The sequence below is a fragment of the Panthera uncia genome, assembly GCF_023721935.1.
Source record: "Panthera uncia isolate 11264 chromosome B2 unlocalized genomic scaffold, Puncia_PCG_1.0 HiC_scaffold_24, whole genome shotgun sequence".
In the NCBI taxonomy this organism is placed as follows: domain Eukaryota; kingdom Metazoa; phylum Chordata; class Mammalia; order Carnivora; family Felidae; genus Panthera; species Panthera uncia.
In genome coordinates this window covers 66451395-66553225 of record NW_026057580.1, presented here as the reverse complement: position 1 = coordinate 66553225, position 101831 = coordinate 66451395, and the positions used below count along the sequence as shown (strand labels likewise).

General features: G+C 38.4%; 1 protein-coding gene across 1 annotated transcript; it reads left to right on the top strand.

Moving 5' to 3' along the window:
* Positions 1-15683: 15683 nt before the first annotated feature.
* On the top strand, positions 15684-92511 carry SEC63 (SEC63 homolog, protein translocation regulator). Its single transcript, XM_049654101.1, has 21 exons — positions 15684-15951; positions 32282-32381; positions 37325-37439; positions 38971-39083; positions 46745-46806; positions 47391-47449; positions 48927-48977; positions 49970-50078; positions 52345-52439; positions 52544-52676; positions 54264-54356; positions 55140-55294; positions 57422-57569; positions 60661-60743; positions 63973-64032; positions 64234-64407; positions 68623-68781; positions 73089-73190; positions 76524-76622; positions 87660-87764; positions 88776-92511. Exons 1-21 carry the CDS (start codon positions 15828-15830, stop codon positions 88917-88919), a joined length of 2283 nt encoding a protein of 760 aa, XP_049510058.1. The 5' UTR covers positions 15684-15827; the 3' UTR covers positions 88920-92511.
* Positions 92512-101831: the final 9320 nt, after the last annotated feature.

Below are 101831 nucleotides of genomic sequence, written 5' to 3'. Positions count from 1 at the left end.
CGATGGCTCGGAGCCTGGAGCCTGCTTCCGATTCTGTGTCTCCCTCTCTCTCTCTGCCCCTCCCCCGTTCATGCTGTGTCTCTCTCTGTCTCAAAAAATAAATAAACGTTAAAAAAAATTTTTTTCAAAAAAAAAAAAAGAACAGATAGTAGCATTCATCTTCCCTTCATCCACTGGACCAGAAATCGGCCCTTTGCTGACCATTGAGCCAAAACCAGAGGCTTTGAGACTAAGATTTCAGAAAACCCACACGGGGGAGTTGGTTTGTAAATAGTGCCTTGGAGCAAAGTGGTTGGCTAGGGGCCTCAGGATACTTACCCTAACCAATCGCCTCCCCAACTCCTATTCTCTGTAAAGCTTGGTTCTTGATCACTTTCCTAAATGTTTAAATACATTATTGTTTAAACCTTCTGTGGAGATTGGAGATATGGCTGTATCTAAAACTGAGAAGGACTCAGGCCCCTTCATAGGGAGCATAGGACCCTCATGGCTGATCAAGAGGGACCCAGCCCCAGTGGAGGGCAACAGGAGTAATTTCTATTATGTTTCACCTGGAAAAGCAGCTAGTAGCATCCTGTGAGGAAAAGAAAAGAGAGGGGCTGAGAGCATGTTATATAAACATGGTAAAGTCATCTATATTTAAAAAGAAAAAAAAAAAACCCACAACCATTGATTCTTGATGTTGCACACACCTCCATCTTCTGCCTCTTCTTCCAGCTCCCATTTCCTGTTCCTTTTCTTCCTGATAGAGTGGTCCAGATGCTGAGCACCTTCACTTGTCTCTGTCTTTCTTTTCCCTCCTAATCCCTACACACCGGCTTCCCCCACCCAGATTATTCCACTGAAACTGCTCTTCGTAAACTCATCCATCAGTGAGTGGCAGCCATCTTGGTATAAATACTAGGCCAGCATTTCCCAAAGTGTGTTTCTGCAGACCCTGGTCATGCTCATTTTTTAAAAGGGGGAAATGGTCAAATAATTTGGGAAACCTCACATCTTCTACTTTGTCTTAGAGATTTACATTCCTATTAACATATCAAGGATTTGGGGGTGTGTTTCAATTCCTTCTCTTCTCCTTCTCTCTTCCTTCCTGATTCCAGTTTAGGACACCTTCACCTGACACCTGCAAGTGAGGCGTGGTGGGTCACAGCAGCTATAACACTATATGTGTGACTGTTGAGAAGACAGTCCAACAGCTCTTCACTTGTTCTTCTAGTCATTTATTGGACATAGAACGCTCTATCTGAAGCACTGGGGCTTCCCTTATCACTAGTTTTGGAACCCAAATCTGAGTCAGTGACAGCCTGAACAAATGAAACTGAGATTAATTTTTTTCTTCCTTCTGCACTTTTTAAAAGTCCTCCTTACCCACTGACATTATATTAATGATTTAGTCTTAGAACTTGACTATAGATTAAAGCCTAGATTCCTTATTCTGATCTTCAAAGCCCTTTACAAACTGACTCCCCCATTGTCGTCTTAATCCCATAACTGGATGACTTTGCTGGAACAGACCTAAGATTCAGATCCTGGTGACCCTCTTTACTTTGTAGCTGTTTGCATTTACTCACATGCATCAGAACTGAGGAACCCACTGGGTAAAACACTTGAGCCCTGTCTACAATTAGGGTGAAGACATATACTGACAAGTCTGCTTGACTGGGGTCCCAGGTAGAAGCTGGGAGAGCACATTGGTAAGAAGAGTAACCTGGTGCAGGGAGCAGGGTAGGGAGCAGATGCAAAGAGGAACATCTCTGTCCTAACTCAGACTGCCTGGATTCCAAACTCATCTCCACTGCTTACCACCTGTATGTCCCTGAAAACATTTCTTTATCTCTCTAAGCCTCCTCTTCCTCATGTTGAAAATGGGTGCAGTTCTGGTACCTAATTCATAGTGTTGTTGGGAATGAAATGAACTAAGGTATGTATTCAGCAAATTTTCCTGTTATCAGCCATAAGACTTTAGTATCATGGAGTTTGTAGTGAGCAGTTCTGGATAGAGAGCAGTTGACCCTGGAACTGCACTTCATTTGTGTGCTCTGGGGAGAAAATGCCTTTGGGTATGAACTGTAGGTTCTGTGATTCTTTGGCATTCAAAAATCCTTTCTGTGGACTTCTCGATTGGCTCCTCTATCCCTCCCCCACCTCCAACTTCAGAGAACACACTACTGCCATCACCAAGCAACATTGTAATAGAATATTAGGGTATAGTCTTTTTGCAAGAGCAATGGTGTAGACGTCCAACAATCAGTGCAAAGGCTCCTGCATGTAAGCAGTGGCAACAGTGGTGATGAAGGCTGGGCAATGGCCTCTCTGGGTTCCATTGTAGTCTGAGCCTACAGGCTGTAACCTCATTAGCCATGACAGAGAGCAATTTGCAAGTCCAAAATGGGCAAGAGAGCTCCCGTGGTCATTTGTGCAACTTCTGCATGAGGCTGGATTTCCTGCAGCCTGCCAAGCAGAGATGGAGAACCATCAAAATTGGGTGAACGAACCTAGATCTGGGGAAGCTCTAGACACTTAGGTTACATTTATACACTAGTAGCAATTATTTATTGAGGATCTTCTGTTGCCAGGCCCTGGGTGGGGTACCTTTCATTACTAAGCATACACGAAAAAGTTATTCCCATTTTACAGATGAAGTTAAGACATTTGTCAAAGGTCACACAGACAGTAAGTAGTAGAGCCGGGTTTTGAATTGTAAGCTGATTTGGAAGTCCAAACTCTTCTCTTCTATGCTAGTCTGCTTTTCTTTATCTACACTTCCAGCCATATCTTCCAATATTGCACACTTTGGATTAACTTCGTCTCAAATCTATCTCATCAGTTCCATCTACAGTTCTTCTTACTTTCATTTCCTAAAGTACTGCCCTTTATGATGTTCAGCAGGCATACAGTGTCCTGCCTTCAGGAGAGTTACAGTCCCCAGGCCCTTCTATCTCAGCCATTGCTGTATACTTTTGTAGCTTTTATCTACAGACAGTAGATTTGGGGGAAGATCTACAGCTTTGCTACTCAAAGTGTAGTTCATGGTCCAGCCTCACCTGTAGTTTATGAGAAATGTTTATCAGAAGCATCACCCGTAGTTTATTATAAATGAGGAACCACAGATCCCACCCCAGACTTACTGAGTTAGAACCTTCATTTTAATAAGGCCCCCAGGGGATTCATATGGACACTAGATTCTGAGAGACAGTAGTCTATAGCTTTGAGAAGAATCTCTGAAGCCACCAAATGCTGAGGTAGTTCCTAACCCAGTACAGAGCTTTCTCAAGCTAAGAGACTGCTGGCCTCAGCAGATCAAGAGCCCTCAAGATTACTTGATGGGGTATCAGCTACCCCAACACTTAAGCCCCCAACACTTTAAGATTTCATGGTGATTTCAGGCAGCTACAATTGTAAAAGACTGTGAAAGGTGCTTCAACATGAAGAGGGGTTTAACCTTTATAAATGATTGTGGTCGTTCTAAAATTTGGTGGCCAATTGGAATCATGATGGAAGGTGGGGAGAAAAATTCTGATATAACTAGTATAGAGAATGGCCTAGGCATTGGCCTAGGCATATATTTTTTTTAAGTTTATTTATTTTGAGAGAGACAGAGAGACAGCTCGAGTGGGAGAGGGGCAGAGAAAGAGGGAGAGAGAAAGAATCCCAAGCAGGCTTCATGCTGCCAGTTGCGGAGCTGATGTGGGACTCAAACTCCTGAACTGTGAGGTTGTGACCTGAGTTGAAACCAAGAGCTGGATGCTTAATCGACTGAGCCACCCAGATATCCCTACATTGGAAATTTCTTCAGTTCCCCAAGTGATTCTCTTTTTTTTTAAAGTTTGTTTGTTTGTTTGTTTGTTTAGAGAGGGGGAGGAGTGGCAGAGGGGAAGAGAGAGAGAATCCCAAGCATTCTCCACACTGTCAGTGCTGAGCCTGATGTGGGGCTTGATGTGCTCCTTTTCAGAATTATTTGGGTAACTGTGAGATCATGACCCAAGCTAAAGTCAGATACTTAACTGATACCCAGGTGTGCCCCACCCCCAAGTGGTTCTTATATGCAGTAAAATTTGAAGACACTGAACTACTGTGAATACCTCCTTTCAGTTAATATAATTCTGGGGCCTATGTTGAATTCAAAGATAGCTTACTACAGGGTTTCCCATACAGTAAAAACTGGTTTGCAAGCATAATTTGTTCTGGAAACATGCTTGTAATCCAAAGTACTTGTATATCAAAGTGAATTTCAAGAACCATTGGCTCAGTTGTGATCATGTGACATTCAGCATCACATACTACTCGTATTGCAAGACATTGCCTGTTTATCAAGTTAGAATTTATTAGAAATATTTGCTCATCTTGTAGAACATTCATGGAACAAGTTACTTGCAATCCAAGGTTTTACTGTACTTGATTTTAGGACTTACCTGGAGGAATTGCTAAAAATACAGCAATCAGGCCTTATCCCCAACTCACTGAGTCAGAATCACCAAGGGCCTGGGAGCTGTAATTTTAACTAGCACCTAAGTACTGTGCTCCCTCTCGTAGAGGAGTTTTGGAAGATACTGCTTCCAAAGACTAGTGGATTAGAAGCTCTAAAACCTGCATCAGTCATCTACTTTTATTATCTTGTTTCTGGAAAGACACCTGAACTTCACTCATCAGGAACTAATTGGGTTTAAAAGCACAGAAAAATGGTCTTGGCATCATTCTACAGCTTTCTAAAGGGAAATGTTTTCTTATAAAATGCTCAGGCTGGCTGTAATCTAGAGCTTAGCACAGCTCTTGGCAAAGGGTCTCAAATACTTGTTAAATTAATTAATGAGTGGTTAAATAACTCTGAAAAGGAGCACCACAGTGGCTGGAAGAAGGAACCAGCAAGCAGACTATCTCTCTTAATTCCTGACTTTTGATCTCCTGCTTGTATGCAAATTACACATACATCCAACCAGTACAACATACTCTATATAATTTGCTTCGGTAAACTTGACATATGACAAATAGATAAATTAGGAAGCGGTTATTCATTGCATGAAAAGTTGATTTGATTTACAGATACGATTCATTAGAGCAGTGTGGTTCCCAGACTAGCAGAATCAGCATCACCTGGGAACTTATGAGAAATGCAAATTTCCCGGCCACCCTATACAGCCTGAATGAGAAACTTTGGGGATGAGGCCCAGCAGCCTGTGTTTTAACAAGCTTTCCAAGTGATTCTCTTTCAGCTAAAGTTTGAGAACTCCTGCACCAGAGGAGTTCTTTAAATGAAACATTCCACACCACAAATAAGAAAAATTATGTCCAAGAATACACTTATTGTCAAAGGGGACCTTATCTGTATTCTATGATCAAATATCACTATGCATCTTCAGAAAGCTTCCAGATTATAGCTGAGTATTTCTTTAAGAAAGGCTTTAATGTATAAATAAGTATGCTTTGCTTATATTTAACATAAATTAGTATATAGTGTAAGGAAAATATCACAGCACATTGCACACAGTGAGAGTTAAGTTCTCTTTTTGACGTTTTTCAGTAATCTGCTGAGCCTTAATGTAAAGTATATTTCTTGCTATGAATAATGGTCAAAAACAGTTTGAAAAGCAGAGCTGTATATGATATAAGATTTGGTAGCTTCTCATCCTGTGAACAGAGAATGTCATATAAATACATCTGCAGAAGGGCTCATTATAAGGATCAAGTCAGTAATCCCTGCTAAGCAAGAACATTCCTTACATTCTAAAAAGGCTTTTTATTTCTGTGGTCCTGCCTCAGATTTCAAGCAGTAGTCTGGGTTCTCAGGTTGGCCGGTTGTTTTTCCCAGAGTGTCTGAGTTTTGGTGAGAGGAGAGACAGGCACTATGCAGATAATTAAGACATGTACAAATGGACTACTAGTATGTGTGAATACTATACCTAACAACTGTTAAAAGTAATTCATTTAACATTTACCTAATGTGGAAATGGATGAAGATCATCCAAATGAGAATAAACAGGATATTTCTTCAGAGCTTGGTATGGCAAGGGATTCTGCCACCATCACCTGTGTTTGGCACAGACCCAAAGCCAGGCAGAGGAATGGGAAAGGTTTGTAGTGCAAAAAGGGAAGGCTTCAGGTATGCTCTGATTATAGGTTGTTGGCATGGAGAAGCTGGAGACAGACTAACTCAGAGCAGGCCATCTTGTGTGATTGGTTTAGCAGCATATTTGTCTGGTTGAACCTGGTTTGAAAATGGGGGCAAAAAGCTGAGAAGCTGGCAGTTGACCTAGTCCAGACGTTCTGGGCTGATTGCTGAAGGGATTGTGTTTTGGCTTCCTGGATTGGTTGCTGTAAGGGTTATGTGTTAGAGTTCTATGGTCATATAGGTCTAGCCTGTGTCATTACCTACTAAAGCAAGGCAAAAACCTCATCTTTAGGGCAAGTTTATTAATTTATTTAACACTTAGGATCTCTTGCCAACCTGTCCAGTGAATCAGAGATTGAAATGAGGGTTGAATCTGGTTAGCCTATAGGTCAAAGCTTCCCTCCCTCTATCTGAGCCATTCGTGTTGGCAGGGATGACCCATACAAATGTGCTTTTGGTGGACTGGAAATGCTCACTGATGCTGAAACATCTTGGCTCATTATCAGTCAGCTCAAGAGTGGCTACTCTGTCTGTGCTAATCTGAGTGAACCATGCATGAGAGCTGGGGACCCGATGGTGACCATAAGCACTCATCCCTCTTCAGCCCCGAGACAAAGCGGGCTCCCAACCCAGCTACTTGCCCTAGTCTAGGCTGCCATGGACGCTCCCACTTGCTTCTGAAGTGACTCAGCACAAGTCTCCACAGTGGGTGGGATTGCTGCAACCTTAGCAACCCATAGAGGTCAAACTTCTACTACCTTCTTTCAATTCAAGGTCTTAGCCAGATGCTAACTGTAGCCCAGGAAGTAATGGCTAGAGGATCTCACCATTTAACTGCCCAGTTTCCGTGGACCACCTATATTCTTAGTGGCATCTGCACCCCTTCCAAAGTTTGGGAATGTCCCATCTTGTGAGGCAGAACCTTCATCTCACCATAGAAGATACTCACTTTCTCATCTCACCAAATACTCACTTTCCCAGTCTCCCCTGCAGCTACGGCATGGCTGTGACCCAGATCCACGGATTGGGCATAACTATATGACTTAAACTTCCCCACTATACAAATGCAAAAATCCCACAATGGGAGATAATTTCCCATTATCTACCTGTTCAGCTACTCTATAGTGTGAACCAGGTAAAGTGGGAGAAACAGGAAAGGAAGAAAAGGGAAAAAAGAGGCAGTGAAACTTATTTTAAGTGGAAGATTTTGACCAGGCTTTTGCTTAAGTTTAAGCAGAAGGTACAGTTTCTGAGATTGTAATAATTAGCATGAATTTACATAGCAGGTAAGAGGATAGAATATACAGAATGTGACAAGTTTAAAAACAATTATGGGGTGTCTGGCTGGCTCAGTCAGTAGAGCATGTGACTCTTGATCTCGGGGTTGTGGGCTCATGCCCCACATTGGGTGGAGATATTACTTAAAAATAAAATCTAAAATAAAAATGAAAACAAAAAGTTATAAAATGATACATCAAACATTTTAATAGGATAGCATAAACTGAATATTCATTCAACAAATAACTTAATGTGCATATTCCACATGCGAGACACTATTCTAGGCACTGGCAATACAGCAAACAAAACAAGATTCTAACTCTGTGGAGTAGTGGGGAAAGAAATTCAATAAATAAATCAATATAGAATATATCACTTGGTGACGAATGCTCTGGAGAAAAAGAAAAGCAAATAAGAAGACAGAAAATTAAGGAGGGTGCTACTTTATAAGGAGATCAGGAAAGGTTTCCCTGAAGGACTCATATTTGAGCAGAGAACTGAATGATGAGGGCTTTGAAGGGGACCACCGGGATAATGAGGGAAGAATATTCTAGGCAGAAAAAAACTCACTATGGGTGAAGGCCCCAAGAACAACAAGGAGACCAGTGTGGCTGAAGTAAGTTAACGAGGGGGCGGTGGTAGCAATGGACTCGGAGACGTGGGGGTAGGGCACATGACTTAGGACTTTGTAGACCCAAACCCTTGGCTTTCATGCTGAGTGAGACAGGAAGACTACAGAGGGTTTTGAGGAAAGTTAAATGATCTTAGAGGCTTTGAAGGATCTTACACACATATGTACACACAATTTTGTGTGTATGTACAACTGGTCAATATGAATAAGATCTATAGATTGTACTAATGTCAATTTTCTTATTTTATTTTATCTTAGAAAGTGAGAGAGAGTGAGAGAGAGCGAGCATGAGCTGGGGAGAGGACCAGAGGGAGAGAACGAGAGAGCGAATCTTAAGTAGGCTCCACGCTCAGCAAGGAAGTAGAAGGAGGGCTCAATCTCAGGACCGTGACCTGAGCAGAAATCAAGAGTTGGATACTTAACCGACCGAGTCACCCAGGACCCTTCCAATGTTAGTTTTCTTCCTTCCTTCCTTCCTTCCTTCCTTCCCTCCTTCCTTCTTTCCCTCCTTCCTTCCTTCCCTCCTCCCTTCCTTCCTTCCTCCCTTCCTTCCTTCCTTCCCTCCTTCCTTCCTTCCCTCCCTCCTTCCTTCCCTCCCTCCTTCCTTCCTTCCCTCCTTCCTTCCTTCCTTCCTTCCTTCCTTCCTTCCTTTGGCGGGGGGGCAAGTGCAAGTGAGCGAGCGGCAGAGAAAGAGAAAAATCCTATGAGGGGGAGAGAGAGAGAGAGAGAGAGAGAGAGAGAAGTGGTGCTCACCCTAACCCTTAGTGGATCTCGAGCTCACCCCAAGCAGGGCATAAGCTCACTGGAAGCGGGACTGGAACGCCTGAACCCTGAGATCATGACCTGAGTTGAAGTCAGATGCTTAACTGACTGAGCCACCCAGACATCCCCCCCCCATGTCAATTCTCTGCTTTTGATATTGTATTTTAGTTATATAAGACATTACCATTGGAGGACGTTGAGTGAAGGGTATATGGGCCTCTCTCTACTTTTTGCAACTTCTTGTGTATCTATAATTATTTCAAAATCGAAAGTTAAAAGAAGATAAAAAAAAAAAAAAAAGGGATCACTGGCCGCTGTGTAGAGAACAGATGTGAGGCAGGACAGAGGTGGGTAGCAAGATAGGAAGTAGAGAGCGGAACAGGATGTGAAATACAGGCACCAGCAAAGTGATGCAAGGTATGTCAAACAAGTCTTTTTGGGGACATAACTTTTGTATTACATCTTAGGAAGATTTGATTGATATCAAAGAGTTGAAACTATATCCTGGGTAAAGAAGAAAGAGGAAAATAATAGAAATGGTGACCTAGTTCACCCTCTTGTTTCCTGCAGGACTATACTTAAACCATACTAGTTCAAACCATTTCTTTTTCTTTCTTTAAGGCCTCCCAAGGGGATTGCAATGTCTCCCACTCATACACACCTCTAACAAAGTTCATTTTAAAAGCAATATTGCTGACATGTAGCCTGTAACCTGGAAGCTGGACTTAGAAGTCTTTTTTCAACTCTGTTAGTCCTATTCACAAACAGACTGGACTTTATGCTATTCTCCAAATGTATTTTGAGCTGATTCCACCTGGATTTTTAAATTCAATTTCTATTTAAGTTTCCAGGCCTAGATCAATGGCCACCTCTTCCTTGAAGCCCTCCAATTTTCTCTAACAAAACAAATGCCTCTTTCCTATGAACTTGCAAATATTTTTATCAGTACACTTCTTTTTTTTTAATTTTTTTTTAACGTTTATTTATTTTTGAGACAGAGAGAGACAGAGCATGAACGGGGGAGGGGCAGAGAGAGAGGGAGACACAGAATCGGAAGCAGGCTCCAGGCTCTGAGCTGTCAGCCCAGAGCCCGATGCGGGGCTCGAACTCACGGACCGCGACATCGTGACCTGAGCTGAAGTCGGACGCTTAACCGACTGAGCCACCCAGGTGCCCCAGTACACTTCTTATAGCATTTATCAATTCCTTCCTTAGGTTTTTGCTACTTATTGAGATAGTATGTCCTCTTTGTTAGATTGTAGGTGAGTTTCCAGAGGTCAGAGACTGTCTTTAACATTTTTGTACTCCCCACACTGGCTAATAGTGTGTGAACTCTATGGATGTTAATGTGGAATGACCAAATTTCTTTTTTAATCTGTGTGTTTGGAGGTTAGGGGGTACATTCATTTTGGAGTTAGGGAGGTATTTTTATATAGTGTAGAGTTACTTCTGTGTGTAGTTGTTACCATCTCCAGGAATATTCTTATTACCTCACCCTCTGGGCAGAGTCACCCAGTATTGTAAAATGGAAGAGTGATACATCCTAATTCAGGATATGTATTTATCCCGGGAGGCCTGGCACCTGAAGTATAGAGGTAGTGGAGGAGAAACATAGTTTGAAATGTACAAAGTCAGAAACTACTTTGTGGAAAATTCTTCCACTCAGTAGGTATTAAAATTGTAAGCAGAGGATTGGGTTCTCATTGAGGCTTGTCAAAAAGGAAAATGTCTCTTAGTAGGAAGATACTCAATATGCAATGCATACAATTTTAAATGTACCACAGTTTAAAAAACTCCCAATAGAAATCATGCAAAATAGAATCTATCAGATTTCTTCCATCTGTAACACAAACCTATAGCAATTATAATTTTTATAAATGTTAACTGTTTTTAGTAGACTTTATTATTTTTTTAGAGCAGATTTAGGTTCACAGTACAATGGAATGGAAGGTACAGAGATTTCTTATATAATTTCTGCCTCCACTCATGTACAGCCTCCTCCATTATCAACATCCCCGCAAAGAGTGGTACCTTCCTTACAGCTGATGAGCCTACATTGACACATCATTATCACCCAAAGTCCATAGCAAATGTTAACTTTTGTTTTATAATTTTATATTCTTTTTCCTAAAGTCCCCCAATTTTATATGCTTAAGTACCCACAAATATTTGTTTTTCAACAAGTTTATATTTTTTATGGTTTTCCTGAAGTTCTAATCTCTATTGAGATTTTTTTTTCTTCTTACTTAAAAATATAGCTTTGAAATTACCCATAGTGCATTCTTCTGTTTATTTATGGTCATTCTTCCAAGTCGTATTTCAATCTGGGTGGGAAATTTCAGTAAGTGCTCTTTTATGGCTTATTGGGCAATGTCAATCAATATTTTTTTAGTTAAGCAATTTGTTGATGTTACTCTTGTCATCACTATGGGGGTAACTCTTCATCTCTTAAGGACAAATAAAAAGGAATTGGTTAATTTGTATTAGAAGAGATTTAGTTCTTTTATTTTTTGTTATTATTTTTGAATGTTTTACTTATTTTTGAGACAGAGAGAGACAGAGCGTGAGCAGGGGAGGGGCAGAGAGAGGGAGACACAGAATCCTAAGCAGACTCCAGGTTTTGAGCTGTCAGCACAGAGTCCAATGCGGGGTTTCAAACTCACAAACCCGAAGATCACGACCTGACCCGAAGTTGGACTGTTAACCAACTAAGACACCCAGGCGCCCAACAATTAGCTCTTAATGAAAGAAAATCCTAACTCTGAAACAAAGTAATAAGGGGTTTAATATTAAAGATGAATTGCTAGGCTTTGGCAGTGAAGATTATTGTAGGGTGGGGGGAGGAATAAAAGACTGGAAATAATTGCATGAACCTACCTAATAACTTGGTTCTTTCCAGTCTCGTTAAGGCTAATTCCATTAAACAGAAAATTAAATAATATTGATTATGGTCACACAAATGTATGTTAGTATGTAGAAATGTAAGTCAACACCATCAGTACAAGAAGGATTTGGAATGAAACAAAGATTTGCTCTAAGGAAAAAGTAAATTATTAAGAAGAACCTAAAAATAGTCAGGCTTTCTACACTTGAGAGGAATTATCTTCCTAGCAATTGAAATGAAATTGATTAAAATATTCATTTATAGATACATAGTGAGAATACAAAACGGCCTTTTAGAAAGTGCTATTAGATTAAGAGCAAAATGTATTTGTAGATCTGGTTCTGCCATATTCACTTAGTATTACTAAGTATTTTATTAAAATGGTCTCTTGAAAGAAACTGTTGGGTTAGTTTAAAAACATCAACGAGGGGCGCCTGGGTGGTCAGGTGGCCGACTTCGGCTCAGGTCATGATCTCGCGGTTTGTGAGTTCCAGCCCTGCACCTGGCTCTGTACTGACAGCTCAGAGCCTGGACCCTGCTTCAGATTCTGTCTCCCTCTCTCTCTGCCCCTCCTCCACTCACGCTCTGTCTCTGTCACTCCCCCCAAAATGAATACATGTTAAAAATAAATAAATAAAAACATCAATGAATCAGAAATCGTGATTAATTAAGGCTATAATTAAGATTTGCTCTGGGGAATATCTGGGTGATCCAAGTTTATCCATGTTCAGTAACATTAAGTTCTAGGATACCTTTAGAAAGAGAAGATACCATGAAAAGAGAGGAACCAAAACACAGACCTGCTCCCAATGCTAAAGCACAAACCACGGCCATCAATTCCTCTTTGAAAATTGTTTTCATGATTTTGAAGTTGAGCATAATCAAGCCCTAATGTCTTTTCAATACCTCCCTTCACATTCTTTAATCTGCTTTGATAAGGAAAAAAATTCATGTTTTAGATTGGTCTGGAGGTTAGCAAATAAATGTGATTTGTTCAAAATATTATTTCGTGGTTCAGTTCTGTTCAAGCCATTCTTATGCATGACCCCAAAGCTGCAGTGAAAAGATTACTCCTGCAGAAAAAAAGTCAGAAGGGGAATATTTATCATCAATAATTTATATTGTTACAAGGTTATAAAACTGATGTATTATCTTTACACAAATGCTGAGTAAAGTATATAATCAGAGTAATAAAAAATAACCAGCTCAGCATTATTAGAACCTGGAAAGACTTAATAACAAATTCAACATAAACAAAAGAAACTTCAGGAACCTACCCACTTCAGTTGAGCCAATTTTATGGCTAATTTGTTTCTGAGGCAAGGCAAATTGTTCTGGGCATATCTGCTTTGGGGTAATCAAAATGCTGTGCTCACTTCATAGTTCAATCCCCTTCCCCTCACTTCTTTTTTATTTTTTCCCCCTCCTGTGTAGTCTTTGAAAACCTTTATATAGAAAAATGTGAGGAGGGAAATGTAGAGAAGATGATTTTTTTTAATGTTTTACTTATTTTTTTGAGAGAGAGAGCAAGCATAAGCCAGGGAGGGGCAGAGAGAGAAAGGGAACAGAGGATCTGAAGCAGATTCTGCACAAACAAGCTGACACCAACAAGCCCATGTGGGGGTTGAACTCATGAACCCCAAGTTCATTACCTGAGCCAAAGTCAGCAGCTCAACTGACTGAGCCATCCAGGTGCCCCAAGAAGACTATTTTAAAAAATTTCCTTTCAAAATGGTAGGTCATTTGAAAGGGAAGAGACAATACATGTGAACATAATCCATTATGAAGAAAAGCATTACTGATTATGATAAATGCTAGTTTTAAGGACATAAAATAAAAGACATGTGACCAGATTCCTCTTCTAACAATGGAAGACATATTGAAAAGAAGTCAGTAAATAGAATGTACTAAAAATTTTTGCTTTAAATGTTTATTTATTTTGAGTCAGAGGGGGGTGGGACAGACAGAAGGAGAGACAGAATCCCAAGCAGGCTCCTCACCATCAGCGAAGAGCCTGATGTGGGGCTCGAACTCACCAACCAGGAGATCATGACCTGAGCAGACCTAGATCGAGAGTGGGAGGCTTTACCAACTGAGACACCCAGGCACCCTTTAAAATTAGTTTTAAAAAATAGTGTAAGAATAGACCTACCCTATGACCCAGCAGTAGCACTGCTAGGAATTTACCCAAGGGATACAGGAGTACTGATGCATAGGGGCACTTGTACCCCAATGTTTATAGCAGCACTCTCAACAATAGCCAAATTGTGGAAGAAGCCTAAATGTCCATCAGCTGATGAATGGATAAAGAAATTGTGGTTTATATACACAATGGAGTACTACGTGGCAATGAGAAAGAATGAAATATGGCCCTTTGTAGCAACGTGGATAGAACTGGAGAGTGTTATGCTAAGTGAAATAAGTCATACAGAGAAAGACAGATACCATATGTTTTCACTCTTATGTGGATCCTGAGAAACTTAACAGAAACCCATGGGGGAGGGGAAGGAATAAAAAGAAAAAAAAAGAGGTTAGAGTGGGAGAGAGAGCCAAAGCATAAGAGACTCTTAAAAACTGAGAACAAACTGAGGGTTGATGGGGGGTGGGAGGGAGGGGAGGGTAGGTGATGGGCATTGAAGAGGGCATCTTTTGGGATGAGCACTGGGTGTTGTATGGAAACTAATTTGACAATAAATTTCATATAATAAAAAAATAGTGTAAGAAAATGTAATGTGGTATTTGCTTATTTCATAGTTTTTCCTTTGTATAGCATGTTCACTATAATTCCCTTTACTCTTCACAACCACTCTGTGAGGTAGGTTAGGTGGGTCTTTCCTTTTGATCCATAGAGGGGAGATGGAGACACTGGAATAGGTCTCAGCCAGGGCTGCAGTGGGACCCCGCAGGTCATTCCCAGATCAGGAAACCAGTCCTCTCCACTCCCAGCTCAGCTGACTCCAGCCTCTGGGACCTCACAGCCAGCCAAGAGAGAGTCTCCTGAGAGCGACTGCTTCCCTAGGCATCCCTCATCGAAACACAGATTCCTGCCCACACCTTGCAAGGAGTGCCAGCCGCTCTCAGGGAAATGTTAAGGTCCACGACAAGGTGGTGGCCAAGGGCACTGGCTTTGTGGTGTCCAGTGATTTGAGTTTGAATTCCTGGACCTTTTCTTACTATGCATGACTTTAGGCAATCTCTCTGAGCCTCAATTTCCTCATCTGGAGAGGGCATGCTTTGATTTTTCCCAAGGGGTTTACCGACGATTAAATGGTATAAAGCAATAAAAGTCTTAGCCTACAACCTGGGACGAAGAAAAATATTTATAGACCTGGTGTCTATAAATATTGCCTCTGGGATGTACAGGCCACAATCTCTATTGGCTTGGGGAATCTCCATCTGCAAAATGGGCGCAGCTTAGATCGCAATCTTTTAATAGCAAACATTACTTTGCAAACAAACCACAACAAAACCCCCACCATCCCCCCTGCGCCGCCCAATTCTGAATGACCCGTGTTTTCAAAATGTGAGGGCTGGAGGGACGGATCTGGAACTTAAGCGTTATTATTAACCAGGGAAATTAAATAAGAGAGAGGGCAGACAAGGTGAGGTAAGGATGGGAGAAGGGAGAGGCAAGGAAACCTCAGATCTGCTCCGAATAGCTGCGACTCCAGGAGCAGCCAGGTGATGAACCGCACGCACTCACAGCTCCGCGGGTCTTTGCTGGGACCCCCTAAAATGACCTCAAGACAGCTAGTGGGACGCGGAGAAAGAAGGCGCAGGAGAAAAGGCACCACCGGGGACTCTTAAGGCTAGAGAAGAACCTACAGGAGCTCGAGGGGCGGGCCTCTGGCTTGGGGGCGGGATCAAGGGCGGGACCTCGCCGAGTTCCACGGCTGCGCGCGCCACGTCTCCCTTAGCGAGTGTGTTGGGGAGAGGCAGAGGGAGGGAAAAACCGAGTGGGGCGGGAACTATTTCTTCTCGCGAGATCTGGCGACGGCAGCGGCGGTGGCGGCGGCGTGTCCGTGAGAGTAGCGTGGGGGCGGGGAAGAGAGGCGGCGGCGGCGGCGTCCGAGCTACGCCACACAGGGCCGGGGTGTTGGGTGCTGGAGATCAGAGCGGGGTCGTGGCGGCGGCGGTGAGGACAGAGCGGCGGAGGGGGGGGTGCCATGGCGGGACAGCAGTTCCAGTACGATGACAGCGGGAACACCTTCTTCTATTTCCTCACCTCATTCGTGGGGCTCATCGTGATCCCGGCCACATACTACCTCTGGCCCCGCGACCAGAACGCCGGTGAGTCCTGCCGGCAGCTGCCCGCGGACCCGCGCAGGCCCCGCCGGCCCCTGTGGGCCGCGCCGCCCCCGTCCGCTCCAGCCTAGCCCAGCCCCCAGCGTCCGGGTGATACAGCGCGCCCAGCCGAGCCTCGAGTCCAGGCGTCCGCCTCTGGCGGGGCCCGGGCTCGGCGGTGTTTCCCTGGTTCCTCTCCGGGCTCCTCTCCACCCTTGTTTCATTGTCCTTTTCAGGAGTTTCGCTTCGCACCGTCTCCCCCATTGTTCTGGACGCTCCTTGCAGCCTCCTCCTGCTTCTTTGTCTTCTCTGCCTCTGATTTTATTGGTTATTTTTCTATATGGAGGGAGCAGGATGGGTTGGGGAGGATGGGAATTGGGAGGTGAGAGAAGAGTTGGCAAAGGAGGAAGCCGAACGTGCAGGCACAACTCCGAGCCCCCAAGCCACGGCCCTCTACCCTCACACCCCCGTTTCTCTGCTGCAGCTGTCGTTACTGATGTTTTGGGCACTGTCTGAGCTGGATGGCATGTTTAGGACTCCTAACTGAGCTCACCGACCGCCCCTCCCCCCGTGCCTTCCCCTGTTGCTTTTTCATTTGTTCACTCACGCTGTGGGGTTGGAAGCAATGCTGTTATTCCCCTTAGCAAAAATAGGCTGTTCTCTATTTCCTTCTCTTTGGAGTTTCCTGTTTATGGAGGAAAAGTGCAAGAATGAAGGATTAAGTGTGTAGGTAGTGCATCTCGTTGGTGGTTGTGAGGTACCTGGTCCATTTGCTTTTAGTTCTAAATCTTTTCTCATTAAACACATGGGATTAGAACATAGAATAATAGAGATTCTTTTCGAGGCATTTTATGTTGCGTTGTACTAGGATATATGGCAAGTGATATTCTTGAAGCTGATGGAACTGCCAGGCCCTTATAGGTTATTTAACTAGTAGTTTTTGAGTAATAACATTTAGGGAAAGCTTTCAATTTCATAGGAGCTATGCTAACTTGATTAAACGTTTTCCTTCAAGTTCCGTGTGATGGAGGTCTAGGTTGTCCACGTTGTATACTGTATTTGGGGGCAGTTGTTAACAGTGAAGCATTTAATCAGCTCAGAACTTTTTATGCTTTAAGACTCCATGTTCTGTAAAATTCTTGAATTACATCATGGAATTAAATTGAATTTAGGATAAATAGCAAAGGATTCCATCTTTTTGTACATTTGATGGTAAGTTTAAATATCCATTGGGTGCAAAATCTGCCCAAAGTTACCGGTTTTCTTACTTTGTGGATAGTTTATGAAAGTTGGATTTTGGACTGTTGTGCCTTAGTTTCCTGTGTATTTAAATTATCTGGGTTCTTTGGACAGTGGTTGTATATGAATGATGAAGTCTTAATACTGTAATGGTTTCCCTTATCTGCCAAACCTAGGCCAATCTAATTTTATTTTGAGTGAAAAGTGAACTTCTGAGTACAGTGGTTTATTTTCACTTACTATCCCTATGTGTGCAACTGGTTGTGTGGAAGACAGAAGGGTATTGGGAGAGAGGTAGGTTTGGATAGAATGTGTTTCGAGAAGCTGCTGATTTCAGAAATTAGTCATTTTAATCTACACTGGACTTTTGAAATTTGAAAGTCCTATTTTCATGGTCGGTTTTATATTATAAAATTTGCCTGATAACTTACAGGCAAGTCATACTTGAGCTGCTTCAGCATATAGTTAGTTGGTCTTTGGAAAGGTGGTAGGGAATTAATAGTGACCATATAAGTTATGGATTTCAAATGTCACTTTATTTAATCCTGTTGAAAACACAATGAAGTAGGTACTGTTATTATCATCTCTATCCTTATGTGAAGAAACTGCAGTTTAGAAAGCTTAAGTAACTTTCTCCTTTGTGGCAGAACCTGGTCTGCTTAGCTTCAAAGTCTTCTGTTGTCTCCAAATTGCTAGAGAGAAAGGTGTTGATTTGTCCTTTCTTTACATTTGGCTCTCTGCCTCAGGCTTGCCTTAGTCAGTAAATGTGTACATGTTAATAACGTATTTGTTTGGTCTTGCTCAAAATTGCACTGTGAAAATTAAGGTGGATGCTTTAAATGCTGTTCTCATCATCATGAAAATTGGTGGACATCACTTGGGCTATTTTTTATTTTTGTGTTTCTACCGTAATTTGAGTTGTTTCTTTAGAACTACGGTGGTATTAAAGGGATGTTTTTATTATAGGGACTTTTTTCCTGAAGTTCAGTTTGCAGTGTCTTGGGTATCAAAGAGAAATCTTGGAATTATAGGTTCAAAGCTCTGAAAGTTTTTCATCAGATGTTTGCAGCAAAATAATTTGGTGACTTGTATCAACAGGTGGCTACTTACAATCTTTATTCTTCTCACTTAGAAAATAGTATTAATATAGTATATTAATTTGGAATACTAATTTGTTTGATGATTGGTGCTGTTGTAGATCCTCAAGGGCTTGTAAAGATAGAGACACTGTACTGTGTTTCTAAAAGCTGAAAAATTCTGAAATATGTATTTCCTCAAGGGTTTTGAATAAAGGATATGGACCTGTAGTAGTAGTTTTGATTAACACAACAGGATATTTTAATATTTGATTTTGAAGCTTACTGTATTTCATTTTCCTGTGAAACTGCAAATAGCCAGATGTAAAAATGTAGGCATATGAGTTTGAATTTCAGAGTTCTTATGGCATTCTTGACTTTTCAGGGATACTCTCTGCAGGAAAGCATGAAAATGTTTTCTTTGTCAGCATTTCTACATTAAAGTTCAGGTTAATTTTCGTTTTGTTTTTCAAGATGATGATACATGTGGGTCTTTTAGTTTCAAGGTTTATGCTTGTTTCAGTGTTGCTCTTCTTGAATTATTGGGCTCTTGGGTCCATTAGAAATTATGGCACCATTTCACAGATGGTAAAATCTACGGTTTGAGAGATAGAAGTAGCTTGGTCATTGGCATATTTGATATGTTAATTGAAGTTCCTCTGTTATCCAGAACACTAATGGAATCCTTTAGCCTTGATTGTTGTCTAATATATTGGGCTAAGTGCACTCACAGTTAATACCCCTTTTAGTAGTTGGGGGGTCCTATTTATTTTACTCTCCTGGTTGTTTGCAAATGTGTTGAGTAAGTTGACTGAATACTTTTTCAGACCATTATGGACAAAAGCTCTGCATGAAGTAATAACAGAGGGTTTATATTTCCTTAGAACAGTGGTTCTCAACCCTGGCTACACATTAGAATCACTTGGGGAGCTTTAAAAACAAAAAAACAAAAAACCAAAAAACTTATACCCATCCCCAGATATCTGATGTAATTGGTCTGGAGTGGGTGCTGTGTATTGGTTATTTTTAAAGGTCCCTACGTGATGTAAATGGTAGCTAGCAAAGAGAACTTCCTTAGTACTTGTCTTTTGCTGGAGTTGTCATTTTGGGAGATGGTGTATTTCTTTTGATATATGCTCTTTGCTAAAAAACAACCACTAATGTTTTAGCCTTTTTGTTTTACATAGCTAAGAAGCACTTCCTGTAGAACAGTGCTGTAAAGTTCTTGTAGTTGAAAGCCGAATATATTTGTTAAAACAGTGTTGGGGCACCTGAGTGGCTCAGTCGGTTCAGTCTCTGACGTCAGCTCAGGTCATGATCTCACAGCTTTTGAGTTGGAACCCCGCGTCAGGCTCTGTGCTGACAGCTCGGAGCCTGGAGCCTGCTTCAGATTCTGTGTCTCCCTCTCTCTCTGCCCCTCCCCCGTTCATGCTCTGTCTCTCTATCAAAAATAAACAAACATTAAAATAAATAAAACAATGTTAATAATACAGGTTTACAGTGGTATTTAACAAGAAAAAATAACTGCTTGTAAATATTAGAATTTCAAATAATCAAGAACATGCTTTTATCTGTTCCATAGATGAAGGCTTATTGATCCTTTGAATTGAGATAAAATATATCATTATCTTTTCCAGGTTATTGTTTCTTTAATTTCTTGACCTTATTTTTTTAAAACTTATTTGACCTTACTCCCTGATCTTACTGTTTGAAAACTGTCTGGTTTTGAAACCTGGATCTGCTGCTTTACTAACAGTGTGATCTTGGGCAAGTTATTTAACTTCTATATATTTTAGTTCACTCATCTGTAAAATAGAGACAGTAGTTATTTATTTTACAGAATTAATTCAGGAGTAAACAAATAGATATACTGTACTCAGGGTTTTTTTCCCCATGGTTTTGAAAGGATGAGTGAAACTTAAAAAAAAAGTTATGTTTCTTTATTTTTCTTTGCTTTCTCCCCCTCAGACAGCATGCAAGTGATTCAACTCTCTGACTTGGGAATGTGAATAGGAGTCCATTTTTAGTGCTCCGTCGTATAGTAAGAAAACTCTGAATTTGGAAAGTTAGAAGTTCTGGTTTTAAGTTCCAGCTTTGTTCCTATTTTGTTATTTCTGAACTCAACCTCATTTTCTAGGCATAATAATAATATGCCCTATAAGAAGTGATTCTCAGAAGCAAAGAAATAAAATGCACATAAACATGCCCACAAAACTAAACACAGTGTAGACATTCCTTCATTTGGTAGGTATTTATAGAGGATTAACTATGTGCTAGATACTGCTTCTAGGTGATGGATCAGATTTTTAAGTACATAGAACTTTTTTCGTACTAGGTTGTATATACCCAGTACAGAAAAGCACACACACAAAGAAAGCAGAACAAAAATTGCTTGTAATCGCATCACCCAGAGGTAATTAAACATTTTGGTGTATGCACCTCCCCCTTTTCTTCCTCTTCTGGGGATGACTGTAGACATGGTCCTTCCTCTTGTTGCGGAAGGCCCTACGCCCCCCTCCAGCCTGAGACAGATAATTGTGATTCTCATCTCAGCTCTGCTGCTGTTCATTTGAATGTTTGCTAGCCCAAGGCAAGTAGTGCTGAATGCACTCATAATAGCACTTTGAGCCAGACTCAGGTATTATCCCAATTGTACTAACAGGAAAACTAAGTCCTAGAGGAGGAAAGTTTATCTAAAGCCGTATAGCTTCTAGCTGGAAGATTGGGTGTTGGATCCAAAACCGTCTTAATGCTAGAGCTTCTCTTGTTAGCCATTACTCTTGTACTGCCTCCTGTAATATAACACACGATAGTAAGTATTGAAATGGTAAGTGGAAAGTGCTGTGAGAGCATAGAGGAAGAAATGAATAATTCTGTTTCTGGATTTGGGTATTTCATACAGAGGAGGTTATTTGAGATGGGTCATAAAGGGTCAGTGGGGGAAATGTATGCCTTAGGTAGGAGAAAGTATATGCAAAAGCATGGAGGTGTTTAATAAATGGTAGAGATGTGCTGTGTTCTTAAAAGTAAATCAGCCATCTTAGGACTCTTATACTTTATTTTGTAATTTTTTGGGTAAACAGTGGAAGTTTTTAAATAGTTCATGACATGGTCAGTTTGCCATTTTAGGAAGCTTATACTTTATCCTGTAAGTTATTGGATAAACAGTGGAGTTTTTAGAGTAGGATAATGCCTTGGTCAGTTTTGCTCTTGTGGAGCATTGTGTGGAGAATGATTTGGCAGAAGAGGATGGGAGGTTGATGGGTGGGGAAGAACTAGATAGAGAAGGAGACCATTTCAGAGGCTGATTAGTCCACTGAAATGTCAGGATGTAGGGGAATGGGTAGATTAGAAAGAGAACTCTAAGATAGCTTGGACTACTTATAGAATGTAAAAGTACCTTGGAGAGAATTAAAGTGGAGTGCAGATTTTGAATTTTCACTTATTTCTCCCTCCCTCCCTCTCTCTTTTTAAAAAAATTTTATTTATTTATTTTGAGAGAGACAGAGACAGCAACGAGGGGGAGGGGCAGAGAGAGGGAGAGAGAGAATTCCAAGCAGGCTCTGCACTGTCAACACAGAGCCTGACGCAGGGCTCAAACCCAGGAACTGTGAGATCATGCATGACCTGAGCTGAAACCAAGAATCACATGCTTAACTGACTAAACCACCCAGGCACCCCTGTTTCTCCCTCTCTTAAAAGCTGTTTGGTGGGGCACCTGGGTGGTTCAGTTGGTTAAGCCTCCAACTTTGGCTCAGGTCATGATCTTCTGGCTGGTAAGTTCAAGCCCCGTGTCGAGCTCTGTTCTGACAGCTCAGAGTCTGGAGCTTGCTTCGGATTCTCTGTCTCCCTGTCTCTCTGCCCCTCCCTGTCTCATGCTCTTTCTCTTCTTCAAAAATAAACATTAAAAAAAAAACAACAAAACCAAACCCTGGTGATTGGCCCAATAATAACCTACTTTTATCAGTTCAGTTTTGGGATTGAGTGCAGGGAAAAGGGTGGGGATGATCATTTTTATTTCAAATGAAATATTTCAATTGAAAATTATCTATTGATTTATCTAGGTTTCTAATTATAGTGGAGTTGATTATTTCAGTCTGTTGAATGGAATTTAGCAGAAAAAACTGGCTCATATAGCTTTGTGTTCACAGGAGTATATTTTATGAGCATTCATATTTAATTTAGAACATACAGTCTTTTTAAGACTTTAGATCTTGAAGGGATATTAGACATCTGAGAAGTTTGAGTCATTTTAAAATAAAGTCATTTCCCTCTGATCTATCCTGACAGAAAGGGGAATCAGACATGTACGCTTAAGTCCTACACAGCAGAGGAAACCAGCTGGGACCTTGGCATAATGAATTATAGTGCAGCATTTAGGCTTTGTAGATGTGGTGACAAACATTGGATTAGTAAATGCATTGTTGCAGTTGTTTTTATTTAAAGGTCATACTGCATACTTGCTTCATCTTGGAAGAACCTGAAAAACAAAGATAGTCCTATTTTCATTTTCTCGGATATTTGTTCCCTTAGTCATACTTTTTATTCAGACATAAGGGAAGTCACAACAAATGTATCCATACTGTACTTGGACTTTCTTTTAAAAAAGGTTTTCTGTTACCAGACTTTATCAATAAAAAATGTTACACATTCTTACCATCACATTGTTTCTTTGAAAGATGTTGGCTCATTCTCTTAAAAAGGCGTTCCTTTTACATTTTGAGATTGTGTTTGTGTCCGTATGGATGAAGGGATTTTCATCTGGAAAGTAGGTTTTTTGCTTGTTTGGTTAAATCTAGTAGTTATTGTTTGAGCTTTAGCTGTTTGCCTGTACCAGGAGGGCAGAAGATAGGAGTATGAATGCCATTGTTTTGATAGAGTTTGTAATCTGGGTGGGGTGGAAGGATTAGGTTTAGACAAGTCTGTGAATTATATCCATAGCACAACAAAGTAAATGTAAGAGCAGTGAAAACAAATGCTTTGGAAGTTAGGTGGATAAAGTATTTGCATTTGGTTGGTAACGATAGTGGGGATCTAGAGTTCAGGAAAGGCTCTTGAGAGTAGGTCAATTTTGACCAAACTATTAAAGGATGAGAAAGATTTAATGGGTTGAATGGTGGGGGTGGGGGTCCAAAGAAGAAATCACACAAGGGGGGGGGCTCCTGGCTGGCTCAGTCGGTGGACCCTGTGACTCTTGATCTTGAGGTCATGAGTTTGAGCCCCACACTAGGTGTAGAGATTACTTAAAAATAAAATCTTTAATAATAATTAAAAAACGAAATCATATGAGCAAAAAGTACAGAGGCTGGAAAGCATGGAACATGTTAAAAATACAGATCAGTTGAAGCAGAAATCATTCATTGATTAAGTGTGAGAAAAGATCTGAAAAGTTGATTTAAGTCAAAAGGAGAATCTTGTATGCCTAGCTGAAGAGTTCATATGTTTTTTGGTTGACAGTATGTCATTTTTGGACATTTTAGAACATATTTTTACAGTTGTATGCAAATTAATGTGATAACGTTTCATAGAATGAGAAAGAACAGAGATTAAGAAGCAGAGGGATAATGTGGGCCTGAACAATGGTGGTGGCAATAGGAAGAAAGAGGACATTCTTCAGATACTGCTGAGGTGGAATCTTTTCTTTTTAAATTTTATATTGTATAAGTTTATATCATATTATATAATTATATATACTTTGGTAAAGTATATATAATGTAAAATTTCTAGTTTTAGCCATTTTAAATGAACAATTCAGTAGCATTAATTACATTTACAATGTTGTGCAGCCATCACCACTGTTTACAATATTTTTCATCACCCCAGACAAATTATATACCTATTGACAATAACTCCCCATTCTCTTTTTCCTCCAGCCCCTGAAAAACTCTAATTTACTTTTTGTCTCTATAAATTTGCCTATTCGAGTTATTACATGTAAGTGGACTCCTACAATATTTGTCCTTTTGTGTCTAGCTTATTTCGTTTAGCATAACGTTTTCACATTCATCCATGTTGTAGCATGTATCTGAACTTCATTCTTTTCATGGTTGAATAATATTCCATTGTATGGATATACCACATTTTTATTTATCTGTTGAACGCTTTTTGTTTTATTTTTAATTAGAGCGCAGGCATGAACAGGGGAGAGGGGCAGAGAGAGAGAGAGAAGAAAAAAATTAAGCAGGTTCTGCACTCAGCATGGAGCCTGGTGTGGGGATTGATCCCATGACCCTGGGATTATGCATGACCTGAGCCAGGATTCAGAGTGGGACACTTCAACCAGCTGAGCCACCCAGGTGCCCCTATTGAATTGTGAATAATGCTGTAGTGAGCATTGTCATATAAGTATCTCTTTAAGTCCTTATTTTCAGTTTTTTGGGGGTATATATTACTAGGAGTGGAATTGCTGGGTCATAGGGTAATACTATGTTTAGCTTCTTGAGGAACTGCCAGACTGCCACAGAGCTGCACCATTTTGCATTTCTACCAGCAGTGTAGATGGGTTCTAATTTCTGCATATTCTCTTCGCTTATTTTTCATTCTTTAAAAATTATAGCCATTGTAATAGATGTGAAGTGGTATTTCATTATGGTTTGGATATGCATTTCCCTAGTGGCTAATGATTTTGAGCATCATTTCATTTGTTTGTTGGCCATATGTATATCTTCTTTGGAAAAATGTCCATTCAAATCTTTTGTGCAGAGCTTGATGTGTTGTTTATCTTTTTTTTTTGTTAACTTGTAGGAGTTCTTTATACATTCTGGATATGAATCCCTGCTAGATACATGGTTTGAAAAGATTTTCTTCCATTCTATAGATTGTCTTTTCACTTTCTTGTGTCTTTTGATGCATGAAAGTTTTTAAGTTTGATGAAGTCCAATTTATTTTATCTTTCATTGCTTGTGTTTTTATTGTCTAAGAATCCATTGGCAAATCCACAGTCATGAAATTTTATCCCTGCATTTTCTTATAAGAGGATTATGGTTTTGGTGTTGTGTAAATTTTTTTTTTTTTTTTTTTTTTTTTTTTTTTAAGTTTTGAGAGAGAGAGACAGAGCATGAGCAGGGGAAGGGCAGAGATTGGGAGACATAGAATCCGAAGCAGGCTCCAGACTCTGAACTGTCAGCACAGAGCCTGACATGGGACTTGAACTCATGAACTGGGAGATCATCACCTGAGCTGAAGTCAGATGCTTAACCAACTGAGCCACCCAGGCACCCCAAGTTGTGTAAATTATTTATATTTGGATATTAACCCCTTGTTGGATATATCATTTACAGATATCTTCTCCCATTCAGTAGGTTGCCTTTCCTTTTTGTTGATTACCTTTGCTGTGCAAAGAGCTTTTTATTTTGGTGTAGCCCTAATAGTTTATTTTTGCTTTCATTTTCTTTGTTCTGTATCTATACTTTAGTGATTAATATGCTATTCCTTTGTATCATTTGTGCCTTTAGACAAGTTAACCTTTCTGGGCGTCAATTTTATTTATTTATTTTGACAGAGAGAGGGAGGGAAAAAGAGAGGGAGGGGCAGCGTGAGAGGGAAAGAGACTCTCAAGCAGGTTTGCATCAGTGCAGAGCTCTATGTGGGGCTCAGTCTCACAAACCGTGAGATCATGACCTGGGCTGAAATCAAGAGTTGGACATTTAACCTACTGAGCCACCCAGGCAGCCCTCAGAATTTTTAAAGTATAATACATACATACATGCCCTCAGGGTTATTGGGAGGTCTAAATGAGAAAATTCATGCATTCAACAATTATGTATTAAGCACCTACTATTTGCCAGGCATTGTGTTAGGCAGTGGAATGTGGGGCAAACAATGTAGGCGGGATCCCTATTCTCTTGAAGCTTACATCCTAGTGTGGGGGAGATGAGTGACATACTACATATAAACAATAAAATATCAGATAGTGATATGTACTGTGTAGAGAAGTAGAGTATTCAGAGAGTCTTCCTGAGAACATTCCTTCATGCTGTGACAAAAGGCAGCCAGTTATTCAGAGGTTTGAATTGGGTAGGAAAAGCCTGTTATAGGCTGAATGAACAGTTGTGTGTGTACAAGAGCCTTTAAGGCAAAAAAAAGTTGGGCATATTCCACCAACAGAGAAGAGCGGAGTGGCAAGGGTATGTCAGGTGAGGAGAATAATCTGGGATAATTCAGAGAGGGAGCTGGGGTGCAGAGCATGTCTGTAAGCCAGGGAAAGAAGTTTGGATTTTAAGTTTGGATGGGAAGGTTATTGAAGGTTTTTAAGCAGAGAAGTGACAAGATCTTGACTATTTTATTTCTTAATGAGAGGAGAATAGTTTTTGGCCACTTTATATATCCTTTTATGGGTAATGTCTTTTCTACTTAAAATGTTTATTTAAAAAATTTTAGTTACAGGGGCACCTGGGTGGCTTGGTCGGTTAAGCGTCCGACTTCAGCTCAGGTCATGATCTCACAGTCCGTGAGTTCAAGCCCCGCGTCAGGCTCTGTGCTGACAGCTCAGAGCCTGGAGCCTGTTTCAGATTCTGTGTCTCCCTCTCTCTCTGCCCCTCCCCTGTTCATGCTCTGTCTCTCTCTGTCTCAAAAATAAATAAACGTTAAAAAAAAAATTAAAAAAAAATTTTAGTTACATATTTAAGAAATCACATACTGGGGGCAGCTGGGTGACTCAGTCGGTTAAGTGTCTGACCCTTGATATTGGCTAAGGTCACGATCTCATGGTTCATGAAATAGAGCCCCTAAGCAAGCCCTGCAGTGCAAAGCCTGCTTGGAATTTCCTCTCTCTTCCTCTCTCTCTCTCTCTCTGCCCCTGCCCTGATTGTGCTCTCTCTCCCTCTTCTCTCCCCCCTCAAAATAAATAGACATTAAAAAAATTAAAAAATCACGTCCTATAAAATATTCTGCAGGTGGTCCCTGGTTATAATGGTTCGACTTAGGATTTTCGAATATAAAGTATGAAGTTGATACGCATTCGGTGGAAACTGTGCTTCACATTTTTAATTTTGATCTTTTTCTGGGCTAGTGGCATGGGGTACAGTGCTGTTAATGGTACTGGGCAGCAGCCGTGAACCACAGCTCCCAGTCAGCCACGTGATCATGAGGGTAAACAACTGATGCACTTAAAACCGTTCTGTAGCATACATCCGTTCTGTTTTTAACTTTCAGTACAGTATTTAATAAATTAAACGGGTTTCCTTCTTCGTTACCAGAGTATGCAGGGGGTATAGGTGGCAGATGAACCCAAGTTTCTGAAATCTTCCAATTTAGATAATCTGATGATGGTGAGTAGTGTTTAGTCAATCCTCTTTTGTCTAAAGCTCTTTTGTCTAAAATTGTGTCATATTGGCAACAGTGTGCCTTTATTTTAAAAATAAGTTTTAGTATTTAGAGTTTTAACTTTTTTTGAACATAGGGGATATTTACAAACTTATAAGTGAAAGCATAGCAGATACTTTACTCAAATTTTAGTGATTTATCAATTTATAGTATTTATATTGTCTTCATACCAAAAAACGTAGCATCGAATTTTAACGTATAAAAGCTTATAGATGTTAAACCTGAGTATGATAAACATACTGATTTTTTTGGCAGTATGTGCTAAAGGATTTATAGGTGAAGCATCTTGATATCTGCAGTTTACTGGAAGATAGTTCAGATAAAAAAGAATGGGGAGGAGGCTGTGTGGCTTAGTCCGTTAAGCATCTTACTCTTGATTTCAGCTGAGGTCATGAACTCACTGTTCCTGAAATCAAGCCCCCAAACCTGGCTCTCTGCTGACAGCGGGAGTCTGCTTGGGATTCCCTCTCTTCCTCTTTCTCCGCCCCTCCCCCAACTCGTACATGCACATGTGTTCTCTCCCCCCACCCCCAATAAATAATAAACTTAGAAAAAAAAGTGGGAGGGGAAAGAGGGAACTAGAGGTAAAGCCAAGAGTTGCAAAATGTTAACATTTGGTGAATTTAGATGAAGGATGTTTTCATTGTGATATCTTTCAACTTTTTTTGAAGGTTTGAAATTTTTCAAAAAGTTGGGAAAAACATTAGTCACAGGGAATAAAAAAATTAATTTTTAGAGGTATGTGTCAGTATTATAAGAAATGACTTAGGATGAAAATATATTACATTAGGATAAAATTATGTGGGGGAAATAAAATGAAGGGCTGGCTTGTTCATGAAGTTTTGTAAAGGGAAATTTTGTAAATGGTAAATGTATGAAATTGCTGTGGTTTTTAGGTTTAATTGGTGTGTTTAAAAGTGATGGAACTATTTTATTTTAAAATGTCAACTCATATCAGAAATGACATCTTTTGTACCTCTTCAGACTTCTGGTGAAAAATTTGAGATGCCAAATGAGAAACCTACAAGTAGGTACATGAGTTTTAAAAATTCTTTTGCGGTAATGAAGCAAACAGGTTTGAAGATTTAAGATCTGGCTAATGTTCTTTCAGCTCTTTGGGTTCCAGGAATATGGTGCTAAGAGTTCACTCAGTTATACTACACCTTGGCAGATCATACTGGCATGGGCAGATGGATGTGACTATTTTAGCAAAAGGCATTATATAGCTTATGAAGCGCAGCCATATTAACCTTCTCCCAAACCTGTACTATTCCCACGGACATAAAAACTTTATGTTCACCTGCCGAGAGCAGTCATAATATGTTGTTATATAGTTTAAGTCACAGAATTGTTTTATGACTTTGTAATTTCCCTTTTCTGTAAATGTGTATTGATTTCTTTAAAAACTATATCATAAGTAAATGGTATTACTAACATAATTTTTACTAGCTATAACACTAGTAATTTATAAATGAACTTAAAAACAAATTCTAAGTGTCTTTTAAAAAACTACCTGGAAAGACCTCACTTGTGGTAGTTACTTTCGCTTGAGATCATTCATACAGAGATTTGGAATGTGTGCTATGAATGTTTAATTGCGCTGGAAATCTAAATGCCAGTGTCTTCCTGTGTAAACCATAGCTTGTAGTACTTATTGATTGACTTCTGTATTCTCCTAAAAGGTTAAGATTTAATTTTTGGATTGGAAGAGTGAGGCGTACAAGGTACATATACGTTGTGCAAAACTACGTAACTGAAAATCGTGTGTACTTTTTTTTGGCCAGAGACATTGGGAGAATGTCATTCCTTTTAATAGATCAAGCTGGCTAATAAAGAGACTTCTGCATTGTTCTTATAACCTTATCAAACATTTCCTTGGTTTTATAGAAAATGGGAGACTGTGGAGGCCTAATTTAATGAAATACAGATTAAAAAATCACCAGTGGTATTTTCAAGTGTCTTGAAAATAACTTAACCATGAAAATCAGAAAATTAATATTACTACCATTTCATTCTCAGACCCCATTTAAGTTTTGTCACTTGTGTCAGTGAAGTTCTTTATAGCCAGAGATCCAGCTCAGAATCACACATGACATTTAGTTGACATGTTTCTTTAATCTCCTTTAGTCTGGTACAGTTCTTCAGCTTTTTGACTTCCAAAATTACAGGTCAGTTATTTTGTAGGATGGTTCTGGATTTGGCTGGTGTTTAATCATGATTAGATTCAGATTTATATCTTAGGCAGGAATTTCACAAAAGTGATTCTGTGTTCCTCTTATTATGTTCTATCAGATGGCATATGATTGCCTTTTGTCCCATTGCTGGTAATGTTTACTGAGCACCTGATTAAGATAATGTCTGCCAGGCTTTCTGTATTAGTTTCTTATTGGTGCTGTAACAAATTCCCACAGTCTTAATGGCTTATTACATTATTGCAATGTAAATTTATTCTCTTACAGTTCAGGAGGCTGGAAGTCCAAAATCAATTTCACTAGGCTAGTCATGGTGTTCGCAGAGCTGGTTCTTCCTGGAGGCTCTTGGTTAGAGTCTATTTCCTTGCCTTTTCCAGCTTCTAGAGATAGCCTGGGCTCCTTGGCTTATGATTCCTCCTTCCATGTTCAGAGGATATCACTCCACCATCTGCTCCTGTTGTCATATCACCTTCTTTGTCTTTGACCCTCCTGCCTCCTCCTTATAAGGACCCTTGTGACTATATTGTATCCATCCAGATAACATAGAATACTCTTCTCTCTCAAGATCTTTAATTTAATTGGATCTGTAGAGTCTTTTTTGCCATGTAGGATAATGTAGTCACTGGTCCTGGCTATTAGGATCTGAACTTCTTGGGTGGCAATTATTCAGCCTACCATACTTTGCCACTGTAGAATTATTTTTTCCCTTTTGTAATTTGTGGGAAGGCACTTGAATCCCTTGTTCTTATTAGTGGAGAATGGTATTTAGAAACTAGATCTGGGTACTAGTGTGCTTACTGCTATTGGTCTCACGCACTGTTCCTAGGCTCACTTAATAGTGCCTATATGTGTATGTATATAAGTCTATGTCTGTAATCCTTTATTAAAATATATTAGTTTATAGCAATATCTTCAATTCCAATTCAGTACCACAGGATTCATTCTTATTATTTTCTCATATATATAACTCCCTTCTGAGTCCAGTTATCCTTTGTGTATTAACTTATTTGATCAATCCCCCTGTATGTTACCAGTCTCCTTTTCTGTCACCACCCCTTTCCCTCTATGGATCCCTCTTCACCACACCTGGTTGGTTCTGCTACCTCCTGTCACCTAGCTCTCCATGTGGATGCTTTCCTCAAAGCATGGTGGTAACAGGGTAGTTGGACTTCTTACATGGTGGCTTTGGAGCATTCTCTTATAGGCAAAGTTCTTTTACTTATCTAACATCTCATTTGAGGACTGTGATTTTGTAGTTTTTTTAGTATTGTGAAAAAATTTATATTTAGTATTAGCCAGCTAGACTCCATTTAGATGATCTCATTTTTGTTGGCAACATCCAAAGCATTATAGTCAGGAGCCAGTGGACCATATGCCTTCTTAATCACGCCTGATCAGGGAGTTGACCATGGCCCTTGTCAATATCATAGAGCTTCTTCATAATCTGTCTGATCTGGTGCTTGTTGGCCTTGACATCCATAATGAACACAAGTATTGTTGTCTTCTATCTTCTTCATGGCTGACTCATTGCTCAGGGGGAACTTGATGATGGCATAGTGGTCAAGCTTGTTGCTCTTCCAGAGAAAATATTTGGGCTGCCTTTGGAGTGTCTTGGGCCACCAGAAGGTGGGTAACATGCAGATCTTTTTTTTTTTTTTTTTTTTGTGGCTGTGGTTGCCTTTCAGCACTGCCTTCTTGGCCTTCCAAGCCTTTGTTTTTTGGCTTTGGCTTTGGGAGGGGCAGGGTTTTTTTTCCTTTGCTTTCTGCATGCCATCTTTGCTAAGAGGTACATTTTTTTAAAATTAAATTAAATTAAATTTTATTTTATTTAATTTATTTTTTTTGGTACATTTTTATTTTATAACTTAATTTTTTTTTAACTTGGGAGACTTATTCAAGTGATTGGTAGTGAGTTTATTAGTAAAACAATACATGATATTTTGGCTTGGTTTAAATTCCTTTTTAGTTGAATTGCAGATTTTTTTCTGAGGACTAAAATAATGCCTTTCATAACTCTTATATGAACCTATTTTAACTTCTTATGGGTTTGGGTGACTTTTCTAATTTAACATTTTCATGATTGAATAATACCATTTCTGCTTAGCTTCCTTAATAAGCTGCATGTTTCAACTATTTTATACTTTCTGTACCTCCTATAGCAGAAGGGAAAGGAAGAAAGCATTTCTCAGAAATTACTGGTTATGTGACTAAGTATTTTGGATTCAAGTCATTTTTTTGCGTTTTTTGATTAGAAGTTATTTAAGTCTCATATGCAAATGGTTGCCTGGTAGTTGAACAAAATTTTCCAGATAGATCATTTGTTTGGAGTGGCAGAAAAATTAACCTATATTGTGAATTTTTCTTAAAGGTTATTTGAGAAGGTAGTACTTTGATGTTCCAACAAAATTTAGCATGGTAATGAAGGTTAGTATGTTATTAACTGGTTTTGTCTTCACAGTGAAAAATGCTTCAACTTACCATCTTATTTATTTATTGTTTTGACAGAGCAAATTCGATTAAAGAATATCAGAAAAGTATATGGAAGATGTATGTGGTATCGTTTACGGTTATTAAAACCCCAGCCAAATATTATTCCTACTGTAAAGTAAGTAATTGGTTTCAATTAAAAAAATACTTCTTATTCTTTGCTAGGTATCATATAAAATATGGGTGTAATGATGAATAAGACATATGTTTAAAGAAATTGTAGCCTTAGTAGGGGTAAGAGGTGAGTTTGAGAGCTGTCTGAACAGAATGATTTAAGAGAGAGAATGTACTTTTTTTTTTTTAATGTTTATTTACTTTCGAGAGACAGAGCATGAGCAGGGGAGGGGCAGAGAGAGAGGCAGACACAGAATCAGAAGCAGGCTCCAGGCCCGAGCCGTCAGCACAAAGCCTGACAGGCTCAAACCCATGAACCATGAGATCATGACCTGAGCCGAAGTCGGACGCTTAACCAACTGAGCCACCCAAGGCACCCTGCGACAATGTACTTCTGACTTGAGGGAGGGTGGGAGAAAGGGAAGTCAAATCTTGAAGGAAGACCTTGTGCATCTTGCCAGGATTTGAATTTTGCCTTAAAGACTATGGGGGAATCTTTAAAAGATTATCAAAAACAGGGAGGTGACATGATCAAGTTTGCATTTCATAGTGATAATTAAGGTTTATTGAGCACACACTGTATGCCAGATGTGCTAAGGCTTTATGTGTTATCTCCTAATTTTATCATTAACTTCAAAGTAGATGTTTTTGCTGTTTTCTGAGATGGAGAACCTGAGACTAAGAAGAGATAACTTTACCAGGGTCCTGGAGCTAGAAGCGGTGGAACGGGGACCTAGTCACCCTTTATTTTTGCACACCAATCTGATTAAACAAGCCATTAGAATTTTTAATTAGAGCAGGCGTGTTTGATTTTGTGAGGCAAGGGGGCCCGGGGTCTGCTGGTTTAGAGACTAGGCTTTGGACCTTCACCCTGAGTTGTCAGTTTTGAAGTAGTAGATGAATCTGATAGGTGATGAAAGAGTTGCCATTATAGGAGGACTGTATCTTGTGAATTACTTATATCTGTCTATCCAGTAGATAGGAGGGGAAGAACTAGCAGAGGAAATTAGTAAAAGTAGAACCATATATTTTTTGATCTTGGTTTAAATGATGATGATAATTTTCAACATCTCTAACTTCAAGGGTTTTAAATAGTTTTTCTTTGTAAGGTTTGACTTTGCCTAGTTTAGTTCCTTTACAGAGGAAGGGAAATCTTAGCTTTGGTGTTAAGAGTTCTTCAATGATACAAAACTAAAACTCAAAGTTAGTGTTTCCAAGAGTAGTTTTATGTTCACTGTTGACTCTGCTTTTGCTTCTTACAGTTTTATGAGGCCGCAAGGCAAATGTTTTTGCCCTCCCAATCTCTTCTTTTCTGGGCTTTGGTCAACACTTTGTTAGTATCTGAACTTCAGTTTTCAAGGAAAAAGCCCAATTGTGTAAAGTTCTCTTCAGTGATTAGTAAACTGATTTACTTAAATGAAAGTACAGATTAAGGGATGTTGATAAGTAAGGAAGAATTAAATAGATAACTGGTAACAATTTTAGATAAGGTCAGAAACCATCAAAACCTTTTTGCTCCATAACTTTAAAGCATTCTTTCAGAATTAAGCAGTCATTGTGTAATGCTCTAATTTGTGGAAGTTGGTTCCAAAATGACCTTTAAAATATGCTTAAAGAAAAACACGAGACTTCACAAGTTGATCACTGACCCTATATGTAGGGAAAAATGCTTATCTTTTCACAGGACCTAAATAATGTTTTTAAAAAATTGGGTGGGGATCATGATGAAATCCATTATGTTTCCACCTTTGCTTGGTTTTTAGGAAATGAAAACCTGGCTTTATTGGTGGTTATAGTTTTCATCAGCCTCTGAGGGATTCTGTTATGAGGTTGTCTTCTCTTCCCTTTATATTTTGTCTCAGAGAGCCAGGTGCTACATGTAAAGCTATCATGGGGTGTAGCATATCCTAGGTGTTTTCATTTTCCTTCTACCTTTGTTTGCTTTTAAATCTTGTTTATTTGTTTGTTTGTTTTTGGTGGTTTTCAATTTTACTTTTATCTTTGTTTTCTGAGCTTTCTTAGCCTTTTGGGGGAGTTGGCAGAACGAAATGTGGAATTATTAACTTGTGTGGGAATAAAGTAGGTTTTCAAGTGTTTTTTAGCCAATTGAAGGTATAGCGAACTTTGGGTTTGAATTAAAAATTACTATTTAGGGGCACTTGGTTGCCTCAGTTGGTAGTGTCCATCTTCAGCTCAGGTCATGATCTCATGGTTCATGAGTTTGAGCCCGCATTGGGCTTGCTGCTGTCAGCACAGAGCCCACTTCAGATCCTCTGTCCCCCTCTCTGCCCCTCCCTCGCTCACACTCTATCTCAAAAATGGATAAACATTTATTTTTAGAAAATTACTGTTTAAATTATTTTCATTATTCATTCAATAAGTAGTTATTGTATGCCTATTATGTATGTATCAGGTGTTGTACCAAGAGCTGATATATTGTGATTAACAAATAGATGTGGTTCAACAACTTAACAGTTGTGAGAAATACAAGTAAACAGGTAATGATAATAATAAGGTCTGTGAGGTGGGTGCCATGAAAGAGCAGAGGAAGGGCTCTCAACTCTGGCTTGAGACAGAGAAGGCTTCTCTGAGTGAGGTCAGAGCTGAGATTTGGGTCAGAGATACTAAGAACAGCTAACAGGAATCGATTGTTTGCTATCAGTGAGGCACCTTCTAGGTGCTTTACATACCTAACCTCATTTAATTATTAAATCTACCCTAAAAATTGGAAACTGAGTTGTAAAGGAGAAAGCGACTTTCCAAGATCTCTAAGTTAATAAGTAGTGAAGCTGGGATTTGACCTCAGGTAGTTTTATTTCAGAGCCTATGTTCTTAATTACCTCTCCCTACATAGCTAGGTAAGAGTGTCCCAGTTAGGGCATCCTCTTTGTCTTTGGGTGTTTAGGTAGTATGGAAAGCCGTTTGCAGTACTGTATTTTGCCCTTAATAAGAATTAGAACATTATTTTGGCCAGATAGAAAGAAATTTGCATCTGAATGCCAGCTGTGTTTAAGCTACTCTGGGGTTAGTCAAAACTGAGTGAGATACTGTCCACAGCTCAAGGAGCTTGCAGTGAGTTCGAGGGGGAGAGACATGGTTTTACTTCTTTTGCTGCTTTTTGGCTGTTTCTCCATTGATGACCTTGGCAAAGGTAAGGATTGCTTTGAGGTATGAGTCTGGAAGGATGAATAGTGTTTGGATAGGCAGAGATGGGGAATGGGAATTCTAAGTAGAAAGATTCAAGAGCAAAAGCATGATGGTGGGAAAAGCTTAGGGAGCTTGGGGAGATGGGTTTTTTGTGTTTGTTTGTTTTAAATAAGGGTGATAAAGGTCATTAGGTAGGTTGGAACTTGATCATAGAGTCTCATTCCAAATAAACATATTTAAGCTAGATTTCTACCAAGTGAGCTTAAACACATGGAATGTTTTCTGTCTTTGAAAACGGGTCACTCCAATTTTGTTTGGTTAGGTTTCCTATGATTCATTTTATGTGTTTAACAGTTCCTACTCAGCATAACAAATTGATATAAAGGGCATAAAAAAAATAAAAATTGTTCAGTTTCATCACTTAAAGATAGCCACTATTAAGATGATTTACCATCTATATTTTTATTTATAATAAACTTTTATCTGTAAAAATAGCATTATATAATACATATATTTTTGAAAGCTGTTTTTCTTTTTTTTAATTAAAAAAAATTTCTTTAAGTTTATTTATTTATTTTGAGAGAGACAGACAGTGCTAGTGGGGGAGGGGCAGAGAAAGAGGGAAAGAGAGAATCCCAAGCAAACTCCACACTGTCAGCACAAAGCCCAACATGGGGCTTGAACCCACAAAACTGCGAGACTGACCTGAGCCAAAACCAAGAGCCTGCGCTTAACTGACTGAGCCACCCAGGGGTCCCTCTTTTAAAAAGTTAACAATAGATAATTCCACAGCAAATACTGTCTTTATTGGCTAGATGATATTTCACTTTATGAATATACTGTTAATTTATTTGTCTACTACTCTATTGATGGGCATCTGTGTGTTTGTTTTCTGCTGTTATTTATATCTGTGACCAGTTTTTTATCCTTTGTATACTTAATTCTAGTTTATTTCATTCTAAATTTCTTGAGGTAGATTGTTAAAAGGGTGTGTACTTTAGGGTTTTTGACCATATTGCCAGATATTCTTTCAGAGTTTAGAGTGTATGAGTCTTCCTTTTTCCTTTAGCCTCTCCAACACTGCTAATATCAGTCTTTTAAATATTTTTACTAAATAAAACATATTGGAGAGGAGAAATTAGGTTTTTTCCAAACCATATGTTCGTTTATATCCTTTTTTAACCTATATGTACATCTTTCTATATCTGTGTTGGCTAATTGTTTGGTTGTGTCTTGGTTTATTTAATTAGTCTCCTATAAATGGTTTATTTAATTAGTTCTATATAAATGGACATTTAGTTTGTTTCTGAAGTTTTACTGTTATAAACAAGGCTATTCCTTCATCATTGCATAATTGACCCATTTTTTGTAGTTTATCTTAGTAAAATACAAGGGTATTTAAAATGCAAGGGTAAGAGCAGCTCTTTTTTTACATTACATGGTTTACTGAATACTTAGTATTGATATATTTTGATCTAGTATAATGAGACCAATAAGTTAGTAAGTTGGATTAAGTTCTACACATAAAATTCTGCAAATAGTAATTGAGGGAATATCACATGCAAGACTCTAGATGCAAGACTATATTAGATTCTAGAGAATTCATAGGTAAAAAAGACACTGTTCTGGCTGTAACAGGAGTTTACAACCTAGAGATTGTAGAATTGACTCAATAGCACAGTGGTGTAGACACTGCAGATTGTTTTATTGTCTTGATCTGCCATAATGTCTTTATAGACTCTTAAAGGAAAACCATATAGGTGTATTTATTTATACTTTACTTATCTTTTTCCTAAACAGGAAAATAGTTCTGCTTGCAGGATGGGCATTGTTCTTATTCCTTGTATACAAAGTTTCCAAAACAGACCGAGAATATCAAGAATACAATCCTTATGAAGTATTAAATTTGGATCCTGTAAGTAGTATTTTTATATAACGCACATTAGTTTATTGATCCCATGAAAATACTGTAAGTCTAAATTCTAAAAGAAATTGGGTTGTGCCTAAAGAAATGAGACTTTGGATATTTAATCTATTATTCTAATGTATATATGTTTTTTAAACTACAAATGTTGATTGCCATTCTAGTAAGTCTTGGTTTGTAATTGCTAAAATGTAAGAATATTTGAAGTGAGATGAGAAATTAGTATATTTTTTAAAGACTTGTGTAGGATTGGTTTAATGCAAAGTTAAAACCAGGAGTTCATTTATGTTGGTTGAAAAAAATTCATTTTATCAAAAAATGATAAAAATTATGACCCTTTGTTAGGTGACACTAAGGCAGTGTGTTTAAGTCTTTGTGTCTTACAAAGAACTGGTTTCATTGTAACCTTGGATATACTCTTCAGGTGATTTCCTGATTGAACTTGATTGATGGATCCCAATAGAAAATTAGTCTTTTAGATATATCAGTGGAAAGTTAGAACTGAAATGAATGCTAGAGATCCTCTAGCCTTTTTTTCCAATGGAGAAAACAAGGCCTGAAAAATTGTGTCTTGCCTGGAGTGCCATAACTTCTTAGCAGCCAAGCTGAATCTATTGCTCTTTCTATTTTTCCCCCAAACCACTTTTTTTTACTTCTAGTATTTGCTCCGTAGATGGCTTGATCCAGAGGTTCATATAATATAATATAATATAAATATGAAACATACCTAGTTTTCTGTTTTGGAGAAGCAAAATTTACTTTAAGACTAATAAAAGATTTGTGGGCAACTTAATGCCATAAAAATTAATATGAAAAGTTTATTAATAGAAATTGAGTCTAATTAGGAAACAGCTAAGGTAACCTTCTTAAGTATGTATTTAATATTAAAATATTGATAAGCAGATGAAACCAGATATTCTTCAGATTATTTCTTAGAAGGGAAGTTAATCTTTGATTTGAGGGTTTCTTCAGAGAGACTTAATTTACTGTGATCATTCTTTGATATTTAAATGTTACTGTCCTTGTATTTCAATGTGGCATTATGTAGTTTTACTCTTAAATCATTGGTGCCTAGTGTACTGCACAACACGTAGGTGCTCAATAAAATAAATATATTGGACAAAATAAGTGTATTTTTATTAAAAATACATGGGATGAAATTTAAGGGACAAGTATGTAGGATGAAAACACTTTCTCTTCCTGAAAATATTTAAAAAAATTTTTTTAGTATTTATTTTTGAGAGAGAGAGAGAGAACAAGTTGGGGAGGGGCAGAGAGAGAGGGAGACACAGAATTCGAAGCAGCCTCCAGGCTCTGAGCTGTCAGCACAGAGCCAGATGTGGCGCTTGAATCCACAAACTATGAGATCATGACCTGAGCCGAAGTTGGACACTTAACCAACTGAGTCACCCAGGAGCCCCTCTGAAAATATTGAATAGTTTATATTTTAAGTTCAAAATGGGATGAATTATGTTTTTACAGCATTGTGCTTAGTTTTACTAAAACAAAGCTTTCCTTTCAGGGGGCAACGGTAGCAGAAATTAAGAAACAGTATCGTTTGCTGTCACTTAAATATCATCCAGATAAAGGAGGTGATGAAGTTATGTTCATGAGGATAGCAAAAGCTTATGCAGCGTAAGTATCATAGGACCCATTACACGTTTTTAGAAGTGGTAAAGAAAGTTCTTTATTTGAATGAAATAGTAAATTGTTGTCGGGCACTTTGAAATGCTAAAAACCTCATATGTTGAATCTATTCTTTATGGAACTGCATGACAACCCAAAAGTGCTAATTTAACTAAGCTTGAATTTTAAGTAAATTAGTTAAAGTAGTGCTTTTGCCCTGTGATGTTAGTTAAATTAAGTAGTAAGTTAATTGAGCTATTTTCGAAGTATCCTGATTAGAAGAAGATATGCTTACACCTTGTTTTCATTTCTAGGCTTTTATTAAGCTAGATCTATTTCTCTTGTTTTGGAAATGTAGCTGTCTCATTAAACTATGTAAAGACTAGTTTAATTTTTGGGAAACAGGATAGAGTGTATAAAATTAGAGGTAGCTCTTCCTTGAGTGTTAATATTACAAGAGGTAAAAGTCACCTGGATTCTTCAGGGCTCATAGGCATATCCCCGTATAGCTCTTGCATTGAATTAAGGAGTAAAATACGGACAAGATATTGTCTGTTTTTAGAGGACTCCGTGATGTATCATTTTGTAAGCTGATTTTAAAAATAGAAGTAAGTCATAGGATACTCAGATATAATAGCAAACTGTGAAAGTGGCATGTGAATTACAGAAGTTTGGGAAATAACCATTTTATGCTTAATAAAAGTCTATTGACTGTGTTTCCTGTCCCCTCTTTTTTGTGAGTTGCTTGTTACACATGTGAATATGATTCTGCAATAAAGCAGTGCCATTAGGAGCTTCTGAAGGGCATATTACATTTTCTGCATAGCAGATGTCCTCCAGATTACAGTCTTTCAGTTGGTGTCTCCCCCTTTTTTCATTGTGTCTCCTCCGGCCATTTACTCTCATTGCACAAGTGTTTCAGTGCCTTAGTTGCTGTCTTCAGGTAATTTCAGAAGAATTAAAGATACCCAGAGGAAGTCAGATAGCTAAGATTATTTAGTAATTTTAATTTTAGTTTAAATTTAGTTTTCAGGTATTGTAACTTTACTTTAAGTTTATTTATTTATTTTGAGAGCGAGAGAGAGCAAGCGAGCTGGGGAGGGGCACACACACAGAGAGAGAGAGAGAGAGAGAGGGAGAGAGAGAAAATCCCAAGCAGGCTCTGAACTGTCAGCGCAGAGCCCAATGTGGGGCTTGAACTCACAACCATGAGATCATGACCTGAGCCAAAATTGAGTCAGATGATTAACTGATTCAGCCACCCCAGGCGCCCCAGGTACTGTAACATTTTTAAGTTCATGAATTTGTCCTCAAGTTAATGGAAATCTGACTCTTTATGATGTATGGTCACTTTTCTAAAAAGTACAGAAGAATAATATATGGCTTTTGGTTTTAACTCAATTACCTGATCAAGATACAGAATGTTTTGTGTTTAAAATGTCTTAAATAGTTGATGGTCCATCAGACAAATGAAGGAGTAAAATGATTATGGGACCCAGAACTTTGAGATCTTGTAGCTTGTATAAGTATAAATGAATTAGATAAAGGTACATTTTACTAATTACAAGTTCTGAGTGATTGAAGTTCCTGTTTTTTATGCATTACTCTAGCAGCCCAAGTATAACTCAAGCAGCATTTAAAGGCTCTGATCTGCAAAGCTTTTTAGAATTTGCTTTGGTTATTCAGATTTTCTTTTCCCTTATGTGCCCATTACAATAATAGGCTTGGGTGATTCCTATTTCTTCACACCAGTTTCTAACTTAAAGAAAAGGAGTTCTGGTTATTTTTGAGGAGTTAGACCAACTATTGAATTTTCTGGTTCATAGTTTCTGTTTTTTCTATAACCATATAGTTGAGATTTGGTTTTTGGGTATAAAACCTGTTTTTAACCTACTGTATAGTGAGTGGACAACATAGAGGTTACTTTATTTTAAAGGAACATTTTTTTTAAGTTTATTTATTTTTGAGAGAGAGAGAGAGACAGAGCATGAGCAGGGGAGGGGCAGAGAGAGAGGGAGACACAGAATCAGAAGTAGGCTCCAGGCTGTGACCTACCAGCACAGAGCCTGACTGGGGCTCGAACCCATGAACCGTGAGATCATGAGCTGAGCTGAAGTTGGATGCTCCGCTGACTGAGCCACCCACGCACCCCTATATGTTATTTTAAAGCTATTTTAATTTTTAAAAAACATGTGTTTTCATGTGTTACTATATATGAATATGTAATTTTGCTTTACGTAGTCAACTCAGGGTCATTCACCTATAATTTAATGAAAGCATTCTCTAGATTAGGTTGTATGATCTGGGGCCCCCGAAACTGTATACAGAGTATATGTGTATTTGTAACTGTGCATTTTTCTAGAGCAGAAGGATTATAGATCTTATCAGATTTGTAATAGAATCTATGACACAGCCTCCTACCTCCAAAATTAAGATATATAATCATGTTTTGGAAACCTTATACTCATTGAATTTTTGAAAGTTATGTTAATATCATTGGTCTTGTTTAAGCTCATTATATATGAATTATACTAAAATTACATAACTTTTAAGTACTTTAAGTCTTAGAAGTGGTGTTTTACCGAAGCACTAATAACTATCCAAAAATTAGTTGCTTTCTAACAACTTTTTTAAAAGTTGATGATTCCTTTAATTTGAATATTGAACATGGTGCGTGTCTCACACCAGTTGTACAAGTCAGCTTAATGAATGAGTTAATGGAATTGTAATCAGCAGTGTGTGCAGTTTGAAAAAATCAAGTGCTTGTATGATGTGAACTGTGCTTTATTTTGTGAAATTTGAGGGCATTGTTTGGAAAACAGAGCAGTTTATTATGTTGCTGTCATCAGAAAAGTAGAGGGGATAGAGTTATGTTTGGGAAAAAATTCTGGTTAGAAGGGCGAATAGCTGAAGTCCTAAGTGAGTGGGCAGTTGTACAGGGAAACCAGGGCAAAATTTTTGAGAAACATCCCTCCCTTAGCAAAACAGAGCTACCATACACACCCCTCCTTCTGAAGTTGCAGTCTCTCTGATAGTGCTTTTTGTTGGCTTCTTTATTTTACTCTGGCCTTGGTCAAATAGCGTAAGTGGAGTTATGGTTAAAAAGGGACTGAGGATGTCAACGTACTTGTTTCTTTAAATGACCAGAGAAGTTTAAAAATATTTGCAATCCCTGTTGAACATAGATATAAAAATTCTCAACAAGGTATTACCAAATCACCTTCAACAGTGCATTAAAAAGATCATTCATCACAATCAAGTAGCTGGTGCAAGAATGGCTCAGTATCTGCAAAATCAGTCAGTATGATACACCACATTAACAGAATGAAGAATAAAAATCAGATGTTTATTTCAATAGATGTAGAAAAAGTATTTCACAAAATTCATATGTTTATGATAAAATTCTCAAAAAAGTAGATTTAGAGGGAACGTACCTCAACAGAATAAAAGCTATATATGAAAAACACAGAGCTAACATCAAAGTCAAAGGTGAAAAACTGAGCAGGAATAAGACTAGGATGTCCAGTGTCACCGTGTTTATTCAACATAGTACTAGAAGTGCTGGACACAGCAATCAGAAAAGAAAAAGAAGTAAAAGACATCCCTGTTGGTAAGGAAGAAGTTAAATTGTCATCATCTGTACATGGCATGATACTGTACATAGAAAACCCTAGGGTGGCTCAGTTGGTTAAGTGTCTGACTTTGGCTCAGGTCATGATCTTGCTGTTCCCAAGTTCAAGCCCCGTGTTGGGCTCTGTGCTGACAACTCAGAGCCTGGAGCCTGCTTGGGATTCTGTGTCTCCCTCTCTATTTCTCTGTCCTTCCCCTGCTTGCACTCTGTCTCTCTCCTTCTCAAAAATAAACATTAAAAAGGGGCGCCTGGGTGGCTTAGTGGGTTGAGCGTCTGACTTTGGCTCAGGTCATGATCTCACAGCTCGTGGGTTCATGCTCCGTGTTGGACACTGTGCTGACAGCTCAGAGCCTGGGGCCTGCTTCGGATTCTGTGTCTGTCTGTCTGTCTCTCTCTGCCCCTCCCCCACTGGCAGTCTCTCTCTCTCTCTCTCTCTCTCTCTCTCTCTCTCTGTCTCTCTCTCTCTCTCTCAAAAATAAATGTTAAAAAAAATTTAAAAAATTAAAAGAAAAAAGAAAACCCTAAAGATCTCTAAAAAGCTATTAAAAGTAATAAATGACTTCAGAAAAGTTGCAGGATACAAAATTAGTACCTAGAAATCAGTTGCATTTTTACACACTAATAATGAAGTAGCAGAAAGAGTTTAAGAAAACGGTTCCATTTACAATTATATCAAAAAGAATAAAATACTTGGAAATAAATTTAAGGAGGTGAAAAATCTATACTCTGGAAACTATAAAATACTGATGAAAGAAATTAAAGATGACACAACCAAATGGAAGGATATTTTATGCTCATGGGTTGGAAGAATTAATATTGTTAAAATGTCTGTATTACCCAAAGCAATCTACAGATTCCATGCAATCCCTATCAAAATACCAACAGAACTAGAACAAATAATTCTGAAATTTGTATGGAACCACAAAAGACCCTGAATAGCCAAAGCAATCTTGAGAAAGAAGAACAAAGCTGGAGGTATAACAATTCCAGATTTCAAGCTGTACTACAGAGCTGTAGTAATTAAACTGTATAGGAGTGGCCCAAAAATAGAAACATAGATTAATGGAACAAAATAGAGAGCCCAGAAATAAACCTGCGTTTATATGGTCATTTAATCTATGACAAAGGAGGCAAGAATATACTCTGGGGAGAGAGAGTCATTTCAGTAAATGGTGCTGGGAAAACTAGACAGTTACATGCAAGAGAATGGAACTGGACCACTTTCTTACTTCATACACAGAAATAAACTCAGAATAGATCAAAGACGTAATTATGAGATCTGAAACCATAAAAGACCTAGAAGAACATAGGCACTAATTTCTTGGACATCCACCATAGCAGTCTTTCTAGATGAATGAAGATCATAAGGCAGGGGCACCTGGCTGGCTCAGAGCATTCAACTCTTGCTTTCATGGTCATGAGCTGAAGCCCCACATTGGACATGGAACTTACTTAGAAAAAAATAATATTAATATCATAAGGCAAGGGAGACAAGCAAAAATGAACTATTGGGACTACACCAAAATAAAAAGCTTTTGCACAGCAGAGGAAACCAATAAAAAGGCACCCTCTTGAATGAGAGAAGATATTTGCAAATGATATCTTCAATAAGGGGTTAATATCCAAAATATATAAAGAACTTAGCAACTTAACACCAAAAAACCTAACAATATGATTTTTAAAAAATGGGCAAAGGACCTTAATAGATACTTTCTCAAGGAATATATATAGATGGGCAACTGATGCATGAAAATATGCTCAGCAGTACTAGTCATCAGGCAGATGCAAATCAGAACCACAATGAGGTAATGCCTTAGACCTGTCAAAATGGCTAAAATAAAAAAGACAAGAAATAACAAGTATTGGCGAGGATGTAAAGAAAAAGAAATCCTTGTGCACTGTTGGTGGGAATGTTAATTGGTACAGCCACTACAGAAACTGGTATGGAGCATCCTCAAAAAAGTAAAAGTAGAAATACCATATGATCCAGTAATTCCGTTACTGGGTTTTTACCCATAGAAAGCAAAGACATTCATTCAGAAAGATACATGCACTCCTATGTTTATTGCAGTATTATTTATAAGAGCCGAGGTATAGAAGCAACTCAGTATCCATTGATAGATGAATGGATGAAGATGGTGGTATTCATTTATACAATGAAATATTATTCAGCTATAAAAAAGAATGTGATCTTGCCATTTGTGACAACATGGATGGACCTGGATCTAGAGGGTATTATGCTAAAGAGAAAGGCAGGTATCATATGATTTCACTTATATGTGGGACTTAAAAAACAAAGCAAAGGAATAACCAAAAGGCAGAAACAGACTCATTAATATAGAGAACAAACAGGTTGCCAGAGGGGAATGGGATGGAAGAATGGGCAAAATGGGTGAAGGGGAGTGGGAGATACAGACTTACAGTTATAGAAAGAATAAGTTTATAGATAATAGTCTAAGAAGAAGTCTATAGAAGGAATAAAAGGTACAACATAGAGAATATAGTCAATGGTATTATAATAGCATTGTGTAGTGACAGATGGTAGCTATGTTAGTGGTGAGCATAGCATAATGTATAAACTTGTCAGATCACTATCTTATATACCTGAAACTAATGTAACATTGTGTGTCAACTATACTTCAATTAAAAAAAACAAAAATAGGGGGGCACCTGGCTGGCTCATTTGGTAGAACATACAACTCTTGATCTCAGGGTTATGGGTTCAAGCCCATACATTGGGTGTAGAGCTTACCTTAAAAAAAAATAATAATAATAATAAAAGACAGAAATTATGGTTTAGGTGAAAAAAAATTGAACTCTTTGAAAATTGTTGCTGTTTTTTTAAAGGTACTTCTGCATTCTGTCTCTTACTGTGGAGCTTTGTTGAATAGAAAACTACATTGTATCCTATGTGCATATGTTCTGGGAAATAGAAATACTGTTAAAATTAGATTTGGACATAAACATAATCTTTTGCCACATGGACTTCAAAAATGCCTTTCTTACGATCTTACTGGTCATTTTTGTGTGTGTCTGCCTTGTCTCCTTAACAACGTAAAGTTTTTGAAGGAATTGAAAATTTCTTTCAGTGTTTTTTTTTTTAATATCTATTTTGGGATCTGAAATAAGACCACTCTCATTTTGTGCCTTGGACCACTGCCCAGGTCAAAGGTTATATTTCTTTTTAGGTGTTAAAAAAATCACTCTGGGGGCGCCTGGGTGACTCAGTTGGTTAAATGTCTGACTTTGGCTCAGGTCATGATCTCATGGTTTGGGAGTTTGAGCCTGGTGTTGGGCTCTGTGCCGCCAGCTCAGAGCCTGGAGCCTGCTTTGGATTTTGTGTCTCCCTCTCTCTTTGCCCCTTCGCAGTTTATGCGCGCTCTCTCTCTCTCTCTCTCTCAAAAAGTAAATAAACATTAAAAAAAATTTTTTTTAAATCACTCTGTCACTTTTATATTGCTGGATTAGAAAAGCATTGTTTCAGCAGGTTTTTCCCTAGTCCTTCTGGCATTTGTTTTAGGAGAAAATTGTGACCTCAGCACAATGCAAAATGACCTTTTCTGTAGCATTGGAATTTTCCAGGTGTTCATTTTTTTCTTTTGAGAATGTGGTACCAGTTTTGGAGGGATTATTATTATTAATTTGTAGTGGGTTTATAAGTAGGTATATATTCTTAAAGTATAAGCAAAGCTCATTGAAGAAATTTTGGAAAATGTATAAAGATATAAGAAAAAAGTCCCTGTAATCCTCCCTGCTTGCTTAGAAAATTTCTAAAGTTTTATCTTCCAACTTGAACTGGCAAAACTTCAGAACCCACAGGCCAACCAGGAATTTCTCTAAAGTCTCAATAGTTAGCATTTTCTTTAATGTAGAATTCCTTGCTTTCTTCTCTTTCTTTTTATCTGATTTCAGAGAGGCTTTTCTTGATTTCCTGAAATTAATATCTATAAGAAGTGAGTTGGTTCATTAATAGAGTTTGTATATGTGAGTACTTTGCAGATGTGGTTTTCTAATTTTGCAATTTTGTTCTTAATGCTAGTTTAACTGATGAAGAGTCCCGGAAAAACTGGGAAGAGTTTGGAAATCCAGATGGCCCTCAAGGTGTGGTAAATAATAATCAAAAATTACTAGTGGTATAGTGTATGTGTGTGTGTTTGTGTATTTAAGTGAAAAATATTAATAGATTGAAAGGAATATTTTGATTCTTAGTTTGTGAATAGGAAAATTATAACCTCAAGGAGTTAAATAGATATGTAAATTGAGTTTCCTTTAGCTAATTTTTATTTTTCTTTCTAGCAGCCAGTTTGAAAGATAGAACTCAGATTGGTCTGATGAGAAGAGTGATCATTGTCATTCATTTCCAATTAGCAGTTGATAAAAGTTGGATGAAAACAATGTTTTTCTTTATTGACTTTAAACATTTTATCATATATTCATAGTGTTTACATAATGACATATAAAAAAATTTAGATTTACTAAGAAGGAATTCATATACTTTGGTCGAGTCCCCCCTGCCCCCACTTCTGGAAAAATCCATCGACTTTTCTGTAATGGGAACACACATAATATAATCTTTCTGAAAGATTTTTTTTTTGGTGGGGGGAAGAGTTGGGGTGCAGAATTTTGAAATATAAATAAATAAAATTGGAAGTGCAGATTCTTCAGAAATACTCTTCCTATTTTAGCCACAAGCTTTGGAATTGCCCTGCCAGCTTGGATAGTTGACCAGAAAAACTCAATTTTGGTGAGTACATGTAAATAGGACACATTATAATGTGCTAGATATATCTTAGTACTATAGAGAGCTATATCAAAATACTGTTATGCTGTCTTTAATTTAACTGTGTATTATGAAAACTTTTTATATAATAAAGAAAAGAATTGGTTCCCATTATTAGGTTGTTGTTTGGGGCGGTATGGATTTTTTTTGCTTGTTTTTCTTCAGAGGAAGGGCAGTGTGTTCTAAATGTTGTTTTAAAACCTTAAAGCTGTGGTGATTTCTTTTGAAGGTAGTTTCAGGTTGGGTCATTTCCTTGGTTTGGGGAACTATGGTTTTATATGGTATGTATCCTAAGTAGTGCTCAAAATTTAAATTATCCTTCATTTCACATTTACCCAGGTGAAATTAATGTTAATATATGTTAAATTAATGATATATATTCCATATGGTACTTAGGGAGGCAGTAGGGTATCAGACTTTTATTTGGTGATAGATTTTACAACTCTGAAACATCAGGAATTAACTTACTGTTCAGGAATAGATGTTTCCCTATTTCACATATCTTAAAAATGATTAGGAGCTATCTTTGAAGCAATAAAAAAATTCATATAGTCTGTAATTTGTTTTGAAAATGGCTATTTAATGTTATTTTATGGCTGACAAACATTTGTTATCTTAGGGATATATGCTTTCTGTGTGTGTCTATCATGCTTAGGATTACCGTGGGAATACTGGAGAAGAGGATAGTTAGCTACCAGATTTGGAATCAAGCAGCAGGAGAAAAATCTAAGACCAATAGACAGAAATTACTTGTAAATAGAACATTATGAAGTTGCTCCTTGATAAGGAACCAGGATTCTATTATTTATTTCCAAGGCACTAACTACTTACTGATGTGTAGAGCTATAAGTATCTGACTGGAAGGAAAATATAATTTATAAAAGCTGTTTTGCTGGTATTATTTACAGAGCAAATTAAAAGGTGACTTGTTATATTGGATAAGAGCATAAGTTTTAGAATTGAAATGCCTGGATTCCAATCCACTTACTAGCTGTGTGATGTAGGACAAGTCCTGTAACCTATGTGTGCTGCAGGTTTTCTATTTGCAAAAGAAAAATAATAACAGTAGCTTTCTCATAAAATTTGAAAATGAAGTAAGAATTAAATGAAATAATATAAGAGGAGTGCTTTTTTTTTGTTTTTAGGAGTTCATTTTTCTTTTAAGAGCTAGCAAATGGGGGAGGGGTAGAGAGGGAGGGAGACAGAATCCCAAACAGGCTACATGCTGTCAGCACAGAGCCCGATGTGGGGCTCGAACTCAGTAACTGAAGTCATGACCTCAGCCGAAATCAGGAGTCAAATGCTTAACTGACTGAGCCACCCCGCTCCCTGGAGAGTGCTTTTGTTAGTGCCTCCCCCATGCAAGCCTCAAGGTAAGTGTTCATGGATGTTTTTATAATTTACCTGTGAAAGCCATAATTTTTTTTCTCTTCAATTCTAGGTTTTACTTGTATATGGATTGGCATTCATGGTTATCCTTCCAGTTGTTGTGGTAAGTGCCAGCTCTTTTTATTAACTTTTTTTTGGAAAGGGAATTGGTGGCGTGCTTTGGAGCCTCCTATAATTTGTATTAGAATATAATCCATTGATCCTTGAATTTTAAGAATCTTCTATTCATCTATACTTTAAAGGTTTTCTAAAGGTGATATCATTTAAGTATGTGAAAGTATATCTCCTCCCATACAAAAGTTACATATAAGTGAAATAATACAGGTATATTTAGAGTTTGGAATGTTTTCCTTTACCGTCTCCCTCAACTTCATTTCTTTGTTAGAGATAATCACTGCTAAGTTTGGTGTTCTCCCTTTCAGATATTTTTCTATGGATTATGTTTACATACACACTTTACAAAAATGTGGTCTTTCTATCATTCTGTGACTTCTTTTGCTTCCTATGTTGGAGATACACCTCATTTTTAAAAACAGCTGCATAATATGTCAATATGGAAATACCATAAAGTTTATGATTTTACTGTTACTTTTGTGACTGGTGGTTTTCTTTCTGATCTTACAGTTCCTGAGTCCCATAGTGAGACTAATAATTAACCTGTCTTGCCTTCTTCATAGGTTTATTATGTGAGGATCCAGCTGTATGGAGTCATGTGAATGAAAGTAGTATATCAACTGTAAAATTGTCCTGCACTTATCAAATATTTATTGAATCCATACTGCGTGTCAGGAACCAGCTTGTTGCTTTTATAGTGATGGGTTGTTTCGTTTCTGTTTCGTGTTCAGTTTCTAGCTGAAACTTAAATGGTTTAATCATATATATGTAGTGAGGTGGGTTGGTGTTTAGGTGTTGGGCAGTATAAATACTTGCTAAATAATTTGAAATAAGTAACAAAGGCATTTGTTCTAAAGCTCAGGTATTGTTATTGGTTTTATGAACGCTTAGGAAATTTGACCGTAACATATTCTGCATTAGACTTAATATTTATTGTGGTTTTGATGCTTTATTTATTGTTTAATTTTATTTGTGTTTTAGGGCTCTTGGTGGTATCGCTCAATACGCTATAGTGGAGACCAGATTCTAATACGCACAACACAGATTTATACATACTTTGTTTATAAAACCCGAAATATGGATATGAAACGTGAGTAAATTTAAGTATCTGTGATAGTAGATTATTTTCTGAGTCATTTATTTGGAGTTGATACATACTCCACTGGAAACCTTTTATTTCACAGTTTTATACTCAGTTCATATAACTAAAGCTGGAGGAAAGTGGCTGGTACCCTTTATCACATGTATTTCTATTATTTCCATTTACTCAGCTATATATGTTTTTTACCCTACAAATTGTATGGTAAAGCTTCATGTGGGTTAACTTTGTAATAATACTAGCTAATATTTCTTGAGTATTTGTTGTATGCCTGGCATTACTATGGATTATGTAGATATTAACTCATTTAATCTTTACTGTTTTTAAGCACATTTGATAGATGGGGAAACTGAGCTTAAGGAAATATTAAGTGGTAGAGTCAGGATCGAACTCAAGCAGTCCGGTTCCCAAGTCTTAAATCGGTACATTACACTGTATTAATCTCAGTAAAATAAGTCAGGTCTTGGGTGTGCTGAAAGAAAACTGTCAGGATATTTCATTCCCAGAGTCTTATTTCAGAATTTCTTTTTAGCAAAAAAAAAAGTTCCATTTAAGATACTTTCTTTGATTCCATAAAGCTAACACTGTAAATTTTATCCTTGGAGTATGTAGTGTTTGTTGCCTTTCAGAATCTCTGCTCAGCAGAAATCATAGACCTGTCATAGACAAGCCCTGCTTCTCTTCCTTGGGGGAAAAAAAAGAGATGATACACGTTTTAAAGTTTTAAATTGTGTCTCACTGGAGAATACATTTTTGTTCCAAAACCTAAATGGACTTGTCTGTACTTTGGATTTGCCAATTTAACTAATTTTTTTGGTAATGAGAAAGAGACTCCTCAGGGTCATGTGACTGTGTGAACAGATTTTTTATTTCTGAGAAATGAGCAGATCTTTTATTTCTGAGGAATGAGTGAGTTACTCTCCCTTATGCACACATGTCATTCTTCCTTATGTTGGATTGAAATATTAATATGGAAACTTAGCCCCTTATGAAAATGTTTCATGTTTATAATGTCTTTTAACGTGTTTTTTGCATCAGTGAACTTGATTTCTGTTTTATTCCTGAGTGTGGTACTTAGCCTTATACAGTACTATCAGAAAAGCATTTTTTAGCTGGTGGGCTTGATTATATATCCTTGGTTACTTTAGTGTTGGTATCGTTTACATAGTTGTCTCAGGAATAGTTGTTTTCATGAAAACATTTGATAGCGGTACCTTACACATATTACTGTGCTTACTGTGTGTCAGGCACATTGGGAGAAACTGAGACCCATAGAAAGGTGAAGAATATTGTCCTACATCATTTAGTTAGGGAGTGAAAACTCCAGGGTCTATGCCCTTAAGCTCTACATTGTCCTGCTTTTAGTGAGCACATTGTATGTATTTTCTGCTGGAAGGTGAGATTGATGACTATAGGTGACTATAGTGCCGGTCATTAAAAAGCTTGAATAGGGACGCCTGGGTGATTCACAGTTGGTTAAGGCTCTGACTCTTGATTTCAGCTGAGGTCGTGATCTCATGGTTCCTGAGTTCGAGCCCTGCACTGGGCTCTGTGCTGACAGTGTGGAGCTTGTTTGGGATTCTTTCTCTCTCCCTCTCTCTCTGCTCCTCTCTTGCTTGTTCTCAAAATAAGTAAATTTTAAAAAAATTATTTAAAAAAATAAGGAGCTTGTATAGACTAACAAATAATGCTCATAGTGTATGTAGCTGCAAATCATGTGTATTTCAAAGAACATGTCCCGCAAACCCTTCAGGGTTCCATGATAAAAATTTCTGTAAATTATAGAGTATTTCAGTTTACTTAAGGTTCTGAGAAGTCATCAAGTGAAGAAACCTAAAACTCTTTTAACTCATTGTTTCTCAGTCTTGTTTAACCATAGAGCCCCCTTTGTTCACATAATAGTTATTAACATCGTATGGGATACTTCATAATTACTCTGTAGAAAGTTTCTGTGGAACACATGCTTAAATCTAGAAACGGATGCTATTTGAAGTGATTTTAATGCATCCAGTTGCTTTGGGGCCCTTAATGTATGTTTCTATTCACTTGTGATAAGTAATACTGTACACTTTTAAAAAAGTGAAATGTTTCTTTTTTGTTGGAGAAATGAGTACTTAGTATTGGAGTTCAGATGATTTTTAGCTTTTTGCGCAATTGGAAAACTGCCTCACTCTACATTAATAAAGTATCCTAGGAGAGGAAATTAATAGATGAGCAAGTTTATTTGTTTACCTTTATATTTCTTTTGTTTTCTTAGGTCTTATCATGGTTTTGGCTGGAGCCTCTGAATTTGATCCTCAGTATAACAAAGATGCCACAAGCAGACCAACAGATAATATTCTAATACCTCAGGTTAGACCTGTCTCCTAAATTCCTTGATATAATAAGCATTTAGGTATTAAAGTTAATGCTTTTCAGTATATAGATATTTTTAATAATTATTTTATTTACTCTAGCTAATCAGAGAAATTGGCAGCATTAATTTAAAGAAGAATGAGCCTCCACTTACCTGCCCATATAGCCTGAAAGCCAGAGTTCTTTTACTGTCTCATCTTGCTAGAATGAAAATTCCTGAGACCCTTGAAGAAGGTATTTATGAATTCTAATATCTGCACGGTTTTAATGGTACAAAAGCAACGGATTTAATTAGACTTCATGGTGCAATGTTTTTGTTGCTGTTCTTTTTTGCTCAATCAAATAATTGCTCAAGGATCTTTTAAAAAGAAATCTTTATGCTACATAATTACTTCACAGATATTTTGAAGGTCTAAGTCCGATATTTTGGCAAATGTTAAAATTTAGTATTTCAAGGTGAGAGAATACTCTGAAAAATGTTTAGTCAGTTGCAGATTATACAAAAATTCCTAGTGACTTTTTAAAAAGATTTTATAAGCTTTTGGGGGGAAGAAAAAATGGATTTCATAATCAGTACCTCAGTCAGTTCCACAACTACCACCACCACTTCCAGCTGTGGTTGCTGATAAAGTGTTTAATCTTTATTTAAAGCTTCCTAAGTATTTGCAGCCACCTGTCTATTTAAAAGAGAAGCAGTGGGGCACCTGGGTGGCTCAGTCGGTTATGCATCCAACTTTGGCTCAGGTCATGATCTTGTGGTTCATGAGTTCAAGCCCCGTGTCAGGCTCTGCTGACAGCTCAGAGTCTAGAGCCTACTTTGGATTCTGTGTCTCCCTCTCTCTCTGACCCTTCCCCGCTCTTGCTCTCTCTCTCTCTTGCTCTCTCTCTCTCAGGGAGTGAATAAACATAAAAAAAAATAAAAATAAATAAAAGTAGTGGATTGGGACAGTGGTGTTTCCAGGAATACCATGAATTTGTCATTTTTTTTTTTTTTTTTTTACTTGCATGATTTCATTTGAAGTTTTAAAAGAAAGTTATTATCCTTCAGGAATAAGTGTTCTTTCTGAATGAAGCTCCTCCTCTGCCATTTTTAAGCCAATAATATAATCAAATGCCTTTGAAAACTAGGCCAATTGATGATCAGTGGTTGATGATAAGATAGGATACTTAAGATGGAATGAAGGATCTCTATTTAGGCATTGTTATTGGAGTTGCAAGTTTACCGGTAATTCTAATGTTCCTAATGTTCTGTACAGATACAAAACCATCTCCCTTTTTACCAGTTATCTATGAAACAGGGAACAGATATTTTTTTAGGTTGAGTACCAACCCCATGGATGATCTTAACAGTTAACTATTAGGTGCAGTAAAAATGACTCTGTCTCGTTCCTTTTCCTTCCCCTCTTTATCATCCCCTCTCCTCTTTCTGCATGGAACTGACATTCACTATCAATCTTAGTCTTTGGACTTATTCATAGTTACAGAAACTTAGGTATACAAGAAGAAAATTTTTAAGGTTCCTAAATATAGTAAGATTAGAATTAAGTTTAAGACTATTCCCTCCAAACAAGGGAGTTAACTTACAAAGCACAACACTTGTAATATTAAAAATTTGAAACATCATATCTGAGCTAGAATTTTCTGACTGATTTTTGACAGTGCTGCTTAGGAGAAACTTCAGCCTGCAAAATTCTTATTAGGTCGTGTGTGAAATATTTGTGGGACAACTTAAATTTAGTGTTAGTCTTGGACTGTAGATGATAAAGATGTTATAATTGTAAAAGTAGAATGATTCGTTTCAGGTTTTGTCTTGTTTTGCAGATCAGCAGTTTATGTTGAAAAAATGCCCTGCCCTACTTCAAGAAATGGTTAATGTAATCTGCCAACTAATAATAATGGCCCGAAGCCGTGAAGGTGAGGTGGAAATGTAATTAATTATGTTGTACTTTTTCTTGCAAGCATATGCAGATTACACTTCATAGTTCTAAGATTTATGAGTACCTACAGTAATTCTGCCCGTAGGTTGAGTCAGCTTTCCCACTTTTGTTCATGGTTTTTCTTACTTCTTTCCTATATTTTCCATTATGTAAAGTCTTTATCACAACTCATGTTTTTGAATTTATTTATTGTTTTATTGTTTGTTATCACGTATTGTTTGCAAATATTTAATATGCCTCTTCTCTCCTTTGAATACTTTTAGAGTTACGTTATTCTGTATTTTAACAGTGAGTTTGAAATAATTCTTTAAGTGACGTAACGATGATTTATCTGATATGTAGTGTTTTTCACATGAAGGGAAAAAAAGTGAGGGGGAAGAAAAAGAATGAGGGAGTTTGTGGTCAGTAATGGAAAGGGAGACTCTTAGGAAAGGAGATAATGGTTGTGGTTTGTTGTTATGGCGGATGTCAGTTCTTGGCATGGTGTCAGTATTTGATACTGATAATTTGCTATTTGTGGAAGTGATGCAAAGAATTTTTCTGTTAAATCAGTGCTTCTTGCTGGATAATGATTATTGCATTTGAACAAGTTTGTGTATTTTTGGTATCTTATAACTTTTAAAGGAAAGTCAGCACTGTGATCTTAAGATATGAGGTGTTAAGGATAGTCTCATGTATCATGTTATTGTGATGAATTGTATACTCCTGAACGTATAAAAAGTCCAGCCTTGTTTTTTCTTTTCCTCCTGTTCTTTCTAAGAAAGGGAGTTTCGTGCTCCAACTTTGGCATCCCTAGAAAACTGCATGAAGCTTTCCCAGATGGCTGTGCAAGGCCTTCAGCAGTTTAAGTCTCCCCTTCTGCAGCTGCCTCACATTGAAGAGGACAATCTTAGAAGGGTTTCTAATCATAAAAAGGTAATTCTTTGCCACTTTAAAATCTGTTTTACGCAGTTTGTTATGTTACTTAAATAACAAGAAAAGTGTTCTAAAAGTTTTTATTACGAATTTCTTAGATTTAGAATATCTTAAACACTCCAAAACTATCCCTCAAGTGGTTCTGTTAACAATTTCTTGATTAGGTAGGTGTTGTATAATCTTTTACCTACTGTAAGTTATTTTACTACTTTGGGATCCAATACATTTTAGCAATTAGCACTTTATTCCTTATATTATGTTACCAGAAATAAATATACAAAGTAGAAGTGCAGTGTATGCTTTCCAGTCATTAATACCTGGCTTAAAGGTTGGGCAATGGTTTATCGGTTGAATAGGAACAAAAAAATTAAGTTTTCAAAAAATAAGTAGATCAAATAAAGATGCTTCTTATTTAGAAAATGCAGTCTGTAGTAAAGATCCAACAATGAATCTTAAGATATAGCAAAAATATGTATAAATGAAAAAACTTGGAAATACAAGAAAAAAACTAAAATTATAATTCTGATAGGAGATTTTAAATATTGCTTTGTATACACTAGACAAAATGGGCAGAAGACAGACATTGGATTTGATGGTATTTTTTTTAATGTTTATTAGTTTTGAGAGAGAGAAAGACAGAGACCAAGCAAGAAAGGGGCAGAGAGAGAGGGAGGCACAGAATTGGAAGCAGGCAGAGCCCGATGCGGGGCTCGAACTCACAGACTGTGAGATCATGACCTGAGTTGTAGTCGGCCGCCCAACCGACTGAGCCACCCAGGTGCCCCTGGATTTGATAATATATTAAGGTAGAACTAATGTATGTTAGAAATTTGCATTTGAGTTTTCTGTCCTTTCAGGTAATTGTATTGCAATTATAAATTTGTTCACTTAAAACAAAAAATTTTTTTTAATCTTTATTTTTGAGAGAGAGAGAGACAGAGCATGAGCAGGGGAGGGACAGAGAGTGAGGGAGACACAGAATCTGAAGTAGGCTTCAGGCTCTGAGCTGTCAACACAGAGCCCGACAAGGGGCTCGAGCTCACGGACCACAAGATCATGACCTGAGCCGAAGTTGGACACTTAACCGACTGAGCCATGCAGGTGCCCTGATTTGTTCACGTTTCTAATCGAAAACTTTGTAATAGAAAAGTGGACATTCCACACACCTCACGATCTAATCCCTGTCTGCGAAAGTAAAAATTAACTAGCACCAAATGGCTGGAAATTAACACTCTCCTAAGTATCCCTTTAGCCCAGATGGATATTAGTGCAGTAACAGCTATATTTAGAGAACAACAAAAATGAGAAAATTGCATAGTAAAACCATAAGGATGCAGCTGCACTTGGAGATAAATTCATACTCTTAAAGGTTTTTATCATTAAAATTGAAAATATGGGTCAGCAAACTGAGCATAGAAGATGACAATCATTCTTGCTTGGGTCTCAAGAGTCTATAAATGTTACTGTCTTTTCCTCCTAACTTTATTCTAAAGTTGTATTGTTTGCTTTGAAATGTGTATGTAGATCTTCCTCAGCTTATAGTGGGGTTACATCCTCATAAAGCTATCGATTGTAAGTTGAAAATATCCTAAGTCAAAAATGCATTGAATACATCTAACCTACCAAATACAATAGCTTAGCCTAGCCTACCTTAAATGTGCTCAGAACACTTACATTAACCTACGCTTGGGCAAAATCATCTAACACAAAGCCTGTTTTATAGTAAAGTGTTGAATATCTGTCTCATACAATTTATTGAATACTGAACGTGAAAAACAGAGTGGTTCTAAGTGTATGGATTGTTTACTCTTGTGAGCACGTGCTGACTGGGAGCTACTGCTCACTGCTGCTGCCCAGCATCATGATGATATTGTATTAAATATCACTAGTCCTAGACAAGATCAAAACTCAAGAGTATGGTTTCTACTGAATGCATATTGCTTTGGCAGCGTTGTAAAGTTTAAAAGCTTTAAGTAGAACCATTGTAAGTTGGGGACCCTGTGTAATCTTAACATTTTTTAAAAAGTTGTTGGATTTTGTTTTAGTAAACATGCTAATTTTCCTTTTGTGAAAAATTCTATGACTTTAGGATTTATTTTCTTTCTTCTTCTCTCTTTTAAAATTCAGTACAAAATTAAGACTATCCAAGATTTGGTGAGTTTAAAAGAATCAGATCGTCACAATCTACTGCACTTCCTTGAAGATGAAAAATATGAGGAGGTTATGGCTGTCCTTGGGAGTTTCCCATATGTGACTATGGACATAAAATCACAGGGTAAGTGGGAGGTTTCCGTGTTGAACATTGTTTCCCTTTTGATAGACTGGCTCCTGTTTATTTGGTTTAAGGTTCTCAAAACATTTAATATCATAATGTGTAACTAGACTTTCCAGAACTGTGGTTTACATGTCACATTTGCTGTGATAGAATATGATGTATGCTTAATAGTTTTGAGAACACTGATATAATCCTCTAGAATCTTACTTTTATGATCCTCAGAATGGGATTAAGCTTGAGGACTCTCTGTTCTGTAGTTCAAGTTTTAGGAATATCTTACCTTTTTAAAGAATGAAGGATTTTCAGATGCAGTGAAAGATCTTTGAAATACATATATTGTTAGTATGAAAGAAATACCTGCTTAGTTCTAAAATTCATTTTAAGCCCAATTTACTTATGTTAAATAAACCTTGGAAATTACCGTGTTCTGTGCCACATTTCATGTGTTTTTCTCATCCTGTCTCTATGTTTATGTCTGTTGGGATGAAAATATAGAGATTATTTTTCTACCTACACAGTTGGCCAGTGAGTGTCCATTATAATAGTTGAATAATAGTATTTTACAATGGTGACAGAATTAAGAGATTATCTGCTCCATTCCTTCATTGTAACATTATTCTGAGTTTTGACATTTACTAAGTTACTGTTGTGAGAACATTTTTGTGGGACCAAAAATACAAGGATGTGTTAGGGGTGGTTTCTGTCTGTAAGGGGTTTATAGTCTAGTTGAGGAAAGAGGATATAAACATAGGATTAAAACCAAGGAATCATAAAGCAAGTGTGAAATGAATGACACGGACGTTGTGTCATTCATGCATTCAGCAACTATTGAGTGCCACTCATTTATCTGGGTGTTGGGGAAGCAGTGGTGAGTTAGACAAAGCCTCTACCTTCCTAAGTTTGCATTCTAATGGAATTGAAAAGAGATAAATGACTCTCAAAGATTGGGGTGTTTGAGAAAGTAAGGTAAAACTGCAGTCTGGTTTCAAATCGGCTGGAGTGTAGGATACATGTAGGGAGTGCTTTGGTGAAGAGTTCGGATTTCCTTATGGGTTTGTGAGTCTTCAAACACTTAAAAACAGTAAAAGTTTCATTTAGGACCAATTTAAGTCAGAAACTATGCAGGTAAAAAAAGAAAATAGAAACTATTCAAGTAAAATCCAATTTGGGACTTAGGAGATAACTCTGATAATAATCAAGAGCTATAAAAAGTACATGCTGCTTAGAAAAATGAATGTCAGATTTTCTCGTTAGAAGTAAGAATATTCAACCTCATTGGGAAACTTCATGATGTATTTCATTCAATAGCCTCTTGTATAGACAATTTACTGTATTTTCACAGTGCTATCCCAATGTGTAATATGAGAAATATAGTTAATGGAGGGAGAGGAGAAGCAGTTTAGAAGCAGGAAAGGGGCATCTGCATTATCTAGTGCTGGAGATGGTGGATCTCTCTCCCACATTGCCTAGAGGCTGTATAGAATCACCTGTAGGCTTTTTCTTCACCGTAAAGCATCAAATGGCCGGTAGATACAGTTATAGCTATTAACTCGTGTGCAGTGCTCATGCACATACAACTGTGCCGTGTTGATGAATGTGTAGCCCAGATTTGATAATGGAAAGATAATGGAGACTTCCAGATTGAAGAAAGGATATTGTATCCTTCTTGATGCCTAGCTGTTGCACCTCACAGCCAGTAATTGAAGAGAGATAGTGATAGTTTGTTAGAGGCCATTCTTTTCCAACTGGTAGTGTGTTAATGTAGGCCACAACAGAGTATGCTAATCTACATCTATGTAGAATAAACATAACAAGCTCAGAAAAATCTATAGGCAGAAATACATAGTGAAGAAAACTCTTACAGATAAAACTTGTAGGTGAAATGAATTATTTACATATTTGAATAAGATCTGTTTGATGTTGTAGTAATTTATTTTAACATTTATTTTAATGTTACTAATTTTAATGTTAAGCTTATCTTACTAGCTTTTGGCAATATGTGTGGCAAGTGTAGAGTTTTTTTTTTTGGCAAATGTGGTTTTAAAAAATTAAACAATTGCAAAAACATTGTGAAAACTTTGAAAGGTGTTTTTTAATATAAACAAATCTTGAAAGTTTTTGCCTTAAAAAAATAAATTTAATGTGACTTGGAATACTAGTCCTAATTACCTTATTTCTGACCGGCAGGCTGGCATTGATGATATAGTTAAAGTCTTGTGAATACGAGGTTTGCATAGTTTAAGAGAGTAACAGAACCCTTTTTCATATCGGTATGAAAGAAAGGTGTGGTATAGCAGTCCTCACATTATACTTTGTTTAAACACCTGGGTTTGAAACTTGGCAGTGCAAATATAGCCATTATGTGACCTCAGGCATTTAATTTTACGTTAGTTTTGAACGTCAGTTTTTTCTTTTTTTTTTTTAATTATCTTTTTTTATTTTAGAGTGAGTGTGAGTTGGGGCGAGGGCAGAGAGAGAGAGAGAGGCAGGGTCCACGCTCCAGCACAGAGCCCATCGCAGGGCTCAATCCCATGACCCTGGGATCATGACCTGAGCCGAAATCAAGAGTGGGATACTCAGTTGACTGAGCCACCCAGGCGCCCCCTCAGTTTCTTCTTTAAAATGGAAATAATAGTAATGCTTCATAGGGCTATTTTATTTTTTAAATTTTAACTTTTATTTTATTTTATTTTATTTTATTTTATTTTATTTTAGAGAAAGCGAGCGTGGGGGCGGGGAGAGGCAGAGGGAGAGGAGAGGAGAGGAGAGGAGAGAGAGAGGAGAGAGAGGAGAGAAAGAAACAGTCAGTCTTAAAGCAAGCTCCACAGTCAAGCCTGACATGGGGCTTGATCCCACAACCCCGGGATCATGACCTGAGCTGAAATCAAGAGTCAGACGCTCATCTGATTGACCCATGCAGCTGCCCCTTCATAGGGCCATTTTAAAGATTAAATAAGTACATTGTTGAAAGCATCTAGTGGAGCATTTTATACAGAATAGACAAATTATTTTTTATTGAGTAAGTTTAAAATGTGTACATGAAATACTGAAGTACCAAATTGAATTTTATTTTTTTACTTTCATCTTCTAGTATTGGATGATGAAGATAGCAACAACATCACAGTAGGATCCCTAGTTACAGTGTTGGTTAAATTGACAAGGCAAACAATGGCAGTAAGTAATTTCTTACTTTTATTCTTTAAGAATTACATGTTAAAAAAAGAGTTATGTGTTAAGTAGTGAAGGGGAATAGGAGGTATAGGCTTCCCCAGTTATGGAATAAATCATGGGATTCAAGGTACAGCATAGGGAATATAGTTAAAGGCATTGTTAATGGTCTTATGTGGTGACATAGCATAATGCATAGAGTTGTTGAATCACTATGTAGTATGCCTGAAACTAATGTAACATTGTGTATCAACTATACTGCAGTGAAAAAAGGGGGAGAGAGTTGTATGTTAAAGTTCTTTTATTTATTTTCTCATTTTAAGTCATGTATTCTTAAAGTCAAAACTATTGTAGTCGTAAAATCTAATTTTGCAAGTCCTTTTAGCTGTTTTGACATTTTAAATAAATTTTCAGTTTTTCACATCAGTTTTTACATACAAAAAAACCCTTGGAGGGGCGCCTGGGTGGCGCAGTCGGTTAAGCGTCCGACTTCAGCCAGGTCACGATCTCGCGGTCTGTGAGTTCGAGCCCCGCGTCAGGCTCTGGGCTGATGGCTCGGAGCCTGGAGCCTGTTTCCGATTCTGTGTCTCCCTCTCTCTCTGCCCCTCCCCCGTTCATGCTCTGTCTCTCTCTGTCCCAAAAATAAATAAAAAAACGTTGAAAAAAAAAAATTTTATAAAAAAAAAAAAAACCCTTGGAAAATAGGTTAATTCTTCATGTGATGATTTGTTAATTCCCTGTAAAACATAATAACAAGGCAATGTGCATATAGTATTTAAACTGTAAAGTTTTATACAAAGATTAATTATTGATTACTGTTGAGAATTTCTTTACCTATTCTTTAGTCAATTCCTTTTTTTTTTTTTTTTTTTTAACATTTATTTATTTTTGAGACAGAGAGAGACAGAGCATGAATGGGGGAGGGTCAGAGAGAGAGGGAGACACAGAATCTGAAACAGGCTCCAGGCTCTGAGTTGACAGCACAGAGCCCGACGCGGGGCTCGAACTCATGGACCGTGAGATCATGACCTGAGCTGAAGTCGGCTGCTCAACCGACTGAGCCACCCAGGTGCCCCTGTTTAGTCAATTCTTTAGAGAATTTACTCTCAATTTTTTTATTTTAAAAAATGTTAAATTACAGTGAAAACATTTTTTTTTCTAATTATGTGAAAAATTCATGCTGTCTGGGGAAAAAAGTTCAGGCGATGTAGAAAAGTAGAAGAAATTAAAATGACCTAAAGTCCTACCACCCTGAAATTATTGATTTTGAAGCGCATCACTGTAGATACCCTAATGCATGAATAACTGTGGGGCTAAATGATGTTTTTACTATCATGGATTCCTTCTCTAACCCACCTTCCTCAGGAAAGCCCTTGTCAGCCCCAGACCAGAATTTAGTCTTCTGTATATCTTTTCATGTCTTTCTTCATGCTCATATTTACTCTCTGGACCTTTACAGTTGTATGTGTATATACATACTGGTACCTTTCTCATTCCTTTTCATTAAATCCAGTCACATTGTATATGTTTCCTGTATCTTGTTTTTCTGTTTCTATTACAAATTTGCGTTACCTCCCAGGTTAGAACTTGTTTTTGATTGTACTATTTCAACTCTACTTATTCACCTAATGGCAGATCTCAGCCTGTTCTACTCTGGGGTCTGTGAACATCTGTAGGAAACCTAGTATGCATTTAAACACCGTGTGTAAAATTTCTAATGGGGTGTCTGGGTGGCTCAGTTGGTGAAGCGTCTGACTTCAGCTCAGGTCATGATTTCGTGGTTTGTGGGTTGAAGCCCCCCCCGTTGGGCTCTGTGCTGACAGTTCAGAGCCTGGAGCCTGCTTCAGATTCTGTGTCTCCCTCTCTCTCTGTCCCTGCCACGCTCACACTCTGTCTCTCTGTCTCTGTCTCTGTCTCTCTCTCAAAAAAACAAACAAAAACGTCTGTTAGGAAAAGCATATTTTGTAGTAGGATATATCAAATTAAAGATGTTGGTTTTATGGTAGCAGGTGGTAAGGAAACGTGTGTCATGGACTCTGGATGAGACGTGCCCTCTGGGAGAAGAGGAAATTCTAAGCCAGTGGCTAGGATTGGGTTAGAATCCAAATTTATACTACCCTCATGCTTTGGAATTCCCAGCCTGAAAAACGAGCAAAAGTTGGCCTTGAACTGTTGAACTTCTGGGATAATTGGTAGAAGAAAAAGCAAAATTTCCCTGGAAGAAGGGAAAGAATCAACCATTTATCTTCCAGTTCTTGTATGAGCAGTACCTGAGAGTAATTTAAGTATTAGAATCTAGCTAAAAAATGAAGAAATGGAAAAAAAAATGATGAAGCAGAGATGATAGAATTAGACAAGGGGCTGGCACACTTTTTCTATAAAGGTCCAATTAATAAACGTTTTAGATTTTATAGGCCACAGTTTCTGTAGCAACTACTGAATTCACAAATGGGCATGGTTGAGTTCTAATAAAACTTTATTTAAAAATGAGGCAATGGGCCATAGTTTGCGGACCCCTGAATTAGGCTAATAGTTTAGAGCCCAAGTTATCATTGTTTTTATTTGTTAGCTTTAGTAATTCCAAGGAGTTTATAAATACAATGAACATCACTTACTGTCTTCTAGTATAGATTCTCACTGAAATCTTACTGGAATTTAAATCCCAAATTTATGGCTTTTGTACTGATCCTAAGTGGATTATATAGTGGATATGTCTTTAGGTTATATGGGTTTTTTTGGTGTTCCACTTCTTAGTCATTTAATTAAATTATTTAAACTTTTTTTCTAAGTTTTTGTTTGTTTGTTTGTTTAAGGAGACTCTATCCCCAGTGTGGCACTTGAGCTTATGACCCTGAGATCAAGAGTCGCACTCTCTACCGATGCAGCCAGCCAGGCGCCCCTCCTTAGTTACTCTAAACTGTGGAATATTTTTTACTTTATAATGAGTTTACATATCTTATAAGGCATTGCATTTATAAACTTAAGTAGACTGTACTTCTCAAATGTATTCAAGACAGATGTGAGATATTTTAGAAGGTAACTTCCAAAGTGTAAATTAGTAATTGCTAAATTTGTACACATCATTTAGTAATTGGTAAAAATCTCCTGTTCTTCCTTCACCCACCAATTGTCACCAGTTAAAAAACGTATTGGTCATCTATTTTGAAAGACTGCTTTGTTTATCTGAAAGATAAATGTAAGTTGATAGAGATATTTTTCTTCTCTCTACCTCCAGGAAGTATTTGAAAAGGAACAGTCCATCTGTGCTGCAGAGGAACAGCCGGCAGAAGATGGGGTAAAAACTTGATTTTTCTTACCTATCTTTCCTGGTGAAGGAAATGTTTTGTTTAGTTCTGATTGATTTATATTGCTGTGGGAGAGTGATTCAGTTTATGAAAACATTTAGTTTAGCCATTTTTATCTAAAAATTACTATTGACTCCCAAATGAAACTATTGTTATAACTTCTGAGTGTGTATGTATGTTGTGATTTACAGCAGGGTGATACTAACAAGAATAGGACAAAAGGAGGATGGCAACAGAAGAGTAAAGGACCTAAGAAAGCTGCTAAATCGAAAAAAAAGAAACCTTTAAAAAAAAAACCTACACCTGTGTCCTTACCACAATCAAAGCAACAGAAACAAAAGCAGGCAAATGGAGTTGTTGGGAGTGTAAGTTAATACTGTTATTATCATTATCTTTATTTTCATGTAACTTATACTAAAATGTTCAAATCCTATGTGTATAGCTCCTGAAATTTTACATATATGTGTATGCATGATACCCAGATTAAGATGGAAAACTTTAACACCCTAGAAAACTTGCTTATGCCCCTTCTCAAAGATCCCTCCCTTTACCTCCATACCTTCCTGTTCTGGCTCTTATTACCATAGATTAGTTTTGTCTATCTTTTTTTTAATGTTTGTTTATTTTTGAGAGAGAGAGAGAGAGAGAGAGAGCATACGTGCCCAAGCACAAGTGGGGTAGGGGCAGAGAGAGGGGGACAGAGGATCCGAAGCAGGCTCTGCATTGACAGCAGAGAGCCCGACGTGGGGCTTGAACTCACAAACTGTGAGATTATGACTTGAGCTGAAGTCAGGCACTTACCCAGCTGAGCCACCCAGGTGCCCCAGTTTTGCCTATTCTTAAGCTTGATATAATTGGAAATGTTTGCTTTCATTCAGCATTATGTCCGTGACATTCATCTGTGTTGTGGATAGCACCTGTTCATTCTTTGTGTGTATGTGATATTCCATTTTTTGAATATACTACAATTTATCTATCTTTGGTTGGTGAACATTTGGGTTGTTTCTAGTTTTTGCCTGTTATGAGTAAAAGTGCTGTGTTCATTCATGCACATGTCATTTTGTGGACATTCATTTTTCTTGGGTATGTGGAATCTAGCATTGGAATTGCTGGGTCACAAATAGGCGTATGTTGAGTTTGTTGAAAAGAGCCTATTTTCCAAAGTTGTACTATTCTATGCTCATACTAGCAAAACCTGAGTCCAGTTCTTCCACATCCTCACTAATATGTAGTTCTACCATTCTTTTTCATTTTAACCACAATGGTGGATTTGTAGCGGTATCTCTGTGTGGTTTTTATTTGTTATTTACTTGATAAATAATGATAATGAGCATCTTTTCATATATTTACTAGCCATTTGGATATCCTCTTTTTTTGTTGGGTTGTCTTATGGATTTGTAGGGTTCCCTTTATATATTCTGGGTATGAGTCCTCTTTACTCTCTTAGTGGTAGCTTTTGATGGTACTTAATTTTAAGGAAGTCTGTTTTATCAATTTTATGGTTAGTGTTTTTGTTTCTTGTTGAAGACATTTCTGCCTGTCACAAGAACCTGGAGATATTTTTCTGTTTTCTCCTAGAAATATTATTTTACTTACTATATTTAGCTTAGATACATCTTGACTTAATTATTGTGAATAGTGTGAGATAGGGATTATGGACCACTTATTCTAGCACCACTTATTGACAAGATCATCCTTTTCTCAGAATTGCAGTGATGGTTTGTCATAAAACAAGCGACCATAACGATGTTTGTGCAGATCTGTTTATGGACTCACTAGACCATTCCATTGATTATTTGTCTATTCTTGTTCTAAACCACATGGTCTTAATTATGATGAGTTTATATTAAGTTTTGAAATATGTTAGTGTAAGTTCTCAAACTCTTCTTTAAAATTGTCTTGCTTATTTTAGGTTCTTTGCATTTCCCTCAACATTTTTAAAATAAGCTTGGCAGTTTCCACCAAAAAAAGCTCCTGGAGTTTAGATGAGGATTGCATTGAATCTGTGCTTCAGTGTAGGGAGAATTCACATGAACAATATTGAGTCTTCTTATTCATAATTATGGTTTATCTTTATTAATTTGGATCTTCCTTAATTTTTTCTCAGCAGTGTTTTGTAATTTCCAGTGGCAGAGGTATGGCACATCTTTCATTAGATTTACTTACCCTTCTGCATTTGATACTTTCTGGTGCTGTTGCATATATAACATTTTTAAAAAATCCATTCTTCAGTGTTTATTGCTGGTGTGTAGAGATACAGTTGCGTTCTAAATATTGACCTTGTATCAAGGGGCATACGTTGACAATATGCGCATACCTTGTTTTATTGCACTTCTGTTTATTGCACTCAGCACATACTGCATTTTTTACAGATTGAAGGTTTGTGGCAACCCTGTGTTGAGCAAATCTGTCAGCGCCATTTTTCCAGCAGCATTTGCTCACTTTGTGTTTCTGTCATATTTTGGTAATGCCCTCAATATTTTAAACTTTGTATTATTATTATATTCACTATGGTGATCTGTGATCAGTGATTACAGCTCTCTGGCAGCTCATGTGATAGCATTCGTTAGCAGTATTTTTAATTAAGGCATGCACATGATTTAAGACATAATGCTGTTTGTACACTTAACATTCTGCAGTATAGTATTTCTATGTAATGGGGAACAAAAAAAGTCATTTGACTTGATTGCATTAATCGCTCTACTGTCTGGAACTGAACTTGCAATATCTCCAAGGTATGCTTGTAATTCTAACCATTTGTAGGTACTTTTAAAAAGATTTTCTATGTACACAATCATGCCATCTGGGAATAAAGATAGTTTTACTTTTTTGTTTTTAATCTTTATGCCTCCTTCTCTTCCTTTTCCTTTTTGCCTTACTCTACTAGCTAGAACTTTCAGTGTAATGCTCGTTAGGAATGGGGACAGTGGTCACCCTTATCATCTTGCTTATCTCCAGGAGAAAGGAAACAAACTGTTAAGTATGATGTTAGCTATAGGGTTTTTGTAGATATTCTTTATCAGGTTAAGGAAGTATTCCCTTCTGTTCCCAGTTTGCTGAGAATTTTTATCATGAGCAATACTGAATTTTATTAAATGCCATTTCTCCATTTGTTGAGGTGACTGATTTTTCTCCTTTTTGTAATGTGGTGAGTTATGCTGATGCATTTAAAAATTTTAAGCTATCCTTGCATTCCTGGAACAAATTCATTTGGTCATAACATAGTATCCTTTTTCATATTTATTTGGACTTGATAATATTTTATTTAGGATTCCTACATTTATTTTTATGAGAGAATATTGGTTTACCTTTCTCCCTTCTTGTAATACCCTTGCCAGATTTTGTATCAGGTTTATGTTGGCCTCATTAAACAAGAAGTATTCTTTCTTTCTTTTTCCTGGAAGAGTTTGTCTAAGATTGGATTTGTTATTTGGAAGAATTATCTAGAAAAGCCATCTGGGTTTGGAGTTTTAAAAAGGGTTTAGTTATAGAATCCATTTCTTTAGCAAATTCTACTTTTTTCCGTATATCAATTTTAGTATATTATGGCTTTCAAGAAGCTTGTCCATTTCCTGTAAGTTATCAAATTTATTGACAGTTATTGATAATATCCTTTATTTGTGATGTCCTTTGGATCTGTAGTTATATTTCTTTTATTCCTAATATTAGTAATTTGTATTCTCTTTTTCCTTTCATCAGTCTTGCCTAATGGAAGTCTTGCTGCAGTTGTATTAATCTTTTCAAAGAACCGACTTTTTTTTTTTAATGTTTATTTTATTCTTGAGGGAGAGAGAGCGCACACGTGTGCATGCACACGTTGGGGAGGGGCAGAGAGAGGGAGACAGAGGATTCGAAGCAGGCTCTGTGCTGATAGCAGAGAGCTTGACACTGGGCTCTAACTCACGAACTCTGAGATCATGACCTGAGCCGAAGTCAGACGCCCAACTGACTGAGCCACCCTTAGTGGCTCACCCTCAGTGAGGTGCCCCTCAAAGAACCAACTTTTGGTTTTATTTAGGTTTCTCTTTTGTGTATCTGCCTTCTCTTTAATTGATTTCTGGTCTGTATTATTTACTTTGACTTTTTTTGCATTTAATTTGCTGTTCTCTTTCTTGCTTCTTGAAATGGATTAGTAAGTATCTTGTCTGGGATATTGGCTTTCCTTACTACATTATATTCTATCAGCCATAGAAGATAATACTAAACTGTCAAAGCAGTACTTTTCTATAAACTTCCCATTTCCCCATCCCGAATAAAATATATTGTATGATTGGTGTTTTGAAAGATGAGCCATCTTTGCCATTGTGGTAGTATACTTTGTAAATAAAAATAAAAGTATTTTTTATTTTACAAACAAAAATAAAATAACAGTAGACAAATAAGCCAAATGTTAAAGTCTTTAGTCTGACTACCACATATTTATAAGTAAATGTGTTTATAATTCTCTAAAATTCTGTATGAATAGTGAAATTATAATCTTGAGCCAATTTAATTTTAATGACAAAAAGTTAGCTTCAGGGGCTCCGAATGATATATTCACTGAGGTATTCAAAACTTTTGTGGTTGCTTTTTCCTTTTAGGAAGCTGCAGTAAAGGAAGATGAAGAAGAAGTTTCTGACAAAGGCAGTGATTCTGAAGAAGAAGAAACGAATAGAGAATCCCAGAGTGAAAAAGATGATGGTAGTGACAGAGACTCTGATAGAGAGCAAGATGAAAAACAAAACAAAGATGATGAAGCAGTAAGACTTATAATATTATAAGTTTAAATAATTGGAGTTATATACCTCTGATTGTTTTGGGTTTTGTTGTTTTTTAATTTGTTTTGTTTACTTGTCTTAAATATTATCAGTATATTTTACAGTCATATTATTTTGTAAGAATATTTTTGTGGGATGGTCAGAATTATAAAGAAAAATCATTTCTAACAAGGATTGGACCCCTTAATTTTTTTTTAATTAATTAATTAGTCTATTTATTTATTTTGAGAGAGCACATGCAAACAGGGGAGGAACAGAGAGAGAGAATCCCAGGGAGGTTCTGCGCTGTCAGTGTAAAGCTCTACGCGGAGCTGCATCCCATGAGCCATGAGATTATGACCTGAGTCGAGATCAAGAGTCAGACACTTAACCGACTAAGCTACCCAGGCACCCGGACTTCTTAATTTTCTGAAATCTTTAAGTTGCTAGATAGTATAGGATGTGGGTCTAAATCGAAGCCAGTTTGGTGTCTTACAATGGTTTTCATTGTTGGAGTTGAGTCTGCAAATGAGTTAGGAAAGGTGGGTTATGGTCTGAGCAGTTACTTAGAACTGAGTCTTTCCAGAGTTGCAGGTAATGTTTAGAGTTAAGAAACGTTACTGTGGACTCTAATGTCTCGAGGTTGGTTAAGGGAAAAACTAATATTTACAAAATTCCACCTTGTTTCAAGAAATATATAAGACCTTAAGGAAAAGAGGTGTCTCTAAGGAACTTACTAAGATTGTGAGGGTAGAAAATAGAAAAAAATCTCATGGTATACCGTTAGTTTGCACCTGATTTATGGATGGGCTATAAAAAGAGGGTTTGTTGGACAAATAATGGGTCCTTAGAGGCTTACTGCAAATGAACTGTAAACTGATCAGCCATTCCTTTATGTTTGTGTTGTTCTGTTCTTTCTGACTAGGCCATTGACCTAAAAGGTACCCTTGTAGTTTAGGAGAGAAAAAGAGTTTGCCTGAATAGCCTGAGAGGGTCAAGTAGAGAGGAATAAAAGGAAAAGGCAAAGGATAAAAATATGAGGAATGCAGGCATAGTTTGGAGATACTACAGGCTTATATCCAGACCACCAGAATGAAACTAACATCACAATATAGCACAAAATGAATTTTTCGGTTTCCTAGTGGATATGAAAGTTATGTTTAACACTATATTGTAGTGTAGTGTATAGAGTATGTAGTAGCATTGTCTCAAACAATATATATGCCTTAATGAAAACATTCTCTATTACTAAAAAATCCTAACCATCGTCTGAGCCTTCAGCAAATTGTGATCTTTTTGCTGGTGGAGGCTCTTGCCTAGGTGTTGGTGGCTACTGACTATTCAGGGTGGTGGTTGCTGAAGATTGCAGTGGCTGGGGCAGTTTTTTAAATAAGACAACAGTAAAATTTGCTGCATTGACTATTCTTTCACAGATGATTTCTCTGTAGCGTGCAATGCTGTTTATAGCATTTTACCCACAATAGAACTTCTTTCAAATTGGAGTCAGACCTGTCAAATCCTATCACTGCTTTGTCAACTGAGTTTATGTCATCTTTTAAGTCCTTTGTTGTTATTTCAACAATCTTCACAGTACCTTCACCAGGAGTAGATTCCATGTCTGGAAACCACTTTCTTTGCTCCTCCATAAGAAGCAACTCCTCATCTGCTCAAGTTCTCTCATGAGATTGCAGCAATTCAGTTCCGTCTTTGGGCTCCACTGCTAATTCTCTTGCTATTTCCACCCCATCTGCAGTACTCCTTCCTCCATTGAAGTCTTGAACCCCTCAAAGTCATCCATCAGGGTTGGAAATCAGTTCTCCAAACTCCTGTGAATGTTGATATTTTGACTCTTCTTATGAATCATAAATATACTTAATGGCTTGTAAAAGGGTGAATGAGAAGATTTTCAGTATACTTTGCCCAGATCCACCAGAGGAATCACTATCTGTGGCAGCTGTTGCCTTAAAAAATGTATTTCTAAAACAGTAAGACTTGAAAGTGAAAATTACTCCTTGATCCATGGACTACAGAATGGATGTTGTGTTAGCAGTCATGAAAACAACATTAATTTTACTGTATGTCTCTATCAGAGCTCTTGGGTAACTAGATGCGTTCTGAATGAGCAGTAGTACTATTTTGAAAGGATTTTTTTTTTTTTTTGAGTAGTCGATCTCAACAGTGGACTTAAAATATTCAGTAAACCATGTGCTATCATTCAGGTTTTGTTGTTCCATTTAGAGAGCACACGCAGGGCAGATTTAGCATAGTTCTTAAGGGCCCTAGGATTTTCAGAACGCTAAGCAAGTATTGGCTTCAGCCGAATGTCACCAGTTGCATTAGCTCCTAATGGAAGAGTCAGCCTGTCTTTTGGAGCCGAGCATGGACTTCTCTCTAGCTATGAAAGTCTTAGATGGCATCTTCTTCCAGTGTAAGGCTGTTTTGTTAGTGTGGAAAATCTGTTACTTAGTGTAGCCATCTTCATTAATTATCCCAGCTAGACCTTGTGGATAGCTTGCTGCAGTTTCTCCACAAGCACTTGCTGCTTCCCCTTTGCACTTTGATGTTAGTGAGATGCCTTCTTTCCTGAAACCTCACGCACCAACCCCTCCTAGCTTCAAATTTTTCTTCTGCACCTTCTTCACTTCTCTCAGCCTTTATAGAATTGAAGAGGCAAGTCCTTGCTCTGGATTAAGGTTTGGCTTAAAGAACTATTATGGCTGGTTTGATCTTCTGTTCAGACTGCTAAAACTTTCTCTGTGTCAACAATAAGGCTGTTTCACTTTGTTATCATTTGTGTTTTCACTGGAGTAGCACTTTTAATTTCCTTCATGAATTTTTCCTGTGCATTCACAACTTCTCTATTTGGTACAAGAGCCCTAGCTTTCAGCCTGTCTCAACTTCCAGCTTGCCTTGTTCACTAAGCTTAATCATTTCTAGCTTTTGATTTAGAGTGAGAGACATGTGGCTCTTCCTTTCACTTGAACACTGAGAGATCACTGTAGGGTTATTAATTGGCCTAATTTCAGTATTGTTGTGTCTCAGGGAATAGAGAGGCCAAGAGGAGGGGAAGAAATGGAGGAACAGCCCATTGGTGGAGCAGTCAGAATACACACAATATTTATTAAGTTTGCCATCTTAGGTGAGCATGGTTCGTGGCCCCAAAACAATTACTGTAGTAACATCAAAGATCAGTGATCAGAGATCACCGTAACAAATATAATAAGAAAGAAGTTTTAAATATTGCAAGAATTACCAAAATGTGACACAGACACGAAGTGAGCAAACGCTGTTGGAGAAATGGCAACAGTAGAACAAGAGACTTGCTCAACACAGGGTTGCCACAAACCTTCAGTTTGTAAAAATCACAGTATTTGTAAAGCACACATGTGCAAAGTGCAATTAAATGAGGTATGCCTGTAATGTACCTGCCCTTGGGAATGGTGGGGAAAAACAAGGGTGACTTTTTAGCAGTTGCTGGCCCTTGACCGTTTTTGTACTTCGGGAATTAAATTGATTGCCAGGAAATTAAAGCCTATCAAAGAAATTATTTCCCCACCCACATTTTGAGAAAGAGTTGACATATTCTTTTCTGAGTACAGTATTAGGGTTAGTAGAAGTGACAGACTAGTTTCTTTAGATACCAAAATACATTCATTCAATTGTCAAATAATTATACAATTATTCATTATCTGCCACATTGCAAGCCCTGTGTTAGATGACAGAAATGCAAGCCAAATGTAAAACAGTTTCTGCCCTTGAATGACAGGCTAGTGGGTAAGGCAGACTTGTAAGTAAACATTAAAGTACAAAAGTACAAAAGAGATTATGTACATTTTTGCCAGGTACAGTGATAACACAGAGGAGGGAGTGATCAACTCAAGTTGAGGGAAATTTCTGGTATTTGGGAACTCATGGTTTGGGCTTTAGCAGTTCCTAAGGGAATAATAGGAGGAATTTGCCAGGTTAAAGACAGAGGGAGAAAACAAATCCAAACAGGGTTTAGGAGGAGTGAAATAGCTTGGTGAGTTCAGAGAAGTCAAGATAGTTCGAAATGACTAGAATAGAAAGTGCAAAGAGGAAGGCAGTGTTAGGAGACTGAAGAGATTGGCCCAGATCAGATCACGACCCATGTAGTTGATGCTGAAGGGCTTAGATTTGATTTATGAAATGATGTGTTGTAAGTTTAGAGCAGGGAAATGATCAGGTCTGTGGGACTGAACTCAGTAGTAGTTAGCATTGTCAGGAATAATAGCTGGAAGAAGATGGAAACTTCAAAACGATTTCAAATGTTTGATTTTTACTTTACCTAGGAGTGGCAAGAATTACAACAAAGTATACAGCGAAAGGAGAGAGCTCTACTGGAAACCAAATCAAAGATAACACATCCTGTTTATAGTCTTTATTTTCCTGAGGTGAGTTATTCATGACTCAGCGTTTTCCTTATTCCATCTACTTTGTCTTTAGGTATTTTTCAGTTGCCTTTTATCCCTCCATGGTGTGTACTGGCTCAAATGTGCTGATGTGGTCTGTTCTTGATAGGTGACAGTTTGAAAAATACATTTCAGTATGAATTAGATTTAGTGAATGTGGTCTCTAATGGGAGGATTGTTAACTTTTTAAGTATTTATATGGTTTCCTGTGCTTCTGTCTTTTCTGTGCCTATATTACTGAAGGTTGTGCTGACTGCTGATTTCTCTTTAGTAGTTCAGGCAGTCTGTCAGACAAATGCATATTTTGCCTATGATTACACAGCTTTTGTGAGTCTCTCACTTCTGTCAAGTTTTAAATAAAATGAAAAAAGTTCTTAAATTTTTCCCATGAGTTTTCTCTGATGGCTCTGTACTGGCCACCTGGAGCCACTGCACTTGCTCTGGCCGTAGTCCCCGGGAATAGGCAAGCCCATGGGCTGTGGGACCAGCTGAGTTCAGTAAGAGTTCAGAATGACTGAGCCCCAAGCTCAGGACAGATTGTTGCAGTGCTATTTGTTCTCCTGTCCTTGTTTACTTTGTGGTTGTGGCCTGCTCAACTTTTGGTCTCCTTGAGTTGTTTGTCTTTCAAATGAATTTGGAATTTACACAATGCTTTGCTTTTGCAATGATTCTGTCTCTGGCCAGAGGTCGAGAACTGGTTGCCTCTTAGTTCAAGGAAGCTGTTCCACCGACTGCCTCACAGCTTGGCCACAGAATCTTATGCTCGGCACTCATGTTTGGCAGGTGATTTCATGTATAAATCTGCTTTCTGCTTTAGAATGTCAATCCAGAGTTGCTCGGGGCTGCTGAAGGCAAATTCCCAAGTAATTTGGCTTTCCTAATAATAAATGAGTGGCTCTGCAGACTGTTGTTTTGACTTGGAGGAAAGTCAGCCCAGGATTCCATGTTAATGTGCTTGCTGATCTTCTGGCGTGTCGTGAGCGTTAGCCCATCTGTTAGGGGCATTTTGCCCATTGCAGTGGTAGTCTGCCAACCCCAAGACTCCCGAAATCAAGCGAGTAAATTTCACTCATTGATTGGTTTTAAAAGTGCCGTGGGATGTTATAAGCCACATAATTTGTACCCTTGTACCAGACAGTTCATTTTAGACCATGCTTAGTTAATAAGCAAAACATCCATTCACTCCCTTAGAACATTTTAGCCTTGAGAATGCCTTTTTCTAATTTAATCTACAACTACACGGTAAACATCTCGAAAAGTACCACTTACCGGACAAAATTTATTTAGGATTTTACTAATGTCTACCTGTCTACCTTCCCGTGTACCTGTAGAGCTACCCTAACTATCACACTACCCATTTAAATTGCTTAAAGTTACATGTTTATAATTGACTTACATGTAACTGAAACTCATTCATTATGCTTAATATGTTAAGAATGGTGGGGAATCTCACACAGTAGAGAAGCTATTGTGTTGATAGTGTGAATAAGTCATGGTAGAACATCTTTTCCACTTTCACCGTGTGCATCAAAGAGTCTAGGCACACGTACAGTGCCGTGGATTCATATTCACCAGCTTCTTAATAAATATTCTTGAATGAATCACATTTTAATCAAATAGCCTGGGAGAGGGAAGGAAAGGCATTCTCTTAGTGGAGAGGTAAAGAAGATACGCACATTCTTAAACATCTCCCGTGCTTCTTATATTACATGTGTGTTCTAGTAATGAGATCATTTCATTAATAATTGTGATTATCACACTCAATGTGCTAGATATTCTAATATATAATTTACTTGTATTATCTCAGTCCATCTTCACAACACAGCCTGAGGTAGATGCTCCTCATTTAATAGAGAAGAAAAACAGGGTTTTAGAGAAGTGAAATAATCCGGTCTATGTGGCTTTACATCGGGCATTGACAAACTGCCTGTAGACAAGTCTGCCTCCCTGCCTGTTTTATGAATGAAGTTTTATTGGAACCCAGTCACACTTACTCTTTTCATGTTACAGTGGCAGAATCAAGTAATTGTGACTGAGACTCTGGCCCATAAGGTGCAGAAATTAATACTGCATTTTGAGTCCATTATAATGTTTTTATCCACTTTGTGCAACACACATGTAGACAAATATACATATATATGTATACACACACACACACACACACACACACACACCTATTATGGTAGTCCACTTTGGGTTAAGCAGAAGTTGAATTAATCATATACTTGTGATTTATTTATTCTGCTTACTAATGTTGTGCTTTGTAGTTTACAAGAATTTTTAGTTAACCTCAGTGTAGCATTATCAAATAATCAAATTTCAGTGTCTTGTGGTTAAAATAAAATAGCAAGTACAAGTGATTTTGAATTCAAAAGACATTTTCCCTATGATAATGTTTTCAGTAAAAAGTTATTTTTCTAACTTTCTTTTGGATAATTGAGAATTTAGAATAGTCTAGTGTTGTTTTGGTTAAATGAGTATTTAGACTATCCTAGAGTCTTTTAGCTCCAAAACATTTTTCTTTAATTTGTTTAAAGAAGATCTCTTCCCTGACCAGTTCTTAAGCAGAGGGTACTAAGACATGACTAAACCGTTATTGATGAATTCTGTACAGCAGTGCTGAGCACACTGAAGTTTGGTGCCTCCAGACTGCTGTGTCTTCTCATTGTTTTTTTTAAATACTTTTCTGTCTCCTGTCAGTTCTTCCTGCTGTCATTGTACATTCTGGTGGCAGTTTCTTTACTGAGCTCTTTTTTTATTCCTAATCTTTTCTGAGGTACAGCTAAAAATGTTGTGCTTATTAAAATCATGTGCAGTGAAAGGTATTAGATAAGCTCTTAAATCAGATGATCTTTTATGAGTGGTGTATTTTCATGATTTCCAATTTGGTTGCCCAAGTCCCTTCTGCTCTTACTTTCTGGCTTTTGCTTATTACTAGGTAAAATGACTAAGATTATTTGCTGGATGATCCTGTAATAGTTTATGATGTTTTATTTTATTTTATTATATCTCTTGTCATTTAAGGTTAATCAGGGGTTTTTAACACAGAGGCCCATCACTACCGTTTTTTAAGGGACTGTTTGAAACCCCCATATTACATACAGAATTCTTTTGGACAGCAGATCTATAAATGGTTAAGAATAGTTTATTCATTCAGTAAACATTTATTGAGTATCTATTTTGTACCAGGCACTGTGTCTGTGCCGGAGATACTGCAGTGAACAAAACCAGAACAATACCTCTAGAATGAGACAAGGCAGACAGTTACTTCTCTAGTTCTTTCTGATAACGTCTCTTTTTTTTTTTTCTTTGCAGGAGAAACAAGAATGGTGGTGGCTTTATATTGCAGATAGGAAGGAACAGACGTTAATATCTATGCCGTATCATGTGTGTACGCTAAAAGATACAGAAGAGGTAAGTGTCCAACAACATTATTTCAGTTTTTACAAATGTAAGGCATCTCACCTTCATGCTGCCTCATAAAATCTTTTTTAGATTTCAGTTTATCATATTTGGCTTATTGTATTGTATTTGTTAAGGCACCTTTTATAACTGTTCTCTGGTGCCTGGGGGGAACTAATTCGAAGTTTATATAGTATTGTTAAAAGTAGGCAACTTTCTTAGTCTTAAAAGCTTGTTTTCAACTTACTTTGGGGAGTTTTCACTGTCAGTGTCTAAGAACATATGCCTTTTGTTCTGTCCAGAATTTAATTATATTTTACAAAAATCTGCAATTTTTATCTTCACTGGATTAGTGCTAAGACCTTTGGTCTTAAAAATGAATGTAAGAATTGCTAATTAGATTTTTAGAGTGGAATTTTTGATTATGTAGCATTATTCATTGTTCATGACATCACTCATGTACCATCGTGATGAACATGTTTTATCCCTTGGCAACTCCTTTCTATTTTTCTTGTTTTTCTTGATTTTTTCATGTTACTTTTCTAGAAAGAAGGTTCTTTCTACCTGGACTTGGTGGACAAGAGCAAGGGTTTTTTTTTAATTTCAAGATAGTTCTGTGATGTTGATTTTTTAAAAATATTTTAAAAATATTTTTTTAAATGTTTATTTACTGAGAGACACAGAGTGCAGGCGGGGGAGAGGCAGATAGAGAGAAGATGACACAGAATCCGTAGCAGGCTCCAGACTCTGAGCTCTGAGCTGATAGCATGAAACCCGATGCAGGACTTGAACCCATGAACCATGAGATCATGACCTGAGCCAAAGTCAGCCGCTTAACTGAGCCACCCAGGTGCCCCTCATTTTTAATACAAAAAGTACATTTCCCCCTTTATTACCAAGTAGTAAATGTATGAAGTACTTTGTTGTTGTTTATTTGACAGAGCTAACTTAAGGTTATTTGTTTGATAGAGCAGTTTTATTATTTTTTAAATTTAAGTTTTACCAGGGTACCGTAAGAACAAGAGTGATCTCCTACATAAGCACAATAAGATTACTATGTTCAGGAAATTTAACATTGATATGGTATTTATCTAATATGCAGTCCATATTCAAATTTCCCTAAATACTCACTAGTACCTGTTACAGTTTTTGTTTTGTTTTCAAATTATTTTTTTATTCTTTAGAGAGAGCATGTTCACACGTGTGGGAGGGGTCAGGGGAGAGGGGAAGAGAGAACCTTAAGCAGGCTCTGCGCTGATGCAGTGCTCAGTCCCACGACCCTGGGATCGTGACCTGAGCCAAAACTGAGTGGGATGCTCAACTGACTGAGCCACCCAGACATCCCTTTTTTTTTTTTTAAGTTAGTTTTTATTTTGTTTTAAAATTCAGGATCCAGTCAAGGATCATGCATTGAATTTGGTTGTCATTCATCTTTATTCTAGAACTCTTCATTGGCCTTTTTGTTTGTTTGTTTGTTTTTATTTTTTTTTTAACGTTTATTTATTTTTGAGACAGAGAGAGACAGAGCATGAACGGGGGAGGGTCAGAGAGAGAGGGAGACACAGAATCTGAAACAGGCTCCAGGCTCTGAGCAGTCAGCACAGAGCCCAACGCGGGGCTTGAACTCACAGACCGCGAGATCATGACCTGAGCCAAAGTCGGACGCTTAACCGACTGAGCCACCCAGGCGCCCCTTGTTTTTAAATTTTTCATGCCATCAACATTTTTAAAGAGTCCAGACAAAGTATTTTGTAGACTATCCCTCAGTTTTGTCTCATTGGTTACTCATAATTGTATTCATCTTAAATATTTTTGGTAAAAATACTACGTAAGTGATGTAACCTTCTTAGTGCATCAAATTGGGGCACATTATATCAGTTTGCCCACATTGGTGATACCATGGTTGAACATTTAGTTAAGGCTTCTCTACTGTAAAAGGTATTTTTCCTTCTAATCTTTGGGGTGCTACTTGGGCACTATGTTAATATTAATATCTTGTTCTCTGTCTTTTACCCACTCATTTTAATATAATTGATGACTCTTGACTGAATCAGTTTTTCCTAATTATACAGTGTAGTTTCAGTATTGTATTTCTCTTCAGAGTAATACATCTTTCAGTGTATTTGAATTGTACTTCTCTTTGTGACCATTGTTCATTTTTATTGGTCTTTTAATTTGGTTTGGGCAATTGTTGTTTTAAATATTATGAAATCAACCTGTGGTGATATTTGTTGCAGATATTTCTCCCCATTTTGTTTTACTATTATGGTTGTTTTTACTAGGCAAAAATATAAACTTTATTTACTTGGAGTTTTTTTTGCAGTGTGATTTAGTAATTTTTTCTTTTCTGTTTTCTTGGTTTTGTGGTGACTTAGAAAGGTCAAACTATGAGATTAATTTTTAAAAAAAGGATTCTCCCATGATTTTTCTAGTTTGTTTTAATATATAATCTTGCTTACAAAATCTGGATTTTGGAGATTGGAGGCAGATTGCCAAAACATCCAAATGACATCTTAATAATTTATTCTTCCTTTGTCTAAATGAAAATGAAACTTTTTTTTTTTTAAGTTGTTAATGCCCCTTAATACCCATCATCTGTTTCACTCATTCCCCACCCACCTCCACTCTGGTAACCATCTGTTTGTTCTCTGTAGTTAAAAAGTCGGTTTCTTGGTTTGTCTCTCTCTTTTTTTCCCCCTTTTCTTATTTATTTTGTTCCTTATATGAGTGAAATCATATGGTATTTGTCTTTCTCTGACTGACTTACTTCACTTAGCATTATACGTTCTAGCTCCATCCATGTTATTGCAAGTGGCAAGATTTCATTCTTTTTTATGGCTAATATTCCATTGTATGTATATATCACATCTTCTTTATCCATTCATCAATTGATGGACATTTGGGCTGCTTCCATAATTTGGCTGTTGTAAATAATGCTGCTGTAAACATAGGGATGCATATATCCCTTTGAATTAGTGTTTTTGTATTTTGGGAGTAAATACCCAGTAGTGTGATTGCTGGATTGTAGGATACTTCTGTTTTTAACTTTTTGAAGAACCTCCATACTGTTTTCCACAGTGGCTGTACCAGTTTGCATTTCTACCAACAGTGGAAGAGGGTTATGTTTTCTCCACATCCTCACCAACACCAGTTGTTTCTTACATTTTTGATTTTAGCCAGAATTCTGACAGGTGTGAGGTGATACCCCATTGTAGTTTTGATTTGTATTTCTCTGATGGTAAGTGATGATGCACATCTTTTCATGTGTCGGCCATCTGTAGGTCTTCTTGGCCAAATGTCTGCTCATGTCTTGCCCATTTTTTAATTGGATTGTTTTTTGGGTGTTGAGTTTTATAAGTTCTTTATATATTTGGATAGTAACCCTTTATTAGATTACTTGCAAATATCTTCTTTCATTCCATAGGTTGCCTTTTAGTTTTGTCGATTGTTTTCTTCACTCTGCAGAAGCTTTTTATTTTGATGGAGTCCCAATAGTTTATTTTTGCTTTTGTTTCCCTTGCTTCAGGAGACATACCTAGAAAAAAGTTGCTATAGCCAGTGTCAAAAAAGATACTACCTATGTTCTTTTCTAGGATTTTTATGGTTTCAGGCCTCACATTTAGGTCCATAACCTGTTTTGAATTTATTTTTGTGTGTGGTGTAAGAAAGTGGTCCAGTTTCTTTCTTTCTTTTTTAATTTTTATTTTTCATTAAAAAATTTATTTCAAGTTTATTTTGAGAGAGAGAGCGAGAGAGAGAGCATGCATACAAGTGGGGGAGGGGCAGAGAGAGAGGGAGGGAGAGAATCCCCAGCAGGCTCTGTCTGCTCTGTCAGTCCAGAGCCTGACAAAGGGCTCTCACTCTCACGAACTGTGAGATCATGACCTGAGCCGAAATCAAGAGTCAGGTGCTTAACCTACTGAGCCACCCAGGTGCCCCCAGTTTCTTTGTTTTGCAGTTGCTGTCTAGTTGTCCAAACACCATTTGTTGAAGAGACCATCTTTTTCCCATTGGATATTCTTTCCTGCTTTGTTGAAGATCAGTTGATCACATAATTGTGTGTTTATTTCTGGAGTTTCTGTTCTGTTCCATTAATCTACACGTCTGTTTTTGTGCCATTACCGTACTGCTTGATCACTATAGCTTTGTAATATAACTTGCAATCTAAAATTGTGATGCCTCCAGTTTTGCTTTTCTTTTTCAAGGTTGCTTTGGCTACTCAGGGTCTTTTCTGGTTTCATATAAATTTTAGGATTATTCTAGTTCTGGAAAAATGGTGTAGGTATTTTGGTAGGGATTGCATTGAACGTGTAGATTGCTTTGGGTAGTATAGACATTTTTACAATATTTGCTCTTCCAGTCCATGAGTATGGAACGTCTTTCCATTTTTTGTGTCATTTTCAGTTTCTTTCATTGGTGTTTTATAGTTTTCAGAGTATAGGTGTATCACTTCTTTGGTTAGGTTTATTCTTAGATATATACCGTTTTTGGTGTACTTGTAGATGGGATTGATTTCTTAATTTCTCTTTCTGCTGCTTCATTATTGGTGTATATAAATGCAGCAGATTTCTGTACATTGATTTTGTGTCCTGTGACTTTACTGAGTTCGTTTATCAGTTCTAGCAGTTTTTTGATGGAATCTTTCAGGTTTTCCGTATATAGTATTATGTCATCTGCAAATACTGAAAGATTTCTTTTTTCCTTACCAATTTAGATGCCTTTTATTTTTTTTCTGTTGTCTGATTGCTATGGCTAAACTTCCAGTACTATGTTGAATAAAATAAGAGTCAATATCCTTGTCTTGTTCCTGACCTTAAGGGAAAGGTTCTCAGTTTTATTCCATTGAGGAGATTGTTGTGGGGTTTTTCATATATGACCTTTATTATGTTGAGGTGTGTTCCTTCTACACCTACATTATTGAGGGTTTTTATCATGAATGGATGTTATACTTTGTCAAATGCTTTTTCTGCATCTGTTGGAATGATCCTATTGTTCTTATCCTTTCTCTTCTTGATGTGATGTATCACGTTGATTGATTTGTGAATATTGAACCACCCTTGCAACGCAGGAATAAATCCCACTTGATCATGATGAATGATTTTTGTAATGTATTGCTGGATTTGGTTTTTTAGAATTTTTGCATCTATTTTCATCAGATGTATTGGTCTGTAGTTCTCTTGTTTTGTGACGTCGTTACCTGGTTTTGGTATCAGGGTAATCCTGGCTTCATAGAATGAATTTGGAAGTTTCCCTTCCTTTTCTGTATTTTGGAATAGTTTGAGAAGAATAGGTATTAAATCTTCTTTAAACACTTGGTAGGGGTGCCTGGGCAGCTTAGTCAGTTGAGCGTCTGACTCTTGATTTCGGCTCAGGTCATGGTCCCAGGGTCATGGGATCAAGCCCTGCCTGAGCTCTGCACTGAGCATGGAGCCTGCTTGAGATTCACTCTTTCTCTCTCTCTCTCTCTCTCTCTCTCTCTCCCCCCCCCCCCCCCCCAAACATTCATTGTTTAATAGAATGTTATTTAATCTCCATGTATTTATCGTGGTTACAGATTTTTTTCTTGTGGTTAACTTCTTTTTTAAGTTTATTTATTTTGAGAGAGACAGAGACAGTGTGAGCTGGGGAAGGGCAGAGAGAGGGAGAGAGAGAAGATCTAGTGCAGAGCCCATTGCAGGGCTTGAACCCACGAAACCGCAAGATCATGACCTGAGCCGAAACCAAGAGTCAGACGCTTAACCAACTGAGCCACCTGGGATCCCCCTTGTGGTTGACTTGTAGTTTTGTAGGTTGACTAGTGTTGTGGTCAGAAAAGATGCATGGTATGACTTTGATCTTTTTGAATTTGTTGAGGCTTGTTTTGTGACCTAATATGTGACCTGTCCTGGAGAATTTTCCATGTGTACTTGAAAAGAATGTATATTCTGCTATTGGGGTGGAATGTTATGAATATACCTGTTAAATCTATATGGTCCAGTCTGTCATTCAAAAGCCTTTGTTTCTGGGGCACCTGGGTGGCTCAGTTGGTTGGGTGTCTGACTTTGGCTTAGGTTATGATCTCGCAGTTTGTGGGTTTGAGTCCCGCAACAGGCTCTGTGCTGACAGCCCAGAGCCTGGAGCCTGCTTCGGATTCTCTGTCTCCCTCTGTCTCTGCTCCTCCCCTACTCATGCTCTGTCCCTCATAAATAAATAAACATTAAAAATAAAAATAAAAAAAGACTTTGTTTCCTTGTTGATTTTCTGTTTAGATCTCTCCATTGATGTAAGTGGGATGTTAAAGTCCTCTACTTTTATTGTATTATTATTGATCAGTTCCTTATGTTTGTTATTAACTAGTTTATGAATTTGGGTGCTTTCATGTTGGGTGCATACATATTTAACAATTATTATATCTTCTTGTTGGATTGTCCCCTTAATTTATAATATTATATAGTGTCCTTTTTTGTCTCCTGTTCCAGTCTTTGTTTTAAAGTCTATTTTGTCTGATATCAGTATTTTTACTCTGGCTTTCTTTTGAGATTCATTTGCATGATAGATGTTTTTCCATCCCCTCACTTTCAATCTGCCGGTGTCTTTTGGTCTGAAATGAATCTCTTGTAGGCAGCATATAGATAGGTCTTGTCTTTTTATCCATTCTGTTACCCTGTGTCTTTTGATTGGAGTGTTTAGTCTATTCAGAGTGATGATGATGATGGTGATTACTATTTTTTAGAGAGAGAGAGAGAAGGTGGGGGAGAGTGGCAGAGAGAATCTTAAGCAGGCTCCATGCTTAGCATGGAGCCAGATGCGGGGCTCATTCCCACAACTTTGGGATCATGACCTGAGCCTAAATCAAGGGTCAGACGGTCAACTGACTGAGCCACCCAGAAGCCTTGCACAGAGTAATTATTAATAGGTGTGTATTTATTGCTCTTTCATTACATGTTTTGTGGTTTCTAAAGATTTTCTCTGATCCTTTCTTTCATGGTTTGCTGGTTTTCTTTAGTGATATATTTGGATTTCTCTTTATTCTTTGCATATTATTAATGATTTTTGATTTGTGGTTACCATTAGGTTTGTATATAACATCTTTTGCATATAGCAGCCTGTATTAAGTTGATGGTTGTTTAAGTTTGAACCCATTCTTTGTTCCTCTTCTCCCCACATTTTCGGCATATGTTATTACATTTTATATCCTTTTATTTTGTGAGTTCCTTGACTGATTTCTTTACAGAAGTATTCAGTTTTACAGCTTTGTGTATCCTACCTTCATAGTGTCATTTTTGATCTTTCCACTCAGAGTCCCCTTTAATATTTTTTGCAGGGCTGTTTTAGTGGTCATGAGCTCTTTTACTTTTTGTTTGTCTAGGATACTCTTTATCTCCTGTTCTGAATGATAGCCTTACTGGATAGTGTTTCTTGGTTGCAGGTTTTCCTCGTTCAACACTTTGAATATATCATGCCACTCCTTTCTGGCTTGGAAAGTTTCTGCTGAAAAATCTGCTGATAGCCTTATGGGGTTTCCTTTGTATGTAATTGTCTTTTTTTTCTTTTTCATGCTGCTTTTAACATTCTTTATTACTATATTTTGCCATTTTAATTACAATATGTCTTGGTGTGGGTCTGCTTTTGTTAATTTTGTTGAGGGTTCTCTGTGCCTCCTGGATCTATCTCTTTCCTTCTCAGATTAGGAAAGTTTTCAGCTATTATTTCTTCAAATAAATTCTGTCTCCTTTTTTCTGTCTTCTTCTGAGACTCCTATAATGTGAATGTTACTGCCGTTTGATGTAGTCACTGAGTTCGCTAGGTCTATTCTCATTTTGTATAATCCTCCTTTCTTTTGTTTGTTCAGCTTGATCACTTTCCATTGTTCTGTCTTCTAGGCCATTAATTCGTTCCTCTGCATCTGCCAGCCTGCTGTTCATTCCATTAGGGTGTTTCTTATTTTATTTATTGATCCCTTTATCTCTGCTGTTAGTCTTTATCTCTGTGTTAATGGTCTCACTGAGGTCCTCTACTCTTTTCTCAAATCCAGTGAGTATCCTTATGATCACTGCTTTAAGTTCTCTATCAGGCATTACTTCTGTCTGTTTTGCTTAGATCTCCTGCTGTGGCCTTGTCCTCTTCTTTCATCTGGGAGAGATTCCTCTGTCTTCTCATTTTGTCTAAGTCCCTGTGCCTGTCTCTCTGTGTTAGGAAAGTCAGCTGTGTCTCCTGTTCTTGAGGGTAATGGCTTTATTTAGAAGAGGTCCTGTAGTGCCTTGCAGTGTAGTGTCCCTTGTTCCCCCAGGGTCTGGTGCTTCAGGGGGTGTCTCCAATGTGTGCTGTGTGTGCTTTGCTTTTTTGCAAGCCAGTTGTCTGCAGAGGGTCTCTTTGTTGGTAGGCAGTGTTTGGTCCCTAGCCTGAACGTGACTGAGTTTTAACTAGGTGTGTTCTGGTCTGCTTGTGAAATGAGTCCTTTTGCCACCGCCAAGGGAGCCAAGGCCCTGCGAAACTTGGGGCTCCGCTGTGCTGGGACTGAAGCAAGTGTGACTGGGAGGGGCAGTTGTACTGGAGTGCAGAGGGTGGGGGCTTAGTGTAAGCAAGTTAGGTAGTATTGGTGCTGCTTCTCGCAGGTGGCCCTGTGCTTATGCTGAAGAGGAGGGGAGGGAAATGGCACTGGCCAGGGATTTCTCCATGAATGCTGTTTCTCAGCAATGCCCTGTGAGATGAGCAAATACACTCCCCACTGTGTACCCCATGCACTCTTCAGGTCACTGTTTCCACACTGTATGTCTATGGACTGTTTGCCCTGCCTTTTCTCTAAGAGCAGCCCCGATGTCCTCCCAGTGCTCCCAGAGCCAGTATGCTGACCTTTAAAACTCCAGGCTAAAAACCCTGCTGGTTGCAAGAACTCAAGAAATTCAGGCCCTTGTGCTCTCCAAGCCAGTTACTACGGGGATTCCTTTTCCCCATGCACTCCTCTGTGGCTAATTTGTCTCTGTCTCTTGCCCTTCTTCACGACCCTGGCTCCATCCCCATCACAGTGGTCATAATCTATTTCTTGCCCAAACCACATCTCCGCACTTCCTTTCTTCTTTGATGTGGCCTCTTTTCTACCCTTAGTTGTGGAGTTTGTTCTGCTAGTCTTCAAGTCAATTTCTAGGGTATTTAAAATGATTTGATAGTTATCTAGTTATATTTGTGGGATGATGAGAGCATAGGGTCCTCCTACTTCCTCGGCATCTTCCTTCCCCTGGAATTGAAACTCTTAAGTTTGTAACTCTTTGTATGTGAAGTTTATGATTTGATAGGAGATAAATATCTTCTTGACTTTTTAAAGCATTGGGCATGTTTAAAATTTTTTTTTAATTTGGGTATAGTTGACATACAATGTTATATTAGTTTCAGGTGTTTAACATAGTGATTCACCTTCTCTGTTTGTTATACTATGCTCACAATGTGTGTAGCTACTGTCTGCAGACCATACAGTGCTATTACAGTATTATTTACTATATTTTCTAGGCTGTACCTTCTGTTTATGTAACTTACTCATTCCATAACTGGAAACCTCTCCTACTCCCCTTCACCCATTTTGCCCATCCCCTCTTCCCTTGCCCGTCAGTTCCCTCTGGCAACCATCAGTTTCTTCTCTGTATTTATAGGTTAGATTCTGGTTTTTGTTTATTAATTTGTTTTTTAGATTCTACATATGAGTAAAAGCATATGGTATTTTCATCATTGGGCATTTGTAAAGGAAAAACTCACTTCCCCTGTGTGTTTCTTAGTAACTCACACTATTATCACACTCACAGCACTTTTGACACCAGGTATGGGGTTTTTCCCCACACCAAGTAATTTTCTGTGACACCGCTGAGTGTCCTGCAATTTAATTCAACACTGACTCTCTTTATCTGGAGTTGGGATCAGATATTGCATGGTAAGGGCTCAGTTCTATAAGACTGCCCCTCTCCCTGTACGTGCTTCAGATGCCACTTGCAAGTCTCAAGTTGTCACCTGTACTTCTGACCAACTGGCTATAAATTGGGGTTCTCATGAACCTCTCCTTGGGTTTGACAGTTTGCTAGAATGGCTCATAGAACTCAGGGGAACATACTTGCTAGTTTATTATAAAATAATGTAATAAAGAATACAGAGGACTATTCAAATGGAAGAGATAACATAGGACATGGTATGTGGTAAGGAGCATGGAGTTTCCATGCTCTTTTGAGCACACCGTTCTCCCAGCACTTCCATGTCCTCACCAACTTGGCAGCTCCCTGAACACCCCCTTACTTTGAGGATTTTTATGGAGGCTTCATCAGCATAGGGATGATGGATCATTAACTCAGTTTCTAGGCCCTCTCTGGAGAATGGGTGGCCGTGGCTGAGGGCTCCAGACTTCTAATCATGGCTTGGTCTTTCTGGTGACCAGACCTCATCTAGGTGCTCATCAAGGGTCACCTCATTTGAACAAAACACATTACTATTACCCAGGTAATTCTTCAGGTGTTACAAGCTCAGTGTCAGAAACCAGCGTCACAGACCAAATACTAGAACAAAAGATGTTCCTAGTGCTCTTATCATGTAGGAAATTATAGGGATTTCGCTCTGTGCCAGGAACTGGGGGTAGAGACGAATACATGTATTTTCTATTATCTCATAGCATTTACCTTAGAAATAAGAAAATCTCACAAGAATTGCCTATTTGGTGAAGCCTATGTTATTTTTACATTTCATTTATTTTCCTTTATTCCCTACTTCATTTCTTCAAGTTGTCAAGGTGTGATGGTTAATACAGAACTTGGTTGCTTTAAATGTTTTCTTGAATTGCAAAGATACAAGTTAACCTCATCAGTCCTGCCTAATTTGGTTTCCTTTTTACATAGTATATATAATAAATGACATAAATATATATATGTATTTGTTGGGGTTCCAACTTTTGTAATGTTTGTTAGGGCTCCCTATGTCATCTGAGTAAATAAACCTACCAGTTAAACGCTCTTACCTAGGAACTTTAAGAATGAGTTGTTTCTTTCGTTTCTCAAATACGGATTTTAAGTGCTGTTTGTTGTTTTTTTTTTTTTCTAGGTAGAACTGAAGTTTCCTGCACCAGGCAAGCCTGGAAATTATCAGTATACAGTGTTTCTAAGATCAGACTCCTATATGGGTTTGGATCAGATTAAACCCCTGAAGGTAATAATAGTGACTCTTCAATAAATATAGTTTCCTGTTTGAATAAGTGCTTAATATACTAGGGAAGCATTTCTAGTTTTGAAATGTAGAGTAACAGAGGGAAAAAGATGTCATCTTATACTTTATATATGATATTCTTGATGGCCTGCTCTTTCCATAATTAAGTTGTTGAGTTAAAGGAGTATAATACTTTAGAACCTTGAAAATGAATTATTAGAAGGATTTAGAATGTTAACTATAAATTACTTAAGAGATACTCTTAATATGCTTTTATATGCTATAACTTTATAGGGCCTCACCAGCTGGGTTCTTTTTTTTTTTTTTTTTTTTTTTTTAAGAAAAGCACATGTATTTTCCCACAGGTTCTTTTGGAGTGTTTATTAATTTCTAAAACTAATTTGTTTTTTATCAGAGTTTATACTTTGTGTAAGTATCATTTGAAGCACATTCCTGTCAGTGTTTACCAGTTTCCCTTGAGGTTTCCCTTGAGGTTTTTATAAAAGGCATTGTTTTGTGTAAAAGCTGTATTAAAGTATTACTGTTCTGTGTGCTGGGAGTCCCAAAGTATAGGGAGCTGGTAAAGGCATGCCTGTTTTTCTCCCATGAGGATATCCTATTTCTTTCCATTGTCTACAGAATTTTATTTCAGGAAGCTGGAGGCTGCAAAAGTCACACTTGAGGTTTTCTTCCCTCAGCAGACTTCTTGAGACATACCTTGTTTGTTGCTCAAGAGTCACAATTATTAATCTTCCATGCTACAGAGTAAATAGTATAGTTTCTGTAAAATTAAAATGTCAAATTGTATTAGAAATTTAATGACATTAGCATGTTAGTAGATTGCCTTTTTATTTCTGGGATGAATGTCTGTTATAAGCAAATATGTTAAATTTAGAGCTAGAACCATAAAATCTATTTCTTTATAATTGTTGCAGTCAAAGAAAATCTTTTATCATATATTTCTTCACTATTCCTCCCAAATTTCTCATGTCTGCATTTAATTCTTCTTTATAGTTGGAAGTTCACGAGGCTAAGCCTGTACCGGAAAATCACCCACAGTGGGATACAGCAATAGAGGGGGAAGAAGACCAGGAAGACAGCGAGGGCTTTGAAGATAGCTTTGAGGAAGAGGAAGAAGAGGAGGAAGATGATGACTAAGCAGTACTATGACTGGACCACAATATTTGCACATACTTGCAAATTTTTGCTGTTTCGGAAGTGTATAATAAACCAGAAACAGTGCAGAACTGCTGTTGAGGGAGGTATTAGTTCTTTACTCGAAATGGGTGCATAATACAACTGGGCAATGGTGGTGCCTTGGTGCAGTCCAAAACGCTTAAGGCTTGTTAGAGCCTTTCACGTATGAATGGGATGGTGCATTTATTTCATCTGCAAACGATAATAAACCCTTTGTTATAACTGTCCAGAAGTGTGGGCTATGTATTATCTGATCATTTTATGGTCCCAGTAAAAGTAAAGGTACATGAAAACCAATCTATAAGTGAGCAACTTTTCTTTGTTTAGCTTTAGTTTGTAGCAAACATTAGAGGATGATAAACACCACACATACGTTTTAAGTAACATCTGCTCAAGTTTTAATCTTTTGATAAGCTCTATCATTCATTTTATTGACATTTTGCAGTGATACAAGACTATTTATAACAGCTCTATTCATAGCTTTAAACTTTTTATTTTTATCTATCTTGGTCATAAGTTGGCATTCTGTCACATTCCACATAATACAGAGGGCTACATTTGGGGATTTTCCTTTTCTTAATTGCCCAGAGTTATTAGGTTATAAAAATGGCTTTTAATGGCTTAAAACATTTTTAAGCCTCTATTTTAGCAGATCAGTGCAGGATCTAATTCTTTTTATAAACTATAGGTCTAAAAATGAGTGTGGGACCATATGTTCTCTGATGTTGGTGACTCATGTTATTAAGCCTTTTTTAAAAGGTTCACTATAAAAGCTAAAATACATTCTTAGCTTTTAATCTACCTGACTCAGAAGGCTTTTAAGGAAAAAAATAGATAACATGCAGTGGAGGCATTTTTTTGTATTCATTTTGGACTCCTGTCAATAAAATAGAAGTTTGGCTCATTTTACATTTGTAACGGTGTGTCTTTTTACTCCCAGAGAAAGCATATAATAGGATAATTCATTCTTTTATTTTTCAACTAAAATTTAATAATGTCCATTACTGCTCGAGTGGCCACTGTGTCTGTATGGCATAGAAAACCGTATGAGTGGGAGGAGTTTCCCCCTCACACACTGCAACCCCGAAGGATAGTGCTTATAGAGAGTAGAAATGTATACATGATGAATCACTGAGGTAAGATGAATATTTTTATTATTAGTTACTGAGGAAGCGTATGTCTGTGATATTACAGGACTGATTGTAATAATCCCTCTCCTATCAAAATCTCCATAGGCCAAAGTACGGTTGGAATACTGATTTGTGACCTTACTGATTTAAAAGGTTGCCACTTTCCATTCAGAATTACCACTGGTGTTTTGTTACTGCAGTAGTTGGAAATAAAATGTGAAAATTACCAAAAACATGAATGGTTTTCCTGGTTCTAAATTTAGGATGTAATATTTTCTCAGTATGTTCAAAGCGATTTCTCCATTGGAAACTCCATCACCTGTTTTTCTCTTTAAAGGTGTTAGACCCTTCCTTGGCAGGCAGAAGTGCCACTGAGGAGTTGTTTCTCTTCGCAAGTAGAGGGTTTAATTTTTGAGTTAGGTTTTGCTGGGAAGGTGAGACTGTCGGGTGAGACAGCTGCTGGTCACTTAAGTGTGGTAGAAGGCAGTGAGCCCTGCCCGTAGCATCAAGCAAAAGGAGTTGTTCAAGAAAACGTATGAACGAACCAGTGTGTAATGTACACATGTCCTGGTTTTCTTAAAAGATAATTTTCAAGAAAGTATTTCTATTCTAGTAGCCATTTTGTCTTACAGAGGCTTTCTGTGTTTAGAGAGGATGATTTCACAACCTAGTAACTCACCATAGTACTTAACAAAACAGCATCACCTTGACCTTAGAAAATGCCACTAGTCTGTTTTCCTTTGCTCTCTAGGTGATCTATATGTACTTCCCAACCAAGTAAGTACATTATCCTCTAATAAGTACTTTAGGTAAAAAAAAAAAAAAAAAACCTCCATATTGCAATAGTGAAAGAACTGAGCCTTCGGTTTATGGTTCTCGTCTCTTCAGCAAATCTCTAAACTCCATATCCTGTCTTCTCCTGATCAAGATTTGATAACTGACCCTGGTTTGGATTAATCTAATGGAAACTCTTAGTGTAGTTTCAGTTTTGTTTTCATCAAGAAACTATTTTGTCAACAGAATAATCGAGCATACAGATGAAAACGTGTACACAAAGTGAAACGTTATTTATGGAATTTATTTAAATTGTGTAGTATTTTTATTTCTCTAAATCGGCGAAGTACCTATTAGAAGATAACTCTTCCATGAGGAGACCACACTTGAAAGTCTAGCAGTTGTAAAGTTTAGTGTTATAAAACTTGATTGAGGCCCCATGGTGTTTGTCATGTGTATATCCCAATCTCAAAAGTCAGATGTTCATGTCCTTTCTACAAAGTTTTTAAGTTTTCATGAATAACTTTTTAAAATTAAGGAGCACTTTGTGTGGGGTAATACCCTTACATTTCTCCCAGCTTGCACTGAGGGGTGGAGAAGGACAAGCTTGGCTTGCTGTTTTACTCTGCCGCATGGTGGGAAGCTCAGACCTTGGGTGGAAGCAATGTGGGTTGTGGGATGCCAAAGGACTGACTGATGGGGAAAAGATGTGGGAGGATGTTGAGGAATGTAATGAAACTCTCTGAGTGTATTGCTGACCATGAGGTCTATCTAGTTCTTTGCTTCAACAAATCAAAGCCAGATGCTGAAGTGTTCTTTCGCAACAGTTATTTCAAATGTAACTCCGCAGTCTATGTATTTGAGGGGTTGTTCATCATATGCCATATATTCACTGCGTTTCTATGTTTCCAGGGCAATGATTGGATACTGGGGCTATAGAAAACAAAGAATTCATGTTCTTAAGGACTCACTGGTATTAGGACAGGCAGATGTGTGGCAATCCATTCTAAACCATTTGCATTAGCTAACGGTCATTGTTTGGGATGCCCCCCCCCCCCACCGCTTTTAAAGTCTTTTCCACTGTAGGCAGAGGAATTACTTTTTTAGGTACTAGCTGTTTTTTGTTTTTTGCTTTTCTTAAACAGGCAAATCGTCATCCTTTAAGTATTTCTTGAAAGCATTTTTGTCCCCAAATATTCTTACTTAACTCTATGAAACCCCCATTTAAGTTTGCCTTAAGATGAAACGGCTAACATTGAACCATAAAGTACCATTTCATTGGCTGTGTGGTGATTGGTCCTAATGTGTCTTAAGTTAGTGTCAAACACCTTCACACATTTAAACTAGATATTAGGGCTATTTTGCAAAACTGTAAAAGCTATGATCTTGCACATTTTTCTGTAACTTGAGCTAAAAATCCAAATACAGCAATCCTTGGCATGCTTTAGGGCTGTGGTTTCAGGTGGGTGTGTTATATATCCCTGGGGTATGCAGATAATCAGTCCGTGGGGAAAAGGTAAAATGGTTATTTGTATTTACTCTCATCCTTTTAAATTTCTATTTTTGTGTGTTTTATAATGTACATAATATATTGTACAATTGTACACTTATATAATTTGTAAATAAATAATACATTTATTGGTGCATTATATATTTTTTTCTGATTTCAGTGCATGATCAAAACATTTAGGCATGCTGCTTTTAGGTACAGTTAGGGTGACATTTATTTTGTTTTTTTAATGTTTATTTTTGAGAGAGACGGAGACAGAATGTGAGTGGGTTAGGGGCAGAGCAAGAGGGAGACACAGAATCCGAGCCTGACACGGGGCTTGAACTCACGAGCTGTGAGATCATGAGCTGAAGTCAGCTGCTCAACCAACTGAGCCACCCAGGCGCCCCTAGATAGGGTAACATTTAAACTAAAATGAAGTTTTGGACTTTTGGCACTCACCGTTTGAGTTCACAGTGTGATGTTACTCTGCTGGAAGAGTTGGCATTCCGTCTAGTCCTGTAGGGCCCAGGAGCAAAGTGATACTTTCTGAGATGGAACTGAATAGGTTTGGTGATGGGGTTCATAGATGAGGGAAGGGTTCTAAGCAGATGTCCATGGAATAGAAGTGAGGTAGGTGGAGGCAGAAGTGCTAGGGACGACCTGTTAGGATGTCCAGCAAAGGCTACTGTTAGTGGTTCTGTTAGTGGTCCTGTAATCTGGCTGCTACAAATTAAAGGTGAGTATTGGGAAGGACTGCCCACTCTTTTCAGCATGAGGTGGTTCAGCATTAACCTGTCAGGCTGCAGATGCAAAGGGAGCTGTGTTCCTTTATCTTTCTGAACACCTGAGGTTTATACTTTAAAATCTGGAAAGTGGTAGCAATGCATAACAGAGATGTGAGCAGATTCCATGAAGAGCAACTTCAAACAATTTCCCTGTAGTTTCCAGCCTGGTTCCGGTAGAGGGCGATAGGGCCACAATTTTCAATTAAGCAAAGAAGGGTTTCGCTTGTGGGACTAAACCAAAATTAAATATGTGCTTTGCGATTTATTGTATTTCCACCTTCTAGGATTACCTTCTTCCCCTTTAACCTCTTTTAGTCCTATCTAACCATTGTCTCTGTTACATATGTCTTTTAATACATTATATTAACTTCTCATTTTTCTGGCTGGAAATATTAAGTGCATTTGCAACAAACTCCAGAAGACAATCCATACGTATTCATTGCACTGGAATTGTATTAGATCGTTTGCCTGAGAGAGGTGGAAAATCAGGTAGGACAAAGAAATCCTTTTATTCTATGAGATTTAAGTTTCGGGGGTGACTGGTGTCAACAGCTATGAAGGGTCAGACCCTGTGTGCAAGCTAACAAGTTAACCTGCCACAGTGTCATGGACGTTGGCCAAAGACAGGAGAGTCCCAGGTCAGAAGGCTCTCTGGCTGCGTGAGCTTCCTGTTCCTCATCTGCTCCTCTGGTCTTCCAAGTTCACGGGGGCGATGCTGAGTAGCCCAGGTAGAGGCTGTCACAGCTGAGGAATTTCCAGCTCAGGAAGCCTAGTCTTTTAAAGCGCATGCAAGCAAGGCTGTCCAAGAGGGGAAAACTCTCTCTTCCAAGGTTGTTTCCTACATAAAAAGATAGTCTGGAACAAGAAAGCTCTGTGCCTCCTCTCACAAGGTGTGCAGAAACCTGAGATTCCTGTGGAAAATTGTCAAAAGTCAGAATTCAAAATACATAGTACCTCTGTTTACAGCGAATCTTTGGACTTTGGTTGAAATTGAGGAAGCTCTGAAATAGTCTCAAGAGTCGTGCTGGCACCTGGGATCGTCCTTTGAAGGAAGATTTATTTTTGGTTTTGACTGTGAAAAGTCAAAGTTAGAGATTATGCAGATGAATGGGGAGGGGAATCAAATTTGCTGATAGACATTTTGATCAAGAATGAGGCATGTGACTAAAATTTAATGAGAGACTTTAAAAATCATGATCATTGAGCTGCATTTGAGACATCCAATAATATTACCAGGATAACTATAGTCTCCCTCATTTCTATGCATTAGTCTGCATCTATATCTTTGTAAAATTAGTCTACTTACTTTATAATCGCATCCAAAGTTTCTCCAGCCTTTAAAAAAGAAATGCCAGTATAATTAACATCCAGTGTTCTCTTAGTGTCTCTCCAGCTTTTTTATTTCTTGATTTTCTGCCACGTCCTTGGGACTTCAGTCACTGGCTGTGCTGAACTTCTCTTTCCAAGTTTCTCCAAAAGCCTACAGTTGGTCTCCTTGACGTGATAGCACACACACACTGAAACAGAGCGGAAAGGTAGCACCAGGAGGGGTGCCCCCGCCAAAGGGAAGCAAGGCACCCCTCCCAAGTGTCCTGAAGTTGTAGCTCTGCCCACAACCAACTCCTGGGTCAGAACTCTGCACTTAGTCTTTCCCACGATCCCCAGGAGCTCTGGCCCCACTTACCCCGCCCCTTCTTCACAAAACCCTGATCCAGTCCTTTTATCATGGAAATTACAAGGATTAATGCGATTTTCAGCGAAGTGCTTTTGAGAATTGGAGATGAAACTATAGTGTTATGATTCACAGCATTCTTTCTTTATACACTGAAAACCCCCACGTCTTTCAAGTCTGCTGACTTCATGACAGGGTAGCTCACTAAATGTCAGAAGTGACACTTCAGGAAGAGCACATTTCAGATGGGAGTTTGGGTTTGGTAATACTAAAACTGAGTTTTGAGTAGATTTTTGAATGTGTGTTAAAGAGAAAAAAATTTAGAGTGAGAAAAAAAAATTTTTTTAAAAAGGAAGCCTTCCTCCATCTCAGTATGATTTGCAAAGTTTACTTTGCATTTGGTACTAAGGTATTTATAATCCTCCCTAACTGTCCACATAAACTGTCTGTAATGTGGACTAGAAACAAAATCCCTGGATTTTGTTTTTGGGTTTTTAAAATTTTTTTAATTTTTATATGTTTATTTTTGAGACCAAGAACGCGAATGGGGAAGGGGCAGAGGGCAAGGGGACAGAGGATCTGAAGGCGGGCTCTGGGTTGACAGCAGGGCTTGAATTCACAAACCCTGAGATCATGACCTGAGTTGAAGTCAGATGCTCAACTGACTGAGCCATCCAGGCGCCCCCAAAATCCCTGGCTTTTGGTCTTGGGAGCTACCTCTGTGGGGTGGTACTGTTGTGGGAAGTTAATGACTTCTCTTCAGCTCTAGTTTGAAGTAAATTGCACTCCCGGTTTTACCCACAGAGGGCCAGGTGTTGATGTGAGGGAGAGACCTAGAAAGGAAGACCCAGAGAAGAGAAGTGACTTGTCACAGCTGGTGACAAAACTGGAGCAGGGATGCAGGCACCTTTCCATACAGGCTGCTGCACACAGTCCACAACCCATGTGTCTACCTGTGCCACACAGCCTCCCACAGCAGAGCCACCACAGGAAGCACCCTCCTCCCCAAAGGAGGTTCCTCTCGGGCTCCAGGGCCAGGGGCCTGAGGGTGTAGGGAGGGGCAGAGGACAAAGCTAATAGTAGGCTATTGTTTGCTGTTCCAGGTGCTTGGGACACAAAGAGAACAGAACAGAAAAAGCAGGAAAAGATCCCTGCCATGCATTCTACCAGAGGGTAAAGAATGAACAATAAACATAACAGATAAGTAATGTAAATAGTATATCTGAACTTGCTAAGTGTAATGGAAAAAGAAGTAGAGAAAGGTAAAGAAGGCAGGGAGGACAGGTTCAGTTTTCATGGTCAAGACGGGCCTCATCTCAAGGCTGACATCTGGGTCAAGGCTTGAAGGAATGAAGAAGGAATGAAGAAGTTAGCCATACAGATTTGGGGGCAGAGTGTTCTGGACAGAGGGCAAAGCAAACACACAGGCTCCAAGACACTAGCGGCCTGGCCTGTATGCAGAGCACTCAAGAGGCCAGGGAGTGGATCAGAGTGAATCAGGGGAGAGAGAGCAAAGTCACAGCAGGCTGGGCCCTGTAGGCCCTTGTAAGGACATCAGCTTCTACTCTGGGTGAAGTGGGAGCCACTGCAAGTTTTTGAGCAAGGGAGGGACGGGATCTGCTTGTGTCTTAAAAGGATCCTCTGGCTGTTGTGTTTAAAACACACAAACAGAAACAGACTAAAGAGAGGGGGCTTGAAGCAGGAAGACCCAGTGAGGTTACTGCAGAAACCTCCCTGAGGTTTTTACATACATTACAAGGCAATAGGTGCTGTAGTATAGCTGTGCCTCAGCCCATACGGAGGCTCCGATGGTGTGGCAGACGTGGACGGTGTGGCAGCCATGGAGGTAGGGGGCAGTGTTTGGATTTGGGCTGTGCATATTTGAAGGTAAAGCCAGCAGGCTCGCCCAATGAGTCGGATGTGCTGCTATGAGAGAAAGAAGGGAGTAAGGATGCTGCTAAGGATGTGCCTGAACAAGTGGAAGGAGGGAGTTGCCATCAGCTGAGAAGGTAAAGGCAAGATGTGGAACAGATCTGGGAGGAAAAATTAGAAGTCCTGTTTTGATATGTTAGATTGAGATTCTTCATATGAAAATCTTAGGGAGGCGGCTGGATGTAGGAGTCGGGTTTGAGAACAAAGTCCAGTTAGAAATACAAATTTAGGGTTAAATGGCATTTACATGCTGGATGGGATCCCTAAAGAAATATGAGTAGAGGTCTGGGCCCTGAGGGGGGGTTGACATTACAGGGTTGGAGGCGGGGAGGGGGGAAGGCAGTGGTGCTGGAGGCAGAGAAGGAGAGCAGGAAAACCAAGAGTGCAGTGACCAGGAGGACACTGTGGCAGGAGAAGGGGTGCCATTGGTGTCACCTACTGCTCAGAAAGAAAGTAAAATGACAGCTGAGAATTGACCTGAGATTTTCCTAAGAGCAATTGCAGTGGAACAGCTGGAGGCAAAACCCTGTTCCAAGGGGGCTTGAACAGGAATGGGAACGAGGACAGGGTGGTATTGGGACAAAAGCAAAAAGGCCAGTGATACAGAAGGGAAATCCAGAAACAGCCCTGCACATGTGGACAGACTCACACACCTGGTATACGTGACAAGTTGGCATTGCAGAACAGTGAAGGAAAGGAAAGTGTTTTCAAAATGTGGAGCTGGGACAATAGGATACCCATTCAGGGGTGGGGGGGGAGGGGAGGAACTGACACATGGCCTCTGTCTCATCCCTTATGAAACAATTAATTCCAGGTGGCTTGTAAATCTAAATTTGAAAGGCAAAACAATGAAAGCTTTTAGAATATAAGAGATTTTTATGACCTCAGGGTAGGATACAAAGGGCATGTCTAAAAAGGAAAAAAATTTGAGAAATCGAATTACATCCAAATGAAGGACTTTTGTTCTTCAAAGACACAATAAAGAAGTGAAAAACGAAAGCCCTAGAGTGGGAAAAGATATTTGCCACACACGTCATTGACAAAGGACTTGAATCCATACTAAACAAAAGACTCCTACAAATTAGTAAGAAGAAAAAAAGACAACTCAATAGGAAAATCAGCAATAGGCTTGAAAAGACAGTTTGTGCCACAGATCGAGTCCTTCAGAAACAGACACTGAGGAGTTTGTGGTACCAGATGTTTATTAAGAAACAAGATGTCAGGGCACCTGGGTGGCTCAGTCAGTGTAGAGTCCGACTCTTGATTTTGGCTCAGGTCATCATCTCAGGGTCATGAGATCGAGCCCTGTGTCAGGCTCTGCACTGGGCTTGGAGCCTGCTTGATACTCTCTCTCCCTCTCCCTCTGCCCTTCTCCTAATTGCATGGGTGCGTGTGTGCACACATGCGCTGTCTCTCTCTCTCTCAGAAAAAAAAAAAAAATCAAGATGTTTATTGTGAATAAAACAGGGATGAAGCAGGATGGGGCGAAAAAGGAGCTGAACTTTGATGTGGGTCTAGCAAAGCCTGGGCCAACCGGGAGGTGCTCGGGAGTAAATGTCACTCATTAGTATGTCCCGTTTCAGGCTGAAATGGCTGTGCCTTTATAGCTCTGCCTTGCTCAGTCAGAGCATGAGCTCCCCAGGAAGAGCAGGACCTTGACAAGGTTCAAGGCCAACCTTGAAGAAACTGTTGGCTGGAGGCTGTCTCCTGACCATACTCCCTGCCAGTAGGCAGCATGTCATTCCTTGAAGGAGGATCTGAGTGCCATGTCTCCATGTGTGCTACACTTCACAAAACACTATGTCCTAAGAGCAATACAAATACATGAACAGCTGTGCAAGTTCTTTATCCATCAGGGAGATGAACATTGAGATATCATCACTACATGTTCACCAGAATGGCAGAAGTGAAAGAGATTGGCAATACCAAGTGGTGGACACATAGTATGTTGAAATCTCATCTGCTCCTGGTAAAAATATAAATTTGTAGATCACTTTGTGAAACAGTTGTCCATTAGTTACTAAAGTTGAGCTTATTTATAGGCAGGGACATAGTAATTAAAATTTCAGGTATTTACCCAATAGAAATTCATGCACATATGTGTTGATAGACATGTATTAAGAATGTTCAGGGGCACCTGGGTGGCTCAGTTGGTTGGGCAGCCGACTTCGGCTCAGGTCATGATCTTGCGGTCCATGAGTTCGAGCCCCGCGTCGGGCTCTGTGCGGACAGCTCAGAGCCTGGAGCCTGTTTCAGATTCTGTGTCTCCCTCTCTCTGACCTTCCCCCGTTCATGCTCTGTCTCTCTGTCTCAAAAATAAATAAACGTTAAAAAAAATTTTTTCTTTAAATAAAAGAATGTTCATAGAGGCTCTATTCATAAGAGTCCCAAACCAGAAACAGCCCAAATGTCGACTGATAATGGAATGGATAAATACATTTTTCTATGTTTATACAAAGGTTATGATAGGTAGCCTGCAAGATGGTCCCCAGTGATCCCTGCCTCCTGGTGCTCACATCCGTGGCTGGTCCCCTCCCACAATGGACCAGCTTGGTCTCTGTGTGATCAATAGCACACAACAGCAACTGTGTCACTTCTGAGATTAGGTTATAAAAAACATTGTAGCTTCTATGGTGGGAGCTCTCATTCCCATATTTTCTCTTGGACTATTTCCTCTGGGGAATCTATGTCATGAGCAGTCCTATGGAGAGGCCCACATGGCAAGGACCTAATCTCTTGTTAACAGCCATGTGAGTGAATTTGGAAGTGGATCCTCCAGCCCTAGTTAAGTCATCAGGGCTGAAGGCCTGAAGGCCTGATAGCTTGACTACAACTACCTGAGAGACTATAAACCAGAACACCCAGCTAAACCACAAATGATTCTGGACTCTCAGAACATGGGTGATATGATAAATGTTGGTTTTCAGCTGCTAAATTCTGGGGTAATTTGTTACACAGCAGTAGATAACTAATGCAAAGGAATAATATAAGTTAATGAAAACAAATGAAATGCAGTTATATATGTCAACATGGGTAAATTTTACCAACACAATATTGAGTGAAAGAAGGCAATTACAGAAGACATTAAAATTTTTTTTGTTGTTATTTATTTTTCAGAGAGAGACAAAGCACAAGCAGGGGAAGAGCAGAAAGAGAGGGAGACACAGAATCCAAAGCAGGCTCCAGGCTCTGAGTTGTCAGCACAGAGCCCGATGGGGGGCTTGAACCCACGAGCAAGCAGTAAGATCATGACCTGAACCAAAGTCAGAGGCTTAACCCGCTGGGCCACCCAGCCCTACAGAAGACATTTTTAATTATCCCATTACTTAAAATTCAAGAAATAGGTAAAACTAAAGTACAAAGTTTACGGATGCATGCTTAGATGGCAAAGCAATCAAATCAGTGAAGGAAGTCATTTTCATAAAAGTCAGGATGATGTTTACCTTTGGGGGTGGAAATGGGTAGGAAGTGGGAGGGGGTATGAGGAAGACTTCTGTTCTTGCTAATGTGCTATTTCTTGACCTGGATGGTGGTAGCAAGGGTATTTGTTTTGGATAAATCATTAAGCTTTGTGCTTTTGTTTTTACCCCCCACTCCACCTTTTTTATGTTTGTCAATTTCACAATAAAAAGGCAAACAAAGAGCACCGGGAGGAGAGAAACTGGGGACAAAGAACACAGACAACTCTTTAGAGGAATGTTGTTGCAAGAGGACCAAAGAAATGGAATAGCAGCTGGAAGAGAACTTCCAAGAAAGATTTCCAAGTCAAGACTTTTAAAAAGATGAAACAGCAGTATGTTTTATGCAGAAGGAAGTCATCTCTGGAGAGGAAAAACTGATAAGACATAAGAGGGGTATTGCTGGACCAGGTTCTGAAGTGGGTGAGGGATGGGTCTGAGCTGTGTTGGGGATCCCGCAGGAGTCAGGGTTCTCCAGACACACAACCAAGAGAATGCACCTATAGCTATACACTTTATTCGCAAGCCTACAGCTATCGCCTGATTAATAAACCTATATCTGTATCTGTCTAGATTTACTTTAAGGAGTTGGCTCACATAATTGTGGAGACTGGCGAGTTCCAAATCTCCAGGGTAGGCTGGCAGGCTTGGCAAGTCTTATATTTGACAAGACGGGATATCCGGATCACACATAGTCAAGGGGATCTAACCGGTGGGGTCGGCAAAGCATTAAGCTACCTAATACCTGCAGAAGAGGCGAGCAAAGGCGCCCTCAGGAGGAATAAGGATCCTCCCTGGGGGACATGCAAATGCGGGCTCAGTTCTGCCACCAGAACTGGGTGACCAGGTGGGTAGATGCTTTGGAGGACGCTCAGCTGTCATTTCCTAGTCGTGAAGACACTGAAAGAGGTCCCTTCTGTGGAAACGGCCACTTTCTTCTTCCCTGCCCCTAGGAGGCACTAGAGTCCCCGAGACTTTGTCCCCACCATCTCCCCCAAGTGCAGGTGCTCAGTGCCCGCGTTGGGACGGCCGCGGGAGCAGGCGAGCCAGCTGTGGCCGCCAGGGGGCGTGAGGTGGCCGTGGGGGGGTCAGGCCGGCGGGCAGGGCCGGGGACATCCAGTGCCCCTTCCTGGAGCCCGCGGCCCCAGAGGGGTGGCTGGAGCGCTGCTGCAGGCACCCCCATCGCCCAGCTCCGCCGGCACTCCTCGGCCGCGGGCCGGGCCCCAGGCCCTCCAGAACCCAGGGCGGAGTCGGGCGTCCGCGGTTTCACCGACCACGTCCCCTGTGCCCGCTCCCAGCACAGAGCTGCTTCTCCTCGGACCCCTGGAGCCAAAGGAAGCTCCGCCGCTTCCACTTTTGGCCTCTCAGCGGCTGCGAGCTGGCGCCCCGCCTCCTGCGGGGCCTACCCCCCCTCCCCCCGCCCGTGCCGGGCCACCCTGGGGGCGGGGGACGGCTACCCATGTTCACGCCTCAGAGGTGGCCGAGTGAGCTTTCAGGGCCTCTCCTTAGAGTAGGGGGGGATACAACTACCCTCACTATTCCAGCCAGTGAAAACAATATATCCGACGTCTCTCCGTTGTGTTTCAGTTAAACGCAAGTACAACCTTGTCTGTAACTCCACCCCCCCCGC

Bases quoted from the DNA above. Each gene is read 5' to 3' on its own strand.
- SEC63 (XM_049654101.1), top strand. From the start codon at position 15,828: ATGGCGGGACAGCAGTTCCAGTACGATGACAGCGGGAACACCTTCTTC. The intron at 52,677-54,263 runs GTATTTATGAAT...CTTGTTTTGCAG, and splicing joins TCCTGAGACCCTTGAAGAAG to ATCAGCAGTTTATGTTGAAA. The intron at 73,191-76,523 runs GTGAGTTATTCA...TTTTCTTTGCAG, and splicing joins ATAGTCTTTATTTTCCTGAG to GAGAAACAAGAATGGTGGTG.